At 36.2% G+C, this 144,179-nt stretch overlaps 1 pseudogene across 1 annotated transcript; it reads left to right on the top strand.

The window, feature by feature from the left end:
• Window positions 1-58,264: 58,264 nt before the first annotated feature.
• LOC308609445 (lysosome-associated membrane glycoprotein 1-like) lies at window positions 58,265-124,961 on the top strand (annotated as a pseudogene). The gene is made up of 2 exons: window positions 58,265-59,082; window positions 124,804-124,961. The product of its transcript is annotated as a lysosome-associated membrane glycoprotein 1-like (transcript).
• Window positions 124,962-144,179: the final 19,218 nt, after the last annotated feature.

Here is a 144,179-nt window from a genome sequence, read left to right as displayed (position 1 = left end):
ATTTTAGGAAAACATAATTGTATTTTAAAAATACCATTTATGAATCAATAGCTTTAAAAAATTACCACTGCTATCATCTCTATAGTATTAATTTCATCTAAAATTTCTAAGTACGCCTCTCTCGGAGGGTTAAGGTTTATAGTTTGAAATGTTGAAAGAGGAAAACTGAACTATTTTCATAAGAAAAATACTTTTTCAAAAGGGAGAAGTGATAAAATCTTATGCTTCCTTTCAAACATCTACCCAATACTCAGTTTAGCAAAAAGTAAATAGCTTGTCGGGTCGCTACATTATGTGAGACACGCCATTGTCACTGCTCTGAAATACTGTTTCCCTAAGGGTGTGTGTGTGTGTGTGTGTTTGTGTGTGTATATACACTTTAGCCATACTACCTCCATTTCAATTTAATGTAACAAACACAAATAATCCCTATATTTTAAGACATATATACTAATGAGTAACTTAGAGTTTATTATGTTTAATTTATAAATGCCAGGGGGGAAAAAAACTCAGAAAGACAAACTGAGTCCATTTGAATCCAACAAAGTTCCTCTAATATATATATGGTCCAACATAACAATTCTGAAAATAGTGGTTTATCAATTACTGTTAATTTACAAAGAAATGACTTTTGTGCTGAGCATATCTAGCATAGGTGTTGTGAACAGCATAAATAAATGCCATATGCCTTTATTTCTACCCTTAGCCTCTGTGTATCTCTCCAGCTTCAACTCTTGTCTCTCCTTCTTCCCTTCACACTCTGTTCCAGCCACAATGAACTTCTTTTTGTCCCTTTATAGCACTGTGCCCCTTACTGTCTCAGAGATATTGCATGTTCTGCTTCATCTTTCCATAAGCCACTTCTCACTTTTGATTGCCTACCTTCCATCCAATATTCAGGTATCAGCTTGAAACATAATTTGCTGTCAGCATCTTTCTTCCCCTAGATAAAATTATATTCCCCTGCTATGCAATTTCATAGCATCTTGCACTTCCTTTGTCTTCCTCATAATAATGGCAGATACTTATATAGCAGAAGGTGGCAGGCACTGTTCTCACATATACCACATATATATCTATGTATATCTATCTATCACTACCATATTGATACTCATTCAATCATCATATGGAACCTATGAGGGTGACTATTATTATATGCATTTTATATATGAGGAAACTGAGGCTCTGTAAAGTTAAATAACTCAGCCAAGGTCACATGACTTTATTTAACTGTTTGTATTTCCTGGTATACTATTAGTTCTTGAGACTGGAGATCATGTTTGTTTTGTCCATTGTTAAATCCTAATGCCAGCGTAGTATCTGGAAAATATTATTCCATTCTTCACTCATCCAGTAGAACCTGCTTTGCACAATGCACTGTAGTAAGTGCTGGTCATGGTCAAAATGCATATGAATCTTATTTTCATGGAGCTTATGGACGAGGGCAAGAGGTCCAAGGATCCACAGATAAAATTCAGACATCTATTAACTTGGATGAGAGATATATTACATCCATATTTTCATTAGCCTCTAGCATTTTTTTTTTCCTTTTGCAGTACGCGGGCCTCTCACTGTTGTGGCCTCTCCCGTGGCGGAGCACAGGCTCTGGACGTGCTGGCTCAGTGGCCATGGCTCACGGGCCCAGCCGCTCTGCGGCATGTGGGATCTTCCCAGAGCGGGGCACAAACCCGTGTCCCCTGCATCGGCAGGCGGACTCTCAACCACTGCGCCACCAGGGAAGCCCCCTCTAGCATTATTTTCATTTGTGTTTGCATCCTATAAACCACAGTAGTATAAGCAGTACCTGTACTTTATTCTTGAATAAAAATCACAAATTTTTCACATCATGTTATAGATGCTGCATGTATCTCACAGTATTCTTTTACAGTCATCATTGCTTTGACATTATGGTTATTATTAATTCCACCGCTATACTATGTTACTTAATGTGTTAATAAGGAAATTAAACTTTTAAAATTTTAAAAATATTTAGAAAACTTTATCTCAATACAACTGGTTTATGTTATAGTCCTAAATATTTTGTGTATTTAAATATAATTTAGATAAGCTTAACCAACTGTCAAAGGCCTTAAGATGTTACGGCTTTAATATGTTCCAGCAATCCCACTCCTGGGCATATATCCAGATAAAGCTATAATTCAAAAAGATACATGCACCCTTATGTTCATAGCAGCATTATTCACAATAGGCAAGACACAGAAACAACCTAATTGTCCAAGACAGATGAATGGATAAAGAAGATGTGATGTATATATATACAGTGGAATATTACTGAGCCATAAAAAAGAATGAAATAATGCCATTTGCAGCAACATGGATGGACCTAAAGATTACCATACTAAGTGAAGTAAGTCAGAAAGAGAAAGACAAATACCGTATGATATCACTTATATGTGTAATCTAAAATATGACACAAATGAACCAATCTACGAAACAGAAACCGACTCGCAGATATAGAGAGCAGACTTGTGGTTGCCAAGGTGTGGGGGAGGGACAGATTGGGAGTTTGGGGTTAGCAGATGCAAACTATTAAATATAGGATGGATAAACAACAAGGTCCTACTGTATAGCACAGGGAACTATACTCAATATCCTAAAACAAACCATAATGGAAAATTATATATATATATATATACATATAATATGTATAACTGAATCACTTTGCTGTACAGCAGAAATTAATACTCCATTGTAAATAAGCTATTATTCGAAATAAATTTAAAAATAAAATAAAATCTTAAATTTATATATAAAAAACAATGTTAGGGCTTTAAGCTTCACCAGGTGTCAATGCTAGAACCCCTGGCCTCAAGGATGGGAGAATATAGCATACTGGTTAATATCATTATCTCCAATATCTGACAACCTGGGTTCAAATCACACATCCATGGTTTAGTGTCAATGTGCTGTAGGCAAGTTATCTTCAATTTACTCGTTCATAAAATAGGAATAATAATTGGTCTTTTGCATTCTTGCTGGGAGGATTAAATAAGAGAATGACTGTAAAATACTTAGTATAACACTCACATTTTTTAAACTTTTAATGATTTATGTATTATTGGAGGAAAGGCCAGATACAAAGCTATTATGACAAATAAACTGTGAAAGAGATACAAAGTATTTAAAAAGATTCTTAGAACAGGAACTGGAACTCTCCTATACTATTGATGGAAATGTAAAATGGTAAAAACCATTTTGAAAACTGGTTTTGCAATTTGTTAAAATGGTAAACATATACATACTGTAAGAGCCACCCTTTCCAGTCAGAGAAAAATGAAAGTATATGTCCATAAAAAAGAAAAAACCTGTACATGAGCATTCATAGCAGCTATATTTGTAAGAGCCCCCACTGGAAACAATCCACATATTCATCATTATGTGAATGGATAAACAAACTATGGTATATCTATACAACAGAATACTACTTCGCCATGGAAAGGATTGGTCTATTGATATATACACCACCATGACTGAAGTGCAAAAGAAGCATGCTAATTGAAAGAGGCCAAAGAAAAAGAGTATGTACTGTATGATTTCACTGATACAAAACTCTAGAAAATGCAAATCAATCTGTAGTGACAGTAAGCACTTTAGTGGTTGCAAAGGGAAAGTACAGATGAGGGACAGAGAAGAGGTGTTATAAAAAGTCATGAATAAACTTGTAAGATGATGTACGTATCTTCTATCTTGATTGTGGTGATGGTTTCATGGAGATAGATATATAGACAGATAGATAAAAACATACCAAGTTGTATATTTTAAATATGTACAGTTTATTAAATATCAATTATACCTCAATAACTATTAAAAACCTTTTAATCAGACATAAGATCATTCAAATTAATTTAACTAAAAACTTAAAGTAACACAGTATCACCTCCTTAAAAAAATTAACCTAAAGAATGTCATAATAAAGAATGTATGTTCTAAATAACTCTATCTACATGTAATAATCCTGATAATCCCAAGAAAGTAATTTTCCCCACCATCTGCTATTTATAGCTCAATGTTATGACTGAAAAACCGTGTATCCAATAACAGAGAAGAATTTTGTCCTATTCAACATACGCAATTTTGTTTGTTTATTATGAGCATATAAACCAGTAAAATAAACAAACTTAGGCTGGCACAGAATGATCAGCTGCATAAAATCTAAGGTATTGATCGATATTAGCTTGTTGCCATGTAATTCCATGTTACAGAAAACCTTGGAAGAAGCTTCCTTTGTTAAGTAATGATTAAAGATTAAAGGACTTGATTTTATAAGTTATTCTCATTTCATAGCAAAGGATATCATAACAAACTCAATGAGTATTTTGAGTGGAAGATGGCTGAAAAAAGGCCAACTGAATTTATGTGATAGTAGACTGAAAACAATAAAACCCATTCTCACATAAAATTTTCTCATATGCCATATTCAAAGTGTTGAAGTGGTAGAAATTTTAGCTAGATCACTGAACTTTTAAAAATTATTACCTCAGTGAAGTTACAGTGGATCAAGGAAAAGCAGAAAATCTTATCTTCATAATTTGAATCTAACACTGTTCTTCTCCCCCGTCTAGATCAGCCAAAATATATAAAAATGTTGGACACACACACACAGCAGCAGCAGCAGCAGATCATATCACTGTCTCTACCCTCTCCTGTGGCTTCTTGTCACCCTTAGAACAAAAGCTCTTATTATACATGTGTGAAACTGACTTTCTCCTCTCTTCTACCATGCTACTCCCTATTCCTTTCCTTATTTTTCTCTAATCACACTGTCCTTACTTCTCTTCAGACATTCCAAGATTATTCCCACTTTGGGGTATTTTCATTAGCTGATTCTTCCTACTAGGAACATCTTTCCGCAGATACTACAAAGTTCACTCCTCTTCATCCAGGTCTCTGTCCAAATGTCACCTCAACAGAAAGCCCTTTCTGGACTTCTCTCTCTAAAGGAATACTTCCTTGACCTTAATCCTTCTGTATTTATTTTACTGTTTTACTTTTTAAAATAACACTTATATTACCACCTGGCATCAAATTATTGATTTCAATCATTCATTCAAACATTTATTAAGCACTTACTTTATGCCTGACATTTTTCTGGGTGTTTGGAATAGTATTGACCTCATAGAGTTTGTAGTTTTGTGGAAAAAAGATATTGGACACAATCAAAGGTATGCTTCAAAAAAAGTGTGATGAGTGCTACAGGCATAAATAGGATATTTTTAGAAGCATATGATTAAAGAACTAATCTTACAAAGTACTTCTTAAATATGGAACTAAAGGATAAGTAGTAATTACACGGATCAAGGGATAAAGGTGGAAAGTACTACAGGCAGAGGGAATAAGGCAGAAAACCATTCAAAAACTGAAAAAAAGAAACCCCAAAACCCATGATGACTGGAGTACAGTGAATGACAGGGAGAGTAAAACATGATGACCAGGATGAGGGTGTCAAGATAAGCAGGGTTTAGATCATGTGGGCCTCATTGTCAGCCCTGTTAAAGATCCTGCAGTTTATCTTAGGAACACTGGAAAGCCACTAAAAGGTATTAAGTGAGTGAGTTACATGGTAAGACTGTATGTCAAATGTATAAACCAGAATGTACTGGGGTTAAAATGGGGTGGGGGATAAGTCTAGAGGTATGGAGGCTTGTTAAGAGGCAATTTCAGTATATCAGGCAAGGTAACTTGACTATATCTGCTAGCAAAGAAGACAGAAAGAAGCAATGAGCTTCTACAGATATTTAAAAGGGAGAACTGATAGAACATAATGATTGTTTGGAAACTGAAGGTTCAGGAATATGAAGGAGTAAACATTTACTTCCACATTTTCAACTTGAGCAATTAAGAGAATGGCAGCAATATTTCCTGGAACAGCCAGGTTGGAAGACGATGATGCCTTAAGTTTTGCTTCTGTTGAGTTTGATAAACTTGGGAGACATTTGAGAAAAAGCATAAAGGAGGACACAGATATTAGGGTCTAAGTTTTGGAAAACATAAACATTTTAGATGTGCCATCATTTGATAGTAAATGAAGCCATCCATTTGAACAAAACTGGGATATGGAGCAAGCCAAGGAAAGAGACAAGAGCCTAGGATGGAACACTGAGGTACTCTACCAATTAATGACTGGATGATAAAGAAAGACTTATCAAGAGATTAAGAAGGAATGTCCAGAGAAAAAGAGGAAAAGAAAAAAAAACACACATGGACCACGACATTCTTAAAGTTTAAGGAATAGGTAGTTGAAAGAAAGAAGAAATTATCAACTGGGTCAAATAAGTTTAAGATATGCAATGAGAAGAAGACTAAGAAATTCTGGGTTTAGGAACATAACTAACATGGTGAGCTGAACGTGAACAATTTCAGAGGAGCAGTAAAGGTAGAAGACAAGTTAGAATAGGTTGAAGAGTTAGCGGACCAATGTGGGAAGATAGTTCAAGGAGCCTTTGCAGGCAACATATATGTTTTTCTACTTTAGGGTTTATTTTTCCTGACAATATACAAACCCAGTTATATTAAATATACCTAACATTCTACACAATTTTCAAAACTTTAAGTAGGATCAATGCCTAGGAATGCTGATTGACTGATAGAGAAGACCAGATTGAATTTTTTCTTATCCAGTTTATTACCCACACTTCCCCCACATATGCTTACTCCCATACTCACTACAGCTGCAGTATCTGTGCTTCTTTATTGGCATGTTGTACCAGTTACTTAAAGAGAGAAATTTAAATATCCATTATGATTGTTGGTTTCTCAGAGTCTCCACTTAATTGTCAATTTTGCTTCACTCCTTTTGAAGGTGCCTCCAAGTTCTATATGCCTATACATCCACATTGATTTGACCCATTATATCATTACAAAATTTCCTTTCTCTCTCATAATACCTCTTGCTTCAGTCTCCCTTGTCTGATATTAATGTCACCATATCAATATTCTTTTGGTTCATGTTTGTATGTATCTTGCAACCTATCTGTGTCATTATAATTAAAGTGGTTTTCTTCTGAACAGGCTGTTCTGGCTGTTTTTCCTCAGTATGACAATTTTTGTTTTTTTAACCAGTGTTTAATATGCCATCTACCATTCTGGTATTTTCTTTTTGTCCTATTTTTTCACTTATTTCTCTACTCTACCATTTTTGTTACTGTTAATTATTGGACTTCCACATACGGTCAATACTATCCCATTCATTGCTTTTATTGTTACTTTAGACAATTATCTTTTATATTTACCCAGGTTTTTTTTTTTTACAATTATTGGAGAAGTTTATTCATTTTTGCAAGTCTGTTTTTTTCTATCCAGAATTTTTCTTCTTCAGCCTGCAGAATGTCCTTTAGAATTTATTTCTACACAATTTACACTAGTGTAGAAATACTGGTGATAAATTATCTCACCTTTTGGATGAGTGAGACCATCTCTATTTGACCTTCATTATTTTTTTGTTAACAACTTTCTGTTTTGAAGGATTGTATATTCACATGCAGTTTTAAGAAATCATGCTGCATACTCTTCACCCAATTTTCCCCAATGGTAACATCTTGCATACCTATAGTACAATGTCACAAACAGGAAATTGACAGTGAGACTATCTTATTTAGATGTCAACAGTTTTACATGTACTTCCCTTCCTCCCTGCTTCCTTCCTTCCATGTATTTTGTTCAAGAACATTCTATCACATGTGTACTTTGTGTGACCATCACCACAGTCAAGATACAAAACAGGCCCATCACAAGAATTCCTCATCCTAACCTTTTATTGCCATGGCCACCTCTCTTCTAGTTTCTGGCTTTAAAGAGTTACCAAAATAAAATAAATGAAAAAAAGGAAGGAAATAATAAAGATAAGGCACAGATAAATGGTAATGAAAACCACAGAGACAAGCAGTGTAACAAAAAGACAATTCTTTGAAAAAAGAAAAAAATTTACAAATTTTTGGCAATAGTGACAGATAAAAAGAGAAAAGACACAAATCATCAATAATAGGAATGGAACAGGAGATATCACTATAGACCTCAAAGTCATTAAAAGGATACTTAGAGAACACTAACAATAATTTTAGTCTCATAAATTCTACAACTTAAAAGAAATGGAACAATTCTTTGAAAACCAGAAGCTATAAAAACTCAACCAAGATGAAACAGACAACATGAATAGTCCTGTGGACACTTAAAAAATCAAATGTATAATTAAAAAGCTATAAGAAAAGTAATCTACAGGCCTGGATGATTTTATTGGAGAAATCTACCAAGCATTTAAAGAATTAACACCAATTTTAAACACTCTCTTCAAGAAAATAGAAGAGGAGGGATTATTTCCCAACTCATTTTATTAGGCCAGTATTACCCTTGACGTTCAAAACTAGAAAAAGACAGGGGAAAAAGAAAACTATAGACCAATATCCCTCATGAATACAGAAGCATTAATTCTTTTTTTTTAAATTGGAGTATAGTTGCTTTATAATGTTGTGTTAGTTTCTGCTGTACAGTAAAGTGAATCAGCTATATGTATACATATATCCCCTCCATTTTGGATTTCCTTCCCATTTAGGTCACTGCAGAGCACTGAGTAGAGTTCCCTGTGCTATACAGTAGGTTCTCATTAGTTATCTATTTTATACTTAGTAGTATATATATGTCAATCCCAATCTTCCAATTCACCCACCCCCTCTTTCCCCCTTTGGTGTCCATACATTTGTTCTCTACGTCTGTGCCTCTATTTCTGCTTTGCAAATTGGTTCAACTGTACCATTTTTCTAGATTCCACATATATACATTAATATACGATATTTGTTTTTTTCTTTCTGACTTACTTCACTCTGTATGACAGTCTCTAGGTCCATCCACGTCTCTGCAAGTGGCACAATTTCACAGAAGCATTAATTCTTAACAAAATTTAGCCAATAGAATTCAGCAATATATAAAAAGAATTACATACCACTATCATCGAAATGATTATAAATTCACAAGAAGTTACAAGGATAATTCAGAGAAATTCCCTGTACCCCTTACCTAGTTTCCCCAAAAGTTACTTTTTAAATATAGTACAGTTTCAAAACCAAGAAATGAATGTTGGTACAAGGTGTATATATAGTTCTAAGTCATTTTACCATGTGTGTGCATTTGTGTAACCACCACTGCTATCCAGATACAAAATCTCCATCATCACAAAAAATCTACTCACTATCCCTTTGTCGCCACACCCACACCCTCCCCACAAAATCCCTAACCATTGGTAACCGTTAAATTGTTTTTCATCTCTATAATTTTGTTATTTCTACAATGTAATATAAATAGAATCATAGATTATATAACTATTTGAGGTTGGCTTTTTTCCTCACTCAGCATAATGCTCTAGATCCATCCAATATTTATTAATCAATAGTTTATTACTTTTTAATGATGAGTAGTATTCCATGGTATTCATATACACATTTTGTTTAAATGTTCATGTAATGTAATGTAGAACAGTTTGGTTGTTTCCAGCCTTTGGCTATTTGAAATAAAGCTGCTATGAACAATAATGTACAGATATTTTTCTGTGAACACATAATTTCATTTCTTGGGATTAATGGCCAAAAGAACACTTGCTAGATCATAGAGCATTTGACTATACATACATACATACATACATACATACATACATACATACATACATATATATATATATATATATATATATATATATATATATATATTTTAAGAAACTGCTAAAGTATTTTCCAAAGTGGCTGTACTACTTTGCATTCCCACTGGTATGTATGAGAGATCCATTTTCTCTGCATCCTGTGTTGGCATTTGGTACTGTCATTAAATAAATATACATATATATATTTAGCTCTTCTGATACATATGTAGTGATATCTCAGTGAGGTCTTAATTTTCATTTTCCTGATGCTTAGTGATGTTGAACATGTAGACTTTTTCATGTGCTTATTTACCATCTATATATCATCTTCAGTAAAAGGTTGCTTCATTCCTTCTGCCCATTAAAAAATTTGGATTGTTTGTTTTTCCTGTTTTCAGATTTCTTTATATATTCTGGCTAAGAGGTTTTTTTTTTAATTCAGATATGTGGTTTCCACATATTTTCTTCATGTCTGGAGTCTGTATTTTCAACCTTATAATAGAGTCTTTCACAGAGCCTATTTGTTTTATATTTTGATAGACTCTAATTTATCAATTAAAAAAATTTTATAAATCATGCTTTTCATGGCATGAAACTCTTCAATGAGCTCTTTAACAAGCTCTAGGTCCCAAATACTTTCTCCCACGTTTTATTCTTTAAGTTTTACAATTTTACATTTTATACTTATATATTTTATACTCATCATATACTTATATGATTCACTTTGAAGTAATTAGTTAATAAACTGAATTTTCGTTCAAGTTTTTTTTTTTTTTCTGGCCCATAGATACCCAGTTGCTATAGCACCATTTGTTGGAAAAAGCATACTTTTCCATTGAATTGCTTTGACAATTTTGCCAAAAATAAGTTGGCCATACTTGTATGGACTTTTTTTTTCCATCCTCTTTTCTATCCTTCCACAAACACCAATCTTGATTAGCAACACTATGTAAAAATATTCAAGGTGTAGTGACTCCTCCCATTTTATTCTTATTAAGATTGTTTTAGCAGTGAGTGTATTTCATTAAATTGTCAAATTTATGAGTGTATAGTTTTTTGCAATATTCCCCCTTCATCCTATTGATGTTTTCAGGATTTTAGTGATATTCTTCATATTGGTAAGTTGTATTTTTATTCTTTGTCAGTCTTGCTAGAGATTTATCAGTTTTACTGATTTATTCATTTTGAATGATTTTTTGTTTCATAGATTTCCTCTTCTTGTTTCATTTTCATTGTTTTCTACTCCTATATTTATATTTCTTTCCTTCTACTTGCTTTGAGCTTACAATGGTATTCTTTTTTCTAGTTTCTTGATGTAGGAGTTTATTGATTTAAGACTTTTCTGATGTATTCATTTAATGCTATAAATTTCCCCTACAGCACAGCTTTAGCTGAACTACAAAATTTTACATTTAATTTAAAATTATCATTTTCACTCAATTCAATGTATTTTTAAAAACTTCTCTTGCAACTCCCCTTTCTGACTCATGGATTATATAACTGTCTTATTAGTTTCAGTGTTTAGAGATTTTCCTGTTATCTTTTTGATACATTTATCTAGTTTGATTAGAGAACACATTGTATATGATTTCAATTTTTTTCTTTCTTTTTTTTTTTTTTTTTTGCGGTATGCGGGCCTCTCACTGCTGTGGCCTCTCCCGTTGTGGAGCACAGGCTCTGGACACGCAGGCTCAGCAGCCATGGCTCATGGGCCCAGCCACTCCGTGGCATGTGGGATCTTCCCAGACAGGGGCACGAACCTGTGTCCCCTGCATCGGCAGGCGGACTCTCAACCACTGTGCCACCAGGGAAGCCCTGATTTCAATTTTTTAAACAATTGCTGACGGTTGTTTTATGGCCCAAGATAGGGTCTACACCTTGGCATCTGTTTCACGGACACTTAAAAAGATTGTATATTCTGCTGTTGGTAAGTGTTCTATAAATATGTAATAGATCCTGTTGGTTAATGGTATTAAGTTCTTCTGTATCCTTGATGATTTTCTGTCTAGTTGATCTATCAATTACTGAAAGTGGAGTTTGAAGTCTCCAACTATAACTGTGGATGTGTCTATTTCTCCTTCCAACTCTAGCAGTTTTTATTTCACATATTTTGCAGCTCTATTTTTGGGTGCAAATACATTTAGAATTGATATTGCATATTGCTTCTTGATGTACTGATCTCTTTGTCATTATGTAAAACTCCTGTCTATCTCTTATAATTTTTTTTGTTTGGAAGACTATTTTACCTGATGTTAATTTAGCCACTCTTGTTTTATTTAATTAATGTATGTAAGTATATATTGTTCTAACCTTTTACTTCAGCCTACCTTTATCACTAGAGTTTAAGTGATTTCATCTAGATTGCATATTGGTGGGTCATCTTTTCTTTACCCACTGTGCCAATATCTGTACTATAATTATTTTACTTCAACTATCTACACTTAAGGTAATTATAAATATGTTATGGCTTAAGTCTGCCAATCTATTACTTTTGATTGTTTTCTCTGGTTCTGTTCCTGTGTTTTTCTTTTCTTGACTTCCTTTGGGTTGCTTGAAAAATTTTTAGGATTCTTTATTATAGTATTTTTTAGGATATCACTGTATAGTACATTCAGTGGTTATTTTAGGTAATACAATATACATACATAGCTTTTCACAATCTACTGATCTTGCTCTTTTACTACTTTAAGTAAAGCATAAACATTTTACTTCCGTTTATGTCCCTTTACCCTCCAAACTTTGGAAATATAACTATATGAACTATTTCCTCCACACCCATTAAGCACCATATCAGGTGGTGGTACAACTTTTACTTCAACAATAAAACATGATTTAAGAAGCTAATGGGAAGGTGAGTCTATTATACTTATCCTTATTTTTTTCCATTTCAATGTTCTTTCCATTCTAAGGTTCCAAGCCTTTTTACTTTTTTTTTTCTTTCTGTTATTTCCTTTCTGCTTAGACAACTTGTTTCAGCCACTCTTTAAGGGCAGGATTGCTAACAACAAATTAGCTTAGTTTTCCTTCATCTGAGAATGTTTTTATATGTCCTTAATTCCTTAAGCAATGTCTTTCTTGTCATGGGAATCTCGTCTATTTGAATCCTCACATTTCAGGCCCTATTTATAATTGTTTGTTCTTGTCATATACTTAGTGCTAAATCAGTGTTCATTGCAATGAATCAATGTTCTTTCACTTTACCCATATAATCACTGCTTTAATCAAGGTTGTGATAATCTTTCTTCTGTATAAATTCTTTTTTCCTGGTTTGTCCAAATTAAGTACTAGAACATCCATTCTTTAATTCCCCTGTAAATATCAGTGTTTACACATTAATCAAATAGGTATCTGTTGAACACTTATGATATACTTTATCTAACACTTAGAGGGTTAGTTTTGAAGTAAAATAAAAAAAACTCATGCCTTTTATAATATTACACTGTAGCCAAGAAGAATGTAAAGAAACATGAAACAGCTTATTAAAAATGGATAGCAACATATACTTAAGTTCGAAAATCATAGGGACTCCTTCACTTTAAAGGCCTCTTTATATAAGAAATCTATTTTAAATTTCCACCTGCACATCCTAAGGTCAAAATTACTATGAGAGTACTATACACATAAGAAAGCTATTTTATCTAAATCAAAGTTCATTCTCATTATAATTTTATAAAACTCTTCCAAAATCAAGGAGCTCAGGGAGATACATGTCGAGTCCCAAGATTCATTTAAGATATAAAATATGACACCCAAATGACACAACTAGTTAATAAAACCAACAAACCAAAACCCCACAGATCCTGGCTACTAATCTTTTTTGTTGTTTCTATCCAATCATCATTTTATGATCCTATTTCTCAGCCAATCTCCTTCATTCCTCTGAAGTACATCTGGTTAAAGGCTTTTCCTCTAATCACTGTAAGAAGTAAAAATTATAAAATAACTATTACTCTAAGTTTGTGTAGAATAGTGTCACATTTTACAGAATTTGAACAATGTACTTACAATTCCCCGCAAATTGTGTCCAGAGCTAATTTTTTCCCTATTACTTTCTCCTTTTATTTCTTTCTTACTAATTGGAAGAGAAGGCAACACCCCCTTCCCATTTGGAATTCCAATACTCTCCATCCCACTAATAGCTCTGGCATTTGCTATATCACATTCTGCCCTAATTAAGTGGAGCACCAAGAGTAACATTGTCTTGCTTTATGTGGTCAGTGTATTATCAACTGCTCTTCTGCATGAGGTGATTTGTCAGGATGCTAGAGGCAAGCCTTTTTCCTCCCAGGTATCCACCCTCTCTTCTGCTTTTTTTTTCTTTTTCTTTAATGGGCCATCATGTAGGTTTTCCCCTTCCTGGCTGTACCACTAAGCATCTTCAAAACTGGACCAGTGTTGATTGGTTTTCTCTGACAGTTTCAAGCTGAGAACTCTTACATTCCAAACTTAACTGGCATTATTCTTTCACTTACATCTGGTCTCTGTGCCCTCCAATGTAATAACTAACCTAACTAATTATTTCCACTAATAGTGGGGAGATTGTTGAGCCACAGATAATATCACTCCCAGGTAATATCAGCCAAGGTATTTGTAGGCATTCTTCTGTAGATGAAGTGATCACCCATCTTTTTTCAAACCTAAGAAATGACACCAAGGTTGGCAACTCAAATTTTGTAAATATGAGTAGTAATGCCATTGTAGGCTAGGTATTTGTTACAAATGGGCCTTTTAAGTATCTCTCAAATCACACTATGTATATAATACCAATTATTCCAACATTTTGGACAGCCTTGCATTAAAAAAGGCAATTCATTTTGACTAACAATCCTTTTTAAGCTTGAAATCTCTTAAAAAATAATCCAAAAATCTCTGGTAAATATTTAATTGCCTTAGGTCTCAAGTGTTGGCTTATTAATTAAATCTGAATAAAAGTGCCACATTAAAGGCATTTATTCTTTGCAAATGGTTAACAAAAAATTTCCTAACAACCACACTTTCCCTAATACACGATAAGAACATAGTAATCTATCTTCGGTTCACAGTAAGCACTTTATATTTCGAGTTGAACCTGTGCATTCAAGTATCATATGGGAACAAACAGCAGCTGGGGGTCACAATCACGTATGTCACCTAGATGAAAACAATTGACTTTTTTCCCCTAATCTTTCAGTATTTCAATGAAGCTCAAAATGCTAACCTGAAAAGACATGTATGCATTTTGGTAGAAGAGAACTTTCAGTTCATTCTTTCAAACTTTCTTGGAATTGAAAAGAGCTCTTTTGTGATAGAGAACGGCAATTCAGGTCAAAGAAATAATAATAACCTCAAATAAAAGAGCAAATTTACCACTAGCTATGAGCACTGTTTACTTAACCGTTATCTTACATTTAATAGATAAAATTTATAAATGACAAAATTGCCCTTACTTTCAGATCATGGATAAAAATTATAGTCATTATATATACAAAATTATATGTATATATATATATATATATATATATATATATATATATATATATATATATACATACATATAATTTTGACCAAGAGGGAATTCCTCTTGTGTATATTTTATGTGGTTGTAGTAACTCTAGACTATTATTTCTGTTTTTGATGATAAATGAAAATATCAGATACCCCAAATCTTTTTTGCAACCTACAGCCATTAGTTTATTGTAGCAAGCTTTACAATTGTGCACTGGGTCATTTACCTGCAGACAATTTACTTTTTGGGTTCACTATTGTTTCTCTTTTTCCCTTTCCTTCTTCCTTTGAGCCGAGTTGCTAATGATTCATGAAAGGAAGAAAAGTAAAAATTCACAGGGAAATAAGTTAATGCAATAACATTTGTGTTTTCTTCCAAATGCTCAAAGTGATAGCCTGTATATGCTTTCTGAAATCTAAAGCAGCATCTCACAAACAAAAGACATTTTTAATCCCTCTTCACAAATGGATTTTTCCTCCCTCTTTTTATTTTTAAATAATCACAAAGATAACACATTTTGGAGAATAAGCTAAGAGAGAGTGGCCAAAAACCTAAGACAAAATACATGAAAAAATGTCTACATGGACCACATCCTTTAGTTAAAATCCATACTAAGTCAAAAGATCACCTTTCATTTTGCCTTATAAATATGTTCAGCATTTAAATTCATAAGATTTCTCACCAATGTGACATTGGGGACATGATTGCCTATCAAAAGTGTTACTTCTATGAGTCAGCCAATTTATTTTTCATAACAGTGATGTATGTGACAAATCAGACATTTGCTTTTCATTTAAAAAAGTCAGAGTCTGGATACTCAGCTTCAATTGTTTTGCTGTAGGAACCACAAAATAAATACTTCTTGTTGTATTTTTGCAAGGACATAGGCACAGTGACAGCACAATAACTCCATGCATGGCTTAGCTACCCACAAGTGGAGATGGATCCATCTAGTCATTGAGTAACAGATCCTTTTGTGCCAAGAATTCGCTCTTTAAACATAGAATCAAAAGATGTTACAAAAAATGAGGGCCTAAGCTTTTACATCATTTTGCTACATAAAGATAGAATCAGAGGATATTAAAAAGAAAAACAAGGAACTGACCTTTCAGATCATCTCTTTCAAACCTTTCTATCTATGGATGAGAAAACTAAGGCTATAAAGAAAAGGACAGCCCACAATAGAGAAGAGTTAGTAACTGAGCTGAGACAAAAACTCTGAATGCCAGTCCAATGCTCTTTTAACCTTTTAGGAGCTTCTAAAGGCCATGATCCTTTAAGGAATCGGGTGGCTCCAGGTTTCTGCACTTACTGCACACCTTTTAAAATAGTCCCTGTGTAAATAAACTCTGCTCAAACTACTTTGAGTGTGCTCTCTGTTTTCTATTAGGACCCTACGGATATACTATCTCTTAGTCATAACACAAACTTTCTGAGCTTCAATTTTTCATCTGTAAAAACAGAGGTGATGAAAATATAGACCTCACAGAAATGAGATGAAAATTGAATGAGATAATGTATGCAAATCACTTAACAAAGTGCCTGACACATAGTAAACAATTAATGTTAATTACCACTAGTGTGTGTACTAGGTCTTACTCTTCTCCATAAGTAAAGGTGTATAGGGAATTTTGATATCTAGCATATTTAGGAGATAGAATGTTGTGGGAATCTCAGTAGCTACTTGAGAAAATTATCCTATTATGCATTTACCAATTTCAATTAATAAATAGATACAGAGGATCTAATTTTAAGGTATCCCCATCTTTTATACCCAAACGTTCCCCAAATAAAAACTATTAGTAACTAATCCAAAAATCTCATAATATTACCATTTTCTATCTTTTATCATAAGTGAGGTCATAACTTAAAGATCTGTATCTCGGGTTTCCCTGGTGCGCAGTGGTTGAGAGTCCGCCTGCCGAAGCAGGGGACGCGGGTTCATGCCCCGGTCCGGGAAGATCCCACATGCCACAGAGCGGCTAAGCCCCTGAGCCATGGCTGCTGAGCCTGCGCGTCCGGAGCCTGTGCTCCGCAACGGGAGAGGTCACAGCAGTGAGAGGGCCGCGTACCGCCAAAAAAAAAAAAAAAAAAAAAAAAAATCTGTATCTCACATTTGATACATATTTTTGGAAAGAAACAAGTTTCTTAAGGGACACAATAGGCATCACGGGATTCTGAGGCTAACCAATACCATCAACGGGATCACTTATCATCATACAATTGATATATACAAGGGGAACTGAAATGTTTTAATCATAATGCCAAATAAACTTTCTTTTGCATTATTTAGAGGTTTAATATGGACTATGTATATATATATACTAAATCCAGTTCTTTCACGAGATTCAAATATCTGTTTAAGGGAGTTCTTTTCTTTCAATCAAAGGTTGACATAAATATAGCAGAATTGGTTTACATTCTGTTTACCTGGAACTTTTAATGATGATTTAGAACACATAAATTTTCCCCCTATTTGTTCAGTGAACCTTCAGAAGCAGAAAGAAATAGGTCCTCAAGAGCACAGTGGTTCCCTTAGGGTGAACTAGAGTTAAAATATGAGTTTGAAGTAACTCCCAGTTAGAGAAGAGTGGCATGAAAATAATAAGATTAAATTAATTTAGCTTTTATCAGCATCTCTGGGAGACTATGCTTACAGGATGCCCAGGGATGAAATAACATTGGTGTCTGCTAGTCATATGCTGGAATCTTGGCAGACAGTCATAGCAGTGCTTATACAGACCTTAAGAGTACACAGTTTTTACTTCTTTTCTCGCTTTCTTAAGCATTAGGGTTTTTTTTCTCTCTATGCCCAATTAGAAAATAATTGTTAAGAAGATTTTTTTTTAGTTTTTCACATATTTTGTTCCTCGCCAAGGCCCCACAAAGTAGTTGTAAAATTTTAACAATCTATCTTTAATTCTTTAATCTTATGGAAAAACAGCAAGGAATTTTGAGCAAGTATCACCCTCATTAAGAATCAAGGGACAATCTACTCTGAATATCTAAATAAATGTTAAAGCCATTAATATCAAGATCCCAATGACAATTAATTTCACTTTAAAGAAGAGACATCAGGAATATTTTAGAAAACTATCAGGACAAAGCTAGACAAGTTCAGGGCTAAACAAGATAAGTCACAAGGTGAAAGGTAATGCTCAGAGTTTCCATAACAAAGTTCCAAAGGTGTAAATGTTTTCTTGGGGGAATGCTGGATGAGAAAGAAGAGACAGATACAACATTTACCATATGTCTCTAGGTAGCAAGATATTTTGGAACATGTCAGACAAATATGAGCTCAGCTGAGCTCTTACAAGAATATTACTATGGATTAAGTACTTAGGGTTTCCAAGTTCAGTTCCCTTATTTCTATGATATGATACAAACCTACTTAAGGGGTTGTTGTTAGCATCCATTTGTTCATCACTTATTCATCCATTTAAAAATATTTCTTGTTTCTTATGTGGCAAGCTCTGCTCTAAGTACTATGGATTCAGTAGTAGAAAACTATGGTTTCAAATTTTGGGAGCTTATAATCCATGGAAGACAGATACACCAACACACATCAAAATAATGTGTGGTAAGTATTACAATAAGGGAAATATAGAAGCTATGATTACATGTAGCAGATGGAAGCCTCACGGGAAAAATGAAGAATATTAGGTGATACATATAAAAAGATTTTGCAATAAACCAGTAACTATATTGTATCAAAAAAGTGAATAGGAAGTGGTCTGGTAAACATACCAAAATGGTTAAGACAGAAGCAGCAACTTTAGCCAAGGCACGTACTTTTGGGGATCTATAAAATATAGAAGCAGGCCTTAGGGTAAGATGAGATTGGAAAAGTAACTGGGAAAATACCTTTAATGGTATAAATGTCAGGCTAATAACTTTGGACTTCAGTCTATATGTCCTGTTTATGGTATGCCAAGGAGAACTTAAAATCATAGTACAGAGAGTATGGTATATCTTCCTAGAAAATTAACTTACTAGAAGGTATATAAAAATCTATAAGAGACACATTGAAGAATATTACATGATATTCACATGACTTATAAAGAAAAATATGAAGTAGATAAATTTCTGACTGCTGGTAGCAACTTCAGCATCCAAATTTATTCACCTCTATAATTAGGAGATCTTAGGAATAGTTATTTACTCATTTACTGGCAGGGAATCATGGAAAAATTTAGCCAAGCAATGTCATGCTCACAGTACCTAGCAAGACTGCAATTTATTAACATAAAGAGGTTAATTTTCTACCAAATTTCCTTAGTAAAAATTTAGATTTTAATGTTTATTTTTCTAACTAAGAAATTACTTTTAGTCTCACTCCATGTATATATAAAATTCTGAGGAAAGTGACACACAAAAGAGATAAATCTATGTTTCAGTAGTGGTACCTGGCAGAATTTTTGGCATTCAGATATCTGCCAAGGAATGATGGGCCAGGTCAACAGTTCATGGTTATACTCCTAGAGAGGAAATCTGCATCCTCAGTTTCAAATGAGAAAATATTCTGCTACCTAATAAGGGATGTTTAAGTTAACTCTAAGGCAGTGATAGATAGACAGATACATAGATAGATAGAGTAAATAAAAGTTTTTCAGAAAGATTCATTTCCTTAAATTTGCTATAATAAAGTATTACTTGACTGAAAATAATGGGAAATTTTTAGTGTGGTAAATCTAATGAATGCAGGTGCCTTTTGAATAGTCTAATTTCTTCAAGGCTCCAAGAGAAGACAAGGAGGAGGTACAAGATCAAGCTGTGACAGCCAATCTCTCCAGATACCTAGGGTAATGCCAAGAAATCCAGGAATGCATCTTTCAGCCTGCTCTGCTAGAATTCAAGATGCCATACAAGCATTCAAGGGCTAGATATAGCTTGCCTTCAGAAGACAGTGAGCAGGAAATAACATGGACACTACCTCCTTAAAGGGTGTTTGTCTATATTCACATACAAATTTCTTTTAATCACATGGTATTGATTTATCTTTCATTATTTTGTTATAAAATTAAAATAAAGATACTGAAATAAAAGAAAATGGACTTTTTCCAAACAAAATCTATATTTGTCAAAGTATTAAAACTAATAAATGTAATGAGTATAATTAAATAAATAATCACCATTTTGACTTTTTGAGAAAACACAATTATTTTACAGACCTTTCATGGGAATATTGTTTTCATGAAATACATTTATGTTTGTAGTTGTGGGATCTATGTAGCAAGACAAATTTTTACATGGACTCTAACAGTGTATATGCACATACATAGAATAAGATATAGTTTGCAAATAGTCCAGTTGTTTCTTTCCCTAGTTTTTTTTTCTCCACAAAAGTTCCTTTACTCATTGAACTAGCATCATTCATCAAATCAAATTTGGCCTCTGAGTTATGAAAGTCTTTTGAAACCCATAGCACAGAAAATCTTGAGAACCAAGTCATTTTATTTTCAAGAGCGGAGGTATTTTACAACACAATAAGCTGAGCCCAGACAGAAAACGTATACACTAAATGTTAGATTTGAAACAGATAAAGACGACTCAAACTATGCTATCTTCACAGCTTAGGTAAAGCTTGTGGGAGCTGAACAAAGAGTTCCTGGGAGAGGGCCTGGTATCATTTCATCCCAGACTGATGAATACATCACACAGGTCTGGGGCGGGTATCTGAGAGCAAAGAGTTGTGATTCACTCTCTGGGTGAACTCCAAGAAAGAAGCAGGTGTCACAGTAAATTTTTTCATTCTTGCCTGGCATAATATTTCTGGATTATAATGACAGTAGGGCACATATAAAGGAAGAGTGCCTGAGATCAAACAGCATCTATGGCCACAGAGAACATTCCTAAATTATCTGTGCCATCAAAGGGGGTGGCACAGAAATGTCTAAGAGAAGATTCATTTTGCCCATCAACAAAGTAGCATTACAGTAAGGTCCCCATCTCTCTCTCTCTTTTTTTTTTTTTTTGCAGTACGTGGGCCTCTCACTGTTGTGGCCTCTCCCATTGCGGAGCACAGGCTCTGGACGCACAGGCCCAGCGGCCATGGCTCACTGGCCCAGCCGCTCCGCGGCACGTGGGATCCTCCCAGACCGGGGCACGAACCCGTGTCCCCTGCATCAGCAGGCGGACTCTCAACCACTGCGCCACCAGGGAAGCCCCCCATCTCTCTTACTAGTGATCACCCTCCCCCATAACCCATGGCCAACACCTGGGGATAACAGAAGACCAAACAGATAAATGAATTGCAATTCACCTGGAAGTGACTAGACTAAATTTTCTGTCAGGTGAAAGGACCCTGAAATAGAGATTGTTACATTATAGAAACATTTCTTTAGCATAAATCGTTTGTTGCTCTAGCAAATTTTGCTATATATACAGATAGAAACTTGAAGAAACACAATGGTTGTTCCAATTTTCCCTTTGCTCTAGCAATTGCCTAAGCTATACCTGTTTATAAAAATTCTCTTCCTTCTTGCTTGACCCTATTAAAACTCCTATTCACCTCTGCTCAGGAGCATATACTGTGAAGTGACTATAATAATACGATGAAAGTAATTCACACCAATTTATGGTAAGGCTGAATCTGAGGAAAAAGATAGAGAATGGTGGGTTTCAGAGCAGTGGATCTACATACTTTGGATGTCCAAATGGAAATATATGTAACTAAAGTTGCAGTTTATAGTCTCTTTCATTTGCCATACCCACGCTCACACCTACAGGATATAAAGAATCGTGCTGCCTTCAACTATGAAAATGGCTCTCATCTCATATAAAACAGTTATTGCTTCATAAATTTGAATTAGAATAATGTATGCTGAACATGTATAACATTATGCTAGAACTTATCAAACACACGATTATTCCCCTAGATCAAAAAAAAAATACAACTACTATCTTAAAATCATTCCCCAGGTACAGATGGGTGATCTGAATATATGAATATCTGAGATGTCATCTTCTTATCTGTAAAGAAAGAATAATAAGGATAATAACAATACCCACTTAAATAGATTTTTTTTTTTGAGGCTTAAATCAGATCAAGTTAGAGAAACAAGCTCAAAAACCTTGGATCTCTACCCATGGACATGTCTGTCTCAGGCTTAGAAATGTCAAATCTATTTACATTTTTAAACTTTTTTATTTATTTATTTTTGGCTGTGTTGGGTCTTCGTTGCTGTGTGCGGGCTTTCTCTAGTTGCAGTGAGTGGGGGCTACTCTTCCTTGTGATGCGTGGGCTTCTCATCACAGTGGCTTTTCTTGTGGCAGAGCACCGGCTCTAGGCACGCGGGCTTCAGTAGTTGTGGCACGTGGGCTCAGCAGTGGTGGCTCACGGGCTGTGGAGCAGAGGCTCAGTAGTTGTGGCGCACAGGCTTAGTTGCTCCACAGCATGTGTGATCTTCCCGGACCAGGGCTCGAACCTGTGTCCCCTGCATTGGCAGGTGGATTCTTAACCACTGCGCCACCGGGGAAGCCCCTCTATTTACATTTTTAATGGACTGGATATACAAATAGGATAAAGTAGGAGAAATAAGGGCTGTACAGTCTCTATATATTGTGAGAAACTAGCTATAGCCTGTGACATGTGATTTTGATGATGTAAATTCCTACGTGAGAAGAGGCAGATTGTTAAAATATATCCAAGAAGAGCAATTTAAGAAAATGTGAAGGATATTCAGAGGATTTGAAAAAGAAGAAGAAGAAATAAAGAAAGCCTTTGGACTTTCAAGGTATTTATATTGATTTTTCTATCACACAAAAAAATACCATCACAGTACTCAACTTTTTTTTTTTTTTTTTTTTTTTTTTTTTTTTTTTTTTTTTTTTGCGGTACGTGGGCCTCTCACTGTACGGGCCTCTCCCGTTGCGGAGCACAGGCTCCGGACGCGCAGGCTCAGCGGCCATGGCTCACGGGCCCAGCCGCTCCGCGGCATATGGGATCCTCCCGGACCGGGGCACGAACCCGCATCCCCTGCATCGGCAGGCGGACTCTCAACCACTGCGCCACCAGGGATCAACTTTTACAGGTTAGAAATCACTCCTTGTTTTGATTTTGTGAAGCATTGTGGTATTAATCTGTTTCCTTTCTGCCCATCCCAGGCCCAGAATCTGGAGGGATGGGCCACCACTTTGGTACTTCATTCCAAAATTTCTACAGAACTCAGCCTGGAAATGGTTGAATGAAGTAATTAATAGTAAAAGCTGTAAACTTGCAGGTATTTCAAGAAGAAACATAACCCTGCATTCATGACTTGCTTTTCCATATTCTCCTTCATCTTCTCCCCTCATCTCAGTTGTTAGGGATACTTTAAAAGTTTACAAACACTGTGCGGTACTAGAAAAAAAAAAAAAAACATGTATGTGGAAGTTAAAACTCTGGCTCCAACATTTTGTAGCTCTATTATTTTGGTGAGCTATCTTCCTACTCTTACTGTCAATTTCCTAAAGTGTAAAATGGGAAAAATAATACTTCATATGTGAAAATAAATATAGCTTTTAATTTAGTACCAGGAACAGAATGGATGATCGGGTTTTTTGAAATGAATAAACAATATTAACTAAAATTTATTTGGCATTTGTCACATAATAGGACTCCATAAATGTTAAAGAAATAAATGGAAGAATGAGTGAACACATCAGTAAACTAACAAACATAGAAGAAGGTTTCCAGTGGTATGTCATGGAGTTCTCTCTTTGGCCAATTGTTGTTTTTGCCTCAGTTGCTTATACAGGAGAGAAGGCATGCTCAGACTACAGGCTTTCAGAACTTCTTTGTAACCATGTATGTGGCTTTTAAGCTGCTAAACGTTACAAAGAACATCTTAGATTCTTTTGGTCATGACTGTTTTATAATGTCTTTCATATGATGTTCTAAAATATTTCGCTGAATTTTATTTACTATTTTATATGTATTCCTTAAACATAGAACTGACTACTAGTAAAATTAAGGAACGGTACCAATAAAAATGACTACTTTACTCAAGGTTTACAAGTTTTACCAAGTCTGCAAGTTTACTCAAGGTTTACAAGTGCTGTATATAATTAACTCGTCTCATACATAAGACAAAGAAAATAAATGTTTTTATTAGAAATATGAGATGTGCACATAGGTGACACTCATCTCCTAATATCAATTTTAAGGCAAGTCTTAGTGCCTTACTATGTACATGAAATGTGCTACTGTGAAACATGTATAATATTAAGGAAGGCTGTATCTGTGGAGAATAGTTTTCTCACAGCTATCATGAGATAAATGAGTCTGTAGCAAGATTGTAGTAATGGAGACATTTTTTCATAGTCCTCTATAACAAATATGTAGGTGAAGAGAATATACTAATCATAATGAGCACTGCTCTGTTCCCCAAAAAATCCGTTTCCTTAATTAAAAATTTCTTAAAGTTCATATGTTTTTTTAAAAGTAGCTCCAGTATTAAAAGAGCGATCACTTCCACATTGGATAAGTTCTCAATGCTGTGCCTGAGGCAGCTGCCAAAACTTACACAGCTGTCACAGAAATCTGAGGACTCAGGGAGCCCATGGCACCAGAGAGTCCACCTTTTAGATGGAATGTCAAATCAGGCCAGAGCATATGACTTAAATATTCGTGGGTCAGAGAGGAACATCTGTGTCTGCAGGGGTGGAGGTGTAGGGGGGTGTACATGTGCACATGTACACTTTGCTACTCAGGAAGCATTTGATTGACAATTATTGTCACAATTAACTTTGCTATGCACCTTTGAATATATACTTAAATTGAAAACGCTTTCCAGTGTCCTAAATTAATGTACGAAGCCATGGAGTACTATCCTTCTAGCTAAGTTGAGTCTGCATAAGAAACCTATTATAAGACTCATATCTTGGTTATAGACTGAGCCGGTTTTCCGACTTAGAAAATAATCTCATATGTTGGGGATCTAAAATGACATGGTCACTAAAGCACAGACACAGATGCCAAGAATCTAGTCAGCAAGCTGACATATTGTATCACAAACTATTCATAAGTTAAGTTTTTCATTATTTTAAATAGCAGGTTGATTAAAGTTGAAAATTCCATTATGTTAACTCTTACATTCACAGCATTTAGATCTGCAAGTAACTTTGGTGGTTACCCCCAATATCTGTTCCATCTTTTCTCGTGTTCATTCATTCATTTATCTTAGAAGCAAAACAACTGTTCTCTTATTTTCTAAAATTCATGGGAATAATTCAATATTTATTAACTCAAAAATTTCTTGCTACAAACACTGCAAGCAACCTAAGTGTCCATCGACACATAAAATGGACAAAGAAGGTGTGGTGTGTGTGTGTGTATACACACACACACACACATATGTACATACAATGGAACATTACACAGCCATAAAAAAGAATGAAATTCTGCCATTTGCAACTACATGGATGTACCCAGAGGTTAATTGTGCTTAGTGAAATAAGTCAGAGAAAGACAAACACTCTATTTTATCACTTATGTGTGAAATCTAAAAAAGTAAAACAAATGGATGAATATAACAAAACAGAAACAGACTCATAGTGAACAAACTAGTGGTTACCAGTGGGGAGAGGGAACAGGGGAGGGGCAAGATAGGGGTAGGGGATTAAGAAATACAAACTACTACTATTTATAAGTAACTAAGAAACGAGGATACATTGAATCGCACAGGGAAATATAGCCACTATTTTGTAATAAATTAAAATGGAATCTACAAAACTCTTGAATCACTTTGTTGTACATCTGAAACTAATATTGTAAATCAACTATACTTCAATAAAAAAAATATTGAGGGGGCTTCCCTGGTGGCGCAGTGGTTGAGAGTCCGCCTGCCAATGCAGGGGACATGGGTTCTTGCTCCGGTCCAGGAAGATCCCACATGCCGCGGAGCGGCTGGGCCCGTGAGCCATGGCCGCTGAGCCTGCAGGTCCGGAGCCTGTGCTCCACAACGGGAGAGGCCACAACAGTGAGAGGCCCGCGTACCACACATACACAAAAAAATTTATTGAGGACTTCCATGGTGGCGCAGTGGATAAAGAGTCTGCCTGCCAACGCAGGGGACACGGGTTCGATCCCTGGTCCAGGAAGCTCCCACATGCCTCAAAGCAACTAAGCTCACATGCTACAACTACTGAGCCCACCTGCCACAACTAAGACCCGGTGCAACCAAATAAATAAATAACTAAATTAAAAAAAATTACTGACATACCTCTCTTTTTCCCTAAAGCCTATTAAAATAAGAACAATACTTTCATCAAGTTGATGTTTAGAAATGTTAATTCTTCAAAAATATGTAATAATTCACACTTCATAAGGTTGTGATATACAAACCTGATACAGCAGCTGGCATGCAATAGATAGCAAAAACTTGATTTTTTTTTTAACTGAGGTAACACTGGTTTACAACATTATATAAGTTTCATGTGTACAACATTGTATTTCTAATTCTGTATATACTACAGTATGCCCACCACCAAAAATTTACTTTCCATCTGTCACCATACAGGTGACCACCTCTACCCATTTATGACAGATCTCAAGATGGCTCCGATTCAAAGAATCACACATTTTGAGTCAATGATCACTATTAATCTATTTCAGAAAAACAACATACAAGCTGATATTATAACCCTAACTTTATGAGTAAAAGTTACAATTACTTTTTCCATGTTTATATTAGGTTAGGCCTCTAATTTGAGGGTTTCTCTCACCATGCACAGAGTAACAGCGTTGTAATGAGCTTTAGTTCTAGCCTGGGGAATCCTGTTATTTTTGTCCTGGGCAACTCCTGAAAACAGTTGTGCCAATATCGCAGTTGTTCTGGATGAAACATTTACAGTTGGAGAAAGATCAAAGTCAACACCTTGAATGGAGACCAGAATCTGATAGATAACTGATCTGGATATAATTCACAGGTGTTGCATGCTCAGTGCTTTTGGCCCTTCCGTCTGTTCTGCATCAGACTGATTTTCATTAGTTAGCACTTCAGTCAGTTCATGCTAATCCAATATTCCCAACTGGACACTGCCATCATATGACCCAACTCTCTGGCTTAAGTAATCAAAACCAACATGTTTAGGGAATACATCATTAAGTGGCTATATGTGCCTAGCAAAGGACACAAACTGTCTTAGCCTTTTTTTTTTTAACAATGCAAAGAATTCAGGACATCCTATATGCAACACAAATTTTCAATCATGGTATCACAGAACCTTGCACAGGGATATACTCTATGTCCACTAAATGGTATTTTACACTGTGTTTGAACCTAGGCCTAATTCCAAAGCTTAAACAACATCAAATTTCAGAAAATAAAGATAAAAAGATATCGCTGTACTTAAGGGTTCAGGGTCAGTGTAGAACAAGAATGTGAAAAAAGCACATATATTCATACCTATCTAATGTATGTAAAATAAAAGGTAATTGCTGATGTAGACCATCAAACAAAGAGTCATCATGGTTCAAAGGAAAGCAAAAGGCCATAACATCGGTCTGGACAAGGTGAGAGGAAAATAGATTTCATGTAAGAGGTTGTATTTATCGTGGACTTGAATAAGGGATGCTCATTTCAAAAAGCTGGTAAAGAGAAAACTCTGAAAATCTACTCTGAGAGAACACCAATACACATAAAAACACTGAAATATTAACCTACTATAGTGCACTGCAGAGGTGTGGATGTAATTCATTTCAAATAGAACAGAGAGAAAGTTTCAGGAAGAGTCCAGAGGCATAAAGTTGGAAACTCATTTTGACGTCAAGATACTAAATCCTGAAGCGAAACAATTTTATTGAATACTACAGGCAATGGGGAGTTATTGAAGTCTGCTGAACAAAAGGTTGACACTGATAGATCTACCCTTTGGAAAGACAACTTTAATTCCAGTGAATATAATCAATAGGAATGGAAGATTACTCAGGAAAGTATCTATGTGACTATGTAAGAGGCTTTGAAGGATACTGAGGACATAATACAGGTTGATGACATTGATTATGGTAAGGGAGGAAGAACACAGGGCAAAATTAAGGCAAATTCTATGGACTTTGCAAGTGAATTGGAGGCTGCAAGCAGAGATGCAGGGAAATTAAGATATGAAGGGGCCCATGGGCCACCATCTCTAATCCTGACACATCATTGAGTAATAAGCGTTACTTCTTCTGATTATAATAATGATTAACTCTGTCATATCTCCCAGAAATTCTGAAATATATGAGGCCCTGTGAGAAAGAAAGGAGGGAGGAAAGAAGTACCTCCCATTTCTCTTCCCTCAGACACACATACTACTTTTTAGGCTGTTGGACAGACATACACACTGAAAAACTGTCAGGGAACAAAAAAATAAAAGGCATATTGATATGATACAATTTTCAAGTAGTTATAATGGCTACAAAAGAATTCACAACCAAAAATGTCTGGAAATATAAATATTGGAAATACAAAAAGAGATCATGACATGTATACTCCCAGTAACATGACATCGTGCACATGGTCAATGTGAATAAAAAATGCTAGATGAAGATGACAAATGAATTGTCATTATCATGTGAGTTATACCAAATTCTATGAAAATTATATGAGTTTAATGATGCTAGGAGAAATACATAAACATTATATATGTCATAAATTACATATACTGCCCAAGTACTCTTTAATGCATCCTAACATCTGCACCTCCATGCCTCTCTTTATTTCTCTAATGGTGAAAGAATAACTGTGCCCTTACCAGAAAGACAGTCATGAATATAAACTTATTTTGGTGAAAGATGATAAGTTCAGTTTTGGCTACAGTTTGATGAACTACTTGGGAAACCTAGAAGAAACAACCACTAGGAAACATGAAGATAGAGTTGTAAAGGATGTCAGAGATTTCAACTAGTTTATAGAGAAAAGTGGAATAAACCACTGTGTAAAACTGGAAAGTGAAAAAGAATTCACAGGCCACAACACTTGGTTGAAAAGATGTAAGACTCAACACCAGGTTGAGAATAAAAGCTCCTGGAGATCATTTTGAATACTGATTCCATAACTCTTGACCTTGATTCTATAATTCTTGTTATCAAATGTACCTGGATTTGCCTCATGTGATTTGGTGGCAAAACATAATTCCAAGTAGCTTCTGATGGACATGGCACAATACAGTCTGGCTGTTTAGAAAACACTCCTTGATAAAAAGCAGTGATCAGGAGGAAATCATGCAAAAGAGGTCATGTCCTGATTGAAGAGTTACAGGGTAACATTTACTGGCATCTTTCTCATTCGAGAACTGAATTATTGTCACACACAAAAAACCAAACCTCAGTTTGGCAATTAAAGTTCTATGTATACCAGCAGTTCACAGCTAACAGTCTAATGAGCAGAATATCAGTACTTAAAATGTGCAAGTCAAAAATAAGACAGGGATCATTTAAGAATTAGTGATCCTGGGACTTCCCTGGTGGCACAGTGGTTAAGAATCCACCTGCCAATGCAGGGGACATGGGTTTGAGCCCTGGTCTGGGAAGATCCCACATGCCACAGAGCAACTAAGCCCATGTGCCACAACTACTGAAGTCGCGTGCCTAGAGCCCATACTCCACAACAAGAGAGGCCTCCACGATGAGAAGCCCATGCACCACAACTAGAGAAAGCTCACATGCAGCAATGAAGACCCGATGCAGCCAAAAATTTAAATAAGAATTAGTGATCCTGAAATGAAAACCAAGAATCCTCAATTGCATGTGTAGACTTTTTTTTAATCGCGAAAGATTTAATATCACTTAAAGGAATAAGGTTGGAGGTAAGGTTCATATGGGAAACTGAGAGGAGCTCTGCATAAACAAGAATACTGGAGAACACGGTGGGAAGAGAAATATAATAACAAAATATGATACACAAATCTGTAGAGGGAGAAAAGTGATCATCCTAGACAAAAAAAAAAAAAAATCTGTGCAAAAGCCCTGAGGTAGGCATATGATTCGTATAGTGGACAAAAGACTTGTCTGGATTGTGAGGAGGAAGGGGTACTTAAAAGGACATTCTTCCATCTAGTCACTCATTTATTTATTCAACATGTATTTATTGAATATATCTCAAGTGCCAGAGACTGTTTTAGCACTGTGGTTATCGCAGTGAACAAAAATTTCATACTCCTGAGAAGCTTGCATTTGGGGGCAGGGAGTCATATTACAAATAAAAGTGTGAGAGCCAAGGAGAGAGAGTTATGTTAGAAAGGTCACAGAAAGCCTGTGTGGGGAGTGATCTGAATGAAATGAGAGAGGAAGTCATACACAAATCTGTGGAGGGAGAAAAGTGATCATCCTAGACAAAAAAATAAAATAAAATAAAATAAAAAATTCTGTGCAAAAGCCCTGAGGTAGGCATATGATTCGTATAGTCAGCCAAGAAACGTCAAGAAGGCCAATGAACTTGGAGGAGAGTGAGTCAAGGGGAAAATGGTGGGAGATGAGGTAGAACAGGAAGTCAAAGACCAGATAAGGTAAGCCTCACAGGTCAAGGTTAAGAATTTGCATTCTGTTTTAAGACCGACAAGAAGCCATTAGACAGGCATAATCTGATGTATGTTTTAAAGGAATCTCTGGCTGCTGTGTGGATAACAGGCTGAAGAGGGGTAAAACTAGGAGCAATAAAACTAGTTAGGAGGCTGGCTACTGCAGTTGCCCAAATGAGAGTGATGGAGGGTTGGACTAGGATGAGACAATGAACGAAACATCTAAGAAGAATGGTTCTCAAAGTGTAGTCCCTGGACCAGCAGTACCAGGTAACTGCTTACAAATGCAACATCTCCAGTCCTGCACCACCTAGTAACTCAGAGGCTCTGGGAGTGAGACCCATCAATCCCTGTGTTAATACACCCTGCAGGTGCATTGGATTGGACGCAAGTTAGAACATTACTGCTTTAGAAGCAAAGGCTCACCTAGTTCTGTTATGGGTTCTGAATAATTTCAGCACTTAGGTGTCTCTAAGTAAATTAAATTATAAATACTAGTGAAATGTTAAAAAAAATAATTCTACCTTAGAAGCCAGGAATTTGTTTATTCAATGAAAACATCTGGAGCAATATGAAATGGTTAAAAAAATTCAAATATGGTATGTGTCAACCCAAGTATACATTGTCCTTAGTACCCAAAGACTGAATTTCTTGCTCTAAATTCAGGCCACATTCTCATTCATTTCTAATACAGTATCAAGCTACTTAGTACAAGCTTTAATTTAAATTGTCAACACTCTTTCAAGAAACAAAAATATAGCTAAATTTAATGACCTCATTATCAGTGATAAACAATTACTTTGAAGATTTTTAGACAAGCCATGTCTGCAATATTTTTAAGACACTTGTTTTTACCAGTGATGGGCATCTACGTTAACAAAAACTGAAAACCTCAAAACAACATGAGTTGTATATAATGAATGGGTGCCACAGTCTACAATGTAAAATTGAGAAGTGCCTAAAAACCTGAATATTTTGAGTTGCTATTTTGGGCTGAAAGCATAATTAGTCATAACAGAGACTTGAAAGCAAGAAGATTCTAGAAAGCTAACTACCAAAAATAAATCCATTGGGGAAAGCCTCTCTGATTTGATGGTCTGCATTTCCACTTGTGATTATATTTAAAATACATTTCAGAAAATCACTTTGCTGGAAGCAGAAATTTGAAGGAACAGAATTAAAAATGATTAACCTTGAAACACAACATTTAAAACATACACACATACATATGCATTTGTGTATCTATATATCTCTATATATGCATATATATCCATGAAAAATGACTATAGATATATGTGAGAAAGAAATTCTCCAACTTTCAAGCCTAGTTCACTAGGAACATTTTTTAACTGAATAAATAAAACATACTACGTAGTGACTAAAGACCATTCTAAAATTCATCAAATCATATTGAGAATTGAGGCCAAATGTTTTAGATGTCCACCGAAGATAGAATAAAATGGGACTAACACAGAGGCATGTATTTAAAACCATGAGGCATCTGAGATAACCAAATGGTGACTTTCATAAAAACTGCAGTGAATATTCTAAGCAAGAATGTCTGACTACATAGTGTGTTCAGAGCTGAGGACACACGCCAAAGGGCTTAAGCTGTTAGGGCAGTTTTGCTCCAGAGTTATATCACACAAAATATAATAATGCTATAAGTTCTGGATATTCAATGTACAGCATGGTAAGTATAGTTAATAATACCGTTATTGTATACCTGAAATTTGCTAACACAGTTGATCTTAAGTATTCTCATCACACAAAAGCTTTGTGACAAAAAATAAAAGCTTTGTGACTTTGTGAGGTGATAGGTATGTTAATTAGCTTGTGTGTGGTAATCATTTCACAATGTATATGTATATATCAAAACATCAAGTTGAATACGTTTAATATAGGTAATTTTTATTTGTCAATTAAACCTCAATAAAGCTGGAAAAAGGGCCTCCCTGGTGGCGCAGTGGTTGAGAGTCCGCCTGCCGATGCAGGGGATACGGGTTCGTGCCCCGGTCTGGGAGGATCCCATATGCCACGGAGCGGCTGGGCCCGTGAGCCATGGCCGCTGAGCCTGCGCATCCGGAGCCTGTGCTCCGCAACGGGAGAGGCCACAACAGTGAGAGGCCCGCGTACCGCAAAAAAAAAAAAAAAAAAAAAAAAAAAAGCTGGAAAAAATAAAAATCTCTATCACCTAAAAAAATATAATACTCCTCACTGAAGCTCAACACATTGGGATTAAATTACAACCCCAATGGATAGGGGACATATTGTCATACACCCCACTAACTTTACACTCAGGATACTGGCAACCCCACAGGACAAGAAGTTCACAGGAACAGCAGGGCTAATTTTGTATTATATCTATCTGGCAGAAGATATTGTTCAAAAGGTAGGATGGGCTCTCTTGATCACTCTGGTAATACATATTCACAGTACACCCAGAAGACAGGGCAACAGACTCAATGGCATAGAAGTTTCTGTTTACACATATAATTTATTAATTTAAAAAAAAATTATACAATTTTTAGAGATTACTTTCCATTTACAGTTATTAAAAAATTATTGGCTATATTCCCCATGTTGTACAATACATCCTTAAGCCTACCTTATATCCAATAGTTTGTACTGCCTGCTCTCCCACCCCTATAATGCCCCTCCCCCTTCCCCACTGGTAACCACTAGTTTGTTCTCTATATCTGTGAGTCTGCTTTTTTCTTATATTCACTAGTTTGTTGTATTTTTTAGAGTCCACATATAATTGATATCATAAAGTATTTATCTTTTTCTCACTGACTTATTTCACTTAGCATAATGCCCTCCAAGTCCACTCATGCTGCTGAAAATGGCAAAATTTTACTCTTTTTTATGGCTGAATAGTATTCCATTGTGTATATGTACCACATTGTCTTTATCCATTCACCTGTTGATGGACAATTAGGTTGTTTCCATGTCTTGGTAACTGTAAATAATGCTATGAACACTGGGGTGTATGTATCTTTTTGAATTAGTGTTTTCATTTTTTTCAGATACATGTCCAGGAGTGGAATTGCTGGGTCATATGGTAGTTCTACTTTTAGTTTTTTGAGAAACATCCATACTGTTTTCCACAGTGGCTGCACCAATTTACATTCCCACCAACAGTGTACGAGGGTTCCCTTTTCTCCACATCCTTGCCAACATTTGTTATTTGTAGACTTTTTGGTGACAGCCATTCTCACAGCTGTGAGGTGATATCCCATTGTGGTTCTGAGTTGCATTTTCCTGATGATTAGTGACATTGAGCATCTTTTCATGTCCCTACTGGCCAACTGCATTTCTTTTTGGAAAAATGTCCACTCAGCTCTTCCGCTCATTTTTTAAATCAGGTTCTTTTTTTTTATGTCGAGTTGTATGAGTTGTTTATATATGTTGAATTGCTTAAAATTAATTTTTATTGGAATATAGTTGCTTTACAATGTTGTGTTAGCTTCTACTGCACAGCAAAATGGATCAGCCATATACATATACATATACCCCTTCCCTTTTGGATTTCCCTCCCATTTAGGACACCACAGTGCATTAAGTAGAGTTCCCTGTGATAGGCAGTATGTTCCCATCAGTTGTCTATTTTATACATAGTGTCAGTAGTGTATATGTGTTTGTCACATCATTTGCAAATATTTTCTTCCATTCAGTAGGTCATCTTTTCATTTTGTCAATGATTTCCTTTGCTGTGCACAAGCTTTTACATACATATAATTTTCACAAGAAAGAACTAGAAGTCAGACAAACACAACAGCTACATGAATTCCGTAGTTTGACCTTCATTTTTGGTATTATTATCTATTACTTCCTTTCACTGCTACTGTTCACCAACTCTCATTTACTCTTTTATGAGTCTCCTATATAGTTCATTTGCAAACATGGTTGCAAGACATCTTCTCAATGCACAGGAGGGTCCAGAGTACAAGTAAAAGAGCTAACATAAGAAGTGATGCTTAACCTATCTGCAACCAACAGCAAATTACCATCAAAATGGGGACCCCCCCATAGCATGTCCACTTATGATATTGTTTTCCAGCAGAAAAAAAAATGCTGGGAAACCTCTAGGACTCAAATGGTCTACCACCTTCAATTTCTCAAAGAAGTGCCATACTTCATCATGATTTTAGATTGCTTTTCTGAAAGAACTTTGAAAATTCTCCACAATATACCAGATTAAATATAAACAGTCTGCTCTGGAATTTCACATCTTACATTAACTTTAGCTTATTTCAACATTTTCTATGGGGGGATATATTCATATGGATATTTATATCTCACTCTCTACTCAAACTTTATTGATCACCATTCACTGAACATACTCAGAGCTCTGAACTTACTCGTCTCTCCATTCATGCTTCTCATGCAGTTAATAATGGCATTATGAATATATTTTGTGCAAAGCCTTGTGTTCAATAGTTAAAGGAATTTAAAGGGAAGGAAATAACATTAAATAACAGCTAAGAATCACAAGCGAGTGATATTATAAAGACACTTTAAAAAGGATTAACTTATTTATTTTAGAGATAAGGAAATTCAGATTCAAACAGGTTATGTGCCAATATGTCATTAAGTTACTGGTCCATGGTCATACATTTAGAAAGTATTGGAATCAAGATTTGATATTAGGTCTGAGACTGAAGCCTCTGGATTCTTCCTCTTCTCCACACTGCCTATCTTATTCATTTAAAATAGTATGTGGTTATATACTCCAAAGTCTCAAGAGCAACAACTATCCCTATGGCTTTTGGTCAACCTATCCACCTAGCATGATACCTAGCACATAATATAGATGCAACTATTTTCTGTAATTTAACTGAAGATAAATCTGCTTAAGGAATTTAGTATCTTGTAAAGTACAACTAGTAGGTGAATGACAACAATAAAAAAGAGTGCTGGGCTTCCCTGGTGGCGCAGTGGTTGAGAGTCCGCCTGCCGATGCAGGGGACGCGGGTTCGAGCCCCGGTCCGGGAGGATCCCACATGCCACGGAGCGGCTGGGCCCGTGAGCCATGGCCGCTGAGCCTGCGCGTCCAGAGCCTGTGCTCTGCAACGGGAGAGGCCACAACAGTGAGAGGCCCGTGTAACGCAAAAAAAAAAAAAAAAAAAAAGAGTGCATGTTAAATGTCAAGAGAAATGCAAAGAGTCCAGTAAAGTAACAGAGAGGAAGTTTGAAATTAACTCTGACTTAGGGAATAGGTCACACAGATACAGGGTGCTGTTCATAGCCCATTCAGATGGCCTCTTACGAGCTCCGTGCGTCCATACCCCAGCACCTACACATGCTGCTGCTGAAGGCTCCCTTCTGCAACATTCTTAGGATTGTTCTTGGGCAATGGAGGAGGAGAGCTAGAAGTGCCAGCGTGTTTTACACACCCTACCTTCCTGGGAGGCCCCTAGCTAATGAGTGAATGATGTGAGAGGATGAAAGTCCAGTTCCTTTACTTCAAGAAGAGATTCTCAAGTATAAATTGCATCCATCCAGTTCTTCATGGCATCAGGACGAGTCTGGGACTTTGCCTGAAAGTATACGCTTTCTTGGTTTCTCCTCCATCTTCATTGCCCAGGTTTGTTACTGAAGGTAGAGAGAATAGTGAGTGTAGAAATATATACATTATTTTTGGTAAGAAAGCAGAGGCCTAATGTGGAGGTTTCCTAGTTTGTAGTGGTAAACAAGCTCAGAGAGAAGGGTAAAGAGATGGTATTTCGATCCTGAGGCAGCTTTATGGGGCAATGAGGTCTTCGTTTAGTAGATAAAGAGAAGCTATTGAAGGTCCCCATCCACCGCCCATGAATAAAGTGAACAGTTCTCTGTATTTCTGCCTCTCTGCTTTTTGTTCAGCAACATTCTGATTGTCCTTCAAGATAGTTTGCCATGTTTCTGTATGATACTTGATATTTCTCTTGATTCCACAAACCTTCAGGCATTTTATTTTCTCTACTCAGTCCTTTATGTGCACTCTTTCCATATAGGAAAGGCAAAAAATGTTTGCCTTTTTTTATAATGCCTTTTATTCTCCTGCCCTTTCTCATTGTAGACATAGTTTTCCTCACTGCAGAGGCAATTTCCGATGACTGTATCCCTGAAACTTTTGCCACTGCCTCCTCCATAGAGCACTCAGTACTTGCTGAATTGGATTGAAAACTGAATATGAAACCACAGATTTGATCACACATCACTTTTTTCCCCCTCAGCACAGCCTCTGACAGGAGTGGGAGAGCGGGTGCTCAGAAATCATTCAGTCTCTCCACATTCTCAAAACCATATAGGCATCTATTTGGATATCCTACTGAATGGTGAGGTCATTCAATCAATGGTTATCTGAATACCCTTTAAAATCTACAATACTCTGAAGGCAGGGGGAGGGGAGAAGCAGGAAAATAGGAGAGGATATTTCACTATTCTTTTCACTGTTATAGAAATAAGCTAACTGGGCTTCTTCTCTAATTAAAACACTGATTAAAAAATAAGAGTAAAATAAATCAAATATGACTAGTTTTTAATATTCTGTACTATGATAGAAATGGTCTTGTTATTTGCAAAGTCTCCAAAAACTGGTCAGTAAATTATTAGGTGATAAATTGTGAGCAAAATCCCATGTAATTGCATTTAAATAATAAGTTGACTCAATGTTGAAGTGACTTCTTAGGGGTTTCGGTAGCACACTTTTCTTAAATCTTGCCACTGAAAGACTATATTCTACCATGTTTCTTTTGCATAGGAAAAAGTTGGTCATCACCACCTTGGTAGTGACTATTATAAGAAACATGTACCAGTTTTTTTTTTTTTTTTTTTTCGGTATGTGGGCCTCACCCGTTGCGGAGGACAGGCTCTGGACGCATGGGCTCAGCGGCCATGGCTCACAGGCCCAGCCGCTCCACAGCATGTGGGATCTTCCCGGACCGGGGCACGAACCCGCGTCCCCTGCATCGGCAGGCGGACTCTCAACCACTGCGCCACCAGGGAAGCCCCATGTACCAGTTTAAAATGACACTTTAAATAGATTTAATACTTTTTATCTTTTTTCTCTTTTCTTGATTACTCTTCTGCCCTGCTGTTATTTTTATGCTAGGAAATTTAAATGTCATCTATAAAATTTTAATAGGACACATTTTAGAAACAAGTGTATCCACCTCAAGAGCAAGACATATAATATATGAATTTGAAATCATTAGGATTTTTGCTCTGGTGACAAAGTTCAATGAAATATATTATGTTGATGATTGACCCTAATGGCTCTTATTATTTTCTTTTTATATACTTTCATGTTAAAATTTCGCTGAAAAATTATTTTAGTCTTGGCATAAATATCTTCTTCATGAAGCTTTCTCTGCAAGAGATGAATAGTGTGATCAAACAGTCCATGTGCTCTCTTACCTATCCCAGCTTTTCTGCAGTTATGATGGCATCATGTGACTAGCCCTGTCCAAGGGACTGTGAACAGTTGTGATATTTGTCATTGCCAGGCTTAGACTATTAAGAGCTGGTGAACCTATTTCATTCCTGTTTCCTGTGAAGAGTTTTGGGACTAAATACAATAGTTGTATAACTAGGAGATGGAGGAGCACCACCCGAAATATATAATCAGATAAATAACACTGGACTGTAGTAACTTACTGAGTTTCAAGGCTTTGTATGTTTTGGTAGTTAGCATTACTTATCTTAAATAACACCCATTCCCTGACAACTTTATTTAGAATGGACATCCTCACTCTTCAGTTCACCCTATCCCCCTTTCTGGTTGATTTTCTCTGTACTTAACACCATCTAACATACAATACTATAAATATCACTTACTTATTTCATTTTAAATAAACCTCAATTGGATCAAAAGCTCCATAAAGTGCATTTTCATTTCAATTTAATGTACTGATGTGTCTCTAGTGACTTGAAGTGCACCTGGAACACAGTAGACACTTCACAGTTTTGCCACTTGAAGTTACATAATTTCTCAAGCCTCAGTTATGCTTCTTACCCTACAGTTATGAAGATAAAATGAGAACATATGTAAAACTTCAACTCTCACACTTAGTATACATTTAATAAAATTAAATTCCAATCCCTATCAATATTCCAGTGTTATTTTTCACAGAAATAGGAAAAAAAAATCTCAAATTTCATATGAAACAATAGAAGACCTTAAATAGCCAAAGCAATCCTGACAAAGAATGAAGCTGGAAGCATCACACTTCCTGATTTTAAACTATATTACAAAGCTACAGTAATCAAAAAAGCATGGTACTTTCATAAAAACAGACACATAGACCAACAGAACAGAATCAAGATCCCAGAAACAAATCCATGCATAAACAGTCAACTAATATCTGACAAGGGAGACAATAAAACTCAATGAGGAAAGGATACTCTTCAATAAAAGGTTCTGGGAAAACTATATACATGGAAAAGAATAAAACTGAACCTCTATCTTACACCATTCACAAAAATTAACTCAAAATGGATTAAAAAGTTAAAGGTAAGACCAGAAACCATAAAACTCCAGAAGAAAATGTAGGGGAAAAACCTCCTTCCCAATGGTGTTGGCAATTATGTTTTAGATATGACACTAAAACCACAAGCAACAGAAGCAAAAAATCAGTAAGCAGGACTACATTAAACTAAAAAGCTTCTGCACAGTAAACAAACAAAGTCAACAAAATGAAAAAGCAACCTACAAAATGAGAGAAAACATTTGCAAACCACATGTCTATTAAATAGTTAATATCCAAAATATATAAGGAAGCTATACAACTCAATAGCCAAAATAATAATAATAATGATAATCCAATTTAAAAAGAGGGAAAGGACCTTAGTAGACATTTTTCCAAAGAAGATATTTAAATGGCCAACAGGAACATGAAAAAGTGCTCAACATTAATAATAATCAGGAAATGTAATCAGGGAATGAAAACTGGTGCAGCCACAATAGAAAACAGTATGGAGGTTCCCCAAAATACTAAAAATAGAACTACCATATGACCCAGTAATTCCACTTCTGGATATATATGCAAAGGAAATAAATCACTATCTTGAAGAGGCATCTGCACCCCCATTGTTTCCTGCAGCATTATTCACAACAATCAAGACATGGAAACAGCAAAAGCATCCATCAACAGATGAATGGATAAAGAAAATTTGATTATATATAAATATTATTCATCCATAAAAAAGAAGGAAATTCTGCCACTTGTGACAAACCTTAGGGCGTTACTAAGTGAAATAAGTCAGATAAAGAAAAAATACTGTATGATCTCACTTATGTGTGGAATCTACAAACACTGAACTCATAGAAACAGAGTAGAGAATGATGGTTGTTAGATGTGTGGGTGGGTGAGTGGGGAAAAAGGATGAAAGCTGTCCAAGTGTACAAAGTTCCAGTTATTAGATGAACAAGTTGTGGGAAAGTAATGTACAGCATAGTGACCATAGTTAACAGTATCTTATGGTATATTCAAAAGGTGTTAAGACAGTAGATCTTAACATTTCTCACCATACACACACACAATGTAACTATGTGAGGTGATGGATGTGCTAACCTTATTGTGGTAATCATTTCACAATATATACAAATATCAAATCATTACATTGTATACCTTAAACATACACAATATATGTGTCAATTATATCTCAATAAAGCTGGGGGAAAAAAACATTATGAATTCCCCCTTTAAGGAAACCTCATCACCTAGCTGTGGAGTAAGTTTTACCATGAATTCTCTCAAGATTATCTGTGAAGAAATTTTGATCTCTATACCAAGACAACTGAAGTCTGTCTTATAAATAGCACTCACTGCTTTCTATTTGTAGCACTGTCATTTACAACTTATCAAGATACACACATATGGGGCTTCCCTGGTGGTGCAGTGGTTGGGAGTCCATTTGCCGATACAAGGGACACGGGTTCGTGCTGCAGTCTGGGAAGATCCCACATGCTGCGGAGTGGCTGGGCCCGTGAGCCATGACTGCTGAGCCTGCGCATCTGGAGCCTGTGCTCCGCAACAGGAGAGGCCCCAGCAGTGAGAGGCCCGCGCACCGCAAAAAAAAAAAAGAAAAGAAAAGAAAAAAAAGATACACACATATGTATGCACATATAAATATAAATATACACATATATGGGTATATGCATGTATACACATATATGGGATATAAATACATACATATATTTATAAATATATGAAAGATATATGTAAAAATATACTTACAAATATTTAAAATATATGAGAGGGGAAAAAAACCCTCATGTTTTCTAGGTTTCATCTAATGAGCTGGGGGTTTCAATCCCGAATGGTGTTGAACAAAGAAACGTAAATATTTGTTGAATAATATTTGCCTTCCTCTTTTTAGGATAAAGGTGATGCAGGGGATAGGTAAAGAAAAAATAGATATTGTGACAAGTATTGCTCACAGTCCAACTTATATACACTAAAGTTATTTCTGTTCATTTGGAATATGAAATGCAAGCAGCAATTTGCCACTTTTTAGCAGATGTCACTGTCTATCAAAACATTTTTCTTGAAGAGTGACTCAACCTAAAAAGAAAATCAAAGTAATTCAACATTATCTGCAGTGACAACAAAAACCAATTCCTTTATGCTAAAACGTTCTCTGAGAATATTTTTCCACCTCACAAAGTTTCTTCCAGACTACACACTAATAACGGTAATATCTTTTAACAAAAAATTAGTTCATAATAAGGAGAAAACACCAACAAACTAAAATAATTAAGCAGCACACTGCTTTAAGAGGTTCTGAACTTCCAGAACAGAAACAAACTTTCTAAATCTGCTCAAAGAGAAAACAAGTATACAGATATATAATTATGTTTTATTTTTGAATTTTTACATATTTAACAAATTTGAAGACAGAAAACTCTACATAAAACAAAAATAAACCAAACATTTGTGAGTCATACATTTTATTTTCCAAAATGTCTCAAACTTCACATTGGTATTTACAGTTTATTTCAGGAGAGAAGAAGTTAATTCTTCACTTAACCACAGATGAAGGAGGTGGGAATACAAAACAACAAGAATAAATGAAAAGTATCTGAGAAGAGACTGTATGACAGACTTTCAGTAAAGATGTATAGATAGAAAGGAACATATCTTAACCAACAAGCAATCACTTCCCTAGAAAGCAACCACAGATAAAAATAGCTGAGGATCGGGCTTCCCTGGTGGCACAGTGGTTAAGAATCCGCCTGTCAATGCAGGGGACACGGGTTCCAGCCCTGGTCCGGGAAGATCCCACATGCCACGGAACAACTAAGCACATGTGCCACAACTACTGAGCCTGCACTCTAGAGCCAGCGCTCCGCAACAAGGGAGGCCACCGCAATGAAAAGCCAGTACACCCACAGCAAAGAGTAGCCCCCACTCACCTCAACTAGAGAAAAGCCCGGGTGCAGCAACAGAGACCCAGTGCAGCCAAAAATGAAAACTAAATAAATTTTTTAAAAAATAGTTGAGGATCCGATTTGAGACCTAAATATGTAAATAGTATTTCTCAAGGGTAACTACATCTTCCAGTAATGATTTTGTGTCCTCACTGTTACCCGCAATAAAAGTCAAAGAGAAAGATACTTTACTATTTTTTTACTTATAGAATTCCAAATAACAACTTTTCCTAAACCATTCTTCTACTATGAAGAGGAGGCAAATTGAAAACCCAAAAGCCCATATAAAACTGATTTTTATAAACTGAGATATAATTGACATATAACATTATATTAGTTTCAAGTATACAACATAATGCTTTGATGTTTGTATAACATATCATTGATTTTTATAAGGCTACTGTCTTATTCTGTTTTACCTGCCAAGTGTTTTCAAAGGCAATGTAACACCAGAAATCAAGTACCCAGCCAGCCTAAACATTCATGTGCCCTAGATTTTCTGTAAAGGAACTGTACTGCCTAATTCCTGACTTAGACACTATTCCCTCCCTTCTCATAGATGCTAAAATCAAAAGCATAAAATACCAAAACTCACAGATAAACTTTAGTACTCCTAAGAAAAACAGAGCTGGGCAACAAATACTTAAAGTAAAACCATGTAAACCCTTATCTTTCATGTGTGCTTTAAAAATTAAAGCACAGGGTTATCCTCTAGAACTGCCCTGCCTTACAAGGGGGACCTTCAAGATGGCGGAGGAGTAAGATGTGGAGATCACCTTCCTCCCCACAAATATATCAAAAATTTATCTACGTGTGGAACAACTCCTACAGAACACCTACTGAACGCTGGCAGAAGACCTCAGACTTCCCAAAATGCGAGAAACTCCCCATGTACCTGAGTAGGGCAAGAGAAAAAACAAAAAACAGAGACAAAAGAACAGGGACAGGACGTACACCTTGGGGAGGGAGCTGTGAAAGAGGAAATGTTTTCATGCACTAGGAAGCCCCTTCACAGGCGGAGACTGGGGGTGGGTGGGAGGAAAGCTTCAGAGCCATGGAGGAGAGCGCAGCAAGAGGGGTGCAGAGGGCAAAGTGGAGAGATTCCCACACAGAGGATCGGTGCCAACCAACACTCACCAGCCTGAGAGGCTTGTCTGCTAACCCACTGGGGCAGGTGGGGGCTGGGGGCTGAGGCTTCAGCTCCGGAGGTTGGATCCCAGGGAGAGGACTGGGGTTGGCTGCGTGAACACAGCCTGAAGGGGTTAGTGCATCACAGCTAGCTGGGAGGGAGACTGGGAGAAAGTGTGGACCTGCCTAAGAGGCAAGAGACCATTGTTTCCAGGTGCGTGAAGAGAGGGAATTCAGAGCACCGCATAAATGAGCTCTGGAGACAGGCACGAGCTGCGGCTGTCAGGTTGGACCCCAGAGACGGGCATGAAATGCTAACGCTGCTGCTGTAGCCACCAAGAAGCCTGTGTGCAAGCACAGGTCACTATTCACACTGCCCCCCACCTCCCCCCTGAAGCCTATGCAGCATGCCACTGCCCGGGCCCCATGATCCAGGGACAAGTTCCCCGGGAGAACACATGGTATGCCTCAGGCTGCTGCAAAGTCACGTTGGCCTCTGCTGCTGCAGGCTTCCCCCGCATTCCAAATATAACTACCATAACCCTCCCGCCCCCCAGCCTGAGTGATCCAGAGCCCCCTAATCAGCCGCTGCTTTAACCCGGTCCTGTCTGGGCAGGAAAAGATGCCTGAGGGCAACCTACATGCAGAGGTGGAGCCAAAACCAAAGCTGAACCCCAGGAGCTGTGTGAACAAAGAAGCGAAAGGGAAATTTCTCCATGGAGCCTCAGGAGCAGCAGATTAAATCCCCACAATCAACTTGATAAACCCTACATCTGAAGAATACCTGAATACACAACAAATCATCCCAAAATTGAGGCGGTGGACTTTGGGAGCAACTGTAGACTTGGGGTTTGCTGTCTGCAACTGACTTGTCTCTGATTCGATGTTTATCTTAGGATAGTTTTTAGTACTTGTTATCATTGGTGGATTTTTTTATTGGTTTGCTTGCTCTCCTTTTTTCTTTTTTCCCTTTTTTAAAGTAAAACTTTTTTTAATTTTAATAATTTTTAAAATTTATAATTATTATATTTTTTCTTTCTGTTTTTCTCCGTTTTCTTCTGAGCCGTGTGGCTGACAGGGTCTTGACAGGTGCTCCAGCCTGGTGTCAGGCCTGAGCCTCTGAGGTGGGAGAGCCAACTTCAGGACACTGAACCATGAGAGAGCTCCTGGCCCAACATATCAACTGGCGAGAGTTCTCACAGAGATCTCCCTCTCAACGCTAAGACCCAGCTCCACCCAACGACCAGCAAGCTCCAGTGCTGGATGCCCCATGTCAAACAACTAGCAAGACAAAAACACAACCACACCCATTAGCAGAGAGGGTGCCTAAAATCATACTAAGTTCACAGACACCCCAAAACACACCACTGGACACAGCCCTGCCCACCACAAACACAAGATCTGGCCGCACCCACCAGAACACAGGCACCAGTCCCCTCCACCAGGAAGGCTACACAAGCCACTGAACCAACCTCACTCACTGGGGGCAGACACCAAAAACAACGGGAACTATGAACCTGCAGCCTGCAAAAAGGAGACCCCAAACACAGTAAGATAAGCAAAATGAGAAGACAGAGAAACAGCAGATGAAGTAGCAAGGTAAAAACCCACCAGACCTAACAAATGAAGAGGAAATAGGCAGTCTACCTGAAAAAGAATTCAGAGTAATGATAGTAAAGACGATCCAAAATCTTGGAAATAGAATGGAGAAAATAAAAGAAACGTTTAACAAGGACCTTGAAGAACTAAAGAGCAAAGAAACAATGATGAACAACACAATAACTGAAATTCATAATTCTCTAGAAGGAATCAATAGCAGAATAACTGAGGCAGAAGAACGGATAAGGGACCTGGAAGATAAAACAGTGGAAATAACTACCACAGAGCAGAATAAAGAAAAAAGAATGAAAAGAATTGAAGACAATCCAGAGACCACTAGGACAACATTAAATACACCAACATTCGAATTATAGGGGTCTGAAGAGAAGAAGAGAAAAAGAAAGGGTCTAAGAAAATATCTGAAAAGATTATAGTTAACTTACAGAAAAACTTGCCTTTAAATTACACGGAAGTTATAGAAAACTTTCCTAACATGGGAAAGGAAAGAGTGAATAAAGTCCGAAAAACACAGAGAATCCCATACAGGATAAATCCAAGGAGAAACACGCAAAGACACATATTAATCAATCTATCAAAAATTAAATACAAAGAAAAAATATTAAAAGCAGCAGGGAAAAGCAACAAATAACATACAAGGGAATCCCCATAAGGTTAACAGCTGATCTTTCAGCAGAAACTCTGGAAGCCACAAGGGAGTGGCAGGATATATTAAAAGTGACGAAAGGGAAAAACCTACAACCAAGATTACTCTACCCAGCAAGGATCTCATTCAGATTCGATGAAGAAATTAAAACCTTTACAGATGAGCAAAAGTTAAGAGAATTCAGCACCACCAAACCAGCTTTACAACAAATGCTAAAAGAACTTCTCTAGTCAGGAAACACAAGAGAAGGAAAAGACCTACAAAAACAAACCAAAACAATTAAGAAAAGGGTAACAGAAACATACATATAGATAATTACCTTAAATGTAAATGGTTAAATGCTCCAACCAAAAGACATAGACTGGTTGAATGGATACAAAAACAAACCCCGTATATATGCTGTCTACATGAGACCCATTTCAGACCTAGGGATACATACAGACTGAAAGTGATGGAATGGAAGAAGGTATTCCATGCAAATTGGAAATCAAAAGAAAGCTGAAGTAGCAATTCTCATATCAGACAAAATAGACTTTAAACTACAAACTATGATAAGAGACAAAGAAGGACATTACATAATGATCAAGGGATTAATACAAGAAGAAGATATAACAATTGTAAATATTTATGCACCCAACATAGGAGCACCTCAATACATGAGGCAAATGCTAACAGCCATAAAATGGGAAATTGACAGTAACACATTCATAGCAGGGGACTTTAACACCTCACTTTCACCAATGGACAGAGCATCCAAAATGAAAATAAATAAGGAAACATAAGCTTTAAATGATACATTAAACAAGATGGACTTAATTGATATTTATAGGACGTTCCACCCCCAAACAACAGAATACACTTTCTTCTGAAGTGCTCATGGAACACTCTCCAGGTTAGATCATATCTTGGGTCACAAATCAAGCCTTGGGAAATTTAAGAAAATTGAAATCATATCAAGTATCTTTTCCAACCACAACGCTATGAGACTAGATATCAATTACCAGAAAAACAAAAATAAAAAATATAAACACATGGAGGTAAACAATACACTACTAAATAACCAAGAGATCACTGAAGAAATCAAAGAGGAAATCAAAAAATACCTAGAAACAAATGACAATGAAAACACGATGACCCAAAACCTGTGGGATGCAGCAAAAGCAGTTCTAAGAGGGAAGTTTATAGCAATACAATCCTATCTCAGGAAACAAGAAACATCTCAAATAAACAACCTAACTACAACTAAAGCAATTAGAGAAGGAACAAAAAACCCCCAAAATTAGCAGAAGGAAAGAAATCATAAAGATCAGATCAGAAATAAATGAAAAAGAAATGAAGGAAACAATAGCAAAGATCAATAAAACTAAAAGCTGGTTCCTTGAGAAGATAAACAAAATTGATAAACCATTAGCCAGACTCATCAAGAAAAAAAGGGAGAAGACTCAAATCAATAGAATTAGAAATGAAAAAGGAGAAGTAACAACTGACACTGCAGAAATACAAAGGATCATGAGAGACTACTACAGGCAATTCTATGCCAATAAAATGGGCAACCTGGAAGAAATGGACACATTCTTAGAAAGGTATAACCTTCCAAGACTGAACCAGGAAGAAACAGAAAATATGAACAGACCAATCACAAATAATGAAATTGAAACTGTGATTTAAAATCTTCCAACAAATAAGAGTCCAGGACCAGATGGCTTCACAGGTGAATTCTATCAAATATTTAGAGAAGAGATAAGACCCATTCTTCTCAAATTCTTCCAAAAAAATTGCAGAGGGAGGAACACTCCCAAACTCATTCTATGAGGCAACCATCACCCTGATACCAAAACAAGACAAAGATACTACAAAAAAAGAAAATTACAGACCAATATTACTGATGCATATAGATACAAAAATCCTCAACAAAATACTAGAAAACAGGATCCAAAAACATATACCATAATCAAGTGGGATTTATCCCAGGGATGCAAGGATTCTTCAATATATGCAAATCAAGCAATGTGATATACCATATTAACAAATTCAAGAATAAAAGCCATATGATCATCTCGATAGATGCAGAAAAAAATTTTGATAATATTCAACACCCACTTATGATAAAAACTCTCCAGAAAGTGGGCATAGAGAGGATCTACCTCAACAAAATAAAGGCCATATACAACAAACCCACAGCAAACATCATTCTCAATGGTGAAAAACTGAAAGCATTTCCTCTAAGATGAGGAACAAGACAAGAATTTCCAACTCTCGCTACTATTATTCAACACAGTTTTCGAAGTCCTAGTAATGGAAATCAGAGAAGAAAAAGAAAAGGAATGCTAATTGGAAAAGAAGAAGTAATACTGTCACTGTTTGCAGATGACATGATACTATACATAGAGAATCCTAAAGATGCCAACAGAAAACTACTACAGCTAATCAATGAATCTGGTAGAGTAGAAGGATACAAATTCATACACAGAAATCTCTTTCATAACTATACACTAATGGTGAAAAATCTGAAAGAGGAATTAAGGAAACACTCCCATTTACCATTGCAACAAAAAGAATAAAATACCTAGGAATAAACCTACCTAAGGAGACAAAACACCTGTATGCAGAACATTATAAGGCACTGAAAGAAATTAAAGATGATACAAAGAGATGGAGAGATATACCATGTTCTTCGATTGGAAGAATCAACATTGTGAAAATGACTCTACTACCTTCAAAATCTACAGATTCAATGCAATCCCTATCAAACTACCAATGACATTTTTCACAGGACTAGAACAAAAAATCTCACAATTTGTATGGAAACAGAGAAGACCCCAAATAGCCAAAGCAATCTTGAGAAAGAAAAATGGAGCTGGAGGAATCATGCTCCCTGACTTCAAACTATTCTAAAAAGCTACTCTAATCAAGACAGTACAGTACTCGTACAAAAACAGCAATATAGATCAATGTAACAGGATAGAAAGCCCAGAGATAAACCGATGCACATATGGTCACCTTATGTTTGATAAAGGAAGCAAGAATATACAAAGGAGAAAAGACAGTCTCTACAATAAGTGGTGCTGGGAAAACTGGACAGCTACTTGTAAAAGAATGAAATTAGAACACTCCGTAACACCATACACAAAAGTAAACTCAAAATGGATTAAAGACCTAAATGTAAGGTCAGAGACTGTAAAACTCTTAGAGGAAAACACTGGCAGAACCCTCTATGACATAAATCACAGTAAGATCCTTTTTGACCCACCTCCTAGAGAAATGGAAATAAAAAACAAAAATAAACAAATGGGACCTAATGAAACTTAAAAGCTTTTGTACAGCAAAGGAAACCATAAACAAGAAGAAAAGACAACCCTCAGAATGGGAGAAAATATTTGCAAATGAAGCAACTGACAAAGGATTAATCTCCAAAATATACAAGCAGCTCATGCAGCTCAATATCAAAAAAACAAACAACCCAGTCCAAAAATGGGCAGAAGACCTAAATAAACATTTCTCCAAAGAAGATATACAGATTGCCAACAAACACATGAAAGGATGCTCAACATCACTAATCATTAGAGCAATGCAAATCAAAACTACAATAAGGCATCACTTCACACCAGTCAGAATGTAAAGATGCAGATGTAGAGAATGGACTTGAGAACCCAGGGAGGGGGAAGGGTAAGATGGGACGAAGTGAGAGAGTGGCATGGACATAGATACACTACCAAATGTAAAATGGATAGCTAGTGAGAGGCAGCCGCATAGCACAGGGAGATCAGCTCGGTGCTTTGTGACCACCTAGAGGGGTGGGATAGGGAGGGTGGGAGGGAGACGCAAGAGGGAGGGGATATGGGGATATATATATACGTATAGCTGATTCACTTTGTTATAAAGCAGAAACTAACATGACATTGTAAAGCAATTATACTCCAATAAAGATGTTAAAAAAATTACAAGAAAAAAAACTAAAGTACATAAAGTCAGTTTGCTGAATAAAGAGAAAACAAATTTCATTGTACCCTTTGCAACATTTGCTTCAATGGTAAATTTATTCTTCCTTATGATATGCACTAAAGATGCCCAAGAGCTTTCTATCTTCATTTTGAGCATGGTTATTCAAATTTAAAACTACTTCTTCTAAGTACATTTTTCTTGTTGTCAAATTGGCAGTTTTTACCCCAATTTCATCTCCCTCCTAGTTCTCAGACATGGAGTGGATCCACCCACTTCAGTTCTCCAATACTCATAGGCTTATATTCATTAAAATAATTACATCAATAAACAGAATATTAGTGTTGGGGTCATAGGAGTAAGAAAAGAGGATGTCAAGGTCCATTGTTTTTTGAGACACACAAAATGACACGGCAACTATTTTTTACTGTGGTATTCAAAGTAAGCTGCTATTAAGGTAGACTCAGTTTGAAACTTATACAGTTAAAAATAGTATAAAGAAACATATTTCAGGTGTTCTATGATTTGCACAATGGTAATTTCTCTTTGATGCATCATTAATATATTGTACCATCACAACATATTTTAGTTAACTTGTGCAGGAAACATAAAGAGAACAAGAGAGGGGGAGAAGGAGGGGGAGGGAGGGAATGGGAGAGAGCAATGATGGAGAGAGAAACAGAGTGAGAAGGAAAGCACCCTGCATCATGCTGTTAAGCACACCTGCCCTCCATTACATGTGTCCAATTCCCCCAAAGGAACCAGGAGAAAAGAACTGTAGCTTCTTTGGGGATATTAGCCTTCAGCTGCTGTCTTATCTAATGTGCTTCTATGAGTGTGAAACTCTTGCCATGCCATAATATGGGGTACTTTAAGGATTTTTAAGCATAATTTTATCTGTCCTAGTTTTCCACCATACTCTCTGACTTTAGAATCTAATTTCTGCTTAAGTATGGACTCGAGTGTACTTTCCACTCAAAGAATGCAATTAAGCATTTTATCAATAGACATGTATGATTTCACTGTCTTCTGGTACTACAATGTAGTGTCACAATTTTCTAATCAGTAAATCAGACAAAATTGGCCTCAAATAATTCTTCTGGGGATAGAATGAGATTAATGCACCTTAAGGCCCTGGTGCAGTGCCCGACTCATAACAAGAAAACAAAAATTTGGAGTTACTATTATCTGCAAGTTTTACATTTCTTTTCCTATTGTCTAGAACAGCACTGTATTGCTACACAAGTAGAGGATGTTTGCCTAATATAAAGGAACTCCCTCAGCAGGTTATATCTTTCATGTTCATTTGCCACAAACTTTTACAGAAGTGAGAATATTATTTCCCATAATATATTACCTGTTGCCATGATTCACATTTACTGAAGCTCTACTATGTTTTAGCCTTCACAGTAAGAGCTTTATATGTCATTTGTTTAATCTTTACAGTAGCTGTGCAAATAACTTATTATTGCTATTTTCAAGATGAAGCAGAGATGCAGAGAGTTTTAGTAGTACTTCTAAGGTCAGAATTAAGTAGCAACTGAGGTATGTCCAATTTTAAAACCAGTGCTTGGTTTGTAGTTAGCTTCCAATAGTTGATTAAGGGACTGTCCTGGTGGCACAGTGGTTAAGAATCCACCTGTCAATGCAGGGGACACGGGTTCGAGCCCTGGTCCAGGAAGACCCCACATGCCATGGAGCAACTAAGCCTGCGTGCCACAACTACTGAAGCCCACACGCCTAGAGCCCGTGCTCTGCAACAAGAGAAGCCACCGCAATGAGAAGTCCATGCACTGCAACGAAGAGTATCCCCTGCTCGCCACAACTAGAGAAAGCCCGTGCACAGCAATGAAGACCCAACACAGCCAAAAAAATAAATAAAAAACAATAGTTGATTAAATACACAATAGCACAGGGAGTAATCATGTATCATCTTTGGGCACATGTCAGTGCCTCCTGGTATCCTCTATCCGTAATATTATTTGTAATATAAAATGCATTTGTTGTGTTGAAAATGGAATATGGCAGTGCTGCTGAAACATGGTTTTGTTGTATTTTTTAGATTGACTGATTTGTGATTTAATAGGTATTTCCTCATGAAGAAAAAAAGTAGGCCATGCCATGTGGAAGGAAGGAAGGAAGGAAGGAAAGAGAGAGAGAGAGAAAGAGAGAGTGAAACAGAGAAAGAGAGAAAGAGAGAGACAGAGAGAAAGAGAGAGAGAGAGAGAGAGCGAAAGAAAGAAAGAAAGAGAGGAGAAACCCCCGTTAACAGATTCTTGTATCCACTGCAAAGAGCCTACATGCATTTGGTTCTTCCTCATTATCACTTCAGCAAAAACTAATCAAACAGAGTCAAAGAAATAAGATGAATGTCATGTTGTAGTCAAAAAATATTACATGGATTAAAATAATCATAAATTTCCATTTTCCTGGAAGTTACTGGAAATGGTGTATTCCACTGAAACCAGAGATGCCTGACGCGGGAGGCAGTAGTGATTCCCCCATTACCTCCACCTTTCCTCATTCCAGAACCACAGCACATACAATGGTCCCACTCAATTGAAGTTAGGGGAGACTGCATAATTTGCTCTGACCAACAAACTGCAGACAAAGTTTTCTGTTTATTATTCTCAATCTTGCCCTTCCTCTGATACTCATGGAAGTACATGTCAATCCTGAGGTGCATCCCTGAACCTTCACCTGGAGGGTAGCTGCCTTCAACTGTTGCTAAAAGCCACACAGACTCGATGTGAGGAAGGAAAAAAAAATGTTGTCTTGAGGTACTAAAATTTGTTTGTTTGTAATTTTTACATAACTGATACACTTGACATAACAGGATGCCACATCAGCACTGAGAAATGTATTTCACTACGATGTAGGAAGTGAAAATTTTCAAGAAAGCATTGAGCAATGACAAAAACTGGCATGCATAAAAATAATCGTGTTTCCATACAGATACTCACTGATTACAATTTGTTCACAAGTTATACTCTAAATTATGATGAAAAATATTGGGAATATATTAAATATTATATCTAAGAATATTGTAACTATGTGAATCATGTGTTTTCCTAGTTCCTCCACATCCTTAAAATATTTAATGTACTTTTGCAATTTTAAATTTGGCATAGCAAGTTGTCTCAGGTTTGTTATAAAGATTAAAAATCAAGAGAGATGGGGGAGCTTCAAGATGGCAGAAGAGTAAGACACGGAGATCACTTCCTCCCCACAAATACATCAGAAATACATCTACACGTGGAACAGCTCCTACAGAAAACCTACTGAACGCTGGCAGAAGACCTCAGACTTCCCAAAAGGCAAGAAACTCCCCTCGTACCTGGGTAGGGCAAAAGAAAAAAGAAAAAACAGAGACAAAAGAATAGGGATGGGACATGCACCTCTGGGAGGAAGCTGTGACGGAGGAAAAGTTTCCATAAACGAGGAAGACCCTTCATTGGTGGGGACGGGGGGTGGATGTGGGGGGAAGCTTCGGAGGCATGGAGGAGAGCGCAGCAAAAGGGGTGTGGAGGGCAAAGTGGAGAGATTCCTGCACAGAGGACTGGTGCCGACCAGCACTCACCAGCCCGAGAGGCTTGTCTGAGCACCCGCCAGGGCGGGCGGGGGCTGGGAGCTGAGGCTCGGGTTTCAGTCAGAGTGCAGTTTTGGAAGTATTAGCTACAGCAATCAGAGAAGAAAAGGAAATAAAAGGAATCCAAATTGGAAAAGAAGAAGTAAAGCTGTCACTGTTTCCAGATGACATGATACTATACATAGAGAATCCTAAAGATGCTACCAGAAAACTACTACAGCTAATCAATGAATTTGGTAAAGTAGCAGGATACAAAATTAATGCAGAGAAATCTCTGGCATTCCTGTACACTAATGATGAAAAATCTGAAAGTGAAATCAAGAAAACACTCCCATTTACCACTGAAACAAAAAGAATAAAATATCTAGGAATAAACCTACCTAAGGAGACAAAAGACCCGTATGCAGAAAATTATAAGACACTGATGAAAGAAATTAAAGATGATACAAATAGATGGAGAGATACACCATGTTCTTGGATTGGAAAAATCAACACTGTGAAAATGACTCTACTACCCAAAGCAATCTACAGATTCAGTGCAATCCCTATCAAACTACTAATGGCATTTTTCACAGAACTAGAACAAAAAAACTCACAATCTGTATGGAAACACAAAAGACCCTGAAGAGCCAAAGCAATCTTAAGAAAGCAAAACGGAGCTGGAGGAATCAGGCTCCCTGACTTCAGACTATACTACAAAGCTACAGTATTCAAGAGAGTATGATACTGGCACAAAAACAGAAATATAGATCAATGGAACAGGATAGAAAGCCCAGAGATAAACGCATGCACATATGGTCACCCTATCTTTGATAAAGGAGGCAGGAATGTAAAGTGGATAAAGGATAGCCTCTTCAAAAGTGGTGCTGGGAGAACTGGACAGCTACATGTAAAAGAATCAAATTAGAACACTCCCTAACATCATACACAAAAATAAACTCAAAATGGATTAAAGAGCTAAATGTAAGTCCAGACACTATTAAACTCTTAGAGGAAAACATAGGCAGAACACTCCATAACATAAATCACAGCAAGATCCTTTTTGACCCAACTCCTAGAGAAATGGAAATAAAAACAAAAGTAAACACATGGGACCTAATGAAACTTAAAAGCTTTTGCACAGCAGCGGAGACCATAAACAAGAAGAAAAGACAACCCTCAGAGTGGGAGAAAATATTTGCAAATGAAGCAACTGACAAAGGATTAATCTCCAAAATTTACAAGCAGCTCATGCAGCTCAATATCAAAAAAAACAAACAATCCAATCCAAAAATGGGTAGAAGACCTAAATAGACATTTCTCCAAAGAAGATACACACATTGCCAACAAACACATGAAAGAATGCTCAACATCATTAATCATTAGAGAAATGCAAATCAAAACTACAATGAGATATCATCTCACACCAGTCAGAATCGCCATCATCAAAAAATCTACAAACAACAAATGCTGGAGAGGGTGTGGAGAAAAGGGAACCCTCTTGCACTGTTGGTGGGAATGTAAATTGATATAGCCACTATGGAGAACAGTATGGAGGTTCTTTATAAAACAACAAATAGAGCTACCATATTACCCAGCAATCCCACTACTGGGCATATACCCTGAGAAAACCATAATTCAAAAAGAGTCATGGACCACAAAGTTTACTGAAGCTCTATTTACAATAGCCAGGACATGGAAGCAACCTAAGTGTGCATCGACAGATGAATGGATAAAGAAGATGTGGCACATGTATACAATGGAATATTACTCAGCCATAAAAAGAAACGAAATTGAGTTATTTGTAGTGAGGTGGATGGACCTAGAGTCTTTCATACAGAGTGAAGTAAGTCAGAAAGAGAAAGACAAATACCATATGCTAACACATATATATGGAATTTAAGAAAAAAAATGTCATGAAGAACCTAGGGGTAAAACAGGAATAAAGACACAGATCTACTCGAGAATGGACTTGAGGACACAGGGAGGTGGAAGGGTAAGCTGTGACAAAGTGAGAGAGTGGCATGGACATATATACACTACCAAATGTAAAATAGATAACTACTGGGAAGCAGCCGCATAGCACAGGGAGATCAGTTTGGTGCTTTGTGACCACCTAGAGGGGTTGGATAGGGAGGGTGTGAGAGAGGGAGACACAAGAGGGAAGAGATATGGGGATATATGTATAACTAATTCACTTTGTTATAAAGCAGAAACTAACACACCATTGTAAAGCAATTATACTCCAATAAAGATGTTAAAAAAAATCAAGAGAGACAGGACTCTCTGGCCCAATATTATAAATATACACATATGTGTGTGTCTATATATATGTGTGTTCGTATGTAAATATATATCTAAATTATTTACCAAAGGAAAATACTCTGATTATGAGTTTCTTATTAAGCTTATTACAATGAAAAGTAACATAGAAACCAGACAAATATTTGGCCAAGATAAATTGTTAATCACTAGCTATTTCTGTATAAACTTCATCACCTTGACAAAAAGTAAATCAAAATAAACTAAAGTAAAACAAAATGCACACTGAATTTTGGATTCTGAATACTCACAAATTTGTACATTTAAAAGTCATTTTCTGGTAGCATATGAGTAACTGACACTTTCATTTATAATGATAACGTATCAATATACTGAACCTAAAAAAAAATTTTTTGTATCAACACTCAAACTACAAATAACTTCAAATCCTAACTCATCCACATATGGAGAAGGAAGGGAAAATATCCATAGTGAAGTAAAGCTAGTAGTTGCTAGATAACCCTGTAATGGGTTCTTGATGATTCTTTTTCTGAGAGTAATGATGTGATGACCTCTCCTAACACACTCTACAAAAAAATCATTTGCTATAGAAAGATATCACTGACTGCTTCAAGTGCTGCCACATAAGAATTAACTATATTATGATGGTCTTACCATGTACACCAAAGGAAACAACCCATTTCTTGCCACACAGTTGATTTCACTGCTTGAGAAGACTACAAATAATCATCCCAGCCTTCAAAAATCCTTCACGACTGCATCACCAAATTAAACAATTCTATTTCAAATGTCAAAATATGTTTGAACATGCAACATTTGGTTAGTGAAATTTTTCTCTAACATTTGTAATGCAACCAATTTAGAAGTGTAAGTTAATTAAAAATGAATGAAATATCTCCATTCAAAATACCATTGAACAAAGTTCCAATATTTTACTGTATCTTTCTTAAATGTTACATGTTATTGGGTTGATCTTTGTATTTGGTGCAAAGCACAATGACTTTTGTTTGATTCTTCTGTTCCTTCTTTTTTTGAACACAGTTTATTTGGTAAATAGATGAGACCATATATATCAGAAAGTATCATGAAACCCTAAGACAAGCTCATTTTTTGCCATATGACTGATTCTTTAATAACTTGACCCAGGAATAGCTTCTAGGAATTACTGTGAGACGGGAGAATTATTTCCCTGTTTTTCCCTTTCCACTCCTAGCAAACACGCTCTTAATATGGCCAAGGATTCCTTGGGCAGCTACTCTTCCTTTCCCACCAAACTTGGTCTATTTTCTAAATGAGAAGCACTTAGTTACCATGGCAACAAGCTTTATATAAATAGGTCTATAGAGCACCTAGCTTAGTCTAGCATTTGCTAATAAGCATCAAATGAATAACAAAAGCAATATTCAGGCAGTCATATTTAAGAAAGGAAAATATGTATTTCAAAACACATTCTACAAAGCCACACAAATGTGGGATATAATTCAAGTGCACATCAACATGAAGCATTAAACTGAACATTCATTCTAAGTAAATCAGAGCCTTGTTATCTTTGTCCGCTATTATTTTTAGGTCCCCATAAATAAAAAGAACAGGACTGTACATCCTTGGAGGACACATATTGGATAGATTTAAAACCATGGATGTCAATATCTGCTTATATCATTAAATCAATGAACATATTAAAAGAAAATAAAGCAGTACTTTATAATGAAACACAGCTCTACCTCTCAACTATGGGACACTTAGATCTTCATTGCAAAAGACAATAGTTTGCAAAATAACTTTTTTTTTTTTTTTGGCTGTACGCGGGCCTCTCACTGCTGTGGCCTCCCCCATTGTGGAGCACAGGCTCCGGACGCGCAGGCCCAGCAGCCATGGCTCACGGGCCCAGCCGCTCCGCGGCATGTGGGATCTTCCCAGACCGGGGCATGAACCCGTGTCCCCTGCATCGGCAGGCGGACTCTCAACCACTGCGCCACCAGGGAAGCCCTGCAAAATAACTTTGAAAACAAACCAGAGCTACTTCAAGTCAGCCTATATTTCAGTGTGTCAAATCTTTGGAGTATTACTTACATGATGAATGCAATGAACCAACAAGACCCTTCTTTAAGGAAGGATCTTGCCCCAGATCTTTGCCCCAGCTTTCATCTGTCATCCAATTCAGGGAATGCCTCTACTGTAAAGAGACACATTTTTCAACGTCATACCCTTCCTGGGTCAGCCCAAAGCCAATGACTGATGAAAGCAGAGGTGTCAAGTACTGGCCTTTTTGGCCCATCATGCATTGATCCTGGCTCTCCAGAGCTCCCCCATGGTGACACCTGAGGCCCGGCATCACAAACAACTGGACTTCTCCTGCTTCCTTCTCTTCCCTTACACAGGGTTTGATCACCAGGCCATCCCTTTACTATTATGCAAGCTAAAATCTCCATCAGAGTTAGCTTCTTGAAGAACTAAGAGAATTAAGAGAAGCATAATAAGGCAGTTGCAGGAACAATGACATCACTGTCAATGATTATTTCCAAAGGCAAAATAGAGCATTTGAATTTTTCAGTAGCTGACATTGTCAAATATTAGGTTATGGCCCTAAAGGAAAACCTCACCCATTCAGCCACACTGGAGTAGAACACAGATATCTAAGTTTGAAAGCTTAAAAACAGTAACAAAACCGCCACAAGAGGGGGCTCACATGATAGTGTTCACAGGGCAGGCAAAGCAGTCTGTGCCACCAAGGTCTCCATCTTGGTCCAAAGGGCCCAAGCAACAGAGTGCATCTCAATTTTGCTGACATGTTTCTTTCTTGCCATATCCTAACCCTTGGATTAGTGGTCTTTTTGCCTATTTCCTAACTTCCAAATGTAGGCAGATACACCAGAGATCCTGGCAGATGGTGGAGGTGCAGTGGAAACCCACCTGGGCCTCCTGTTCCAACCCTTCCTGTCCCTGGCAGCCCTGGGTGGTATTTGGAGGGGTAACTGCTCATGCTGCTGCTTTCATGACCGAGGCACAGTACATCTGCAGTGTTTTAGATGAAAAGCGGTTACTGAGCACCTTGCACAATGGACGACTTCTCAAGCTGCTTTCTTGAGGAAATATTACACAAAATTGATGACAAAAATGTGACCTTTAATCTACCACCTAATGCAGAAGTACTGAATAGTAGCCACTGTGGTTAAGAGAAAGCTTCTGACGTGAGTACAGTGACTGCTTTTGAAGGATATACACTGACCTTCGATTCCACAAAGAATGCAACACCTTACAGTGTCCAACTGTTCAGTTTTGGTTATAACTTGTCAGACACAAGTATTTCTCCCAATGCAAGGGCAAAAGGAATCAAGATTGTGGAATCTATACCTGACATCAAGGCAGACATAGATGAAAAATAGAGACATGTCAGAGGCAACCAGATACACACAATGTAACTATTAAACTCTATGAAGGAACTATCCAGGAATACCTTTCAAATAACTTCAACAAGGAAGAAATATTCTGTAAGTAGAGACTTTCCCAATAACAGCCCCAAGGCCTAAGCCTACCAGTTCCCCAGAAAGTCCACCTGCTTAGAAGTACACTATGTATAGCACAAATGGAACTGGTCTGCTTATACCATGGGCTGACGAATGATTATCACCTATGAGAAAAGCTATAAGGCAGTTGTGACAAGGGCATTTAATATCAATCCAAATAAAGGCACTGAGCTATAATTCTCATTTAGTGACACTGGAACTCCTCAGCGAAACTGTGACTCCTCCTGTCTTCAGTGTTGGAATAGATGCAACTTCTAGCCTGTTTTTCCTACAAGGAATCCAGTTAAATCCAACTCCATATGGCATCAGAAATTCCACTTTTAGGCGGCCCGGAGGAAGATGGCAGAAGAGTAAGACGCGGAGATCACCTTCCTCCCCACAGATACATCAGAAATTCATCTACACGTGGAACAACTCCTACAGAACACCTACTGAACGCTGACAGAAGACCTCAGACCCCCCAAAAGGCAAGAAACTCCCCACATACCTGGGTAGGGCAAAAGAAAAAAAGAATAAACAGAGACAATAGGATAGGGACGGGACCTGCACCAGTGGGAGGGAGCCGTGAAGGAGGGAAGGTTTCTGCACACTACAAGCCCCTTTGCGGGCGGAGACTGCAGGTGGCGGAGGGGGAAAGCTTCGGAGTAGCGGAGGAGAGCACAGCAACAGGGGTGCGGAGGGCAAAGCAGAGAGATTCTGGCACAGAGGACCGGTGCCCTCAGGCACACACCAGCCCGAGAGGCTTGTCTGCTCGGCCGCCGGGGCGGGCGGGGCTGGGAGCTGAGGCTCGGGTATTGGCTTTCAGTTGGAGCGCAGGGAGAGGACTGGGGCTGGCGGCAGGAAGAGAGCCTGAAGGGGTTAGTGCACCACGGCTAGCCCGGAGGGAGTCCGGGGAAAGGGTCTGGAGCTGCCGAAGAGGCAAGAGACTTTTTTCCCTTTTGTTTCCTGGTGCCTGAGGAGAGGGCATTAAGAGGGCTGCTTGGGGAAGCGCCGGAGACAGGCACGAGCCGCGGGTAAGGCGCGGATCTCGGAGACGGGCGTGGGACGCCGCCGCCGCCGCCGCCGCCGCCGCCGGGCCTGTGTGGAGCGCGGGTCACTGTCCGCCCCGCCTTCCGGGGGGCCTGTGCACCCCGCCACTGCCGGGGTCCCGGGACCCGGGGACGGCTTTCCCGGAAAAGCGCACGGAGCGCCACGGGCTGCTGCAACGTCACGCCGGCCTCTGCCGCCGCAGGCCCGCCCCACACTGCGCCCCCCTCCCTCCCCTCTGCCTGAGTGAGCCAGAGCCCCCGAATCAGCGGCTCCTTTAAACCCGTCCTGTCTGAGCGAAGAACGGACGCCCTCCGGCGACCTACGCGCAGAGGCGGGGCCAGGTCCAAGGCTGAGACCCGGGAGCTGTGAGAGCAGAGACAGGGAAATCTCTCTGTGCAGCCTCAGAGGCAGCGGATTAAAGCTCCACGGTCCATTTGATGTGCCCTGCGTCTGTGGAGTGCATGAATGGACAGCGAATCATCCCAAATTGAGGAAGTGGACTTTGAGGACAAGATTTAAGACTTTCCCCCCTTTTCCTCTTTTTACAACGAATTATCCCAAATTAAGGAGGTGGACTTAGGGAGCAAGATTTCAGACTTCTCGCCTTTTTCCTCTTTTTACAACGAATTATCCCAAATTGAGGAGGTGGACTTGGAGAGCAAGATTTTTGATTTTTCCCCCTGCTCTCTTTTTGTGAATGTGTATGTGTAATTTTCTGTGTAAGATTCTCTCTGTATAGCTTTGCTTCCACCATATGTCCCAGGGTTCTATCGGTCCGTTTGTTTTTCAATAATTACTTTTTAATTTTAATAACTCTACTATATTTCATACTTTATTCTATTTTACTTTACCTGCTCTTTCTTTTTTTCCTACCTTCCCTTCCTCCCTCCCTCCCTCCGCTCCTCCTTTCCTTCTTTCTTTTTCTTTCCTCCCTCCCTCCCTCTCACCCTTCTTCTTTCCACTTTCTTTTTCTTTCCTTCCTCCCTCCCTCCCTCCTGTCTTTCTTTCTTTCCTTCCTCCCTCCCTCCCTCCCTTCTTCCATTCACTCTTCCTTTTGCTTTCATTCCTCCCTCCCTCCCTCCTTTCTTTCCTTCTTTCTTTCCATCCTTCCTCCCTCCCTCCTTTCTTTCTTTCTTCCATCCTTCCTTCCTTTCGTCCCTTCTTCCTTTCTTTCCCTCTCTCTTTCTTTCTTCTACTAATTCTTTCTTTCTACTTTTTCTCCCTGTTATTCTGAGCCGGGTAGATGAAAGGCTCTTGGTGCTGCAGCCAGGAGTCAGTGCTGTGCCTCTGAAGTGGGAGAGCCAACTTCAGGACACGGGTCCACAAGAGACCTCCCAGCTCCACATAATATCAAGCAGCGAAAATCTCCCAGAGATCTCCATCTCAACACCAGCACCCAGCTTCAGTCAACGACCAGCAAGCTACAGTGCTGGTCACCCTATGCCAAGCAAGGCAGGAACACAACCCCACCCATTAGCAGAGAGGCTACCTAAAAACATAATAAGGCCATAGGCACCCCAAAACACACCACCAGACGTGGACCTGTCCACCAGAAAGACAAGATCGAGCCTCAACCACCAGAACACAGGCACTAGTCCCCCCCACCAGGAAGCCTACACAACCTACTGAAACAACCTTAGCCACTGGGGACAGACACCAAAAACAACGGGAACTATGAATCTGCAGCCTGCAAAAAGGAGACCCCAAACACAGTAACATAAGCAAAATGAGAAGACAGAAAAACACACAGCAGGTGAAGGAGCAAGAAAAAAACCTACCAGACCTAACAAATGAAGAGGTAATAGGCAGTCTACCTGAAAAAGAATTCAGAATAATGATAGTAAAGCTGATCCAAGATTCTATTTCCAAGATCCATAATCTTGGAAATAGAATAGACAAAATGCAAGAAACAGTTAACAAGGACCTAGAAGAACTAAAGATGAATCAAGCATCGATTAAAAACACAATAAATGAAATGAAAAATACTCTAGATGGGATCAATAGCAGAATAACTGAGGCAGAAGAACGGATAAGTGAGGTGGAAGATAAAATAGTGGAAATAAGTGATTCAGAGCAAAATAAAGAAAAAAGAATGAAAAGAACAGAGGAGAGTCTCAGAGACCTCTGGGACAACATTAAACACACCAACATTCGAATTATAGGGGTTCTAGAAGAAGAAGAGAAAAAGAAAGGGACTGAGAAAATATTTGAAGAGATTATAGTTGAAAACTTCCCTAATATGGGAAAGGAAATAGTTAATCAAGTCCAGGAGGCACAGAGAGTCCCATACAGAATAAATCCAAGGAGAAACACGCCAAGACACATATTAATCAAACTGTCAAAAATTAAACACAAAGAAATCATATTAAAAGCAGCAAGGGAAAAACAACAAATAACACACAAGGGAATCCCCATCAGGTTAACAGCTGATCTCTCAGCAGAAACTCTACAAGCCAGAAGGGAGTGGCAGGACATAATTAAAGTGATGAAAGAGGGAAAACTGCAACCAAGATTACTCTACCCAGCAAGGATCTCATTCAGATTTGATGGAGAAATTAAAACCTTTAGAGACAAGCAAAAGCTGAGAGAGTTCAGCACCACCAAACCAGCTTTACAACAAATGCTAAAGGAACTTCTCTAGGCAAGAAACACAACAGAAGGAATATACCTACAATAACGAACCCAAAGCAATTAAGGAAATGGGAATAGGAACATACATATCAATAATTACCTTAAATGTAAATGGACTAAATGCTCCCACCAAAAGACACAGAGTGGCTGAATGGATACAAAAACAAGACCCATATATATGCTGTCTACAAGAGACCCACTTCAGACCTAGAGACACATACAGACTGAAAGTAAGGGGATGGAAAAAGATATTCCATGCAAATGGAAATCAAAAGAAAGCTGGAGTAGCAATTCTTATATCAGACAAAATAGACTTTAAAATAAAGACTATTAGAAGAGACAAAGAAGGACACTACATAACGATAAAGGGATCGATCCAAGAAGAAGATATAACAATTGTAAATATTTATGCACCCAACATAGGAGCACCTCAATACATAAGGCAAATACTAACAGCCATAAAAGGGGAAATCGACAGTAACACAATCATAGTAGGGGAGTTTAACACCCCACTTTCATCAATGGACAGATCATCCAAAATGAAAATAAATAAGGAAACACAAGCTTTAAATGATACATTAAACAAGATGGACTTAGTTGATATTTATAGGACATTCCATCCAAAAACAACAGAATACACATTTTTCTCAAGTGCTCATGGAACATTCTCCAGGATAGATCATATCTTGGGTCACAAATCAAGCCTTGGTAAATTTAAGAAAATTGAAATTGTATCAAGTATCTTTTCCGACCACAATGCTATGAGACTAGACATCAATTACAGGAAAAGATCTGTAAAAAATACAAACACATGGAGGCTAAACAATACACTACTCAATAACGAAGTGATCACTGAAGAAATCAAAGAGGAAATTAAAAAATACCTAGAAACAAATGACAATGGAGACACGACGACCCAAAACCTATGGGACGCAGCAAAAGCAGTTCTAAGGGGGAAGTTTAGAGCAATACAATCCCACCTTAAGAAACAGGAAACATTTCGAGTAAACAACCTGACCCTGCACCTAAAGCAATTAGAGAAAGAAGAACAAAAAAACCCAAAGTTAGCAGAAGGAAAGAAATCATAAAGATCAGATCAGAAATAAATGAAAAAGAAATGAAGGAAACGATAGCAAAGATCAACCAAACTAAAAGCTGGTTCTTTGAGAAGATAAACAAAATTGACAAACCATTAGCCAGACTCATCAAGAAAAGAAGGGAGAAGACTCAAATCAATAGAATTAGAAATGAAAAAGGAGAAGTAGCAACTGACACTGCAGAAATACAAAAGATCATGAGAGATTACTATAAGCAACGCTATGCCAATAAAATGGACAACCTGGAAGAAATGGACAAATTCTTAGAAATGCACAACCTGCCAAGACTGACTCAGGAAGAAATAGAAAATATGAATAGACCAATCACAAGCACTGAAATTGAAACTGTGATTAAAAATCTTCCATCAAACAAAAGCCCAGGACCAGATGGCTTCACAGGCGAATTCTATCAAACATTTAGAGAAGAGCTAACACCCATCCTTCTCAAACTCTTCCAAACAATATCAGAGGAAGGAACACTCCCAAACTCATTCTACAAGGCCACCATCACCTTGATACCAAAACCAGGCAAGGATGTCACAAAGAAAGAAAACTACAGGCCAATATCACTGATGAACATAGATGCAAAAATCCTCAACAAAATACTAGCAAACAGAATCCAACAGCACATTAAAAGGATCATACACCATGATCAAGTGGGGTTTATTCCAGGAATGCAAGGTTTCTTCAATATACGCAAATCAATCAATGTGATACACCATATTAACAAGTTGAAGGAGAAAAACCATATGATCATCTCAATAGATGCAGAGAAAGCTTTCGACAAAATTCAACACCCATTTATGATAAAAACCCTGCAGAAAGTAGGCATAGAGGGAACTTTCCTCAACATAATAAAGGCCATATATGACAAACCCACAGCCAACATTGTCCTCAATGGTGAAAAGCTGAAACCATTTCCACTAAGATCAGGAACAAGACAAGGATGCCCACTCTCACCACTCTTATTCAACATAGTTTTGGAAGTTTTAGCCACAGCAATCAGAGAAGAAAAGGAAATAAAAGGAATCCAAATTGGAAAAGAAGAAGTAAAGCTGTCACTGTTTGCAGATGACATGATACTATACATAGAGAATCCTAAAGATGCTACCGAAAAACTACTAGAGCTAATCAATGAATTTGGTAAAGTAGCAGGATACAAAATTAATGTACAGAAATCTCTGGCATTCCTGTACACTAATGATGAAAAACCTGAAAATGAAATCAAGAAAACACTCCCATTTACCACTGCAACAAAAAGAATAAAATATCTAGGAATAAACCTACCTAAGGAGACAAAAGACCTGTATGCAGAAAATTATAAGACACTGATGAAGGAAATTAAAGATGATACAAATAGATGGAGAGATATACCATGCTCCTGGATTGGTAGAATCAATATTGTGAAAATGACTCTGCTACCCAAAGCAATCTACAGATTCAATGCAATCCCTATCAAACTACCACTGGCATTTTTCACAGAACTAGAACAAAAAATTTCAAAATTTGTTTGGAAAAACAAAAGACCCCGAATAGCCAAAGCAATCTTGAGAACGAAAAACGGAGCTGGAGGAATCAGGCTCCCTGACTTCAGACTATACTACAAAGCTACAGTAATTAAGACAGTGTGGTACTGGCATAAAAACAGAAAGATAGATCAGTGGATCAGGATAGAAAGCCCAGAGATAAACCCACACACATATGGCCAACATATCTTTGATAAAGGAGGCAGGAATGTACAGTGGAGAAAGGACAGCCTCTTCAATAAGTGGTGCTGGGAAAACTGGACAGGGACATGTAAAACTTTGAGATTAGATCATTCCCTAGCACCATACACAAAAATAAGCTCAAAATGGATTAAAGACTTAAATGTAAGGCCAGAAACTATCAAACTCTTAGAGGAAAACATAGGTAGAACACTCTATGACATAAATCACAGCAAGATCCTTTTGGACCCACCTCCTAGAGAAATGGAAATAAAAACAAAGATAAACAAATGGGACCTAATGAAACTTCAAAGCTTCTGCACAGCAAAGGAAACCATAAACTAGACGAAAAGACAACCCTCAGAATGGGAGAAAATATTTACAAATGAAGCAACTGACAAAGGATTAATCTCCAAAATTTATAAACAGCTCATGCAGCTCAATAGCAAAAAAACAAACAACCCAATCCAAAAATGGGCAGAAGACTTAAATAGGCATTTCTCCAAAGAAGATATACAGACTGCCAACAAACACATGAAAGAATGCTTAACATCATTAATCATTAGAGAAATGCAAATGAAAACTACAATGAGATATCATCTCACACCAGTCAGAATGGCCATCATCAAGAAATCTAGAAACAATAAATGCTGGAGAGGGTGTGGAGAAAAGGGAACACTCTTGCACTGCTGGTGGGATGTGAATTGGTACAGCCGCTATGGAGAACAGTATGGAGGTTCCTTAAAAAACTAAAAATAGCACTACCATATGACCCAGCAATCCCACTACTGGGCATATACCCTGAGAAATCCATAATTCAAAAAGAGACATGTACCAAAATGTTCATTGCAGCTCTATTCACAATAGCCCGGAGCTGGAAACAACCTAAGTGTCCATCATCGGATGAATGGATAAAGAAGATGTGGCACATATATACAATGGAATATTACTCAGCCATAAAAAGAAACGAAACTGAGCTATTTGTAATGAGGTGGATAGACCTAGAGTCTGTCATACAGAGTGAAGTAAGTCAGAAAGAGAAAGACAAATACTGTATGCTAACACATATATACGGAATTTAAAAAAAAATGTCATGAAGAACCTAGGGGTAAAACGGGAATAAAGACACAGACCTACTTGAGAATGGACTTGAGGATATGGGGAGGGGGAAGGGGAAGCTGTGACAAAGCGAAAGAGAGGCATGGACATATATACACTACCAAACGTAAGGTAGATAGATAGTGGGAAGCAGCCGCAGGGCACCGGGAGATCAGCTTGGTGCTTTGTGACCGCCTGGAGGGGTGGGATGGGGAGGGTGGGAGGGAGGGAGATGCATGAGGGAAGGGATGTGGGAACAGATGTATATGTATGACTGATTCACTTTGTTATAAAGCAGAAACTAATAAAAAAAAATAGTCAAAAAAAAAAAAAAAAGAAATTCCACTTTTAAAGCTTCCAATGGCTCACGGAGAGTCTTCAAGCCACCACTGGCAATTTCCCTAAGTGCAATCCTGAGGAAAATGTTCAAGTCACAAATGCACCTTCTGTCAACATTTTCAAAGTTTGGATGGGTCCAGGCTTTCAAGTTTGAAGGTAACAAGTTTGGATCTGTTGAAAAATGTTACTGAAATGGAAATACCATGCTGAGTTCTGTTGCCATTGGGAGTGCCCTTTCAGGAAATGCCCTCTTTGTCCTAATTGCTTACCTCATTGGCATGAACAGAAGTCATGATGGGCATCAGACAGTTTAGCACTTGAAATTACTTTCCACCACTATATATCAACAGCAATTGCAAGAGGTTATATTCATTTTCCCTGAGTTAAATTAGTATTGAAATGGAGATGTACTTTCTTGTAAACTTTTTTTTAACCAAGTCTGCGTTATCAAATATGAAGTTCATCTTGCAACGTTTACTATACATGAAAGGTTAACTGTTGAAATAGTGGCGTTAGTGTTGCTAACTGGTTAAATATTAACATTTACCAAAGTAGAACTCTAAAGTAAGGATAAGAGCGTTTTTCTAAATTGGCACTGGCTCCTTTATCATTTAATGTTTTTAAGATCCTGGCATTTGCTTTCTTCATTCTCTATTCTGATTTAGGCCTTATGAAGTCAAAGCCTTGGGTTTTAACACTTATAACTGATGAAGGATAGTTAACGGCTATACTGACACAATTAAGAGATTCAAAACAATAGAAGAAAAATCTAAAACAAAAGTACTCCAAAACATGAAAATTTCAAATGCTTAAGCTAAGCTTTAAAAATCAAGAGAGGCATGACTCATAGAGGGATGAACAGCACAAACTTCAAGCATAACAGAGTCAACTGGACTTATCCTTTGGCATTTTTATATTCTGCCACTTAAAAACTGGCACTTTTAACTAAAATACTAAAAAAAAGGGTACTATTTTTACTTAATATGTATTTTGTAAAGCGATTTTCAGCCTTCTGTTTCAAGTTCAGGGTGATCCTGTTTCTGTACTTGTATATAATATGGGTTTCATTGTACTGCTTTATCCACTTAAAGCTGTGTTGTGACCGACACTTAAAGGATCAGTTCATATGCAATTCATTGTTTGTAATAATGCTGACAGAATTCTCTTGCTTGTTTGTGTGGAAACCACAACAACAGTGAATGTCAATCACCACTGATCTACGGGCCAGGCACTGTACAGTGAAATTTACATCTATTATCTTTGGTTATTTATTTGTACTCTAAATATGCTTCTTACCATTTTAGAGATAAAGAGTAACTTACACATGGTTATAGGATGAACTGAGATTGAATTCCTATCTTACTGACCTTAATGTTCAATATGTAGGTTTCTGCCACTCTGTACACTGCCTCTTTTGGCATTAGGAAATGATTTTAAATAAATATATTTCTATTTTTTCAAATATATACCTAACTGTTCCTAGTTTAATACAGTTTCTATTCTCTTGGCCTGCCACAGGACTGGTTTCTCAGAGTAAAAAGCCCTCCGCTAAGCCCCTGCTAAGACAAAATCCATGACAGACACCTCCTACTGCTCCATCATCCACAGGACCATTTCTACTCATCTACAGAATCTTTCCTCTTTGCCATGTGCCTCAGGCCCAATATTGATCACACTCTACTTCAGTAGCATTTTCCTAGGCATTCTGAGCATTGTATGTCTTACTGTCCTGCTGACTGAACTCTGGCTTGCTGCCTATTTCACCTCCCTACCCTCCTCCAAATATTTTGTTTCTAGTGGAAGCAGAAATGGTATGACAGCAAAGAGGCCCCGATGACAAGTATGTCCTCAAAAGCTACAGGATTTTCTGTGTGACAGTCGACAATTCCAAAAAAAAAAAAAGCTTCCTTTTGTTAGAAAGAGGCATTTTAAAACTAAAAATGATGTCTATTTTATTTATTTTATTACTCATCAAGGTCTACTCTTCAGACTATATAGGCTGAAGAACTATGCCACTTAGGACCCTTCACTAATATATGGTAAAGGCAAAGCTAATTAATGATACAAGTGCCTATTCTCAGCCTGCCTGCCTGCCTACCTATCAATTGATATATCATCATCTTCTTCTCTCATTTCTTCTGTAATACCCCGGTGTTAGGGGCAATGGTGGCAAACAGAGTTGAGAGATCAGACTAGCATTTGTGGTAATAATTGGTTTTGTCATTGAAGGATGGTTTATTCCATGTCTAAAATTTACTAGTACACAACTGAGCTCTTTATCTCTAAGTAAGTGAGATAAAGAAATAGAAATATGATATGATACTGCTTATATGTGGAATCTAAAAAAATGATACAAATGAACTTATTTACAAAACAGGAACAGACACACAGGCTTAGAGAAGGTGCTTATGGTTACCAGGGGGAAGGATGGGGGGGAGGGATAGTTAGGGAGTTTTGGATTGACATGTACACACTGCTATATTTAAAATAGATAACCAACAAGGACCTACTGTATTGCACTGGGAAATTTGTGCAATGTTATGTAATGACCAAAATGGGAAAATGATTTGAAAAAGAATAGATACATGTATATGTATAACTAAATCACTTTGCTGTACACCTGAAACTAACAGAACATTGTTAATCAACTATACTCCAATATAAAATAAAAAGTTTAAAGATAATCTGCAAAAAAAGAATGAGAAAAATAAAAAAAATATATTTTACCTTCAAAAAAAGAGTTGATTTAAAAGTTTCTGAATAACAAGGAAAAAGAGAAAAATCACTTGCCTGCAGGAATAAATGTTTTCATCTTACAGTGCTTTAAAAAGCACAACTTGGAAAGAGACATGAAGATAAGCACAGGTCTTTGCAACAAACTGTGTTGGGAAGATGATATACACATGCAAAAGAATGAAGTTGAACCCTTACTACACATCATATACAAAAATTAACTCAAAGTTGATCAAAGACATAAATGTAAGAGTGAAAAGCCATAAAACTTAGAAAACATAGGGGAAAAGCTTCATGACATTGGATTTAGCAATAATTTTTGAAAATGACACCAAAAACACAAGTAACCACCAAAAAAAGAGTCAAAATTAAAATATTTATTCATCAAAGGACACTACCAACAAAGTGAAAAGGTAACCCACACAATGGGAGAAAATACTTGCAAGTCACCTATCAAATAATTTCCAAAATACTCCAATGAGTCAACAACAACAACAAACAAGCAAACAGCATAATTTGAAAATGTTCAAAGGGCTTGAAGATATTTCTCCAAAGAAAATATACAGATAGCCAATAAGCACATGAAAAGATATTCAATATCACTAGTTATTAAAAAGTGAAAATCAAAGCTACAATCAAATGCCACTTCACACCCTTTAAGATGGTTAGTAGGATGGATGGAGATTTGTATGTGTGTATGTATGTGTATGTATGTATGTGTGTGTGTGTGTGTGTGTATATATATATATATATATATATATATATATGAAACAAGTGCTGACAGGGATGTGGAGAAATTGTTGTAAGAATGTACCCTGCTGCTAAGAATGTAAAATGGTATAGCCATATGGACAATAGTATGGTAGTTCCTCAAAAAAATTAAACCTAGAAATTAGCATATGATTCAGCAATTTCACTTTTAGATATATACCTAAAAGAATTGAAAGCAAAAACCTGAATAGATATTTGAATACTCTTGTTTCTAGCAGCATTATTCAAAAAAGCCAAAAGGTGGAAGCAACCTAAGTGTCCATCAATGGATGAATGGATAAACAGAAAGTGGTATATACAAACAATGGAATATTATTCAGCCTGAAAAGCAAGAAAATTCTGACACACATCATAACATGGATGAACCTCAAAGCATTATGTTAACTGAAATAAGCCAGTTGCAAAAAGGCAAACATTGTATAATTCTGCTTATATGAAGTACCTAGGGTACTCAAATTCATAGAGACAGAAAGTAGAATGGTGGTTGTCAGGGTCTAAGGGGAGGGGGTAAAGGGAAATTATTATTTAATGGGTAGAGTTTTAGTTTGGTAACATGAAAAGGCCTGGAGATGGATGGTGATGATGGTTTATTCAATATATTTATGTCACTGAATATTCACTTAAAATGATTAAAATAGCAAATTTTATATTAGGTACATTTTACCACAATAAAAAGATAAGCATAAATTTGATATTTAAATACTAAAATACTATATTTTAAATACTTGGCCCACATATAAAGAAGCAAAAACACTGGAATATACAGTACTTTGGATGACTTTAAAGCCAAGATTAGCAAAAGTCAACTAACTGACTCTGAAAATAAGTTATAATTTAACAACATTCAGACATGTGTCAAGATATAATTATATATATATATATCACTAATAGTTAATTGCAAACATAATCATTCAGGAATGAGTCAAAAATTTTCTTCTGAGTGGTAATGAGATTTGTGATGGGGGCCAGTCTCATCTTCCTGCTCAGACACACGTATAGAAAATTAATGAACTTAATTTCCGAAAACATATAAATCAGTGTACAGGTAGGGAATCAGCATAGAATGTAAGAGAAGAAAGGGGAAAAGAGAGAAATAAGGAGGAAAAAGCAAAAAAGAGAGAGGAAGAAGGGCGAAGGATGGAGAGAGAGGGAGTGAGAGAGAGAGAGAGAGAGAGAGGAGTAAGAAGGCACAGTGTCAAGTCACCATTATATATATTTTCACTTTGCAACTAAAGTCCTTTCACTCTTTACTGGAGGGCAAAATTATTTCATCTCCTGTTGTAGTTCATGAATCTAAAATTGCAACAGTGCTCACAAATCAATTCTGATGATAACAATGTTTTGTGACACTTTAATCAGATCAATGTAATTAAATTTTCCAAGTCATTAAATCACCTTTTACGAAATATATTACCTTTATTTCAATTATTAATTCAATTTAATGAACATTTCAAGCTCTCTTTCCTCTATCTTTCCCTAAGCTATCATATATGCTTCCTTATACCTCACAACTTCTTTTTAACTTCCAAAGAGCAACAGATTCAGGACATAAAGGCAGTAAACAAATAAGTGGAACTCAACACATCTTGAAATGTGTCCAGGAAGAATGATCATATTAATGGAATAGATCTTGGAAAATATTTAAGACTAGACCATACATAGATACATAATGCCAACAATAAAGAGTATAAGTGTTTCTTCTGGTTTCATGCATTCTGACTGACAATGAAACTAAAATTTAATATTATAAATATCAAATGTCCAAACAGGAAGAACAAGATAGGGAAGAAGAGGCAGAAACAGCAGGGATTGTTGTCACTATGCCCCGTAAGATTTACTAGAAGAAATGAGAGGAGATTTTCCAAACATAAACAAAGAATGATAAAGGTACTTTTAAAGGTAACACCAAATCCAGAAACCATAAAAATATTGATATATTCAGATATATAAATAAACTATACCATTTTGTAGGATAAAATCCACCACAAGCAAAGGCAAAAGGATTAAAGGGAAAAATTCTATTTTCAGGAATGTAAATTTGTACAACCACTATGAAAACAATATGGAAGTTCCTCAAAAAATTAAAGAGAACAACCATATGATCCAGTAATTCCACTTCTGGGCATTTTCCCAAAGAAAATAAGAACACTAATTTGAAAAGATACATGCACAGTTATGTTCACTGCAGTATTATTTACAATAGCCAAGAGAAAGAAGCAACCTAAGTGTCCATCAATAGATGAATGGATAAAGAAGATGTGGTACATACCTACAATAGAATACTAGTTAGCCATGAAAAAAAAGAGGAAATGTTGCCATCTGCAACAACATGGATGGACCTAGGGGGTATTATGCTAAGTGCAATAAGCCAGACAGGGAAAGACAAATGCCATATGATTTCACTTCTATATGGAATCTATAATACAAATGAACAAACATAACCAAATAAAAACAGAGGAGGTGGTTGCCAGAGGGGAGGGGAGTAGGGTAATCTGGAAAATAGGTGAATGGGATTAAAAGACATAAACTTCGGTTATAAAACAAATAAGTAATGGGGATGTAATGTACAGCATAAGGAATATAGCCAATAATATTCTAATAACTTTGTATGGTGACAGATGATAACTAGACTTATTGTGGTGATCATTTCATAATGTTTAAAAAAACTAAATCTCCATGTTGTACACCTGAAACTAATACTGTATGCCAATTATACTTCAATAAAAAGTATATTTTTAACTCACTTGTGGCAAATTTATAATTTTCCCCCATAGTCAGTATGGCCCTATTCTGTAGTATTAGTTTCACTGTGCACAAGGCTGCTAATCTCAAGGCTTTATTTCCCAGATTCCTGAGCATCGAGATATGGCCTTAATCAAAGTTCTGGCCAGTAGGGTTTGACTGACAGTGAGGCATATTACTTTTGATTCTGTCCTTAAAAAACAACTGTGGGTAGGCTCCATTGGACCTCTCCATTCTTCTTGATCTCTGGAGATAGTTTAAGAATAAGAGCTGTCACCTTGGGCCCACAAGTGGAAGCCATATGTTGATCTGTGGACTCTGTGTCTCTAGTAGAATCATGAGAGTAAAAAAATACTTCTACTTCATTTAAACTAAACTTTATTTTGGAGTATTTTTGATACAGTAATGTAAACTGTCTCCTAATAACACATTATTTCACAAAGTAATAATTTCCCTATTGTATGAGTATCTCCTTCAACAATAACAACAAAAACCCACAAGATTATACAAGAGAAAACTTAGATAAGAAAACGTTTCCCAGGAAAGGAAATAAAAATAGATCTTTAACATATGGAGAGCTGCTAAAACTCTTCTCTTTTCTTTTAATTAAAAAAAACTTTTAAAAAATTTAATTTATTTATTTTTGGCTATGTTGTGTCTTCGTTTCTGCGAGCGGGCTTTCTCTGGTTGCAGTGAGCGGGGGCTACTCTTCATTGTGGTGCGCGGGCTTCTCATTGCAGTGGCTTCTCTTGTTGCGGAGCACGGGCTCTAGGCATGTGGGCTTCAGTAGTTGTGGCACGCAGGCTCAGTAGTTGTGGTGCACAGGCTTAGTTGCTCTGCAGCATGTGGGATCTTCCCGGACCAGGGATCGAACCCGTGTCCCCTGCACTGGCAGGTGGATTCTTAACCACTGCACGACCAAGGAAACCCACTAAAACTCTTAAATCTTATAAAAGTAAGGAATGAAAGTTAAGCTTCTATTAAAAGGGCATTTTCAACTATCAGACTGGCAAGGATCTGAAAGCTTGGCGACATGCTATGTTCACGAGCATAAGGAGAAAAGGTACTCTCATGAATTACTGACCAGAGCATAAAAGTATAAAATGCATACACACACTCTTTGAATTAGTATATTCACTTCCATGAATTCATTGTATAAATATACATGCAGAAACGTGAAATGGTGTAAGTAAAAGGTAATTTATTTCATCATTGTTTGTATTAGCAAAATATCAGAAGTGACCTAAATATCCACTGGTAAGAGATTGGTTAAATAAATTATGGTATGTTTAGACAATGAAATACAGTATTATCACGAGAAAGATAGAAGGAATTCCTGATGGACTGATAAAGAATTATCTCCAAGATACATTTTAAGTGGAAAGAAAAAGTGCAGAACAGTATATACACTACAGTCTAGCATTCATGTAAAGTGAGGAAAAATATTCAATATTAATTTGGATTTAATTATATAGTCTGAATACTTCTATACTGGTAAAAAATAGTGAAAAAACTGGTAACCTTGTTTACCTCTGAGGACAGGAATAGAAGGAGCCATATCAACTATCTGTAACTTTATTTTTTAAAACATATTATTTATTTAAAAATTTAAAAAATCATACAAGTAATATAATTCTATTAATTTTTTCTATTTTTAATATAATCAAAACTTGGTACCATAGAACCGACACTAATATATTCTAATTACATCAATAAGAATGTTAATTGTTTTCCTCTGTGAAGAAAGCTAATCACTGGTCCAATATGCAACAAAAGTAAAGCAATAAGAATGAATGATATACTTAACATATTGCTTTAAACACATTAAAATGAGAAAGATATCCTTTATAACTTTTGAGAAACAAATGACTCTTCAAAGCGGAAAGAGAATGAATTAATATTGGGTTGGCCAAAAAGTTCATTTGGGTTTTTGGTACCATCTTACGGAAAAACCCGAACAAACTTTTTGGCCAACCCAACACATGAAAATACACATCACCTATTTGTCCTCCTAGCTTTCTCATCCTTATGCTACAATTCTGGCATGTAGTCGTGTTTTCAAGATTTTGAATTAAAATTGTATCTATTTATACTAATCTTCAGTGCAAGTAAATGCTATGTGTTGGAAGGTTAGATTTATTCTATCATATTTCTAAAGAATCAGCTAAGCCACATGAACAATATCTAAAATTTTAAAAATCTACGTAACAAGTGACATAACTTTGTGGGTAACCTAGAAAGTTCTCCAAATTATATACACGGGTTGTTTAATGTCTAATGTCTATAAAATATGTAATAATAGAACTATTCTACATCTCAACAAGGAGGTGAAGTGGGGAAAAGTACATCCGACAATATAATAAGGCAAAATTATAATAGCTTATGATGTTTCTCCTTTTAAATGTCTTCAGTGGCAAAGGTCAATAAATTAAACTCTTGCTAGCAATGCAAAATCTCAGGCCCCACTGGTAACCTACTGAATCTGAAATTCTGGGAGTGTGACCCAGAATTCTTTGTTTTAACAAGCCCTCCTGGTAACTGTGGTTTGAGAACTACTGTTTCAATTTATCAGTAAGAATCAATATGAAATATCACCATGTCAATATTATTTTTGGCTTCAGACCAAAAGAAATCAATATCTACTTTAAAAACTATTGCCAAAGTTTAAATATGAGGTATAAATTTAGACTACATAACTATAATAACTATTATATAGATTACTTATGTTTTTAAAATATTTTTATTTTTTATTTATGCCAACTTCTTTTATCACATCACACTAACAGGAAGTATTAATGAAGACACATTGACCTCTCATGAAAAATATCCAGTACGCTTATATGCACTTATACTGATTTTTCTACTAGATCATTTTTATTGGTGACACACACTCCACCTTAGGTTACCCTATTTTGCATAATGTTCAAAGTCTTATGGAGAATAATAGCTAAGAAGGTGCAATAAGGCATTCAAGAAAGTGGAGACTTTCAAAAAGTACCTCAGTGTTTGAAATCCACACAGTTATACACCACACCTATGTCCTTGATGATGATGATGATAATTTAATACACTCCACAATAAATAAATCTGAAAAAAAATTACAGGAACTAGAACCCAGTAATAGCCTTAAAGATAATATGTGTATGTCAAAACTTCTACAACAATGATTTGGTCAGTACAAACAATTTCAGCCTTTACGGTAATAGTTCTTTTACTGAAAAGGGATTTCAGCCATTTCCTCACAAATCCCCAGCAAGTATTCTCTCTAGTTTGCTGGTACTTCAGTGAAGGTGGAAAATAGATAACACTTAGCACTTAAAAAGATCACACTGGGGGGGCACAATTTAAAGTGACACTCACACACCACTGTAAAGCAATTATACTCCAATAAAGATGTAAAAAAATTTTTTTCTTTCAATTGATGAGGCTTATTAACCATTTTGCTGGCAATACCTCACTGTGGTGGCAAAAATCCTGTATCATCTTTGTTGATGTCAGCATTTTCAGTCAAATCGGCAAGAAATTTAGTTATAGTTCAATATAATCCATACTATTCACTCCTTTTCATCATTTGGCTCATGAGACAAATACGACAGCCTGTTCATTATCTCTTCCTGTTTATAAATTTCGGTTTTGATTTATAATGTGAGTTTGTTACTTTTTGTTATAGTTTTATTTCTTGTTATCAAAATTATTTCTATGGAGTTTACAGATTTTTTTGGCTTCATCTTCTACTCCACATTTCCTTAAAATTTCTCTCATTCCTTTAATAAAAATTTAAAAATGACAAAAGAAGATACACTTCATATATTCCAAATCTGGAACCTATTGCTTTATTTTTGTTTTATCAAGACTTCCAAAATAAATTTTTTCAAATTACAGGTAAAATGACATATTCCCAGCTCTACTACTCTTTAGCCACATCCCCAACACATGCATAGTTCTTCAGTGTGATTGGTAGTATGCGTGTGTTCAGGAGGATTTATAATTTGTAAACAGTCATATTAATAATATATTACAGTATCTTACTTTTGCATCTTTAACAAACACATATGAGCAGAAGACATTTTGCTAATGGCCCCTTTCAGTACTTAATGTTTGAGAATTTACATTGGGACTCATTCCTTTTTCTTATTCATGTGGATTATCTTTTGCTTCTATATGTTTGTTTGGTGACAAAGTTTCACCCGAAATCAGAGTACTATGTTTAAGCAAAATAATACTTGCTAAAACAACAAGTAAGCTTCCTATCAGCTATATCTAGCTCTGAACTGTTAGTGATAGACTTTTCCCAAATGCTTCCTGATTCATCTTTGCTGCAATTAACTCAAGCCTTGCATAAAAGCTCTGAGGGGAGCCAGGAACTGAATCATAGTTCACTGCCCTATTGACAGCACACAGAAGTCAAGTCTCTAGCTTGATTGTTGATTTACCCAGATCTTGGAGTGGGGGCTCACAGAGGGAGACAGACATCCTTAATACCCAGTGTGGTGACAATACGTCTCTGTGAAACTATGACTGGTTACAGTTCAAGCAATGTGGAAAGCTGTGGTTGGCTGCAGATGTAGCTATCCTAGCATTTGACACAAGGAGATGATGGGAATGTATTATAAGATCTAATTGAGAAATATATCGCTCAGGAAATAATATATTCCTGTTCCTTAATGCCTGCTAAGTTAACTGCCTAATCTCTCTCACGTTTGCACCAGGGCCATGTCATACATACTAAAGCAAAGGGCAAGATGGATGTGCCACCCTGGAATTCAGGATAAAAAAATGTCAAAAATATACATGTGTGAACGTATGTGTATGTGTGTGTGGCAGGGGATATGAGAGGGGAATGAGGCAGTGGGGGAGAGGGGGACAGAAGGAGAGGAAGAGATAGAGGAAATAAAAGAAATAGTAATGAAGTGAAGGAAAAAGGACAGAGAAAGATTTCAAACTGGCTTTCTGGTATCATCATATCATTCAACACTGCCGCCATCTCCAACTTGTCCAAATCTCTCTCCAAACATCTGTCTTTTCCACACCACCTGCTACTGCCTTCACTGAGGTTTCCATTATTTTGCCTTGACTGTTAGAAAAATGTAATACCAAATAACCTTGCTCGGAGGTTTTTCTATCATCTGAATCAAGCTATAACATTGCCATAAACTTGAACTTCCTAAAACACAAATGTGTTTATATTACTCCTTTCTCAATTTATTCAACCTATCCCTACCAACTTAAAACTAAAAAACAAAAATTCTAGAACTTTCATATCTTAGCCCTGACATGGGCCTCAATTAATTCAGAACCTATGAGGTGGGTAGGTATAGATACCTAAGGATTTGTGAGTGTGATCAAGTACTTGTTTTACTTAGGGACGTATAAAGAAGTGGTACAAAATTGTTAGGAAAATGTAAGTATATGTTTGGATAGTTGCTTTGTATTTTAGACATAAAAATCAGAGTAAAAATAAGTTATTTAAGCTTCCACTGGTAGAAGATATTTTATCTGTATAATGTAAGGCAGAAAATGAGCAAAAATGAAACAAGAATACAGTATGTGAAAAACATAAATAAGGAGAAGTAAATCAATATTTAAGATACACATTTTCAAGTAGAGCTTTCCTCAGGAATGCATTAATAAAATCTATAGTTCAATGTTAGGAAATATATAAATCTAATTCTCCATATTAGATTTTAAAGGAAAAATATAACTATAGCAATATAATTCTCATAATAATTTGAATCAGGAGAATTTACTAAATTTGATACATAGTTACATACCAAAATCTACAGCAAGAATCATGTTTCGTGGACAAACTTAAGACACATTCCCTTTAAAATCAGGAACAAATCAAAGATGATACCATTATTCTTTAATAGAGTACTATGTTCCTGACCACTGATATAAGAAGAAAAACTCTAAGGATCAGAAAAATCTGTGAGTTTTGTACATGTTACAATAATAATAGATGGTCAGACTCCAAAAATGTTACTACTAGGAGTTATGTTATGCTTAGAGAAAAACATAAGATTAATTTCTAACGTGTATTTTGTAGAGTAGCTGAGATCAGGAGAAATAATGGGCAATAGCTAGAGTGGAGAAAAAGAAAATGTTTGCTTTTATTTGGCCTGGAGTTTCTTGTACTGTTATGGCAATTATTTGGGATGGGGTTGGGAGGAGAGAGACAGAGAGATATAGACTGGGAATGAATCACACCAAAGGTGAAGGCATAGGGATACCTCACTGAGAGGAGATAAGTGTGCAGATAGTTTGGTATATGTGTCATCATATTGTGAGAAGCCCAAGCTAAATATACAGGCCACATGTAGGTGCTCTGGTTGACAGCCACAGATGAGTTTTCGGCTGACAGACGGCATCAGGTATCAGCCATGTGAGTGAACCATCATGGACATCGAGCCCATTATAGCCTTCATATGTCTCCAGCCCCAGTCACTGGGATTTTTTCCCAGCTTCTTTCATTATTTTTAAACCACTAAGTGGACTGCCAAACTACCACAGCTCCCTTCAAGTTTGGAAACAAATTAGAACTTGGAGGAGGGTAGTGGAGTAGATGTGTTTCAGATTTCAGAGTCAAATCCAGTTTTAGAATTAACTTAAAAAACTCTGAAAGCTGGTCTAATAGTGGAAAGGTTGATTCTGTTAAATGTGGAATAGTCCAATTAGAGGACAATTAGCTATCCTTTCCGATACCCATCCATCCCCTTTTGGCACCCAAAAGCACAGGTCTTTCTTGACAGCAGTGCAGGCATATCATTACCTTCTGGGGTCAGCACACATATCTGTTTAGCTAGGTATCCAGAATCACTGAGTCACCAAGGAAAAGCATGTGGGCCAAAAGCAGTCAGCTGTCACAGCTCACATACCAGTAGCCAGGGAATGAAAACCATGCAGAATCCAGTATCAGATACAGAAGATATGAGTTATATTATTTTACGCAGGGTTTCATTTTCTGGCATTATATATTTTTTAAGGGACAGGTTTAATGAGATATAACTCACAAGCCATAAAACACCCATTCAAAATGTACAATTCAATTCAATCATTTTGAATATAATCAGAGTTGTATAACAATCACCACTGTATAATGTTAGAACACTTTCATCAACCCACAAATAAGCCTCATACCCACTGGTTGTTACTTTTCCACTGTCAGCTTTAGGAAACCACAAAACTGTCTTCTGCCCCTATAGGTTCACCTATTATGGACATTTCATATAAAAGGAATCATACAACATGTGGGTTTTTTGTGATTAACTTCTTTCACTTAGCATAATGTTTCAATATTCATCCACCTTGTAGCATATAATGATACTTCATTCCTTACTATGACTGAATAATATTCCATTTTATGGATATACCACATTTTGTTCATCCATTCATCAACTGATGGACATTTGGGTTGTTTCCACCTTTTTTTTTTAAATTTATTTTTGGCTACATTGGGTCTTCATTGCTGTGCGTAGTCTTTCTCTAGTTGTAGCGAGCGGGGGCTGCTCTTTGTTGCGATGCGCAGGCTTCTCAGTGCAGTGGCTTCTCTTGTTGCAGAGCACGGGCTCTAGGTGCACAGGCTTCAGTGGTTGTAGCATGCAGGCTCAGTAGCTGCGGTGCACGGGCTTTTTTGCTCTGCAGCATGTGGGATCTTCCCATACCAGGGACTGAACCCGTGTCCCCTGCATTGGCAGGTGGATTCTTAACCACTGTGCCACCAGGGGAGTCCCTGTTTCCACCTTTTTGCCATTGTAAATACACTTCTATAAACATTTTGATTTGAACACCTGTTTTCGATTATTTTTGTTATATCTCTAGGAGTAGAATGGTAATTCTATGTTTAATGGTACTTCAATGTCCCCTAGACTCTGGAGGAGCTACCAGACTGTTTTCCACCATGTGTAACTGGTACAGTAATTCATTTCCACTATCACTTGTCATTGTCTTTTTCATTATAGATAAATCTAGGGTGTGTGAAGTGGTATTTCATGGGTTCCAAAGTATGTCCCTAATTAATTACCATGTTGAACATCATTTCATATACTTATTGGCTATTTGTATATCTTCTTTGGAAAATTTTGTATTCATATCATTTGTCATTTTAAAGTACATTTGCATTTTTTACAACTGTAGCATTGTAAAAATGTTTTATATGGTATAGATACAAATTTCCTATTATATACATGAATTGAAAATCTTTTTTTTTCCATTTCTTTTAACTTACTTGGTGACTTTTTAAGCACAAAACTTTTTACTTATTCTTTTGTTGCTTTTGCATTTGGTGTCATTTCTAAGCAAGCACTTCTTAACCTAGCCCATGGAGAATCATTGTTATGTTTCCTTGTATGTGTTTTACAGTTTTAGCTCTTATATTTCATTCTATGATCTTTTAGAGTTAATTTTTTGCATACAGTGTGAGGTAGGGTTCAAAATTCATTATTTTGCATGTGGATAACCAGTTGTCCCAGCAGCATTAATTGAAAAGAAAATTATCTCCCTATTGGATTGTCTTGGCACCTTTGACAAAATCAATTGACCAAAATGTGAGGGTTTATTTTGGGGCTCTCAATTCAGTTCCAAGGACGTATATGTCTATACTTATGCCAGTGCCACACTCTCTTGAGTACTATAGCTTTACAGTAAGTTTGAAATTGGGACATGTGAGACCTCCAAATTTGTTTTTTGAAGACTTTTTTTTTTTTTTTTTTTTTTGTGGTACGCGGGCCTCTCACTGTTGTGGCCTTTCCTGCTGTGGAGCACAGGCTCCAGACGCACAGGCTCAGCGGCCATGGCTCACGGGCCCAGCCACTCTGTGGCATGTGGGATCATCCTGGACCGGGGCACAAACCTGCGTCCCCTGCATCGGCAGGCAGACTCTCAACCACTGCGCCACCAGGGAAGCCCTTGAAGACTTTTTGATTACTCTCTATCCCACACAATTTCACATTAATTTTAGGATCATCTTGTCACTTCCTGAAAAAAAATATGAAGTTGAAATTTTGATAAAGATTGCATTGAACCTGTAGATTGCTTTGGGGAACACTGCCATCATCAAAATAATAAGTCTTCCAATACAAGAATGTGAGATGCCTTTCCATTTGTTTAGATCTTTATTTTTCCTCAGCAATGTTTTATAGCATTTGGTGTACAAGTCTCCTACTCATGGCGAAACTTATTAAATATTCTTTTTGAAGACAATGTAAACAGAACTGTTGTCCATAATTTCATTTTCAATTTGTTCACTGGGCTTAGAAGTACAATGCTTTGCGCATACTGATCTTTTGACCTGCAACTCTGAAGACATTACTTCTAATAAGTTTTTAGTGGATTCTTTGGATTTTTTATATACAATACAATGTCATCTGCAAATAGAGTCTTACTTCTTTTTTTCCAATCTTGGCGCCTGTTTTTTGCTTTCTTGTCAAATCACTCTGGCTAGAATGTCTAGCACAAAGTTAAAAAGAAGTGACATCTGTTCATGCTACTTCTATTTGCTGATGATAATGATGAAGTGTTCAGGCCTTCACCATTAAGTATGTGGTTAAGTACACTTGTTTCTCAGATGTCCTTTATCACTTTGAGGAAGGTCCCCTCCATTCCAAGTTCACCGAGTATTTTTATTGTGAAATGGCGTTGAGTTTTCTTAAAGCCTTGTCTGTGTCTATTGAGATAATCATGTAGTTTTTGTCCTTTATTCTACTGATATAATGTATTGTACTGACTGATTTCTGGGTTTTAAAACACTTGCATTCCTGGGATAAATCCCACTTGGTCATCACATACACACATAAACACATACACATATAAACACACACACACACACACACAGAAGTTTTTGGTTCTTTTTCAAACATCGTTGGAGTCAGTTTGTTAGGATTTTGTTGTTTAGGGGTTTTACATCTACATGGCCTATAGTTTTCTTTCCTAGGGATATTTTTGCCTGATTTTGGTATCAGGATAATTCCAGCCTCACAGAGTGAGTTGGGAAGTATTCCAACCACTTCTGTTTTTTGGAAGAGTTTCTAAGGGATTGGAATTATTTTTTCTCAAAGTATCTAGTAGAATTTAGCAATGAAGATATCTGGTCCTGGGCTTTTCCTTATGTGTAGGTTATTTAATTATTAAATTCAATCTTTTTACTTGTGTAGAATAATCCAGATTATCTTTCTCCTGTTGAGTCAGCTCCAGTTGTGTTTCATTAACAAATATGTCCCTTTTACCAAAGTGTTATATTTGTTTGCATATGCCGGTTCATAGTATTCCCTAGTAAGTGACATTACTTCTGTAAAGTTGATAGTGATGGCCCCTCTTTTGTTCCTGATTTTAATAATCTCCTTTTCTGTTAGTCTAGCAAAGGTTTTGCCAGATTTACTGATCTTTTCCAAGAACAAAGTTTAGTTTTGCTGATTTTCCTGTATTACATTTCTACTCTATACCTTATTTACCTCCACTATCGCCTCAATTACATCTTTCCTTACACTTCCTTTATATTTAGATTACTATTATTTTCCCTTCCTCTTAAAGTAGAATGTCAGGTTACTGATATGAAATCTTTTCTAGTGTAGGTATTCACAGATATAAATTTTCCTTTAAGTTAGCTTAATTAGCTTAATTCCCTAAGTTATGTTTTGCTATAATTTTTGTTCTTCTCAAAAATTTTTTTTCTCATATTCCTTGGGATTTTTTCTTTGATCCACTGGTAATTTAAGTGTGTGTTGTTTAGTTTCCACACACCTTTGATTTTCCCCTATTTTCTTTGATTATTCATTTCTAATTTAATTGTATTATGGTCAGAGAAAATTGTATATTATTTCAATCTTTATAAATTTTTGAAGCTTATATTATGTTCTAACATATTGTCTATCACAGCAAATATTCCTTACTTTTGAGAAAAATGTGTATTCTACAGTTTTGGGGCTTAGTGTTTTATAAATGTGTATTAGGTAAAATTGGTTTATACTCTGTTTATTATTTTTATTTTTTATTAAGTATAGTTGATTTACAATGTTTCAGGTATACAGTAAAGTGATTCAGTTACACACATACACACATACACACACACACACACATATATATTCTTTTCAAGATTCTTTTCCATTATAGGTTATTATAAGATATTGAATATAGTACCCTGTGCTATAAAATAGGTCCCTGTTGGTTATCTATTTTATATATCTGTTAATGTCTGTATCTGTTAATGCCAAATTCCAAATTGATCCCTCCTCCCCCTTTCCCCTTTGGTAACCATAAGTTTGTTTTCTATGCCCGTGAGTCTATTTCTATTTTATAAGAAAGTTCATTTGTACTGTTTTTTAAAATTCCACATATCAGTGATATCATATGATATCTATCTTTGTCTGACTTAACTTCACATAGTATGGTCATTTCTAGGTCCATCCATGATGCTGCAAATGCCATTATTTCATTATTTTTTATGGCTGAGTAATATTCCATTGTACATATATACCACATCTTCTTTATCCATTCATCTGTTGATGGACAAATTTGGTTGCTTCCATGTCTTGGCTATTGTAAATAGTGCTGCTATGAACATTGGGGTGCATGTATCTTTTTGAGTTAGTTTTCTCCAGATATATGCCCAGAAGTGGGATTGCTGGATCATATGGTAGCTATATTTTTAGTTTTTTTAAGGAAACTTCATACTGTTCTCAATAATGGCTGCACCAATGTACATTTCCAACAACACTGTAGGAGTGTTCCCTTTTCTCCACACCTTCTCCAGCATTTATTATTTGTAGACTTTTTGATGATGGCCATTCTGACCAGTGTGAGATGATACCTCACTGTGGTTTTGATTTGCATTTCTCTAATTAGCAATGCTGGACATCTTTTCATGTGCTTTTTGGCCATCTGTATGTCTTCTCTGGAGAAAGGTCTATTTAGGTCTTTTGCCCATTTTTTTGATTGGGTTATTTTTTTGATATTGTACTGTATGAGCTGTTTGTGTATTTGGGAGATTAATCCCTTGTTGGTCACATTGTTTGCAAATGTTTTCTCCCATTCTGTAGGTTGTCTTTTCATTTTGTTTATGGTTTCCTTTGCTGTGCAAAAACTTTTAAGTTTAATTAGGTCTCATTTATTTATTTTTGTTTTTGTTTCCATTACTCTAGGAGACAAATGACAGCAATGTTATCTTTGGATCTATTTCAAAGAGTGTCCTGGCCATATTTTCCTCTAGGAGTTGTATAGTATCCAGTCTTACATGTAGGTCTTTAGTCCATTTTGAGTTTATTTTTGTATATGGTGTTAGAGAATGTTCTAATTTCATTCTTTTACATGTAGCTGTCCAGTTTTCCCAGCACCACTTATTGAAGAGACTGTCTTTTCTTCATTGTATATTCTTGCTTCCTCCATCATAGATTAATTGATATAGATGCATGTGTTTATTTCTGGTCTTTCTATCCTGTTCCATTGATCTATGTGTCTGTTTTTGTGCCAGTACCATACTGTTTTGATTACTGTACCTTTATAGTATAGTCTGAAGTCAGGGAGCCTAATTCCTCCAGCTCCATCTTCTTTCTCAAGATTGTTTTGGCTATTCAGGGTCTTTTGTGTTTCCAAATTAAAAAAAATTTTGTTTGGTTACATTTCTGTGAAAAATGCCATTGGTAATTTGAGAGGGATTGCACTCAATCTGTAGATTGCCTTGGGCAGTATGGTCATTTTAACAACATTGATTCTTCCAATCCAAGAACACAGCATATCTTCCCACCTGTTTGTGTGGTTTTTAATTTCTTTCATCAGTGCCTTACAGTTTTCAGAGTACAGATCTTTGCCTCCTTAGGTACATTATTCTTTTTGGTGTCATGGTAAATGGGATTGCTTCCTTTATACTCTCTTTATTCTCATTGATCTGCTGCCTAGCTGTTCTATCCATTAGCAATGGTGAGAAACTGAAATCTCCAAATACTATTGTGGAATTGCCATATTTCTCCCCTTACTTCTACCACTTTTGTTTCATGTATTTTAAAGTTCTATTGTTGATGCATTTATCCTTATAATTGTTTTTTCTTTATCATGGATCAACTGTTCATAATTCTAAAATGTTCCTCTTATCTCTAGAAACTTTTTTTTGTTTTAAAGTCAAATTTATCTAAGGTTAGCATAGCCATTCCAGTTCTCTTATGGCTTCTGTTTTATAGTATATTTTTTCCATTATTTTCACTTAATCTATTTGTAAGTTGAATCCAAAATATATCTCCCATAGTTAGCATGCTTAGTGGGTTTTTTTTTAATCCAAGTCATAATTTCAAGTTTTTGTGAATGTGTCATAATTTGTGTTGATAGTAGGCATTTTAATAAGATAGTGTGGCAACTCTCAATACTAATCCTCACAGGCTTCTTCTAGCTGGTGTTTGTTTGTCTATTTCTATTGATTTGTCTGAACTAGCTCAACGAAGTCTATTTCTCCTGTAATGTGCAACCTTGATATTTTCCTCAGAGGGCCACACTGCAACATGCATACTGTCTTCCTGACACTCAAGGATGAGTCAGGTTTTAGCTCTGCCCTCTATGAATCTGTTTTTCCTTTATCTCCAAATTAACCTTCTGGGTGGTTATCCTACTGAGATATTAGCCCCCACTAATTGCCAGCTGATTGCTCTACAGTTTTCAAGAATATCCTCAGGCATACATTGTTCTACACTGAATCCCAACTCCTTGACAGGGGCAGGGTGTTGCCAATGTTTAAGGATTTCTCAACCCTCCCGGGGGAAACTTCTGTGCTTTGTAGCAGGAGCTTTGTGAATGTGTGCAAATATGTGTGTGTGTGTGTGTGTGTGTGTGGCATATGTGCACACGCTCATGCAAGCAGGGAGTTGGGAGACTCGTGTTGCTCTCTCAGTTGTTGCCACCACCCAGTGTGAAGCTTCTATACCCAGAGTCACAGGTATCTGCCAAAGGTGACCAGCTGCTAAATCTACCTGAAATTATTCTTTAATCACAGGGAGCTTGAGGTGATGGAAGCTACCACATACCTACCAAGCCCTCTGGAGCAGCTTTTCTGAAACACTGAATTGTGTGGGAAATGGATCTTCTCACTTCACCTGCTTCCTCCCTAGATCCATTCTACCTAGCAACAGTCGCAGGTAGGGAACTGGAAGCCACACAGGCACTGCCAGCCACATGATATAAACTTTCCATAGCACAGAGAAGTGAAAATTACATCTGCTGATGTTTGCTAGCTACCCAAATCATTCAAAAAATCTCTTCCACCCCAGGATGCTGAGGGAGATTAGAATTGCCACTTGGCAACCGAACTTACTGGAACAGCAATTCTGTAAGGCAGAGCTGTGGGGATATAATTGCAGTCACTTACTGCATTTAACTAATAACTAAAGCCAGGGACTCCCATTGTTATTACCCTGTCTCCATGGATTTTTTAAAATAATTTTTCTCAATTTGTTGTTAGCCCTTTAATGAATCTCCAGAGACTCTTGAGTGATTGACTTTGTTGATTGTTACCAGTTTAATCGATGTCTGTCCAGGGGAGAGTGTTCTCTGAGCTCCTTTTATTACCAGCATACCAGAAATTCTACTCAGCCACTATTGAGTGTAACTGCAAAAGCCACCCCAGTTAGAACCACCTGGGTGAGCCCAGTTGACCCACGGAACTATTAGAGATATAATCTTATGGTTTCAATTTTGGGGTGGTTTCTTATCTAGTGATAGATAATCAGAACATACTATCGGATTTACTTCTATTTTTTTCTTTTGTCTACTGTCACTGTTGTATGAGTCAATGCTGTAAATCTTTATGAAGAAAGGAAAATCCAATATATTTTTTTAAATAGCTGTATTCACATCTTTCAGAAATTACATATCATCACTAGGTTTCTTTGAACATCTTTTCTAGGATAAAGAAAGTCAAACCAAAAGATATTTATAATCTTATTTTAAACAACTTTCTCTGGATTGCCTATGGGATCAATCATATGAAGTGCCAGATTCCTCAGAATACTTATCATTCTTTATTCTCTATCCACTTATCTCATCCATTATAACAAAGGGAATAGTGATAGTCCTTCTCCCTCAGAAAAAAAAGGAAGTCTTTCTTGATATGACTCTCATGTATTTCCTTCTCCATTATTCTATTTTGTAGTTTTCAAAGCCTGCAAACAGAATTTCCTATATGTATCTGCCCACCACTTTAAAGGGGAAAACATAGATCTTAACTGCCTATTAAATGTGAATGAACTCCATCTTTGCAGAAAATAACTACTGTATTCAACTTGAATAACATATTTTTCTAACATTTCAAATTCCTGCAGATGCCAATTTAAATCAGGCAGTATATAATCAAAATGGTCTTTGTTAATTTTGAAACAATAATAGTTGAAATTGTTTAAAATTCTATGCATATATTTTCTACAAGGAAGCTTCTCATATGTAGAGTGTATTTTTTATCCTGACATTACGTTTCTCCTTTGAAGTAAATCAAGAGCTGGGAGCTATGCTGTTAGTGAGTTTGCTAGCAAACCAAGGAGTGACACATCTACTTTTTTTTTTTTTTTTAAAGACTGTAGATTTTAGATCATTATTTGGAGTACAGTTCCAGTTTACAATTTCTTCTTTCTTTGACTATGTAGCTTTACAAATGAGAAAAAAAATGCTTTGGGATGCCAAGTTAGCTATATCTGCATATGGGTAAATAGTGGAAATTACTTTAAAGTGTGAGTTAAATATAATCAAATTATGTGACTCAAGGGATGCCAAAATATAATTATTATGAATTACCTAGGAATATGACAATTTTCAAAATTCTCTTTGAATACCACTGTGAAGAGCCTATTCAAATTGAGAAAGAAAAGCATAATTCAATGGCTGTCAACATAAGAAACACTGAGCAGGGAGTGAAAACGCTATAGAAATGATAACTTTCCTGATTCTCTAATAGCAATCTATATCTCCCTCGTTTCCTAGTTCTGTAATTTTTCATACTCAATTTCTGTAAGAATGACTGTATATAAAAATATGAATATGTTAAACTGGAATGTTATAAGAAGTGCCCTTCTTAGGAGATATATGACTTCCTGTAGTTTTTAATGTCAACCTTGGTTAGAGGAAATCTGTCATTGGGTTAGATAAGAATCCTCAACTTTTCTGCACAGTATTTGTCAGGTTGTGGTTTTGCAACTCACATTTCAGGCATCAAAACATCTCAGAAATCCCAACAAATCTGTGAGGTAGGCCTACAATACAAACCCTTCTAGAAACCCACTGAAAGCAGGACAGTCCCCCTAGAATAAGTTCAAGATAGTCCTCTTGAACCTATTTAACTGATTATAAATTTTAGTAATAGTTTTGTAACTCCAGGGTATTGGTTATTTATTCAAAGTAGATATAAGGTTTAAAGAAAACAGTTATTTTTCAAATAAAATTTATTTTTTAAAAAGAACACAATGTTCAACTATAAAATTATGTGATGCATTCTAAAAATCACAACAAAAAATCCTTAAGAATTAAAAAACATAACAGAACACACATACTGTCCTCCCACTCACATTCAAATTTGTCACTTTAGAAGTCTATATCCTAAAATCTGAATTACGTCCAGAAAGGAATACATGGCAACAAGCAAAGAAATGTGAATTCACAAAAAAAAGGTTTTTTTTTTCATATCAGCAGTCCACCCAGATAAATCCACACTCTTCATCTCTCTAGGTAAATATATAAATTATGTGAGATTACTGAAGTTCTTCTCCTCACACCTACTTCCTCTTTGTTTCTAGTTTTTATTTTTAATCTCACTTTCTCTAGCTTACTGTGAATACTCAAAAACTTTCTAACTTTTTTCAAAGCGTTTAGCAATCTCTTTCTCTCACTTTCATAAATATAGGCTCTATCTCTAAAACACATGTAGGTATGGGGTCAGTCCTTATCAATGAAAAAGCCCACTCTAGCTCAACAGTTATCATCTTCATCAAAAGAACATCATTCCTAACATTTATTGTACCAATCCCTCTAAAATATTAGCTTGGAATCATTATTCTGTACTTTTACTTGTTCATTTATAATATGTGAATAACTTAATTTATTTATACTTATTCATATTGCCTTCTTGGGTTTAGACAACTTAATAAATGGTAGCAACACATGAAGACTGATCCTCAAATTCTAGTTCATACAATCTTGTTGGAGAGAGAAATTATAATACAATAAATCCAGCAATACAACTTGATGAGTTGTATATCATATCAACTTGATACAACTTGATATAAACTTCTCTTGATATAGAGAAGTTTAAAGTGTCAATCCCATTCCAGAATATACAGCATTTTTTTTTAAATCAAAGACTTCTCTTCTTGGCCAAGATGAAGTAACAGGAACTGAACTGACCCTCTCACCTGAAACAACATTGGACAAGATATGCCAAACAATGGTTTTAAAGGCACTGGACAAAGGTCAGTGATCTGTGAGAATAGGGAAACTAACAAAGTTAGCCCTATGATTTGCCCCAGCTTAGTGCCTGGAGAGTTTCCAAGTTGTGGTATAAGGTTGAGGACAGCAACAGCACTCTGTCAGTCTTGTCAACATGAGAAAGTGGAGCAATATTCATAGTAGCACTATTTACAATAGCCAGGATATGGAAGCAACCTAAATGTACATCGACAGATGAATGGATAAAGAAGATGTGGTACATATATACAATGGAATCTCAGCCATAAAAAGGAATGAAATTGAGTCATTTGTAGTGATGTGGAAGGACCTAGAGTCTGTCATACAGAGTGAAGTAAGTCAGAAAGAGAAAAACAAATACTGTATATTAACGCATAAATATGGTATCTAGAAAACTGGTACTGATGAACCTAGTGGCAGGGCAGGAATAGAGACACAGACATAGAGAACGGACTTGTGGACACGGGGGTGGGGGAGGGGAGGCTGGGATGAGCTGAGAGAGTAGCATTGACATATATGCACCACCATGTGTAAAATAGATAGCTAGTGGGAAGCTGCTGTATAGCACAGGGAGCTCAGCTCAGTGCTTTGTGATGACCTAGAGGGGTGGGATGGGGAGGGTGGGAGGGAGGCTCAACAGTAAGGGGATATATGTATACATAGAGCTGATTCACTTTGTTGTACAGCAGAAACTAACACTACACTGTAAAGCAATTATAATCCAAGAAAGATGTAAAAACATTTCAAAAAGAATAAATGTTAAAAAGGAGCTATGATTCTGGAGAAGTCATCCTGACTAGAATTGGCAGAGCACAACATTTGCAAGAAAAGAGTCTGTACAAAGAGAGAGCTCTGGAGATGTGCAGAGTCCTCTTTGAATGTTCAGGTGAGTATTTATCAGTACATAAAATTAAGAAAAATAATAAAGGCATGGGAAAAACAACCCAATAGGATTAAAGGAAATAAAAACCAAAACTCACACAGGGCTAGTAATAGTTCATGTTCCCTCCAGGAAGAGTAGAAAACCTAACATGTCATGGGGCATCAAGCAGAGTACTCAGTAGATTTTTTGTCAGTAGTGAGGCAAAATTAGCCATTGAGAAAAGACTGCTTTAGTATTTGAAAACAAATACTAAAATTAATACTGAAAAGGGTCCTGAAACAAAGCTCAAGAATGTTTATATGAACATACCTAACACCCACAAAGGTTAAAAATCTCTGTGCTTGGGAACAAATCAAAAAATTTTCAGATGTTCAAAGAAGCAAGCAATATAACACATAATGAAAGGAAAAGTTAATCTATCAAAACAACCAGACATGACACAGGTGAAAGATTAGTAGCCAATGCATTCAAGAAGCTAAACATAGATAACATTAGAAACATCAAAAACAGTAAAAAACAAAACAAAACAAAAAACCTAAACAAAATTTCACTAATGAAAACTACAGAGAATTAGATGAAAAATATATTGAGGTTAAAGGCACAGTAGACAGAAGAAATGATTAATGAACATGAAGCTATACCAAAAGAGACTATCTAAGATGAAACACAGAAAGAGAAAAAAACTGGAAAAAGATCTAAAATAAGAATATACCACTGAGCTTTAAGACATCTTAAAACAAGTTAATACATGTGTATTTTAAACCCCCAAAGGAGATTAAGAGTGAAGAAAACAAAATATTTGAAAACATAACCCAACTTAAAAAAATGATGAATATCATAAACCCCCAAATTCACAGGATAACACAAAAAAACCTGAAAACAACTGAACCAAGGAATATCATAATCAGTGATAAAGAGAGAAACTTAAAACAGCCAGAAAATAGAAGATGCATTACAAGTAAAGAAACTAAGATAAGTATGATAGCAGATTTTTTGGTCAGAAACAAGGCTAACAAGAAGGCAGTGGAGCAGTATCTTTTAAGTATTGAAGGAAAATAGCTGTTATTTGAAGTTCTATAACCAGTGAAAGTATTTTTTTGAAAAATAAAGGTGAAATAAAGACCTTTGAGATATACACAAGCTTTACAAATCAACAACAAGTAGATATGCACTATAAGAAATCTTAAAGGAAGTACTTCCTGGCAAAAGAAAAATATTACCAGAGAAAATCATGATCTATTTTCAAAAAAAGAAAAACTCTGGAAATGGTCATTATGTGGCTAAGTGTAAATATTTCTAATTATCTAAATATCTTTAATACATAGTTGATTCTTTAAAGCAAAAATGAGTTGTAGAGTACATAATATACATACAAATGTATGACAATAATAGCAAAAGACTGGGAGGAGAAAAATGGAAAGAGAGTGTTCTAAGTATCTTTTTTCTCCCTAAGTTTCTTATATTATACATGAAGTGATATAATATCACTTCAAAGTGTTATAATTTAAAGATGTATACTGTAAGACATAAAGCACATGCTGAAATAACCTGAGAAATAATTATAATGAACAAAGCAAGTAAATAAAACTAAATCATAAAAATAATAAGTCAATCAAGAATAAGGAAGAAAAAGTGGAAAGAGAAAAATATTAACAAATGGGGCAAATAGAAAATAAATCCAAGATGTAAACTTAACCCAACCCTATCAATAATCATATAAAATATAAATGGTCTAAACAACTCAGTAAAAAAGAAGAGACCATCAAATTGGATAAAATAACAAGACCTAACTATATTCTGCCAAAAAGAAATCCATTATGCATATAAAAACAAATATAGGTTACAAGGATGGAAATAACATGTTAACACTAATCATAGAAAAACTGGAACACCTATATTAATATCAGACAGAATAAATTTTATGGTAAATAATATTACTAGGGATGCAAAAGGGCCATTTCTCAATGATATATGAGCCAATTCAGCAAGAAGACTTAATAACCATAAACATTTATGAAACTTAGAACAGAGTTTGTAAATAAGTGATAAAAAAGCTTTTGAATTGCAAGGAGAAATAGACAAATCCACAACTATAGACACACTCCTCTCACTCTGCTACACAGAACAAGTATACAGGAAATCAGAAATGATATAAAAGTTTTGATGAACACAATGACCAAATTAACCTAAGTGACATTTGTAGAACATTCCATGTCATGACACAATAATGTTTCTTCTTTTCAATTGAACAAAGAAGATGCACTGAAATAGAACTCACTGTGGTCCAAAAAAAACGTATTACCCAATTTGAAAGAATTCAAGTCATTCCAAGTATGTTTTGTGACCACAATGGAATCCAATTAAGAAGTCAACTCTAGAAAGGTATCCCCACATATTATTTAAAAATAACCTATGCAACAAAGAAGAAATCAGAAAGAAAATTAAGATTATTTTAACTGTAAGAAAATCAAAACATCCAGGTATATGGGATGCAGCTAAGAAAAATGATTACAGGGCATTTTTTAAAGGCATAAAATAAAATGCCTATGTTAGCAATGAAGCAACGTGTCAAACAACATCCTCAGTTTTTACCTTAAGAAACAAACAAAAGAGCAAGCTAAATGCAAATTACACAGAAAAATGGAGCTAATAATAACAACATAGTAGAAATCAGGAAATATATAACAGAAAAAGAGGAAACCCATATAATAAAAATGTTGGTCTTTGCTAACACATGTGAATGGCAAATAAGCAAACAAAAAAGACAGTCTACAATGCAAATTAAAATCACATTGATATACTCAAAGAATGGGAAAAACTAAAAATTATAAGAAAAAAAAAGAAACAAAACAACTGCCTCTATCAAGTGTTGGCAAGAATGTGGAATCACTAGAACTCACATCTAATGCTGGTCAGAATCCAAAATGGTACAATCATTTTCAAAAGAAGTTCAAAACACATACCTGCAATTCTTTCCTATTTATCCAAGAGTAGTAAACTCATACGTCTACAAAAACACTTGAACACAAACGTTCATAGCAGCTTTATTTATAAGAGGGAAAAAACCAACATCAACCCCAAATCCAAATATGTCCCTCAACAGGCAAATGGATAAAGTAATTTTGATATATCTATATAATGGACTATTACTCAGCAACAATAACAATAAAACACAATTATTTATATAGGCAACAACACTGATGGATCTCAAAATAATTATGCTGAAAGAGCCAGATAATAAGAGTACATACTGTATGATTCTATTAATATAAAATTCTAGAACATGCAAATGTACAGTGACAGAAAACAGATCCGTTGCTACCTGAGATAGGGGTGAAATGAAGGGTAAGTTGGAAGGGATAAAAAAGGGGCAGGAGAAGAATAGAAGTGATGAGTGTTTTTATGATTGTGATTGTGATGGGAGTTTCACAGAAATACATTCTTGTTAAAATTTATCAAAATGTACTAATTAAATATGAACAGTTGACTGTATACCAATTATACCCTAATAAATGTGTTAAAATTTGAAAAGGATCAATCAGTCACACAACTTAAAAATCTTTACACATTTACATCCATAAAAGACACAAAGTGTAATGGAGTGGGGCATGATGGGATGCATGTTGTGGTAGCAGGTACAAATGGGAAAATGAATCTTTCTGAAATTGTATATATTCCCCACCATGTCTAGGTAGTATAATATAATTGAATGTACAGTGTCTTATAATTCAAAACACCAAAATTGTAGTCACATTCTCTCAAATAACTAGCTAAGTAAATTTGGGTAGTTCGTTTCTCCTCTCTAGGGATTTGTAAAATATAGAGTCTTTCTCAAGGAACTTTAAAGTTTCTCCCCACTCTCCAATTCCATATCTAAATCTAGACAAGGAATTGAATTTCTGGTTGAGCCATAACCCTCAGCTGATGTGTAACCATGTCAATAAATGCCCACAAATTTGAAATAATACCCTTCAAAAGTGCTATGTTTCCCAAGGCCTCAAAATACTCAGTGTGAGATTAATAAACAAAGATTTAAGACAATGGCCTATTTCCAGTAAAGCAACACTCTTTCCGATGATCTTCACATTTCTGTCCTCTCTTAAATAACTTTTCTTGCTTATGTGAGGCTATTTACTTCTGTGGATATACCAAAATACTTTTTATTTTAAACGTTAGTTATGAGATTAGGTTTCAAAATTAAAAATTTTGTAATAATCAGAGACAGAGTCACAAATTGTTACTATGAACTTTTACCACCTGAGAATCTCATGATCAAAAGTCCATAGTTACATATGTCCATGCCACTCTCCGTCTGTGAATATATACACTACCAAATGTAAAATAGATAGTTAGTGGGAGGCAGCTGCTTAGCACAGGGAGATCAGCTCAGTGCTTTGTGACCACCTAGAGGGGTGGGATAGGGAGGGTGGGAGGGAGATGCAAGAAGGAGGGGATATGGGGATATTTGTATACATATAGCTCATTCACTTTGTTATACAGCAGAAACTAACACACCATTGTAAAGCAATTATACTCCAATAAAGATGTTAAAAAAGAAAAAAGAAAAAAAAAGAAGAACTGGCTCACATGCTCAGAGCCTAGAAGAAGCCAGGGAGCAGACGGGTGGGAACCTGTAAGGTGGCTGGATGTCCCACAGGTGACAAGGCTCTGCTGACTTGCTCAGTTCAGCCCTTACTGACCCATCACTCTAAATGTCCTCCATTCACCCAGGTCAGTCTTTCTTCTTATATTTCTTCTCCTTTTCTGGCCCCCTCTGTTTTTCTCTTCCTCTCCCCTCCCTCTCCTTGCTCAGCAAGGCTCATAATAACTTGCTAAACCACAACCCTCATATTTCTTATGTTTCCACTTCCCAAGACTGGACACTATAAAGCTCCTAGAGGAAAACATAGAAAGGACACTCTTTGACGTAAATCACAGCAAGATCTTTTTTGATCCACCTCCTAGAGTAATGGAAATAAAAACAAAAATAAACAAATGGGACCTAATGAAACTTCAAAGCTTTTGCACAGCAAAGGAAACCATAAACAAGACGAAAAGACAACCCTCAGAATGGGAGAAATTATTTGCAAATGAAGCAACTGACAAAGGATTAATCTCCAAAATTTATAAGCAGCTCATGCAGCTCAATAACAAAAATAACAAACAACCCAATACAAAAATGGGCAAAGACCTAAATAGACATTTCTCCAAAGAAGATATACAGACTGCCAACAAACACATGAAAGAATGCTCAACATCATTAATCATTAGAGAAATGAAAATCCAAACTACAATGAGATATCATCTCACACCAGTCAGAATGGCCATCATCAAAAAATCTAGAAACAGGTGGAGGAAAGGGAACCCTCTTGAACTGTTGGTGGGAAGGTAAATTGAAACAGCCACTATGGAGAACTGTGTGGAGGTTCCTTAGAAAAACTACAAATAGAACTACCTTATGACCCAGCAATCCCACTACTGGACATATACCCTGAGCAAACTACAATTCAAAAAGAGTCATATACCAATATGTTCATTGCAGCTCTATTTACAATAGCCAGGACATGGAAGCAACCTAGGTGTCCATCAACAGATGAATGGATAAAGAAGATGTGGCACATATATACAATGGAATATTAGTCAGCCATAAAATGAAACGAAATTGAGTTATTTGTAGTGAGGTGGATGGACCTAGAGTCTGTCACACAGAGTGAAGTAAGTCAGAAAGAGAAAAACAAATACCGTATGCTAACACATATATATGGAATCTAAGAAAAAAAAGTCATGAAGAACATAGGGGTAAGACGGGAATAAAGACACAGACCTACTAGAGAATGGACTTGAGGATATGGGGAGGGGGAAGGGTAAGCTGGGACAAAGTGAGAGAGTGGCATGGATATGTATACACTACCAAACGTAAACTAGATAGCTAGTGGGAAGCAGCCGCATAGCACAGGGAGATCAGCTCGGTGCTTTGTGACCACCTAGAGGGGTGGGATAGGGAGGGTGGGAACGAGATGCAAGAGGGAGGAGATATGGGGATATATGTATATGTATAGCTGATTCACTTTGTTATAAAGCAGAAACACACCACTGTAAAGCAATTATACTCCAAAGATGATGTTAAAAAAAAGTCCGTAGTTACAAGTATTCACAAGTTAAGTGACAATTATGACTTTTCAAAATTTTGAAAATTGCACAAGGCTTATGAAGTTAATCACACGTGTGATGAGGAAACTGAAAGAATGGCCACTAAGTTATATGATATGTATCTTTATGACACCCTATACAACAATGAAATTTTCTCAGAAATCAATTCTATCTTTTCACAAAAGTTTCTCTTAAAAATACTCACATTTCATAAACTATAGTTAGAAAAAAGCTTATAGATTTTGATTCTTAGCCTACACCTTCCTATCACCATTATGCCCAAAAGAAAAATTGATTCTGACCTTGAAGTCAGAGTGTTAAAAATAAGTCGCTGCCGTACTGATTTTTCTTTTCTCTTTTTCTGAAATAACTGTTTAAACTCACTCAGGGGATTATTCTAATGATCCACTAGCTTTTTATAAGTACTGAAAAGAAGTAAAAGTGATATTTGTGCAGCGAAGTGTTTATCAGTTCCTAACACATTTCAAGGAAAAATATGTGTGTTTAAATGATGCTGAGCCTCCCCACACAGATATTCCATGTGGCCTCTATCAGTCAAGATGATATCTACTAATGAGAGAATTTACACCAAGACATAGTAATTCATAATGTTAGAAATATTTATTTAAAACTTTTACCTAAAAGCAAACGTGATTTTCAATTGATGGGATATGAAAAAGATGTAACAAATCAAGTCTAGTGATATAAGAATAAATTACATTTTCATGCTCTGATTATAACATTGAAGTCTTGATGTAAATTTAATAGTCTCACAAATATCTACATGATTTATCATTGCAACACATATTCACCATGAGGTTTGTCAGTTTTAAGTTTTCTAAATTTAAGTTTCGTAAAAATAATATTTTACTGTAGACGATAGACAAATTACAGAAAAAAACATTACAAGGAAGGAGAAAATGCACAACTCATTCTTGTAATACATCAGTGATAGGCAAATCCTACATAAGAAGTCACTTGAAATTACAAAGAGAATAGAAACTGTCACAAAAACATTATTGTAGAAATGTCAGCCAGCCCTGAAACAACTGTAACTTTAAAAAACAAATCTATTGAAAGTTGAGGCTCTCATTAGTAATGACAAAGTAAGACTTTAGCAGAATGGCATCCTTGCAGAAAACAAATTAAAAACTGACATTATACCAAAAGTAAGCACTGGAAAGTGAACAGAAGCTTTCAGAATGTAATGGTGAGTACAGATTCAAAGGAGGGGGACTGGTATATGAAGTGAATGTCCTTTTTTATGAATGTTAGCCTGGAGTCAGGCTCAGTCATTCAGTGAATGAGGTGGCAAGGTACTGGAAAACTGCAGCATTTCCAGCCTGGAGAGCCAGAAAACTGAAGATGAGGAAACTTGCTAAAGAACACTGTGAGGGAATCCAGAAAGGGGAAGTGCTGATTCTTTCTACCCACATTTCTGCCTAACCCATGACATAGCCATGCACAGAAAATAATAAAACAGTTTACTTAAAGACAAAGATCTGAACTTAGGCCAGAGCTGCCACTCAAAAAACAAAAGTTTTCAATTTAAGTCCAATTAAAATAATAGTTAAAAGTAAAGAACACCACTCATGTGATTAAAAAAAATGGAATCCAAAATCCCTAAAAATTGATATCTGTATGTCCAAAATACAAAATTAGGCAGAAGTAATAGGCAGCTAGGAAAATGCATAAAAAGAAATCCAATTAAGCAGAGACCAACTCTAAGGTGACTCAGATTTTGGAACTAGCAAACAAGGATTTTAAAGTGGCTATTGTAACGATCCTCAATGAAGTAAAGCATAATATGGTCACAATGAATGAAAAAAAGAATGCCATCAGAAAAATAATAAAGGGGAGATTCAGAACTAAAAAATAATCTGAAGTAAAAAAAATAAACAACTTGATTGATTTACTGGACAAATGGAAATGACAGAGGAAAGACTAAGTGAACATGAAGAAAGATCAACAGAAATTACCTAATTGTGTAGAAAACAGGTAAAAAAAAAAGACTGAAAAATAAAAGAACAGAGCCTCAAAGACCTCTGAGGTAATATTAAACAGTTTGGCGTGTATGTAATTGGAATCCAAGAAGAAGTGGAATGAAAAAATAAGGCAGAAAGAATCTGAAGGAATAATGTCCAAAATTTTCTCAAATTTGATTAAAGGTAGAAAACTATAAACGGAACATGAAAAGAACACCATCAAACTGTTGAAAGGTAGAGAAAATAACAAACCTTGAATGTAGGAAGAGAAAAACAACCTATTACCTACAGGGAAACACCAATTCAATTAATAATTGACTTTTTTACCAGCCACTATAGAGGGCAGAAGAGAGAGGGAATAACACTACTAAAGTGCTAAAACAAACAAATAAAACTGTCCACCCAGAATTCTATACACAGAATATGCTATAAAATATCCTTCAAAAGTCACAGCAAAATAAAGACATTTTCAGATTAATCAAATAAACAAGAAAATGAACAAATAAATCAATAAAATAATTTGTTGTCTGCAGATCTATAAGATAAGCAACGCTAAAGAAAGCTCTATAGTCTGAAGTGGAGCAGTAACAGAAACTCAGATGCTCAAAAAGGAATGAAAAACTTCGGAAATCATAAATATCTGGGGATATGCAAATGACCATTTGCTGTTTTCTCTCAATTTAAATATTATACATATAATTGATTAAAGCAAATGTTATGACATTATTTTGTAGGGTTCATAATGTATAAAAATATAACACATATAATAATCATAAAGGGTCAGATAGCAAGTATTTTAGGTTTTGCAGGCTGTAAGGGCTCTGTTATAATTACTCAACTCTGCCATTGTGGCTCAAAAGCAGCCATAATCCAACAGCGGACAGTTATGGGTGTGTTCCAATAAAATTTATTTACAAAACAGTCAGTTGAACTGTGGGTCATTGTTTGTCAACTCTGGCAAAAAGGTTGAGTGATATATGGACCTATAGGGTTTCAAAGATTCTATAATTTATGTGAAGTGGTAATCTACTGTAACTGTACAGTAAACAGTAAAATATATTTATTTTAATTCTCAGAATAACCACTATAAAATGCAAAGACATGGCAAAAAAGCCAGTAGGAATATTAAAATTCTAAAAATATTTAAAATAATCTCCCAAAGTGGGGGTGAGGAAAGGAGGAATGGAAAACAAAGAGGTAACAAATAATAAAATGGTAGAGACAAAACCACATAAATAATTACACTGAATGGTACTAGGTTGCAGTCAGAAGGCAAAGATTTTAAGAATAGGATAAAGAAAAAAGAGACCTAACTTGCTGTCTACAAGAGATGCACTTTAAATACAAAGTTACAAATAGGTAGAAAGTAAATGGATAGAAAAAATATATACCATAAAAATAGTACACATGAAAAGGCTTAAGTATCTATATTAATAGCAGATTAAAATAAATACCAAGATACAAAATACTACCAAAGATAATGAGGAATATTTTATAATGATAAGCATCAATTATACAGGAAAACATAATCAGAAGTAAGCATTTAATAACAGAGTTTCAAAATGTAAGAAGCAAAGATTGACATAGTTAAAGGAATAAATCAATAATACCAAATCAGAACTGGAGATTTTAACATCCTTCTCTCAGCAGTTGATAGAACTATGCTAAGTGAAATAAACCAGACATAGAAAGAGAAATATCACATAATCTCCCTTACATGTGGTAAATAAATAAATAAAGTTGTATTCGTAGCAACAGAGAGTAGAATTGTGGATACCAGAGGCTGGGGGATAGAATAAAGGGGAAATATTGATCAAGGGGTAAAACTTTTCAATTATAAGATGAATAAACCTAATGTACAGCATGGTGACTATAGATACTAATAACATATTGCATATTTGAAATTTGTTTAGAGAGTAGATCTCAAGGGTCCTCACCAGACATATGAAAAAGGTAATCTTGGAAGACAATGGGTATATTAGTTAGTTTGATTGTGGTAATCATTTCACAATGTATACATATATCAAAACACCGTGGTGCATACCTTAAATATGTACAATTTTTGTCAAAAATAGGTTTAAAATTCTTTAAAATAATTTTAAAAGAACTGTGCAAAAAATCATAGAAAACAAAATAATATTCTAATTTGATAGGTCTCAAACACAGTAACATCAGAATAAAAATTATTTTCATGTATACCTGGTATGTTACTGTGACAGACAATATGCTGAGCCAGAAATCAAGTCCCAAAATATTTTTACTTTTTAAAGAATGAACTAATCTAGAGTATGTTCTTTTAGCACATAATTAAAGATCAGTATAAATAAGAACTAGAAATATTTGGAAATCAAATAATATATTTATAAGTGACAGACTGGTCAGAGAAGAAATCAAAAAGGAAATGAGAAAATATATTGAACTAAATGATAATAAAACACATAAAATATGGGAGATTCAGCTTAAGCAGTGCTTAAAGGGAAATGTATACCTTTAAATATTAATATTAGAAAAGGGAATTTAAAATCAATTATCTGAGTTTAACAAATCAGGAAAAGAAAAACAAATTAAGTAGATGGAAGGCATTAATAAAACTAAGAGCAGAAATCAATACAATTGAAAGAGAAAAACACAGAAAGTAAGTAAAACCAAAAGCTGGTTCTTTGAAAATTTATACGCTTGTACCTAGAAATAACAAATCAAAGATATATTGGAAAATACCAATATCAGGGATTAAAGATAGTACATCACTGCAGATCCTACAGAAATTAAACAGGGAATAAGAGAATATAATGGATAACATTATGCCCATAAATCTGACAATGTGGATGAAATGAACAATTCCTTGAAATACACAAATGACCAAATGATCCAAAAATAAACAGAAAACTTAATTACCCTTATGCAGAATACTGACATTGCAATTTCCATAAAAACAAACCAACCAACAACCAAAAAACACTCTGGACCCAGATGAACTGACAGCTGGTTTCCATAATACATTTAAGGAAGAAAAATACCTATGTTAAACAAATTCTTTCTAGCAATAAAGGAGGAAGAAAGACCTCCCAACTAATTTTATCAAGCCAGATACCAAAACTAGACAAAGATATCCCATGAAAAATATAAATGGATAGCCCTAATGAACATAGATGCAAAATATCTCAATACAATTTTAGCAAATTAAATCCAACAATATGTAAAGATAATACATCACGTCTAAACATGGTTTATCCAAGTAATGCTCTGTTGGCATACAACTCAATAAGATGACAAACAACTCTATTTGAAAAGTGCTCAAAGGTTTTAAATAGACACTTAACAAAATGTATGCAAATAGACAGTAAGTGCATGAAAAGACAAAAATCCCTAGTCATCATGGAAATAAAAATTGTCCATGATATAATAACACTACACATTTTCAATAGTATGATTAAAGTGAAAACTACTGATGACACCAAGTGCTACTGAGGATGTAAAGAAAGTGGAGATCTCTTACATGGCTGATGAGACTGTAAAGTGGTTAGCCACTTTAAAAAACAGTAAGGCAGTATCTTAGAAAGTAATTGAAATACCTACCAAAGACCCAAAAATTCTACTCCTAGCTATTTAACTAAAGGAAATAAATATATATACACACATATTATTCATCCATTATTCAAATAGCCAAAAATTGGAAACAACCAAAATCTACATCATCTGGTAAATAGAATCACTGTACATCCACACTATGGAATATTATACAGTGATACAAAGAAATGACCTATTAATACATGTAAGAACATGGATGATTTAGTGAGAACTAAAAAACCAAAAATACTATGTATATGATGCCACTTATATGAATTTCTAGAAAATCTACAGACATAAAAAAGATAAATGGTTGCCTGTGCCAGTGGGTGGTAGAGGGAATCAAAGGGCAGAAGGAAAAAAAAATTAGTGTGATGAAAATATTCTACACTTGAATTGTGGTGGTGGTTGTATCCTATGCACAATTTCTAAAATTCATGAAACTGAACACTCAAAATGGGTGAATTCTACTGTATATAAACTATACTTCAATAAAACTAGAAAGTATTTTGAAGTCTCAAAGTACTTTTGTTTGTTTGTAGTCCTAGATTTATGTCCTCATCTTAGTATTGTGGATACTTTAGATTTTTCAGTTCCAAGATTTGCCCCTTCCCCATCTTGGTAACCTCATCAATTCCAGGACTTCAGCTAATGAAGTTGTCATATCTATGCCATAGAATTCACATAATGACTTTAGCTTGTATATGTCTCTTGGATATTTCAAGCTCAGCATTAAAAGAAATTGAAAGCAGTCTCAAACCATCCTCAGTTTATCTCCCCAAGTGATGCCAGTATAGTCTTTCAAAAAGAGCTCCTCTCATCACTTAATTCCCCTTGTTATAAGCATCAGTGGCTCCCTGAATCTTTCAGGGTACAGTCTCTATTCCTCCAAACATAAAGCACAAGCATTTTATGATTTTGACTTTGGCTTAGCTCTTTTTTGTTTATTTATTTATCTTTTTAACATCTTTATTGGAGTATAACTGCTTTACAATGGTGTGTTAGTTTCTGCTTTATAACAAAGTGAATCAGCTATACATATACATATATCCCCATATCTCCTCCCTCTTGTGTGGCTTAGCTCTTTATTGTTTATTTCAGTTACTTCCCTTAGGATCCCTTTTTATCATGGGTCAACAATTAAAATGCTTTAGGTGTGTATAAAGGAGGCGGCATGAAAGAAAAACAGCAGCACAAGAGCATTTTATTAGTCTCCAGGGTCAGGAGTCCACAGGTGTGCTGGTTAAAAAAGTGAAGACCTACCTCATCCAAGTATCTTATGCAGCTCTCCTATAGCTCTGACCAAATGCTGCTATCTGGACACAGGTTTAATAGTTATGACTTTTCAATATCTGATTCTTATGTGAAATTTCATGATAATCAATATTTGAAGATAATATTTACAAACTTAAAACATTAAGCAAATCAAATGAAACTTTTCAGCAATCTGGATTCCAGACCACTAGCACAGCAAAACACTGCCTTTTTTTTTTAAACATATTTCCAAGTCCTTAAGTATTCTTTAGTATTTAACTTAGTTATCAACTCTAAGGGAGCCTTTTGTAATTTCCTCCCTACCAAAAAAAGGTGATTTGGGTGCCCTTTGTTTATGCTTCCAGAATAAATACCTAATAATTATTAACTATTTGCTCTCTGCCAAGCACATCCTAAGCCCTCTACAGATATTAAGCCATTTAATATCCCCAACAGCACAATGAGATAGTTACTTTAGTTCTTCTTACTTTACAGATGGTGCAAATGGGGTACGTAGAGTTTTAGTCACATTCCCAATATACAGCTAGTAAATAATAAAGTCAGGGTTCAAATCCATGTAACAATGGAGCCCCCATCAGCCACTGTAGTGCAATGATTCTTAGATTTTATGACACAGTACTAGAATCACTGGTGTGTTCATATGTTTGCTCTCTAGATTTTAAATATTTAAAGAACAGGGATTACGTTTTACTTTTTCTTTTATCCTCCAGAGCTAGAACTTATTTAGTACCCTGTAGGTACTGGTTGAATGAATTAACGAATGAGGTGATGAGGAATTGCAAATTTTCAATATTGTTCCTATGATTTTTAACTTTAGAATGTATTATCCTCATTGTAAAATTTCAAACGATACATTGTAATGTATATATTATATAAAGTTGCCCCATTCTCTTATTCTCTCTTGCTCCCCCGGTCCTAACCATAAATCCCAAAGATGCACATTTTTACCCATTTCATTATTTTCCATTATTTAATTTTTTAAGAACCCCTATAATTTGAAAAAGGGATTGTGAAACTAACATACCTAAGAATTAGGCTTTATTTTAAGAAAAATACTCAAATGTACAACTCTCAGAATGGATTAGAATAAAACTTCCATTGTTAAGATCAATTTTCTCCAGAACTAATAAGTAGTCAAACTGTAGCATATCTGGAATATTCTATGTAAGAAAATTAAACTGTGACATTTATTTTAGTGTTGTCAATGATACCAAATTTAAACTGAACTTGAACGGATTGAAGGGAAATGAGTTAGTCTAAACACTGGTCTAAACCACTCAGACAACCATACCTCATGGGTGTGTGGCAAAATGGAAGGGAAAATTAGGATCTGGCCTTAAAACAGTTGCTATTTAGCAAATTCCAACTGCAAGTTAGATAGTGAGAAGGAGACCAATGGACTTTAGCACATAAACACTTCCACATTGTTTGATGAGAAGAGAGAACTGACAAATATAGAGGCACAAGGCTGGTACATGACCTTATACTACAGACCGTGTCTCCCCAAAATTTATACCATAATTCAAAAAGACAGAAGAATGCATAAAGAAGATGTAGTACATATATACAATGAAATATTACTCAGCCATAAAAAGGAGCGAAATTGGGTCATTTGTAGAGATGTGGATGGACCTAGAGACTGCTATACAGAGCGAAGTAAGTCAGGAAGAGAAAACAAATATCATATATTGACGCATATATGTGGAATCCAGAAAAATGGTATAGATGAACTTATTTGCAAAGCAGAAATAGAGATACAGAGATAGAGAACAAATGTACGGATACCAAAGGGGGAAGGGGTGGTGGGCTGGAGTGGGAGATTGGGATATACACTATTGATACTATGTATAAAATAGATAACTATTTATGAGAACAGACTGTATAGCAGAGGGAACATTACTCAATGCTCTCTGGTGACCTATATGGAAAGGAAATCCAAGAGGGGATATACATATACATGTGGCTGATTCACTCTGTTGTACAGCAGAAACTACCACAACATTGTAAAGCAACTACACTCTAATAAAAGAAAAAAATATATTGAAACCTAATTCTCAATATGATGGTGTTGGAGGTGGTCCTTTGGGGGTGATTAGATTATGAGGGTGGAGCCATCATGTAAGATATTAGTGCCCTTTTAAAAGAAAATCCAAATGGCTCCCTTGCCTCTTCCTCTGTATGAACACACAATAAGACAACCATCTATGAACCATGAAGAGGGTTCTCACCAGGGAGCGAATCTGCTGGCACCTTGATCTTGGACTTCCCAGACTCGTGAACTGTGAGATAAATTTCTGTTGTTTATAAGCCACCCTGTCTATGGCATTTTGTTATAGTAGCCTGAATGTATGACGACACTTTACATGAGAACCATATGGAAAAAGCTTCTTACTATGTAACACAGAAAGTACTGACATTGAGCAGAATACTGTTGCTACTTCAAAGCTTCCAACAACAGCGAACATATCTTACTCCTTTAGAGGGCCTAGGTCCTAACTGACTGTGTCTGGCTATACATCAATCAAGTAATTACTTCCTACAGGAGCCCCTCCAATCCACCTCCAAAGGGAAGTAGAGCAGTTCTGCATCTGAGCAAAAATATGTGTCAGATACCTTACATTTTCAAACAGAATGCCATTTCTGCCTCATGCATCACTCTCTTTTTAGTCAACACCACAGATAATCGGTGCTTTGGGTTTCTATCAAGGATTTCAACCATAAACTGACAGAACTCAGGGCTTGCCAAAATCTTGTTGGCAGCATCTGTTAGTTATGGGAAACATTTAATTATTTATTAAGTGCCAATTAAGTATCCAGGTACACATTGTGAGAAAGCATTAGGTATTATCAGGAATATAAAAATTCTGCAAAGAACGAGTCCAAATTCACATTGTTAATAATAAGTGCTGGGGCTTCCCTGGTGGCGCAGTGGTTGAGAGTCCGCCTGCCGATGCAGGGGACACGGGTTCATGCCCCGGTCCAGGAGGATCCCACATGCCGCGGAGCGGCTGGGCCCGTGAGCCATGGCTGCTGGGCCTCCACGTCCGGAGCCTGTGCTCCGCAGTGGGAGAGGCCGCAGCAGTGAGAGGCCCGCGTACCGCAAAAAAAAAAAAAAAAAAAAAGAAAAAAGAATAAGGGCTAAGAGAATGAGAAAGTTTTGGCTCATGGAAAAATGCCCACTATAATCCTATTAATAATTTTAATAGTGAAGAAATTATTCAATATATCTTATAGAATTTTACTAGAAAGACTGAAACGCGGATTCCCATATGCCTATTACAGTACTACACCACTTTCTACAGTGATTCTGTGAAATTCATGTCTAAGTTTCTTGTGGATATGATGTGTTCATCATCCTATTTCTCTCTCTGCCCAACATAGTGCATGAAGCACTTATAAAAAAGAAACAAATTATTTCCTTAAAAAATAGTAGACCTCAATTATAATATCCTGAAAATACTCATTCAACAAATGTGTACTGATTAAACTTTATGTTCTGAGCATTCTCCTATATACCAAGTGTAGAGTGATGAAATATAAGCAAAATCCTGTTTCCATGCAACATACAGGTTAGTGATGAAGATAGATAATGCACAATGGTGGTAAATGATATATTTCATGAAGAAATAATTCTATGATAAGTAGTAAGTGCAAGTGAAATAATGGGTTCATTGGAAGGGGACGTCTCAAGAGTTGCCATTTAAAAGAAGTCAGTCATAGGTGCAAAACCACAGTGGACAAGGAGGATAACTTAAAAATGTTTGATGAGGTATTTTTCTAACTCTAAGATATTTTCTCAGAAAAATTTGTAACAATTCTGAAAATGATGTCTATCTTACATGTTTCATATCTGGAAAGAAAACAAGTAGAGTAAGCTTAGGAATCATAAGAATGGAGACAGAAAAATGCCTGCATCATTGCCCACTCTTTCTCACCACTCAGTGTTTGGCAGTTATAGGAATTTGTTGATGACAAATGCTGGAATTTGCTACCACCAGATACTCCTCTCTATACAGGTAGCATGAAAGAATATTAAAGCCAAGGATTTTAGAAATCAAGCATTATATCTGGCATGTGCTGCCATTTTTAACAGGAGGATATGATGAAATTCACTAGTGGCTCCTCCTTACTACTGAAATATGGTTCCCTTTTTAACACCTGGCTTGATGTTGTGCTTACACCCAATCTGCTGGCACTTTCCATACCCTTTCCTGTGTAGTAGCTATTTATGTATAAATATTCTCTTTTTCCAGTAGATTGGAAGTTTCATGAAAGTAGGAATTGGATATCAAATCCCATTAAAAAGGGCAATGGTTCATAGATAACTCTTACTCCTTGGATTCTAGTATCTCTGAAGAAATCTGGGTAAGTGCAGAATAATTTTTTTTTTTGAGAATCAGGTTGTGATATAATTTATTGTCCTAATGAGGGTTCAGTGGAAAGGATAATGAACAGGATTTTTTTAAATTGAAGTACAGCTGAATTACAATGTTGTGTTAATTACTGCTGTACAGCAAAGTAACTCAGTTATACATACATATATATATTTTTTTTTTCATATTTTTTTCCATTTTGGTTTATCACAGGCCATTGAATAGAGTTCCCTGTGCTATACAGTAGGACTCTGTTGTTAGTTGCAGCATGTATTTTTAAGTTCACTCTACTAATCTGTCTTTTAATTGGTGAACTTAGATCCTTTACATTTAAGGTAACTATCATTATGTTGGAGCTTAAGTCTGCCGTTTTAATTCTTGTTTTCTGTTTGTTGTCTGTTTCTCACTTATTTTTTCTTGTTCCTCTCTTCCTGTAAGTTACTTGAATATCTTTAGAATTTCATTTTATAGACGGTTTTTGAGTGTATCTCTCATATAGCTTTTTAGTGATTTGTCTAGGTATTACATTATATACACTTAACTTATTACAGTCTACTGGTGTCATCATTTTACCAGTTCAATTGAAGTTTAGAAACCTTACCTTTCTTTATATGACTTTACTCTCCCTCGTGTATACTAGTCTCATATATATATATATATATATATATATATATATATATATATATATCCCCTACATACTATTATCCGACAGTGTTATAATTTTTGCTTCAATCATCAGCCATAATTTAGAAAACTCGAAGGAAAGTCTACATTATATTCTATTTACCCATATTTTTGCTTACCATGTTCTTTCTTCCTTCTGGATTTTCTACTGTTCCTTCTTTTATCATTTCCTTTCTGTTTAGAGAACTTCCTCTAGCCGTTCTTTTAGGGTAGATCTGCTGGCAAAATTTCTTAGTTTTCTTTCATCTGAGAATATCTTAATTTACCCTTCATTCTTGGAGGATATTTTTGCTCAATATAAAAGTCTGGGTTGACAGTTCTTTTCTTTCAGTGCTTGAAAGATGCTGTGCCACTTCTTTCTGGACTCTATGATTTTCCTTTTTTAGGATTTTTTATTGTGATAAAACATACATAACAAAATTTACCATTTTAAGCATTTTTTTGCTTATATATGGATATTTACTTGGATTATTGTTACAGGCTTACTTTTCCTTTTTTTACCATTTTTATTGGAGTATAATTGCTTTACAATGGTGTGTTAAGTTTCTGCTGTATAACAAAGTGATTAGCTATACATATACATATATCCTCATATCTCCTCCCTCTTGCATCTCCCTCCCATACTCCCTATCCCACCCCTCTAGGTGGACACAAAGCACTGAGTTTAAGCATTTTTAATTGTAAAATTCAGTGGCATTAAGTACATTCATAATGTTGTACAACCAACACCACTATCCATTTCCAATACTTACCAAGTAGATAATAACTTCCCATTCTCCCCTCCCCCAGCCCCTAGTAATCACTATTCTCCTTTCTGTCTCTGTGAAATTGCCTATTCTAGGTACTTCATATAAGTGGAATCATACAATAGTTGTCCTTTTTGTCTGGCTTATTTCACTTAGCATAGTGTTTTCAGGGTTCATCCATGTTGTAGCATGTATCAAAACTCCAATCCTTTTTAAGGATGAATAATATTTCATTGTATGTATATACCATATTTGTTTATAAATTCATCTGTTGATCAACATTTGGGGTACTTCCACCGTTTAGCTATTGTGAATAACGTTGCTATGAACATTGCTGTACAAGTATCTGATTGAGTCCCTGCTTTTAAATTCATTTGGATATATACCTAGAAGTAGAATTACTAAATCATATGGTAATTCTTTTTAATTTTTTGAGGAGCTGTCAAACCATTTTCTACAGTAGCTGCACCATTTTACTTTCACAGAGGCAATGTACAAGAGTTCCAATTTCTCCACATCCTCACCAACACTTGTTATTTTCTGTTTTTTTCATACTAGCCAACTAATGAGTGTCAAGTACTACCTCACTGTAGTTTTCATTTGCATTTCCTTAATGATTACTGATGGTGAACGTTTTTTTCATGTGCCTTTTGGCCATCTGTCTTGGAAGAAATGTCTATTCAAGTCCTTTGTCCATTTTTTTTAGATGGCTTATTTATTTTTTTCTTCTTAGGTTGTAGGAGATCTTTAATACTCTAGATATTAATTCCTGATTGGATATATGATTCATAAGTATTTTCTTCCACCCTGTGGGTTGTCTTTTTACTTTCTTGATAATGTCCTTTAACACACAAAATTTTTAATTTTAAGTTCAATTTAACTATTTTTTCTCTCGTTGCCTGTGCAGAATTTTTCTACAGAAAACTTTTATTTAAAAATATTTGCTATAAAAAAGACAACAGTAGCCTGGAAATACGGAAAAGATCCATCTCTAGGTTTCATTGTGAACAGTAAAAACTGCGTAGATCTGTTTCAAGGGGAGGGAAACTGGGCTTTTTCCTTTTTATTTGCTTTCCTGTTACGACTTCAGCAAATATAAAATTTGCAGCTGGTCTCTCTTATCCTGTCAGAGCGATTTAGGTTTTCTCTGTGGGTCTGACAAGAGGGAATACTCCTGTCTTGATTAGCATTAATAGCAATGTTACACATGTACATCAACTATGAATGAATCACAAATGTTTTAAATAGGTCTATGTAAACAAATGTTTGAAACAAAGGATGAAAAGGGAGTGCTACCAAGGGAAGGGGAGCTGCATTTTTATGTTATAACATTTTTATACATCAATTGATATTCAAGATCTTCATGACAAAAAAAAAACTAAAACATTCATCTTCTGCGTATGAACTATTAATTGACCTTAATCACCTTAAGACTAGCTTTCTCTTCTTTTTAAAATAAGTATGTAAGACACTAAGAATGAAACTTGCATGACTAGCTTTGATTAAAAAATCCACTCTCTTACATAAAGTTAAATATTCATAATAAACACCAACATTTATCTTTCTAACGTGTCATCCTCTACAATAATATGATGCTGATTAACCAATGTTTAGTTTTAATGTATTAATATAACCAACACATTCAAATACCATATCTATTACAACACAAAGAATGACATTTATCATTTTTATTGAACACACCACACAGCAGAACATTTAGAAAAGATACTTGCATTTGATTGACCTAACACTTGAAATGTCTTCTTCATCTATTCATCAAGGATGTAAACCTCTGTTGGAGTTTAGGCAGTATATAATCCCTCTTTCAAGCTGAAAAAGCATCCCTTAGTTATAGCATCATGCGGACCAGATACAGTAAATCCCCTACATATGAAACTTCAAGTTGAGAACTTTCAAAGATGCGAATGTGCCCCTGTACCCCAGCTGTTGTACTGTACTACTCTACTTTTCAAGGTACTGTACTGTAAGATTAAAAATGTTTATTTTTTTGTGTTTGCTTGTTTTTTACGTATTATTTGTGTGAAAAGTATTATAAACCTATTACAGTACAGAACTATATAGCCGACTGTGTTAGTTGGGTACCTAGGCTAACTTTGTTGGACTTACGAACAAATTGGACTTAACAAACATGCTCTCGGAACAGTACTCGTTTGTATGTAAGGGACTTACTGTATCTTCATTCCTACTCTTACTAATTTTAGATAAATTAAGCATATGTTAGATTTAAGCCAATGCCTTCCAGAATACCAAGTTCTTTATTCAAGAATGTATACTCACATGATAGTCCCTATATCCCCACCCTCACCCCATCACTTCACAATTAGCCTTTCCAGTTCTCTCTCTGGGTTTGAAGGTTGTGTGTGAGTTTGTTTTTTAAAGAGGTGGTAGTATCTAGAGGCAGTATGTCCTAGTGGTCAATAGCACATTCTCAGAATCATGCAGTCTAAAATTATATCTTATCTCTAACTCTAGCTAGCTGCGTTAGCTTGATAAATTACTTAATCTCTCTACCATTCAGTTTTCTCATCTATCAATGTGCAAAACAGCAGTAACTTCCATGATGAGGTAGTTGTGATGGTCAAGTAAAGGTAACACAGATGACGTGTTTAATGCAGGGAGTGATAATTGTAAACGTTGTATTAAATTACCAAGCATCTTTGTTGTTATTACTATCATAATAAGTGAAAAGTTGAATACCATATAAATGGAAGCTATATACACAATGAGCGCTTTAAGAACGTATGGTTACCCTACACGTGTAAGATTTCTATTCAACATACTGGGGAAGTGACCTGGAAAAAAGTTTTTAAATAATTTTATTTTGTAGATTTTGTTAAATTTAATATTTATAGAACCCTTTTATTTAAAAAGCTGATTTCTTGGCAGGAGAGGTATATTGTTCTGAAATAATCCTCATTTTCTACATATCGCAAGTGTTTAAGAAACATCTAGATTATTTTTCAAAAAGTAGAAAATATTACCAATTCTCTTATTTCCCCCAAAGCAATCAAGTTTCCTTTCACCCATTTGCATAACATTCAAGTTTTACTTTCAAATCACAAATGTTTGGAGGTAAATTATGGTAACAAAGTTAAACCGAAATATGAGAAGAAAAATTATAGTTTTCTCTTGAACACAGATTTGAATTTATTTTCCAAAAGGGAGTATGGAAGTTAACACAATCTACATCAGGCAATGCTCATCTAATTTTAGAAAATAAAGTAGTTCTTTTTATTTGATGGGAGCAATAAATATTTGTAAAGATGTGACATCTTTCACATGTTTGTAAATTTATTAATTGCCTAACAATAAAAAGTCATTAACCCTATAGCCAGGAAGAGTTTATCTTATAAAAATATGCAATAAAGATGCTAAACACACAGTTCTTACTTCACACGACTATTTTACTACCTCTGTTTTTAACCAATGTTTTTTTCTACTTTGTTGCTATTAATAAACAGCTGCAGTAGAAAATGATTTTCTATTTCTCATTAACAACATGATGTCAATGTGAAAATAAGACACAAGTAATGTGGCTTTATAAAAGTTTCCAGCAATTCCTAAATTTTCACTTTTAGTGTTCAAACCACTAGACCAGAAAGGATTAATACTGCCAAATCATGATGATGATAATGACGACAATGACAGTGATTATAGGAAAGCTCACATGTACTGAAATTTTGCTGTGTCAGACACTGTACTAAACACATACACATATCCTTGCCCTACATCATAACTTTATAAGGTATGTACTTTTATCCATCCCATTTTACAGATTAGGAAATTAAATTTAAAAGAGGTTAATTAATTTGACTTCAGTCATTGAGTGTATTAATAGTAGAAGTGATATTTGAACCAAGACTGTAAATCTATGAGTTCAAGAGTTTAACAACTAATGTCTTATAAGCAATGACCCTTTGTCAGCAACGGATAAAGGAATGTTCTACAACTCCTGCTGAAGAAGATGACACTCAGTTGATAACAACACATCCTTGGCCATGCTCACTTTCTCAAAGTTAAAACAATAAGAGTTGTGTGTTGCTTAATTGTTTTCAACAACTGAGGGGCACTGGCACACTTCTTTTGACTCTGCTCTGCTCAGGCACCCTTCAAGCTGCCATATAGAAGGTTACTCACAGCTGGAGGTGACTCCAGCCATTCAGCTGTCTTCACGACTGAGGGGATGAACATCTTGTATCAGGCCAATCACCCATTCATGGTTCTCTGTGCTGTGACACACTGCTTGAGAAGATTTGCCCTTACAATAATTTAGTAAGTACCATTTACCTACCAGATAGTGATGTTGATTATGTTACTATCATAGATCCATAGAAAGAAATGTATTCTATCAATTTCAGGATGTGTCTTCTGAATTTCTATAGCTCTTTTTCCCGTGACATAATCTATCATGATTATATATTGCCATACAATTTTATATATGCTTGTCTCTTTTAAAAATTACACTAATTCCTTAAGTACCAGGCCTGGGCCCCTCCAGACTTCTTTCATCTCCCCCACATCTCTATGTGGTCCTGGCCCCAGCAGGTCTTAATAATCTTGCTTGATGACTGTTCCTCAAACCTTTATTTAATGCTCCATCATTCATACCTAATATGAAGTTAATTCTTTGGGATTTTTTTCTCTAATAGTGGAAATGTATTCATTTGTGTATTTTTTTAAAATTAAACTTGGCTTGAAACAACAGCTTTCATTTTTAAGTGCTGATGAGGATGTGGAATGCACTCTCTTAGAACACAGCCCATCCACCTACAGAAATTCACTTCCTCAACCTAGATGTAAAAGCAGCTACTATGAGTTTGACACTATATTTCGTACGAAACTAGTAAGAGAGAAGATGTTATCTGCAATCTCATTGGAGAGTGACTTAATACTTTAAAACACATTACTACAAAAAGCACATGCAAATACTGTGGGATGCATTATGAACTTGTCAACTTGGAGTGACATAAGACAAAATGCATCTATTTAACTATTTCTGTGAGACACTGTAGTCAAAGCTTGTAGCTTTACCGCACAGAACACATATCTGCTTGAACCCTTATTTGTCTTTTATTTGGCAGCTTAATCATGTCAGGTTGGAGCTGATACTGGAAGCTGCTAGAAGTCAAAAGCTATACCCCATCTTCTAGCTGAACCAAGTAATATGATATCCCAGAATTGAAGGTCCAAACACTTTTCTATTATTCCTTTTTGTATGAGAATTTTAATTTTGATTGATATTCTCCTGAAATTTTATTTTCTAAGCTTTATTGAGGTATAAATGACATACAAAAAATTTCACACATTTACTGTATACATTTTGATGAGTTTGGACATATGTATACACTTGTGATACCATCACCTCAATCAAGGTACTGAACATACCCATCACTTCCAAAGATTTCCTTGTGTTATTATGTGTGCATGTTTGTATTTTTTGCAACAACTGAGGGGTAAGAACACTTAACATGAGGTCTATATTCTTAATGTGTTTTCAATGCACCATACCATTTTGCTAACTATAAGTACTATGTTATTTAGCAAATATCGAGAACTTATTCATCTTGCATAAGTAAAACTTTATACCCACTGAGCTACAATTCCCTATTTCCTCCTCCTCCCAGGCCCTGGTGATTCTTGCAGTACCATTCTATTCTCTGCTTCCATGACTGACTATTTGAGATACCTCATGTAAGTGGACTCATGTACTTTTTGTCCTTCTATGATTGGCTTATTACACATAGCAGAATGTCTTCTAGGTTCATCTATGTTGTTGCAAATGGCATGGTTTCCTTCTTTTTAAGGCTGAATAATATTCCAGTGTATGTATATACCATACATTATGCATTTACTTAAGGGACATTTGTATTGTTTCCATATCCTGGCTATTGTGAATAATGCTGTAATGAAATGAGGGTTCAGCTATCTCTCTGAGACCTTGATTTCAGTTCTTTTGGATATATACCCAGAAGCTGGATTGCTGAATCACGTGGTAGTTCTAGATCTGATATATGAGAAAACCTTGATACTGTTTTCCAATGTACCCTTGGTACACTGTTGAAGGGAATATAAATTGGTATAGCTACCACTGAAGACAGTATGGAGGTTCCTCGAAGTACTAAAAATAGTACTACAGCATGACCCAGCAGTCTGACATGTGGGTATTTATTCAAAGTAATTGAAATCCAAATCTCAAGATAGCATCGTGAATTTTGAGAAGGCCAAAGATAAAGGAAAGATTCTAAAAATTGCCAAAGCCACAAAACCTAGAGGTACAGAAAATCAAAAAAGGAATAAGAACCAGCCTGTAATCAGTCTTCTATCTACCATCATTACACTGTTGCTTTCAAAGCTCTTGTGACAGTGACTTTGAAACTGGACTTTAGATGCATATAACCTACCTAACAAGTTTGAGGACAAAGTTAAGGAATTTTCAGAAATTCAAAAACTGAATTAAGTTACACCTCAAGCATCTCTTCTGATGAAAAAAAATTTCCAAGGTACCATCTCTAAAGTAAGCTTAGAACGTTAATAACAGCCCCTATCTCCCCCGCCCCAAGAAAAAGATTGCAATGTAGTTAACAGATACACAAAACCAAGAAAGCCACAGACTTCTGATATATTGATAAAAGCCACATTATCCCACTCAAGAGTCTGGCAGTGTTTACAATGTACAGGGAAGATTTCCTTTAATCAAAAAAAATTCAAGCAATCTTCTGATACAAAGATGTTAAGTAAATCTTTATAAGGATTTGTTTTCTCTGATGTACACCACCACACCTGAGTTGACTTCTAGAATAATCCATACAATTCAACTAAACAGCAATCAGCAATGAACCTCATTGCTCTTCCATGTTACTGGTTTATGCCATTTTCACTCCATATGAGAAAGAATTACAGATCTCTCCAGTCCTTTAATTAAGTGTCCAATCTATCCCAATCCAAAATTAATTTAGTAATAAACTGTTTTCCTTCTTTTTATTTTTTTTAGGGGAGGGTGTTATCTTTACTTCCAAGCTATAGCTACATTCAGAGAACAATCTCTACAATAAACTTCATGACCTCCTTAAATAAAAATGTAATAATTACAAATTAAATAGTCAAATGTCTCTAAGAATAATTTATTCAAGATGATGACTGAACTGGATTCTGTAGCACAGTATGAATAAGAAAATGTAAGTTATGAATGATGCTGTGAAACATGCTTTCCCCCCTAATCTTAATGAAGAAAAAGAAATCCAGTGAATTCAGGGGTGGGGGGTAGCATGATGAAAGTCAGGGTTTAATTGCGAAGCAAACTAGAATGTGTCAGGATTGACATAACTGAAAAAGAATCCATTGGACCTGGAGGAAGTATTTTCTGTCAAGTGACACATAGGTTATGATACTGGATATATGCAGATAAAAAACAGTCTTAGTACATTACTGCATTGCATATTGAGCCACAGTTACAAAATAAAATTCACTTAACTAATTACTTGTTTTAATTTTTAAAAATCAGCACAAAAAATAATACAGGGACCATTTATAGTATATGATTACAGAAACAAAAGTAAATGCTATTAACCCTGATAATTAGAAGTAATGATATGTGTGAGAGAAACTAGAAGACAGAGAGGATACAAGAAGTAGATGAAAGGGTATGTTTGCTAACCTATCACCCATGGAGTAGAATTGGAAATCCCGGCAAAAGTCAAGGAAATGTAAAAAAAAGAAATATGTTTCTTTTTTCCGATTACAAAAGTAAACAAAAATCAATCAACAATACAAAGTATACAAGGTAGAATGAGAAGTGAAATATGAGTTTTATCTTTGTGGCATGGACACAATAGATATTGCCTAAATTAACAGAAAAAAAGTTGTATTAAAAAATCCGCTTTTTAGAGTTCGAGAGTTACTAATCAGAAAACAGAAAACAAACTGTTAAAACAGTTAAAAGTGTCAGATTCTCATACGTGGAGACAGTTGGGGGAGTTGGGAAGAGGACAGCATACTGGATTTCTTGCCTCGTGCATTATTACTTACTTTTTAATTTAAAAATAGTAAAATTTATAATATGTAGTTCTATTTAACCTGCTAGGCAAAGCTGAATTAAAGGTACTATTTGTAATCCTCTGTATTTTGAAGATGTCTTAAGCAATTCATGTTTTTGTGCAAATAAAATTGCCTTCATAGGAGCAATCATTATGTCAAAATTCTAACACCGTGTAACTCAAAAGAAATAAGATATTCATCCCTAGAAATATGCTTTAATAAGTAGAGATTTTAAAAATACAAAGTACTTCACACTATGGAAAATTATTGAGTATGGAAATAAAATGTGAAATATTTTCTTGGTGAAAAAAATGAATGTGTGTTCTCATTTTTAAATGTCTCAGACAAAAAAAGGATTGGGAACAATTTAAGAAATGCGTATAAAAATACAGGTATATTAACACAACATTGTAAATCAACTATACTTCAGTAAAAGAATAAATTTTAAAAAGTAAAGGTACTAGGGCTTCCCTGGTGGCGCAGTGGTTGAGAGTCCGCCTGCCGACGCAGGGGACGTGGGTTCGTACCCCGGTCCAGGAAGATCCCACAAGCCACAGAGCGGCTGGGCCCGTGAGCCATGGCCGCTGAGCCTGCGCGTCCGGAGGCTGTGCTCCGCAATGGGAGAGGCCACAACAGTGAGAGGCACGCGTACCACAAAAAAAAAAAAAAAAAAAAAGTAAAGGTACTAAATATCTGTGAAAGGAAATATCACTCAAAACCACAGGTTCATCTTTTCATGTGCCTTTTGGCCACCTGTATGTCTTCCCTGGTGAAATGTCTATTTAGGTCTTTGCCCATTTTTTAACTGGATTGTTTCTTTTTTTGATATTGAGCTCCATGAGCTGTTTGTATATTTTGGACATCAAACCTTTGTCTGTTGTTTCATTTGCAAATATTTTCTTCCATTCTGAGGGTTGTCTTTTTGTCTTGTTTATGGTTTCCTTTTCTGTGCAAAAGCTTTTAAGTTTATTAAGTCCCATTTGTTTATTTTTGTTTTTATTTCTGTTACTCTAGGAGGTAGGTCAAAAAACATCTTGCTGTGGTTTATGTGAAAGAGTGTTTTTCCTGTTTTCCTCTAAGAGTTTTATAGTGTCTGGTCTTACATTTAAGTCTTTAATCCTTTTGGAGTTTATTTTTGTGTATGGTGTTAGGGAGTGCTCTAATTTCATTCTTTTACATGTAGATGTCCAGTTTTCCCAGAACCACTTATTGAAGAGGTTGTTTTTTCTCCACTAGTGGGCATATACCCTAAGAAAACCATAATTCAAAAAGAGACATGTACGAAAATGTTCATTGCAGCTCTATTTACAATAGCCAGGACATGGAACCAACCTAAATGTCCATCGACAGATGAATGGGTAAAGAAGATGTGGCACATGTATACAATGGAATATTACTCAGCCATAAAAAGAAACAAAATTGAGTTATGTGTAGTGAGGTGGATGGACCTAGAGTCTGTCATACAGAGTGAAGTAAGTCAGAAAGAGAAAAACAAATACTATATGCTAATGCATATGTATGGAATCTAAAAAAAAATGGTACTGCTGAAACTAGTTGAAGGGCAGGAATAAAGAGGCAGACATAGAGAATGGACTTGAGGACATTGGGTGGGAGGGCGAAGCTGGGGGGAAGTGAGAGTAGCATCGACATATATACACGACCGAATGTAAAACTGTTGGCTGGTGGGAAGCAGCAGCATAGCACAGGGAGATTGGCTCCGTGCTTTGCGATCTAGAGGGGTGGGATGGGAGGGTGGGATGGGGGGGTGGGAGGGACGCTCAAGAGGGAGGGAACATGTGTATGCATGTGGCTGTTTCGCTTTGTTGTGCAACAGAAACTAACACAGTATTATGAAGCAATTATACCCCAATAAAGATCTATTAAAAAAAACCCCACACGGTCCTTAAATTGAATGTATTACTATATACATACACATACATTTATACATATATTATACATATGTGCATGTGTATACATAAATGTGTATATATATGTACACATGTATACATATATACAGTTGACCCTTGAACAATGCGAGTTTGAACTTCATAGGTCCACTTATGTGAGGATATTTTTCAATAGTAAATATTACAGCACTGAAGTCTGTGGTTGGTTGAATCCAGGAATGTGGAGGAACTGATGATATGAAGGGCCAACTATAACTTATACACAGATTAACCACCATGCTCAAGGGCCAACTGTGTATATGTATATATTACATATCATACATTATTATACATATTATATATAAATAAAACAGAGAGCACAGAGAGCAATTATGCCTCAAATTTACCTGACCTATGCTTTCTCAAAAAGTTATAATGGCAGCAAATATATGATGATTCTTTTAAGAAGGGACCAATACTTGAACAATGATGCTTTCTACAAACTTCTCAATCTAAGAAATAGCATAACAGATGTCCCTCCATAATCAAGTGTACATAGGAAATGAAAACCCAAAGGCTATTTCATAGTCTTTTTTTTTTTTTTTTTTTTGCGGTATGTGGACCTCTCACTGTTGTGGCCTCTCCCATTGCGAAGCACAGGCACCGAACGCGCAGGCCCAGCGGCCATGGCTCACGGGCCCAGCCGCTCCGCGGCATGTGGGATCTTCCTGGACCGGGGCACGAACCCGTGTCCCCCGCATCAGCAGGCAGACTCTCAACCACTGCGCCACCAGGGAAGCCCTGTTTCATATTCTTAATCTCATTAAATAAGTACTACTATGGAAAAGAAGCCATTTGTGGTAAGCAGCATGAGCAAGGGCTACTGGGGTCCTCCAGCTACCCTTTTTCCCTGGGGGGGAGTTTCCAATAACCAGCTCCTTCTTGACACTGGGGCATGGGGCACTGGTGCATACACAGTGGTGCCAGGGGTGTGTGTGGTGGCTATGTCCCCAAGGGATTTCAGTGATGTGGATTCCAGGCAGCTCCCATAAGCTGGGGTCAATGTCAGTGAAAACTACAGAGGTCGTTGTCAACATATGTGGGTGTCCGTGGTGGTGATGTCTGTTGACATCCTCCTGCCCTCCTTTTCCCTTGCTTGGGGAGCATTGGCTGGGGCAGCTTGTGTTCCAGGATCCATTTCTAAGATACTTTCTTTAATGTTTGGTGGCTCAGTGTTATTTGTCCTGTCGTCTGTCTGTCTGCCCTTGTCTTTATAGAGTATGAATCCCCCAGTCCTCTCTACGTATCACAGGCTTCCTATGCATATTGGTCTCATGACAGACATAATTCTTACAATGGCAACTGGATTTCAAGAGTAAAGAGTTCAAAATACAGGAAGTGTAAGGTTTCTGGTATCTTAAAGCCCAGGCCTGGAAAATGCCACAGCACCACTTTCACTATGTTCTACTGTTAAAAGCAGTCATAGGGTTCTCTGCATTTGAAGGGGATGCTAAAGCTCACATCTCAATGGGAGAAATGTCGAATAATTTGTGTCCATCTTTAATCCACCACAGCATCCTAATGCTTCCAATATAAAATTCAATCTCTATACGCAGCATTCATCATTGGGCCACTGCCTACTTTTCCGGGCATCAGATCACATGACAACCATCCACCTAAACCAGCTGTCTCTCCACACAAACACACTCCACTAATGCACTATGTCTCTCCAATGCACCATGTACTCCCAGTTATTCCTATATATTTACACTTCCTGGTTCCACTGAAGACTACAACTAGCTAATAATCACTCCACCACCAAAGTCAATATTATTGCCAAATGAGCTGTGTTCAATTTTCAACTTAGGACCATATAAAATAAACCACTCTGTCTGTATAAAATCACTTTTAAATCAGTAAGGTTCAAGCTTTTAATATCAACATCCAAAACCACAAATCCGTAATTCTGAAATAGAGTTCTAGCTATTCCAAAACAGGAGATAGACTCTGAAAAACATATAACCTTTACAGACTGATATGATGTGTCTTTACGGTGCCATTTTTACAGTCATTGTGAATATGTGCATTATCTGAATACACGAGTATGGAATGCAAGAGCAAATCACCTGAAAATATCACCAAGAAGCAGAGAGGGACCCTTGAGTTTGAAATATTCTATTCATGAGCTGTGGGGATGATACTAAGTTTGTAGAACTCTGTAAGGTTTGTCACAATGTAAAGCTTAAGGCTCCCAAAACAGAAATCTGCCATGGAGTCTTCAATATTACACATATAAAGGTTAGCCTACGCACCACACCTTATGGAATACTAAACTTCCTTTCTATGCTTTGCCTTTATCACAACCTACACTGAAAAAGAAAAGCATCCTATACAACTCCAATATGTACAAGAATAATTCAGCAATAGAATAAAAAGTTCCTGAAAACTGTGAAAACTGATTGGGTAGGTTTATGATTTCATATGAATTCTTATGCACTCCTAAGGCAAGTTAACTAGAACAACAAGAACCCTCTTTCGTTATGAGATTCCTTGTCACATAAATTCTCCCTCAAAGAGTTCCTCTCTGCTGTGAAGATAGCTGTAGAGTTGCACACATACACTGCTGAATGGCAATTACCTATATGTGGATTATGTAGATAAATCCTAACCCTTATTTGCCCCCAAGGGGTCCTCAATTCTCTTGTCAGGGTATCTGGCTGCAATGAAATGGCACTATAACTTAAATTCAGATTTTGAAAAATATGATCTGCACACATTCAGACACAGGTAACACAAGTGAGAAAATACACAATCAGAATAATTTCAAAGATTCTTAGCCCTACCTCACAACTTTTCCAAAGTTTATTGAATTGCACCAACAACTCAGTGGAAAGGAGGAGCAGGATATCACTAATTTAATATGCTCCCCAGGTGCGTAACAACATTGGAGACCTACACCTCTTGTAAATTATCAGGCCCTAGTTTCAGACTGAACAAGTTTGAATGCAACTTTTGTGACTTACTGGCTAAGTGAACTGAGGCAAATTATTTTAATTCTCTATTCTGTAATCTCTCAACTCTAAAATGTGTATCATAATATTATCTGTCAGGATTACTTTTTGCATTAAAAAATGTAATTCATGTAAAGTAGTATCTAGTAAGTATCAATCAACAGTAGCTGTTTTATTATTACTATTTATTTTGTGGTTATATTTTTACATCTCTATTTTTGTCTATAATCGGTATGTATGACAGAAACAATATTCATCTACTCTGAATTTACTTACCACCTACTATACACAAGGTACTAAAGATAATACGTGAAGTATCAAAGTCCCTGCTCATAATGAATACCAAATATGTGCAAACTGCTTTGCCAAAGTAGACTGCTTCTGATCCTCTCTTCCAACATGAAATAAGTTTTATTATTATTATTGACTACTTTCTAGGTGAGGAAACAGCCTCATACATGTTAAGAGTTGTCCATGATCTAATAGCTAATAAATACCAGCAACAATTGAGGTAAGTTATTCCAGCTTCTAACCCTCATTCCATTCTACCTTTCTGATTTTGACTCTCAGCAGAGACAGCCACCTAAGCACCCATATTCACGCTCCCCCTTCCATAAGGTATGACCATTGCTGGGAAAAGGCTGCCAAACAAGGGGTTAGAATTCTCATCCCCTTAGGCTATGGTGGGGCATATGTCTTATTTTGCCTTGTTAAATGTTAGTACCATGGTATGTATCCCTCTTGAACAAAAGGGAGCTGGAGCTTTCCTTATGCTTTCTCTTCAGCAGCTGCCTTGGAGTCCATGTTTAAGAAGGCAGCATTATGAGACAGAAGAGTAAAAATTCTCTAACAAACTGCACAAAATCAGGATGAATATAATCATTCCCTGACTTTTAGTTAAGACTATATTATTTGTGTCCCAAGTGCAAAATGTATATGATTTGGGGAGGGTTAAAAAACAAGAATTTCAAGAGACAATGGTAAGCCCTATAACAGAGTTGACAATAAAGTGAAGACAGAAAAAGATGGTGAACTCCGACAGGGGATTTAAAAAGCACTCTAAAAAAGAAAAAGTTAAAAGAACTAATAGATTTTTCCAGGTATAGAAAAGAGACAAACACTCAGTGGAATAGCATTCAAACAGAGTGCACTGTCTGTGACAGTCTTATTTTGAGCATGCTCCATTTGAACATGGCTACATTTATCTATTGATGTACAACAAACCACACCAAAATCTAGTGGCTTAAAACAACAGTCATTAATTAGCTCAGGACCCTGCAATTTAAGCAGAGCTGAATGGGGAAGGCTGACATCTGTTCCATGTGGCATCAGCTAAGGGTGACTGAACCAAGGTGTGGGAGAATAGAACCAGTGCTTCAAAATGGTCCATTCACATGGCTAGCAAGTTTATGCTGGCTATTATATGGTGCTGAGCTAGGTTGAAACCTTTGGATCCTCTTCACTCAGGCCTCTCCATATGTTCTATAATTCCTTACAGCATGATGAATGAGTTCTAAGATCAAGGCTACCAAAAGAGAAAGCCAGCTGGAGGCTGTTATCACCTATTATGACCTAGCCTGGAAAGTCATATGGTGCCACTTCCACCATAATGTATTAGTTAAGATAGTCACAAAGGCCCATACAATTTCAAGGGAAGGGGACATAAAGTGTACCTCTTAATGGAGCCATGGCAAATTATTATAAAAAAACAATTTGTTATAAACACCAAAGATTGAAAAAAATTTAAGGATGACAAGGTGAATTATTATCTACCTGAAAAATCTCTTCTAATCCCAAAATGTCTTGGCAAATTGCTAAAACATGACTAAGTATGTGTCTCAACTTGACTGTTCAGAATTTCAGGTCTGTTTCATATTACCTTTCACCTACAGGGCATGAGGTTGATAGTATCCGATATAGCACTGAAACCTATCAATATAGACCCTTCCAGTGTGATATGAAGCTTAGACAGCTGTTTGAGAAGGTTGTGGTTGATGGTTCTCAGCTTTCAAGAGGACAAAATAATCATTTAACTGCTATGTCCTATTGAGTTAGAGAGAATTTACAGAATAAGGCAGTTATAAGGCAGAGTAAGCTCCTGACAGCCTTCTAAAACAGGTTAACATCTAGATATCCTCAAGAAAATCTATAAACTCTTTGAATTATTTCAGATATAATCTAAACTAGAATCAAAGAATAGATGAAATGGCCTTGATGTTCTTAGAGATTCATGTTTAACATCCTCACTGGTTAAAGTTTATAGGCATGCTACAGATTCTGTGTATTCAAGGTTGCCTAAGACCTAGTTCCCTTCTTCTAGGGCAAATAATTCCTTTTTACTATGTAATGAAAAATGGTGATGTTAGTAAAATTGCTTCATGTAATGTATTTAGCTGGTTTTCACATAAATTCAGTGCAGCATACAGACTGTGTCTTTGATCTGCTGCTCTACTAAGTGTTCATTTCCCTTCTCGACCTGGCAAATCCTGTTCATTCTTTGAGGGTCAAGTGAAATCTTTTTATTTTTAGAACCTTTTCTAAATCTCCAGTTAACCACCTGGAGGACTTGGTAAAACACAAACTTCTGGGGTGCACCCCCAGTATCTATTTCAGTAGGTCTGGGTTGGGACCCAAGAATGTTTTGTTTTGTTTTTTTTTTTAAGTCCCCAGGAAATTTTGATGCTGCTTGGATTTTAATCCTGAATTAGAATCTTGACTGTAACACTTACAGTTGTTAAACTTTGGGAAAGTTAATCAACTTCTCTCTGCCTCAATCTCATTTGCAAGCTAAAGATACAGCATAGTGTTGAGGCTCAATCCCCACCCTCTTCAAACTCACCATTCTAGTCCATTCTGATGGAGTTCTATAACAAAATTCTGCCACTTTCTACCTAATCGTCTATGTTAGGTTCACCCATATTTCTGGCCCAAAGTGTTAGCAAGTTAATGCCTAAGAGGCAGCCCCTAGCTAATAATGGATAGAAAATGGAAAATAGAAAATGGAAAATATTACAGCTTCCTGCCCCTGAGGTGAAACAACTCTTAGGCACGTCCTCAACGGTCGTTCTCAAAGTTTGGTACCCAGACCAGCTGTAGCACCATCACGTGGGAACTTGTTAGAAAAACTGCAAAGTCTTAGATCCAATCCCACATACACTGAATCAGACTCTAAGGATGAGAACTAGCACTATGGTTTAACAAACAAGAGGATTCTGCGAGATGGCAACCCTTAAGAAACACTGCTTTATACCATCTTCGGGTGACCACCATCAGGACAGAACCCAAGATGCTCTGAGTAGCAACCTGCTTATTAAAATATTCTGTATTCTCTTTATTTCCGTTACTGTCTCAACTCTCCACATTTCCCCTACTGGTGATTTCTAGGATCACCCCCCACACACACACACACACAACACACACACAGAATAAAGTACATATACTTCAGTCCTTCCCTCAGTATCTGACTCTGTGGGAACCTATTATGTAAAAAATGATAGTAATAGTGCCTATGTCTCAGGGAGTGGCCAAGAGAGTAGAGTAGAAAGACCCTGAGCTCACCTCCTTTAATGAGAACACCAAAGTTACACCTATTTGCAGAGCAACTATCTCTGAGAATGACCTGTAGACTAGCAGAAAAAAATTTCCACAGCTAAAGATATAAAGAAGGAATCACAACAGTATGGTTAGGAGAAATGGACATGTCATATAATCAAGACCCACGTCCCTAGGTAGGCCACCCATAAGCAGGAGCATGATCATCATTTCAGAGGTTCTTCCCCAGGAGTGAGGGGGTCCAAGCCCCACATCAGACTCCTCAGCCTGGGTGTCCTGCAGCGGGAAGACAAGCCCCCAGAACATCTGCTTTTGAAGGCCAGTGGGGCTTGCATATAGGAGAGCCAGAGGGCTGTAGGAAAGATTTCGCTCTTAAATGGTGCACACAAAATCTCACATGCTCCGAGCCCCAGTGCAGAGGCAGTAATCTAAAAGGATCCAAGGTCAGACCCACTTGCTGATCTTGGAGAACACTTCCAGAGAGGTGGGAGGTTACTGGGATGCCCCTGGGGACAAAGACACTGGCAGCAGCCATTTTGGGGAGCCATATTGGAATCCTCCCTCTTAACTGTTAGTACTGGGATGAAGCCCCAACCACCAGCCACTTGGCACCAGCCCTAGGATACAGCACTGTAAGTCAATTATATCTGAATAAAACTGGAAGAAAAAAAAGAAACCAGAAAAAAAATTGGCAAAGGACCTGAATAGACATTTTACAAACACACACAGTTGGCCAACAGACACATGAAAAGATGTTCAACATCACTAATCATCTGGGAAATGCAAATCAAAACCACAATAACATATCACCTTACACCTTTCAGAATGGCTATCATCAAAAAGACAACAAATAATGAGTGCTGGGGAGGACGTGGAGAAAAGGGAACCTTCGTGCACTGACATATTTAAGTCAAATCATTATGCTGTACACCTTAAAATTATACAGTTCCATATGTCAATTATATCTCAATAATACTGGAAGAAAAAATAAATAAAACAAAGAGAAAAAAAATTCCTCTGTCTCATAGGGCTATTGTGCAAACTACATAAAAAGTGTTTAGAGTAATGCTCAGAATGTACTGAGATGCTAAAGAAAATTAATCTACAACTATCTTCCAATTACTAATCATAATGACATCAATCTAACAAAAATGATTTAATATCTGGATATTCTAAATAAAATGCAAAAAATCAAGTAAGAATTGTCTTTGGATTTTGAAAGTAAGGAGGCCACCACAATTTAATCGTAGGATCTTAATATGTTATTTTTCTCCATAATTTTCATCTTTCTGATGTATAAAATCTATTGTAGTTCAACTAACTCTCCATATTCTTTTGTCACTGCTGGCATTTTTTATTTAGTAATTGTGGCCACCTTCATAGGGAACACTTTTCCTAAACATTCATCTGTATAAACCTGTAAACTCGTGCTCATCATTATGTATTCAAAAAACTTGCTTCAGTTGGGAAATTTGCTCTTTTATTTCTGAGGTATTACTAAGAAATAAAGCCCATGGCAATGTCACTCTGGCTTCCTGAATGCACCTGACATTTGGGTAATTTGACATGATACTATATAGTAATTACCTTATAAGTGAGCCCCAAAGTAGTTGCATCTCCTTTTCTGACAGAAAGATTCTTTCCTGTCATCTCTGGCTTGAACTCCCACACAGACATTTGCCAGAATGAACATTCACCACAGGGAACAGTCTCCAGCAGGCATCTAGAAGCTATTTCATAAACACGAATGATTCAAAGACAATGCACTGAATCTGCCAAATGATCAAATCCTCCAAATTCAGAAAGGGATTTCTGAATTCAGCAGCTTAAATAATATGGGATATATTGAGAATTTTATTTGCAGGTGTAAAAATAGTACAATGAACTCATGTATCCCATAAAACTAGCTTCATCAATTGTTAACATTTTGCTAAATTTGTATCATATCCCTCTCCTTACTCAATATACACATTCACACACACAGGCATACACACACGATTAATATTGCTAAATCATTTAAGAGTCAAAGACATCAGGATCATTTACTTCGAAATTCTTTTTTTTTTTTTTTTTTACTTCTAAATTCTTGAAAATTTATCTCCTAAGGCAGTGGCATTCCTCTTACTCTTTAAACAAATATTTTGTAACACTTTTTGGTATTATCATGAAATTCTTGTATAAAATATTTGCTTATATGTAAAATAAAAAAAAACCCACTATATAAAGCCTCAACTGTACTATTATAGTATATATTATATATGTATAGTGTATATATATATAGTATATATAAAGCCTCAACTGTACATATATATATATATAGTACATATAAAGCCTCAACTGTACTATTATAGTATATTATAAGGAGAATAAATATCATGGAAAAATTAAAGGATAATCATCTACACTTGATACCCAAATGAAGACATCATTTTGGTGATTCAAATATTATAACCTATGCTATCACCACCAGTGGCATTTTCAAAATCCTAAATATCTGAACAAAGTACAAGCTTCTCTATATACAGTCACTGAATTACTGGAAAATTCAGGTGATATTAAAAGAGTATAAAAGGGCTTTATGTTGATATATAAAATAAAGTTAGTGTCTGTGTTCAGACATATATAAACAGCTTTCTCACTTACACGGATATCTGGCTGTAGGGCATTGTAAAGTTGTATGGAATGAAGGGACAGCTCTCTACTGTGCAGGAAAAGTAATTATAAGGTGCATCACAAGATGCCTAGCATACCTGAATTGCCTACTTATTTACCCCACAATTTCCCAGATACCTCTTAAGGAAGTACAACTCTCAATGAGAATAAGTGACTTAAAGAAGAACAAGCACAAAAATATTAAAAACTATAAGTCATGAATTTTTATTAAATAATAATGATTTTCTTGAAGTATTTTGTTCATATACTTTCTTATTCAAGTCAATAACAAAACCCAGTTTGTATTTATTTGACAAAAAAACAAATTGAAGGCTGTAGAAACTACCTTCTCATTATCCCTGTAATACTGGTAGCTACAAGCAGAAATGTTTTCTAAGATCATAAGTACCAGTGATGAGCCTCCAGATGGAGCATTAGTACAAAAGATTCAAGAAACACAGTACAGCCTTCAAGCTACCTTAACTTATTTGCTAAAATTATGCCACCCATTTCCCCGTGCTTGCAACAATTCCTTTAGAGAGTATCACTATAAAATGAAGATAGAAATAGTTCTCCCTTAAGTAACTCCAATGTCAAGATTATGTGGTCATACAAATATGAGCCATTATATATCAAGCTCTAGTAATTTATCACTAGGACATTAAGTACATACTCAATTTATATACCAGCTACACATTTTCTTAAATCATAACTACATTCTTAGTGATCATGGGTAACAGTTTGGTGTACTGGTTTGAAGGGAAATATACCAGTTGTCTGAAATTAATTTATTTGAATCATGATGATTTTATATAATGTTTTCTCTCAAAAGTACATTTTAAAAAGCTAGTTTTGAATTACAAAATTATTCTATAGTAAGCAATTAAAAAAATAAAAAACAGTAAAAAAATACAATAAGTGAAACATACAATGTTTCAGTAATATGCTCTTATCTAAAAAATCATGGAGGTAAATTGTGAAAGATAATAACTACAAATGTCTACTTCCAAATTTCAACTAAAATCACAAGCACCTAATAAAAGTGAAAGAGGAATCTTAATTACAAAATGGTAAAAGGTGCCTCTCTGACCTAGTTTAGGTGTGACTAGATAGTACTAACTGTGCTATGTAACTTATCTACTGTATTAAAAAATCATGAAGTAGAATAAATGATTCCAAGGGTTTTTCAAAATACTTTAAAGTAAAAAAATGTCAGTTTACTTAGCTACTGACCTCTATTCTTTCCTAGTTAGGATTGGGAAAAGGATTAAATCACAAATGCAATGCATATACTTTGTCATCCAAGTTAGTCTTTTGGATAAAAGAAAAAAAAGACTGGGTTTTATGCCCAGTGGTACAAATGCCAATACCTGAGACATCATATTTTAAAACAATATAAGAAGTAAAATAACACTCTGGAGAAAAAATTTATAATAGGAATAGATGAGATTTACCCAAATGCCTGCTTCAATTTTGACACAGCTATTTTTAATAAGTCATTTGGCTTCCAAGCGTGTACTAACTCTACCAAAACATGAAATTCACTCACACGTCCTATATCTTGAAGTCCTTGTTCTATGTGTCTTCTGCTAAATGTAAGTGAAGAAGATATAAGCATCCAGTTTATGTATACATCCCTGAACTTGCCTGACACCCCAGGAAAACAAAACTGTCCAGAAAACATCACCTTTAACTACATGTATGTATGTAAGTGTGCACATACATACACATTATATGTATGTGTGTATATACATATTCTTGAAAAAGAGAGAGATTGAGCAATTTGGAGTCTGACTAGAAAAAGCACATGATAACTCAGTCTCTCATCCATTCTATGGAGTGGCTTCCTTCATCAATGTCAAATGAGGTTTTGTGTCATGTTAACACTGGATAGTAGATTGAGTGCAACAGCTTTTAGAGCACAGGTTGTGATACAGCTGTCAAATATCAACCAGAATCACATTTGAATTTACAACCTAGAACTGAAAGGTCTTTTCAACCCTTTGAACCGAACACGGGAAGCAAAAGGTTTAGAATGCATTCTGACTTTTGAGAGTTGATGAATTAAATAAAGCTTTGTGAAAAGGAAATAGCTATGAATAAACAACATATTCCATGATATTACTAAAAGAAAGTTTCTAAAGAGTCCATTTATGGCAGAGTATCATTTATCACTATGAACTATGAAGACCGTGTAGATGAAACTAATTATCCAAAAAGAACAATTTTTGTGGGTTTTTTTAAAGAAAACTAAAAAATGATTTGTAAACATAGTCACAATTATTTATGACCACAATATGTAATTTTAGTACCAAAGTAATTAATGTGTTTATTCTTGAATGTTGAAATTTAAAAATACTAGTTATTGGCATAGTCTTAAAATCATAATATTCAGTGTTTTTTTTCTTAAACTCTTTACTGAATGTTACAATATTGCTTTTGTTTGATGTTTTCAGTTTTTTTGGCCACGAGGCATGTGGGATCTTAGGTCCCCGATCAGGGATCAAACCACAACCCCTGCGTTGGAAGGCGAAGTCTTAACCACTGGACTGCCAAGGGAGTCCCTAAATCATAATAGTTAAATGTAAAAATTTTATAAAGCAGCATGCAAAATATATTTTAAAATATAACACATAAAGAGAATATATAACATAGTAGAAAACGTAAAACTTCAATAGAAATTCCTTATGGTAGTGAAATTACAGGTAATCTTCATTTCCTTTCCCATGCTTATCTGCATTTTCAAAATTTTATACAGTAATCTGCTATTATTTAGTAACAAGAAAAAAAGCAAAACACATAGATACCTATGAAATGTTATTCCCTCCCTCTGAATATGTCCAACTGTATGGATATCTGTAGTTGGTAATAAATCCACCAAAAATTATCAGGGAAAAGGAGAGGACAATCAGAATTAGACATTGTTTCCATTTTTTAATCTATATTACACAGTAGGGACTATTATGATGTATCTGAATTCTGAAAAAATAATTAAAAAAATAATTATGTTAAAAACCAAAAAATATAATTTGTTTTTCTTCCCACAGTTGATTTCTTATAGCCTCTTTTCTCCATGTCCACCTTAACTTAGTAGCTACTCCTCCAAAAAAAAAAAAAAACAACTAGCTCTGTCACCTTTGGATCTCTTGCTAGTAAACTGTCTTCACTTAAACCAGCAAGTGAGCTTTCTCACACTTCAAGAGAAAGCCTAAGCAATGTATAAATCCAGAAGAAAAGTGCAAACACTGTAGAAAAGCCTCTACATGAAGTTGGAGTTTAAGTTTTAGCAGTTTTCCGAACCAGGCCTCAGTATCCACCATTGGACTGTGGGAAAATGGCAGCAATGTTCTATCTCCAATTGAGGAAAATCATCTAAAGCAGCTCTAACAGAACTCGCTGTGATGATGGAAATGTTCTATAGCTGCTCTGTCCAATAAGATAGCCATTAGGCAAGAATGGCTACTGAGCAACTGTTATGTGACTAGTACTGAACTTAAAATTTTACAGAAATTTTATTAGTTTAAATTTAAATTGCTAAATGTGACTAGCATTTCCAAAGTATTCAACTTAACACTTACTCTATGCCCTTGATCCAAAGGAAGTTAGTTTTAGGGTAGAAGAGCAAATAAAATGTAAGGAGGCATTTTTAAAAGCTTTACTAAGACATATTTTTCATACGATAAAATCGTTTAAGTTGTATAATTCTATGTTTTTTTAGTATATTCAGGGACACGTATAATCATTACCACAATCTCATTTTAGAATATTTCATCGCCCTAAAAAGAAACTCTGTACACATTAACAGTCACTCAATACTACTGCCCCAATTTCCAGCACTAGGCAATTACTAACCCACTCTCTGTTTCTATACCTTTGCTTATTGTGGACGATTCATATGGAATATTGGTCTTTTGTGACTGGCTCCATTCACTTAGCATAATGTTATCCCCGTTCACTCATGTTGTAACATGCATCCATATTCCATTAATTTTATTGCCAAATATTATCCTATTCTATGAATATAGTACATTTAACTTATTAATTTGTCAGTTGATGGACAAGTGGCTCATTTCCACTCTTTAGATAATATGAATAATGCTAATATGAAAATTCCTGCACGTTTTTATGCATGTGTGTTTTCATTTCTCTTGCATATGTACTTGGGAGTGGGATTGCTGGGTCATATGCTAACTCAATGTTTAATGTTTAGGGAACAACCAAACAGTTTTCCAAAGCAAATGCACCATTTTACATTCCCAACTATAATGTGTAAGACTTCCAATTTTCCCACATGATAATCAATACTGGTTTTGTCTGCCTTTTATCACAGCTATCCTAGTGGATGTGAAGTGGTATTACATAGTGGTTTTGCAATTTCCTATTACTAACAATGCTGAGTACCTTTTCATGTCCTTATTAAAGCAATTTGTTTTCTAACAACATTCTCTCCAAATCATTTACCCACTTTTAATTGGGATATTTTTTCTTTTTACTATTGATGTAAAAGAATTTTTATATATTCTGGATACAAATCTTTTATAGGGTACGTATTTTGCAAAGTACTCCCCATTCTGTGGGTTGCCTTTGCTTTCCTTGCAGTACAAAATTTCACATTGTGACAGAGTCCAAATCGTGTTTGATCTTTCTTTTGTCACCATATCTAAGAAACCATCAGCTAACCAAAGTCCTTAATATTTACTCTTACGGTTACTTATTTTTGGTGTTTTATTTTATTTTTTTTAACATCTTGTTTTTTTTTTTTTTTTTTTTTTGTGGTACGCGGGCCTCTCACTGCTGTGGCCTCTCCCGTTGCGGAGCACAGGCTCCGGACGCGCAAGCTCAGCGGCCATGGCTCACGGGCCCAGCCGCTCCACGGCATGTGGGATCTTCCCGGACCGGGGCATGAACCCGTGTCCCCTGCATCAGCAGGCGGACTCCCAACCACCGCGCCACCAGGGAAGCCCAACATCTTGTTTTTTTAACATCTTTATTGGAGTATAATTGCTTTACAATGGTGTGTTAGTTTCTGCTTTATAACAAAGTGAATCAGTTATACATATACATATGTTCCCATATCTCTTCCCTCTTGCATCTCCCTCCCTCCCACCCTCACTATCCCACCCCTCTAGGTGGTCACAAACCACCTAGCTGATCTCCCTGTGCTATGCGGCTGCTTCGCACTAGCTATCTATTTTACATTTGGTAGTGTATAAATGTCCATGCCACTCTCTCACTTTGTCACAGTTTACCCTTCCCCCTCCCCATATCTTCAAGTCCATGCTCTAGTAGGTCTGTGTCTTTATTCCCGTCTTACCCCTAGGTTCTTCATGACATTTTTTTTTCTTAGATTCCATATGTATGTTAGCATACGGTATTTGTTTTTCTCTTTCTGACTTGCTTCACTCTGTATGACAGTCTCTAGGTCCATGCACCTCACTCCAAATAACTCAATTTCGTTTCTTTCTATTGCTGAGTAATATCCCATTGTATATATGTGCCACATCTTCTTTATCCATTCATCTGTCGATGGACACTTAGGTTGTTCCCATCTCCGGGCTATTGTAAATAGAGCTGCAATGAACACTGTGACACATGACTCTTTTTGAATTATGGTTTTCTCAGGGTATATGCCTAGTAGTGGGATTGCTGGGTTGTATGGTAGTTCTATTTTTAGTTTTTTAAGGAATCTCCATACTGTTCTCCATAGTGGCTGTATCAATTTACATTCCCACCAGCAGTGCAAGAGTGTTCCCTTTTCTCCACACCCTCTCCAGCATTTATTCTTTGTAGATATTTTGATGATGGCCATTCTGACCTGTGTGAGGTGATACCTCATTGTACTTTTGATTTGCATTTCTCTAACGATTGGTGATGCTGAGCATCCTTTTATGTGTTTGTTGGCAATCTGTATATCTTCTTTAGAGAAATCTCTATTTAGGTCTTTTGCCCATTTTTGGATTGGGTTGTTTGTTTTTTTCATATTGAGCTGCATGAGTTGCTTGTAAATTTTGGAGATTAATCCTTTGTCAGTTGCTTCATTTGCAAATATTTTCTCCCATTCTGAGGGTTGTCTTTTGGTCTTGTTTATGGTTTCCTTTGCTGTGCAAAAGCCTTTAAGTTTCATTAGGTCCCATTTGTTTATTTTTGTTTTTATTTCCATTTCTCTAGGAGGTGGGTCAAAAGGGATCTTGCTGTGATTTATGTCATAGAGTGTTCTGCCTATGCTTTCCTCTAAGAGTTTGACAGTGTTTGGCCTTACATTTAGGTCTTTAATCCACTTTAGGTTTATTTTTCTGTATGGGGTTAGGGAGTGTTCTAATTTCATTCTTTTACATGTACCTGTCCAGTTTTCCCAGCACCACTTATTGAAGAGGCTGTCTTTTCTCCATTGTATATCCTTGCATCCTTTGTCATAGATTAGTTGACCATAGGTGCATGGGTTTCTCTCTGGGCTTTCTATCTTGTTCCATTGATCTATGTTTCTGTTTTTGTGACAGTACCATACTGTCTTGATTACTGTAGCTTTATAGTATAGGCTGAAGTCAGGGAGCCTGATTCCTCCAGCTCCGTTTTTCTTTCTCAAGATTGCTTTGGCTATTTGGGGTCTTTTGTGTCTACATACAAACTGTGAAATTTTTTGTTCTAGTTCTGTGAAAAGTGCCAGTGGTAGTTTGATAGGGATCGCGTTGAATCTGTAGATTGCTTTGGGTAGTAGAGTCATTTACACAATGTTGATTCTTCCAATCCAAGAACATGGTATATCTCTCCATCTGTTTGTAACATCTTTAAATTCTTTCATCAGTGTCTTATAGTTTTCTGCATACAGATCTTTTGTCTCCTTAGGTCGGTTTATTCCTATGTATTTTATTCTTCTTGTTGCAATGGTAAATGGGAGTGTTCCCTTAATTTCTCTTTCAGTTTTGTCACCATTAGTGTATAGGAATGCAAGAGATTTCTCTGCATTAATTTTGTATCCTGTTACTTTACCAAATTCATTGATTAGCTCTAGTAGTTTTCTTTTAGCATCTTTAGGATTCTCTATGTATAGTATCATGTCATCTGCAAACAGTGACAGCTTTACTTCTTCTTTTCTGTTTTGCATTCCTTTTATTTCTTTTTCTTCTCTGATTACTGTGGCTAAAACGTCTAAAACTATGTGGAATAATAGTGCTGAGAGTAGGCCACCTTGTCTGTTTCTGGATCTTAGAGGAATTGGTTTCAGTATTTCACCACTGAGAACGATGTTGGCTGTGAGTTTACCATATGTGGCCTTTATTATGTTGAGGTAAGTTCCCTCTATGCCTACTTTCTGGAGGGTTTTTATCATAAATGGGTGTTGAATTTTGCCAAAAGCTTTTTCTGCATCTATTGAGACGATCAAATGTTTTTTCTCCTTCAATTTGTTAATATGGTTTATCATATTGATTGATTTGCATATATTGAAGAATCCTTGCATTCCTGGGATAAACTCCACTTGATCATGGTGTATGATCCTTTTAATGGGCTGTTGGATTCTGTTTGCTAGTATTTTATTGAGGATTTTTGCATCTATGTTCATCAGTGATATTGGCCTGTAGTTTTCTTTCTTTGTGACATCTTTGCTTGGTTTTGGTATCAGGGCAATGGTGGCCTCGTAGAATGAGTTTGGGAGTGTTCCTCCCTCTGCTATATTTTGAAAGAATTTGAGAAGGATAGCTGTTAGCTCTTCTCTAAATGTTTGATAGAATTCACCTGTGACACCATCTGGTCCTGGGCTTTTGTTTGCTGGGTGATTTTTAATCACAATCTCAATTTCAGTGCTTGTGACTGGTCTGCTTATATTTTCTATTTCTTCCTGATTTAGTCTTAGAAGGTTGTGCTTTTCTAAAAATGTGTTCACTGCTTCCAGCTTGTCCATTTCATTGGCATATAGTTGCTTGCTGTAATCTCTCATGATCCTTTGTATTTCTGTAATGTCATCTGTTCCTTCTCCTTTTTCATTTCTAATTCTATCGATTTGAGTCTTCTCCCTTATTTTCTGCATGAGTCTGGCTAATGGTTTATCAATTCTGTTTATCTTGTCAAAGAACCAGCTTTTAGTTTTATTGATCTTTGCTACTGTTTCCTTCATTTCTGATCTGATCTTTATGGTTTCTTTCCTTCTGCTAACTTTGGGTTTTTTTGTTCTTCTTTCTCTAATTGCTTTAGGTGTATGGTTAGGTTAAACAACCTAATGAAGGAACTTTTGAGATGTTTCTTGTTTCTTGAGGTAGGATTGTATTGCTATAAACTCCCCCCTTAGAATTGCTTTTGCTGCATCCCATATGTTTTGGGTCATCGTGTTTTCATTGTCATTTGTTTCTATGTATTTTTTAATTTCCTCTTTGATTTCTGCAGTGATCTCTTGGTTATTAAGTAGTGTATTGTTGAGCCTCCATGTGTTTGTATTTTTTACAGATCTTTTCCTGTAATTGATATCTAGTCTCATAGCACTGTGGTTGGAAAAGATACTTGATATGATTTCAATTTTCTTAAATTTACTAAGGCTTGATTTGTGACCCAAGATATGATCTATCCTGGAGAATGTTCCATGAGCAATTGAGAAGAAAGTGTATTCTGTTGTTTTTGGATGGAATGTCCTATAAATATTAATAATTCCATCTTGTTTAATGTATCATTTAAAGCTTGTGTATCCTTTTTTGTTTTGATTTTGGATGATCTGTCCATTGGTGAAAGTGGGGTGTTAAAGTCCCCTACTATGAGTGTGTTACTGTCGATTTCCCCTTTTATGGCTGTTAGCATTTGCCTTATGTATTGAGGTGCTCCTATGTTGGGTGCATAAATATTTACAACTGTTATGTGTTCTTCTTGGATTGATCCCTTCATCATTATGTAGTGTCATTCTTGGTCTCATAATGATCTTTATTTTAAAGTCTATTTTGTCTAATATGAGAATTGCTACTCCAGCTTTCTTTTGATTTCCATTTGCATGGGATATCTTTTTCCATCCCCTCACTTTCTGTCTGTATGTGTCTCTAGGTCTGAAGTGGGTCTCTTTTAGACAGAAAATATATGGGTCTTGTTTTTGTATCCATTCAGCCAGTCTATGTCTTTTGGTTGGAGCAGTTAATCCATTTACATTTAAGGTAGTTATCGATATATTTGTTCCTATTACCATTTTCTTGATTGTTTTGGGTTTGTTATTGTAGGTCTTTTCCTTCTCTTGTGTTTCCCACCTCGAGAAGTTCCTTTAGCATTTGTTGTAAAGCTGGTTTGGTGGTGCTGAACTCTCTCAGCTTTTGCTTGTCTGTAAAGGTTTTAATTTCTCCATCAAATTTGAAAGAGATCCTTGCTGGGTAGAGTAATCTTGGTTGTAGGTTTTCCCCTTTCATTGCTTTACATATGTCCTGCCAGTCCCTTATGGCTTGCAAAGTTTTTGCTCAAAGATCAGCTGTTAACCTTATTGGGATTCCCTTGTATGTTATTTGTTGCTTTTCCCTTGCTGATTTTAATATTTTTTCTTTGTATTTAATATTTGATAGTTTGATTAACATGTATCTTGGCATGTTTCTCCTTGGATTTATCCTGTATGGGGCTCTCTGCGTTTCCTGGACTTGACTAATTTCTTTCCCATATTAGGGAAGTTTTCAACTATAATCTCTTCAAATATTTTCTCAGTCCCTTTCTTTTTCGCCTCTTCTTCTGGGACCCCTCTAATTCGAAGGTTGGTGCATTTAATGTTGCCCCAGATGTCTCTGAGACTGTCCTCAATTCTTTTCATTCTTTTTTCTTTATTCTCCTCCGTGGTAGTTATTTCCACTATTTTATCTTCTAGGTCACTTATCCATTCTTCTGCTTCAGTTATTCTGTTTTGATTCGTTGTAGAGAATTTTTCATTTCATTTATTGTCTTGTTCATCATTGTTTGCTCTTTAGTTCTTCTAGTTCCTTGTTAAACGTTTCTTGTATTTTCAGCATTCTATTTCCAAGATTTTGGATCATCTTTACTATCATTACTCTAAATTCTTTTTCAGGTAGACTGCCTATTTCCTCTTCATTTGTTTGGTATGGTGGGTTTTTGCCTTGCTCCTTCATCTGCTGTGTGTGTCTCTGTCTTCTCATTTTACTTAACTTACTGTGTTTGGGGTCTCCTTTTCAAAGGCTGCAGGTTCGTAGTTCCCATTGTTTTTGGTGTCTGCCCCCAGTGGCTAAGGTTGGTTCAGTGGGTTGTGTAGGCTTCCTGGTGGAGGGGACTGTTGCCTGTGTTCTGGTGGATGAGCCTGGATCTATTTTTCTGGTGGGCTGGCCCACATCTGGTGGTGTGTTTTGGGGTGTCTGTGGCCTTATTATGATTTTAGGCAGCCTCTCTGCTAATGGTTGGGGTTGTGTTCCTGTGTTGCTAGTTGTTTGGCATAGTGTGTCCAGCACTGTAGCTTGCTGGTCGTTGAGTGGAGCTGGGTCTTGGTGTTGAGATGGAGATCTTGGGAGATTTTTGCTGTCTGATATTACGTGGACCTGAGAGGTCTCTGGTGGACCAGTGTCCTGAACTTGGCTCTCCCCCCTCAGAGGCAGAGGCCTGACACCCGGCCGGAGCACCAAGACCCTGTTAGCCACACGGCCGGTCTTAGTGAGACAGGAGCTATCTGGTCTGCAACAATTCCATGAATCTGGGATTATATTTCAATAAACTGGATGCTTGCTGGTTCTTTTAAGGAAGTGTCCCCAGAAAAGTTGTGAGTGGCAATCACAGAAGGCGCTCAAAAGCAACATTCACTGTGTGCTGTTTCTTACAACTGATATAACTCAGGGAACAACCAGATAGGATAGACGCACAATGCAAGGCACACAGGGAAATGCCTGGAAACTTCCATCTCTCTCTGAGGGCATAATTCTTGCAGCACCTGCCTATGTTCACACTCCTGGAAGTTCTCTGAATGCTGTTTTTTTCCTACTCGTATGGTTTCTTCAAGTGTTTTACAGTTTTAGTTCTTATACTTAGGTCCAGTATCCATTTTGAGTTGTATTTTTTGTATAGACTGAGATAGAGATCTACTGTCATTCTTTTTCACATGGATGTCCTGTTTGTCTGGCACCATTTGTTCAAATTTCTTTCCTCCACTGAACTGTAAACCAATTCATCACATGTATAATGTTTTACTTCTGGATTATCAATGCTATTTCATCATTTTATAAGTCTATTTTTATGCCAGCACCACACTCCGTGATTACTGTGGCTTTTTGGTAAGTTTAAAATTCAGGAAATATCAGGTCTCCATCTTATTCTTCTCCTGGAAGAAGAGTTTTATTTTGGCTATTCTTGGTCCCCTGCTTTCATTATGAATTTCAGGATCAGCTTGCCAATTTCCTCAAAAAAATGCCAACTGGGATTTACGTATGGAATGCACTGAATCTACTGTTTAATTTGGGGACTGTTGTCATATTAACATTAAATTTCCTGATTCATAAACACAGATGTATTTCTATTTATTTAGATCTTCAGTTTCATGTAGCAATGTTTTACCATTTTACAAGGATTGCACTTTGTTAAATCTATCCTTAAAGATATTTATTCTTGGGCTTCCCTGGTGGCGCAGTGGTTGAGAGTCCGCCTGCCGATGCAGGGGACACGGGTTCGCGCCCCGATCCCGGAAGATCCCACGTGCCGCGGAGCGGCTGGGCCCGCGAGCCATGGCCGCGGAGCCTGTGTGTCCGGAGCCTGTGCTCCGCAACCGGAGAGGCCACAGCAGTGAGAGGCCCGCGTACAGCAAAAAAAAAAAAAAAAAAAAAAAAAAAAAAAAAGATATTTATTCTTGGTGCTATTATAAATGCACTTTTTTCTTAGTTTCATTTTCACTTTAATCATTGCTATTGTATAAGAGTGCAATTAAATTTTGTGTATTAATATTACTGTCCTACCATTTTGCTGAACTCATGAGTTCTAATATGTTTTTTTGTGTAGATTCCTTAGGATTTTCTATGCGCAAAATCAAGACACCTGCAAAGGGAAGTAGTTTTACTTTTTAATTTGGAAGCCTTTTTTCCACTTTTCTTGCCTAGATGCCATGTCTAAAACCCTCAATACAATGTGGAATAGATTTATCTAAGGGGACATCCTTGTCTTGCTCCAAATCTTTGGGGAAAAGAGGAGTCTTCACCATTAAGTGTAATGTTATCTGTGAGTTTTTTTGTAGATATGTCTTTACCAAGATCAGGAAATTTCCTTGTATTCCTAGTTTGCTGAGTTTTTTTGTTTGTTTTTATCAAAAATAGGTGTCATATTTTTAAATGTTCTTTCTGTATTTATTAATATGATCATGTGGTTTCATCCTTTGCTCTATTAATATGGCATATTGTATCCACTGCTCTTTGGATGTGAAACCAGCCTTGCATTCCTTGGTAATTCCCACTTGGTCACAGTATATGAAATCCTTATTGGATTTGTTTCATTAGTATTTTGTTGAGGATTTTTCACCTGTATTCATATGATCTATTAGTATACAGTTTTCTTGTGATCTCTTTGTCTGGTTTTGCTATCAGGATAATACTGCCCTCATATAATGATTTGGGGTGTATTCCTTCCTCTTCTACATTTTTGGAAGATTTTGTAAAAAATTATTATTAAATCATTTTGAAGATTTTGCCTCCCCAAGTAGCTATTATCCAATTTTACTAAATTATCTCCTTGAGTCTGAAATGGAGTTTTGAGTTACTGCTGCTAAATGGCTGGCCTGCTCCAGCACATGTTTGTATTTGGTAGGCAGGTTACAACACAAAGTAACTTACACACAGTTAATCTACAACCCCTTCTGGGAAGTCAGAAATTCCTTTCTCACTTTTGCCAAGCCTGGTATTCAAAGCTGGGGGGAAAATATGAAAATAATAGAGAATGAATCTTTTTCTGGTTCCAGTGTCTAACTGGGAAGCTTTCTAAACACAGAGACAAAAAATATCATTTGTTGGTTTGTTTGCTTTTTTATATTTTTCAAACCATCCTGAGAGATCTGATAGATCCTTTAAGTGTTTTATAGTTAATATTCATAAAAAATGGTAATCTTTGTGACCATCTAGAGGGGTGGGATAGGGAGGGTGGGAGGGAGGGAGGGAGACACAAGAGGGAAGAGATATGGGGACATATGTATATGTATAACTGACTCACTTTGTTATAAAGGAGAAACTAACACACCACTGTAAAGCAATTATACTCCAATAAAGATGTTAAAAAAATGGTAAGCTTGGGCTTCCCTGGTGGCGCAGTGGTTGAGAGTCCGCCTGCCGATGCAGGGGACGCAGGTTCGTGCCCCGGTCTGGGAAGATCCCACATGCTGCAGAGCGGCTGGGCCCGTGAGCCATGGCCGCTGAGCCTGCGCGTCCGGAGCCTGAGCTCCGCAATGGGAGAGGCCACAACAGTGAGAGGCCCCTGTACCACAAAAAAAAAAAAAAAAAAAAGGTAAGCTTAATGAACATTTTTACCTGATGACTGTTTAAAAGATACTCTACTTAAAAGCATTTATGAAACTGATTTTGTGATACATGCAGCCTCAAATCAGATAAAGAAAGAAAATAGAATGAAGCATTTTCAACCTGATATAAGCTGACTTTAGGACAACCCATACAAAGTCCTTTCAATGTGTTTGACAAAGGAAGAATATAACATAGAATCTTAGAATGGGAAGAGAAAAGAAGAAAGTAAGTGGTAACAGACTTCTGTCTCTGAAAACAAAAATTTAACATTAACACAATATATAAGGAAACTGTTTTCAGGCACTGGACAGTAACAAGTGCAGGGCTGTGATATTTCAGAAAAGGGAAACACAGTGAGCAACAGCACCTCCCTGCATTTCTGTCTGGCAGAGCATTCCTGCTGTAGGGCAGGATATTGAACCCCAAGTAGTGGTTGGTGTTGCTGAACAGAGGAGGCAGAGGTCTAAATTCTAAGCTGCTGAAAATGGGCCCCAGAAATCTGCATGGAGATTCACCATCTTTCCATAGCCAAGAGCAGAGTTCCACATGTTTGAAACTCTGGGAGCCTTAGTAGAACTCACAGGTTCTGTTCAGAGCTGACCAGTGATCTAAGAGGTCATGTAATTCTAGGAACACTGGCACTCTGGTTAAAGCCAAGAGGAGAGACCTCACTGAACACCTTGGGATGAACAGCTTCTTTGGCTTTCCCCCAGGAAAGCCTTGCCTTAGCAGAATGATCTATAACCTAGAATAAGAGCCATAGCCTAGGACTAAATTCAAGACCAAGATAGTATCAAGTTAATAAAGAATAAAACTAGGGACTTCCCTGGTGGTGCAGTGGTTAAGACTCCATGCTCCCAGTGCAGGGAGCCAGGGTTCGATCCCTGGTCAAGGAACTAGACCCCACATGCATGCCGCAACAAAGACCTGGTGCAACCAAATAAAGAAGTAAGTATTTTTTTTTAAAAGAATAAAACTATATCTAATACTTCCAAAAGGAACCATCAGTAATTTAACTAACTGCCTGAGTAAAGCTCAGTACACTTTAAAAGATGATGATTCTTCACAACATTTCACTCACAATGTCCATTACACACACACAAAATTTTTAAAACAAATCAAGGCATGGAAATAAGTAGGAAAATGCGTCCCACAATCAAGATCTGGAAGAGATGATCAATGTCCCTTACAGAACAACAACTCATGAATGTGTTTACACAAGTAGAGTTTTTTCTCTCATCGTAGTCCAATCTTTGTCTGCCATGTCCCTGACCCTTTCTAGTGGATAGCAAAAATGCAATATCTGGCAAATAGCTGCATTCTTTCATTAAATGCATTTTGTTTTGCTCAACCTTTGGGAACACATTGCTCATGGTACCCCCAAATCATATCACTTATTCAGCAAATCTGAAAAAGTGATTATCATACCCTAACTTGAATCTGGGTTTCATGAGGATGGTACTGTGGCATTTTTACCCCAGTAGGAATCTTTTAAGCCTCTAATTAGAATGCTGAAGAGGTCGGTATCCCTAGCTCACGCTCCTAATCTTCTACTCTGATACAAATTTAACAATGGTTTCAATTTAGCTGTAATCATAAATTTCTGACTCATTCATCTGCTAATT

The sequence above is a fragment of the Mesoplodon bidens genome (assembly GCF_964165515.1).
Source record: "Mesoplodon bidens genome assembly, chromosome: X".
NCBI classification, from domain to species: Eukaryota; Metazoa; Chordata; class Mammalia; order Artiodactyla; family Ziphiidae; genus Mesoplodon; species Mesoplodon bidens.
This window is presented reverse-complemented; position numbering and strand designations above follow the sequence as displayed.